General features: G+C 41.3%; 1 protein-coding gene across 5 annotated transcripts; it reads right to left on the bottom strand.

The window, feature by feature from the left end:
* Positions 1 to 67,331: 67,331 nt before the first annotated feature.
* Positions 67,332 to 139,419, bottom strand: RNF144B (ring finger protein 144B). 5 transcript variants are annotated; one of them, XM_032222976.1, is made up of 9 exons: positions 139,056 to 139,419; positions 130,854 to 130,929; positions 113,848 to 114,035; positions 96,578 to 96,682; positions 74,370 to 74,430; positions 72,432 to 72,636; positions 71,397 to 71,541; positions 70,416 to 70,505; positions 67,332 to 69,174 (listed from the first exon to the last, which is right to left on the bottom strand). In XM_032222976.1, exons 3-9 carry the CDS (start codon positions 114,010 to 114,012, stop codon positions 69,034 to 69,036), a joined length of 912 nt encoding a protein of 303 aa, XP_032078867.1. In that variant the 5' UTR covers positions 114,013 to 114,035; positions 130,854 to 130,929; positions 139,056 to 139,419; the 3' UTR covers positions 67,332 to 69,033. The 5 variants fall into 5 exon arrangements, with proteins under 5 accessions (XP_032078867.1, XP_032078868.1, XP_032078866.1 ...); XM_032222977.1 differs by lacking the exon at positions 139,056 to 139,419 and adding an exon at positions 136,244 to 136,301; XM_032222975.1 differs by lacking the exon at positions 130,854 to 130,929.
* Positions 139,420 to 144,179: the final 4,760 nt, after the last annotated feature.

The raw sequence follows: 144,179 nt of genomic DNA, 5'->3' as shown, positions 1-144,179 counted from the left end.
AGGTGTTTCAAAAGATTTGGATGTCCTGGCTTTTCTCCCGGGCTTTGGGAGTGATGTCTTTGAAAGTGGGTGGGTGGGTGGGTGATGGAGGAGGGGTGTTATCTTTTTTCCCCATGTTTTTTCCATGCTCCTGTTAGCTCTTGGAGAGCTAACCATAACACTAACTGGAATTTTCGCGAATGGGATTTTCCCATGTATTTTGCCAGGAAATATACATAAGTCTGGCTGGAAAGGTGTGCACTCTTCTAACCATACCGATGGACTCCGAATCCAATGGTGATGTCCATTTTGCTCTATGAGTTCATAGAGAGCTAACCCTAACCCTAAGTGGAATTCTCGTGAATGGGATTTTCCCATGTATTTTCCTAGGAAATATACATAAGTCTGGTTCAGAAGGTGTACACCCTCTAAATCATACCAATGGGCTCCAAATCCAATTGCGGTGTCCATTTTGCTCTTCAAGTTCATGGAGAGCTAACCCTAACCCTAAGTGGATTTTTCACAAATGGGATTTTCCCATGTATTTTGCCAGGAAATGTACATAAGTCTGGTTCAGAAGGTGTGAACTCTTCTAACCATACCGATGGACTCCGAATCCAATGGTGGTCTCCATTTTGCTCTTCAAGTTCATGGAGACTTAACCCTAACCCTAAGTGGAATTTTTGCGAATGGGATTTTCCCATGTATTTTGACAGGAAATGTACATAATTCCGGCTCAAAAGGTGTGAACTCTTCTAAGCATACCGATGGACTCCGAATCCAATGGTGGTCTCCATTTTGCTCTTCAAGTTCATGGAGACTTAACCCTAACCCTAAGTGGAATTTTTGCGAATGGGATTTTTCCATGAATTTTGCCAGGAAATGTACATAGGTCCGGCTCTAAAGTTGTACACCCCCCTACCCATACTGACTAGCTCCGAATTTAATGGTGATGTCCATTTCTCGTTACAAGTTCTAAATCATACCGATGGGCTCCAAATCCAATGGTGGTCTACATTTTGCTCTTTGAGTTCATGGAGAGCTAACCCTAGCCTTAAGTGGATTTTTCACAAATGGGATTTTCCAAACTACGTCATCTTTGCCATTATTTTTTTATTGAATTCTTGATGCTCTCTGTGCTGAGTGGTTTGCTTGCTGATGTTTCATTAGCTAGTGAAATACCTAATAATGATTTAGCTGGATCATGAAATGTCTTCAAACAAACTACCCAACTAAGAGAACACAAGATCTTTACAGTTCAAGCCTGAGCATTACAGATACAGTATCCTCTGTTGTTAGATGTGAGATGGCATTTGTAAGGATATATAAGAGTATATGTTTACATACTGTACACATACATACACATACATACACACACTGCAGCTCAATTCAATGAATACAACTAAGCATCCTATCCAACTGTACAAGATTAATTGCTTTGCATACAGTGATTTTAATATAAAATAGTTTAGCTCATACAGCACTTTAAACATAAATGACTTGCATTGTTCTCAAAAGAAAATCTTATTTCTATTTTTCCCCTTCCTAAGAAAGATATGAAACAGGGTTCTACTTACACTCCAGAAACGCCATTTTTTTTACCTTTTAAGAAATCAAATATATCCTATATCACACCTGCATTTCCTTAATGTAGATTAGTTCCTGCCAGCATCCTGCATTAATAGCATGATTATTTTGGACTCAAATAGCCCCATAGAAATGTTGAAAAGAAATGCTTTAGGACAGAAGGAGCTCCCATGTTGTGTTTTACAGATACAGGTGTATATCACACATATTTGCACACAATTCAAACTTTTAAACAACTAGTGCAGTATGATTTATTATGTCTAAAAAGACAGCACTGAGTCAGACCCCCTTGAGGTCCATTGACTCCTATCTGGCGCCAATTTGCCTGGACTGTAGTTCAGATTGTTGGGCAGGGGTCTCCAAACTTGACAACTTTAAGACATGTGGACTTTGATTCCCAGAATCCCCCCAGGCAGCATGTTGAAGTCCACAAACCTTAAATATGCCAAATTTGGGGACCCCTCTTCTTGGGTATAGGTAATAGCAATAGCAATAGCAATAGCAGTAGACTTATATACCGCTTCATAGGCCTTTCAGGCCTCTCTAAGCGGTTTACAGAGAGTCAGCATATTGCCCCCAACAATCCGGGTCCTCATTTTACCCACCTCGGAAGGATGGAAGGCTGAGTCAACCCTGAGCCGGTGAGATTTGAACCGCTGACCTGCTGATCTAGCAGTAGCCTGCAGTGCTGCATTTAACCACTGCGCCACCTTGGTAGCATGGTTGTCGGTCAGAGCACCAGTATTGCTTTGTGTTCAGGTCTGAATCCTAATGGAAAAATATCCAGATAACACAATGCCTCTAGGATTCTCTTGTCTCTTGTTATTCCCATCACCTTTTCAACAACTGCACCCAGAAAGGGAATGTTGGAGACCGGACAGAAATCTTCCGTTATGATTAGATCAAAAGATCTGGTTGTTTCCCCAGTTCTGGGGCCAAGAGATTAGATGGCTTCTGTTACTGATATGGATTCTGTGGTTTATTGTTTTAACTTTTGGTGTCGTGACTTATATAGTTGTTGAGGTTTTGTATTGGTTTTGTTTTGGGGATTCTTATACCCCCATCTAGAATCACTATTGTCAGTTAGTTGACCTTATACATTTAACTTATTTAAATATCTCAGGGGCTGCCACAAAGAAGAGGGAATCAAGCTATTCTCCAAAGCACCCGAGGGAAGGACAAGAGACAATGGGTGGAAACTAATCAAGGATAGAAGGAACCTAGAACTAAGGAGAAATTTCCTGACAGTTAGAACAATTAACCAGTGGAACAACTTGCCTCCAGAAGTTGTGCATGCTTCAACGCTGGAAGTTTTAAAAAAGAGATCGGATAACCATTTGTCTGAAATGTTATAGGCTTTCCTGCCTAAGCAGGGGGTTGGACTAGAAGACCTCCAAGGTCCCTTCCAACTCTGTTATTCTATTCTATTCTTAAATAAACAAATCTCTCCACTCCCGCCATCAATCTCTATCCCAACAAATTTTTAACTAATCCTCATAGTAGCATCCTATTTCATTATCCCTTCCTTCTTCAGTTGATCTAATTTCCTCTGTCCTAATAGTTGACAAAAGAAAATGATAAAACAATTGCCCAGGCCAATGATCCAAGCTCAGTGCTGTCTTTTTATTTATTTTTAAAAAGCACCCATGTTGCTTCTTGACTTCAAAGCAAAGTTGATAATAAATTCAATGAATGAATGAATGAATGGACTACCTTCTGTCTCAAACAATTGTGTTTGAGATAGTATCAAGTAATAACATTCTCTCAGTCAGTGTTGATTTTGCAGCTTCTGGGTAAAAAGCCAATGTTTATCAACTTATAGTTGGCACATATAAACTCCTATTTGTCTCTTGCATTTTTCTAGAAACTAGTCAATGTATGTATATCATACTGTTACTCAGTTATTCTGTTTCTGAATTGTTCAGCAACAGTGAGAAGCTAAAGCTCTTGACATTCATAATATGACAACAAGCCTAAGAGCCGAGGTGGCGCAGTGGTTAAATGCAGCACTGCAGGCTACTTCAGCTGACTGCAGTTCTGCAGTTTGGCGGTTCAAATCTCACCGGCTCAGGGTTGACTCAGCCTTCCATCCTTCCGAGGTGGGTAAAATGAGGACCCGGATTGTTGTTGGGGGCAATATGCTGACTCTGTAAACCGCTTAGAGAGGGCTGAAAGCCCTATGAAGTGGTATATAAGTCTAACTGCTATTGCTATTGCTAAGCTATCAGGGAGCAAGGCTATGCCATAAATCAGCAGTGGGCAATTATGGCAACTTTATGACCAGTGGTCCACAGGTCTTACACTTGCCAAAGTTGCCCATCCGTGTCATAGATGAATCAAATGTCAGAGAGTCAGTGCCAAGGGATGGTGAAAAGTATTCAGAATATACCTACCATAGCCATAAATATTTTGATACTCAGATGAGAGCTTGATCAAAAAAAGGAGGCTTTTCATAAATATCTTATCTAGAAAGCTTCAATGGCCAGCCTTCAGGAACCAGTTCAAAAGCTGAGAATATTTGCTAAAATAGCCTTCTAAATTATAGTTCTGGCAATTTACTAAAGGGGCAATAGCATACAATCCAGAGTTTGCTTTGATACTTCTTGAGGATTGGAGAGCTGTGGGTCTCCTTCCAAGGGCCCTCCCAAAAATAGAATACTCACCAACTCAGATTACAATCTCGGTTTGAAAGGAAATGTTTATTTTCTTTCATATAATTCTATCTATCCATCCATCCATCATCTATCTCTTCAAATTATAATTATACTGTGTATAATACACTTCAACGTTACAAATTAGAAAAATGCCTATTCTAAATCATAATGCTCTGAAATGCAACAATATTGCTTAGCATCTAGTCATTTGAAAAATAATTAGGTTGAAACAATTCCCAGTATCCATAATATTAGCAAAGGCATTGTGTCCCTGACAATGCATTGTGCTGCCATGTACTGTACATAAAGCCACTCAACTTCCCCTTCCTTTTCCTTCCCCTCCCTTGCCAGGATTAGGCACTTGGGAGTATCATGTTTAAGAACTATTTTATTTGATAACATAAATAGAATCTTAGACTTCACTCAAGAGGATTCAGGTTGAGGGTATCATATCATATTCTTCTTAAACTTAGTTCCCAGAGTGTTTCCTAAGCCTGAATGCTGTTCTGCAGTTCTTGATTCGGGTTTCAGTATAATAGCACCCTGTGTACCCATTTCAAGATGTAGTATCACTACCTGGTCACCTTTCACGATCCAGCTGCACCATCGTGCCTACAATAAACTACTTAATTACCATAGCTAAGCAGGTGGCTTGTTAAATATTCATTAAATTTCACTTATTCATTACAATAGAAAGCAGTCCTTTTGAAACCTGCCGCTTAGGCGTGCGGCTATTTTGTGTAACCATGTGGTGCCATAGTTATTTTAGTAACTCTTGTTCTGCTTGGTGATGCATCCGTCTGTTATACCCTTTGCAAACGTCTGCTATGATTCATTTAAATCCCATTTTGACTGCAGCCATAGGGATTTTTTTTTTATTTTGTTGTGTCATACTGCATATCCCAACCTAGGTACTAATTAATCCTTAGGCAGTAAGACTTGGGAGAAGATGATTCTGAATATTACAGAACAAGAAACTGTTCTTGTTTTTTTTCCATGCCCATTCTTCAAGTATAGCATATTTGTAGACAGGTATAACCAGTAAGACTTCTGCACAGGTGGGTTCCTACCAGTTCGCACCTGTTCGGTAGAACCGGTTCGTCAAATCTACCGAACCGGTTAGAAGATGTTCCACCAGTGGACCCGGAAAGCAGGCCACACCTACAGAAGAGCTTCCAATTTTTTTTGAAACCCACCACTGGTCCTTGGATATGATTATTCTACACTATCATGCTCCTATTTATAAAGCTCAGTGCCTCTGTGAAAGGTAAGGATGACTACTGCGTTTGTGGTGCAATCAGAACATTGCGTGTGTTGAAGTTGTTTTAACGCAAACCAAAGATGCCTTTTAAAAAACAAGTTTACATCATATTCTTATGCATGCCAGTGCTGTGTGTGAGGTAATTTAAGGTGGTTCTGACAAGTGTCGTCGGCATCTTCATATCCGGTCACATGGACAGCAAGCCACTCCCATCCGGTCACATGGGTGGCAAGCCACTCCCACAATGGAGGCCACACCCACAGAGTAGGTTCGAACAATTTTTGAAACCCACCACTGGACTTCTGCTATGTACCTTGAAAGGTTAATGGGCAGACTTTGAGTCAAAACTAATCCCAACACAATGTGTTAAACTATAGAGCATTCTAGACTTCCTCAACCCTTTTCCCTAAGAATTCAGGTCTGGGCATGCAACCAAAGTTGCACTGATCACTCTTTTTATTTTTATTTTATATAATTTTTATTGAAGCTTTTTAAAAAGAAGATAAAAACGAATACAAACTAATATAAAGCAAAGAAGAAACAAGAAAAAGAAAGCTAGCAAAAAGTGCAAGGAACGAAGGAAGTTGAAGGAAAATGGAAAAGTAGAATGAAAATGAGGCTTTTAGTTATACTAGATGAAACATTTGAGATGGTAAATATTATTCGAAGATGTAGATGTTAAAACACTTGCAACCAAACGACATGCTGCATGTGATGATGGTTTTTTTTCTTTTTGTGTTTTTTTTTCTTTTTTTTCTTTTATTTTATTGTTGTGTCTATTAAATATATAACAGAGAGATACGGGGTGTGTGTGGGGGGGAATGTAGTAGGGATGGATTGCCACAGGTAGGGGAATAAGAAACGATACTAAATTATAATCTATTAAATGAAACAATGAATGTATAAGAGTGATAAAGGTTAAAACACCTGTAATCAAATGACATACTGCATGTGATGATGGGCTTTGTTTTTTTTTCTGCCTTTCTTTTTCTATTGTTGTGTGATTATGTTGTCTATGTAACAAAAATAAAAAAAAATTCTATAAAAAAATGGAAAAGTAGATTGCTAAGTCTTTTGGATGACTTATGTGACAGCTTGGATGGGGGAAATGTGTCTTTCCTAATTCTTTTGGATTTCTCAGTGGCCTTCAGTCCCATCATACATGGCATATTTCTAGACCACCTGCGGGAATTGGGCTTGGAGACACAGTTTTTGTAATACTTTGGCGCCTTCCTTTTTGTGTGGCTGTTTTGCAAAGAAGAAGTCAGTCTTCAGAGTTTGACATTCTCTCTTTTACGTTTTAATATCTCTATAAAAGTCACTGGGGAAGTACAGTTTGGGATGCAATAATTTCAATATAATAGTCTCAAAGGTGCTTTTTCAAAAGGCAACTGGACTGTTTTTCCTTGAAGAAGAAGGGGGGGGGAATTGCTTCTCATCCAAGAAGCTTCATCAGTTTTTCAATGTAGTGATGATAGCTGTGGCTAATCACTGCCCAGTGTATGAAGATGATACTATCAACTACTTGTCCCCGTGTTTGGAGGCTGTGAGAATCTGGATCAGATGAAACCAGCTGAACCCAAGCAAGAGTTACCACTGTTCATCACAGGTTTCTGATCTCTCCAGTATTCTCTGGATGGAGTTGCATTTTTCATGAAGGAACAGCTTCATGACATGAGGTCCTCCTAGAATAACTGCTGTGTTAGATAGCCAGGTAGAGATTGTAGCCAGAGGAGCTTTGGCAGATCCATCAGTTGTGAGGCCCTGGAACAGTGACATATCATTATCATTAATTGTCTGCACAATCACAGATCTTGCAAATAGAGTTGCCTTTGAAAATACCTGGAAGTTTCAATTCGTTCAGAATGCAACAGTCAGGCTGCTGACTGGTATACTCGGTCATGAACATGGTATACTAATCCTTCTAACCCTGCACTCCTTCTTATCAGTTGCCAAGTAGAATGCCAAGAACTGCTTTTAATTTTAAAGCATTGTATGGCTTGGTTGCAAGTTCTGTCCAAGATCTCCAACCAATTTTAACCGACCCACTGCAGACATCCCAGAAAATCCTTCTGGTGATTCCCATTATTTATTTATTTGGTTGTTTTTTTATTTTTTAAATTTATTTATTTAAGTAAAGGAGATCAAGTTTGCAGGCTGTTCTTCTGTTGCAGCACTTGCTATTTATCTTCCCTAAGATATGTTCACCTCCTATTTTAATTGCATTTTGCAAACTTCTTTAAGCAGAATTACTTAAGAGAACATTTGAATTGTCACATTCCTTTATTGTACTTTAGTTTTTGACTTTATAGAACTTGTTCTGAATTTGGCTATATCCATATTTTTATTTTTATTTTACACTAGTAATGTTTTAATGGCATGTTTTGGAAGCTATGGAAACTAATCAAGGAGAGAAGCAACTTAGAACTAAGGAGAAATTTCTTGACAATTAGAACAATTAATCAGTGGAACAACTTGCACCCAGAAATTGTGAATGCTCCAACACTGGAAATTTTTAAGAAGATATTGGATAACTATTTGTCTGAAGTGGTGTAGGATTTCCTGCGTAAGCAGGGGGTTGGATTATAAGACCTCCAAGGTCCCTTCCAACTCTGTTATTATATTATATTAAAAAGAAATCTGGAAATGTTTTACTTCTGTCTCCTACCCTGAACCATGGTCTTCTTAAGAGATCAAATCTTCTGACTTTGCATGAACCAGAGAATCACGTGGGCTGGGGTGATACAGCCCTAAGCTAAAATGTGTTAACTAGCTTGTACTGAAAATGGTGTGCCAAAACCAACTAAAGTTCTAATCCCCCACTCCCTTTCACTGCTGTTAATTTATTACAGAGTCACCGCTTGCCACTGTTTTTGGCCCTCAATAATCTTGGCTTGGTTCTAAATCTGAGGAATACAATGATTTCTCCAGCAAAGGCTAGAAGCACAAATATTCATAAGAGGAATTACATAAGGACTCATTAGTTGACCAGAACATTTGGACATCAAGCAGAAATCATAGGGCAACTTCACAAGTGATTTGGAGCTAATTAGATACCAGAAAAGTGTTTGTTGTTGGCAGTGGAACAAAAATATTGGCTGATATCTTAAGATTATACCCTCCTTAGTAAAGTTTGTGCTTATGAAAGACTTCTCTGCTCTTAACCTTCTATGACTGCAACTCAAAAATCAAAAATCAAAACTCTCATTTGTGGAACACAACTCAAAAACTCCCTTGATATTTTCTTGGCTTTATGCTACTTCTGCTAAAAACAATAGATCTCTGAACCACTATTAATACCAGCATGAGTTCAGTGGCAAAGGATTCAAAATGACTTTGTGTAACTAGCAAAAGCATCTTAAACGCAGCGCAACTCATGAAAATCAAATGGAAATATGTTGTAATAAAGGCCATCGAATAGATCCGTCCGTGTCCAATTGGTTAATGCAAACAGTGTCTGTTCTGCATGTACTTCATTAGAAATGACCTCACTGCTGCTAATTTGAAGAAGAGGGAGAAAATTGTGCCTCAACTCCCATGCTGCAAAATTAAGGTGGTATCTCTCTCGCAAAAAAAACCCCAAAAATCTCTTCTTCAAATGTAATTTTCTATGTTTAATCATGTGTCTGATTTGGAAAGTGCATTGTACACATTTATTTGGATTTCTCTTAGTTCGGTTTTGAGTATCATTTTCATTGCTTACCTCCAGAAAAAGAAATCCCTCACGTTTTCATATGTTCACTCTGTTTCTTTGTAGCATGCACTAGCTAGTATTAAAGCTGCTTAAGTAGTATCATTCATTAGATTTAGATTTAGATTTAGATTTATTTATTTATAGGCCGCCCTTTTCCCTGAGGGGACTCAGGGCGGCTTACAATCAAAAAAGGAAGGGGAGTGTAGGACAATACAAAAAAAGAAATGTGCACAAAGTAAATTAGACAGTAAAACTCAACATTCACTCAGCATTCGGGAGGGGCAAAAATAAGATTATCCCCAGGCCTGACGGGCTAGCCAGTTCTTGAGGGCTGTGCGGAAGGCCTGGACGGTGGTGAGGGTACGAATCTCCACGTGGAGATTGTTCCATAGTGTCGGAGCCGCAACAGAGAAGGCTCTCCTCCGAGTAGTCGCCAGTCGGCACTGACTGGCGGATGGAATACGGAGGAGGCCAACTCTATGCGATCTGATGGGACGCAGGGAGGTAATTGGCAGAAGGCGGTCTCTCAAATAGCCAGATCCACTACCATGGAGCGCTTTATAGGTGGTGAGTAGGACCTTGAAGTGCACCCGGAGATCGACAGGTAGCCAGTGCAGCTCACGGAGGATCGGTGTTATGTGGGCGAACCGTGGTGCGCCCACGATCACTCGCGCGGCCGCATTCTGGACTAGCTGAAGTCTTCGGATGCTCTTCAAGGGCAGCCCCATGTAGAGCACATTACAGTATTCCAGCCTGGAGATCACATTAGTATCCAGGGAAATTTTTCTCCAAGTTCAAAACTGGGAAGAAGCTTTTGAGGAAGGATGAAAAACCTTATCTTCTTTTTAAAAAAATCTTTTTAGTACAGACATTCTTTGCTCTTGTTTTTCTCATTAAAAGTTAATGCATTACTCAACTATACGCAATAATTCTGTATTTATCATGTCTCTCAGGAAAACAAAGCTAATTCAAACTGATATCTACTTATGAACTTCGGTGATGTAAACCTAGCAGTGGTAGTATGTAGTATGTGTAGGAACATATCAGTGGTGGGTTTCAAAAATTGTTCGAACCTACTCTGGGTGTGGCCTCCTTTGTGGGAGTGGCTTGCCGCCATGTGACCGGATAGGAGTAGCTTGCTGCCCATGTGACCGGATATGAAGATGCCGACGACACTTGTCAGAACCACCTTAAATTACCTCACACACAGCACTGGCATGCATAAGAATATGATGTAAACTTGTTTTTTAAAAGGCATCTTTGGTTTGCGTTAAAACAACTTCAACACACGCAATGTTCCGATTGCACCACAAACGCAGTAGTCATCCTTACCTTTCACAGAGGCACTTTTATAAATATGAGCATGATAGTGTAGAATAATCATATCCAAGGACCAGTGGTGGGTTTCAAAAAAGTTTGGAACCTCTTCTGTAGGTGTGGCCTGCTTTCCGGGTCCACTGGTGGAACCTCTTCTAACTGGTTCGGTAGATTTGACAAACCGGTTCTACCGAATAGGTGCGAACTGGTAGGAACCCACCTCTGGAACATATACTAAATGAGGAACATGTAGAGATGAAAGTTGCTGTATATGCTCTGCATAGGTCATTCTTTGTGCATGCAAATAGAACTTTCTCACATGTCGTAGCCAATGGGCCAAATTAAAAAAAAAAAAGTTTTTACACAGAGAATATTTTTATTAAACATCTACAATGCTTTCTGCTCAGAGCTGATCTTTTTTCTGTATGTATATTTTGTTCTCAATTATGTTTCGGTGGAGAATTAGAATTTCATAAACAGCGCCGCTTTCTCACGCGTGTTCCTTTCCTGTTCCTTACATTAAAAAAAAAAGCCGAGGAGTAATTGTCTAAGTGGACATGGGAAATAGTCTTGATAGAAGCATTCTGAAGTTGAAGTTCAAGTACTTTGGCTACCAAATGAGGAGAGAGGATTCATTGGAAAAGACCCTGATTTGGGGAAAGACGAAAGCAAGGGTAGGCTTCAAAAATTTCAGCAATAGGTTCTCTGTCTGGTTGTTGGGTGGGCGTGGCCATGGTGGGCATGGCCTAGTTGGTCTCCTGCATCATGGTGGGTGGGAGCTTTTTGCCTTCCCCAGGCTCCAGGGTCTTTCCTCGAGCCTCTGGGAGAGCGAAAACTGATTCTCCCAGGCTCCAGAGGCCCTTCTGGAACTTCCGGGAGGTTCATTTCTCCCTCTCCTTGAGCCGCCATGCCGGCCCTGTACTTACCTTGCATCTAAAACAGGCCACATGGAGACTCCTGATAGGGGAGGGAGGGTGGGTGGGGCCAGCCAGGGGAGGGATTTGAAGGTTCTCCAAACCGGCCGTAATGTTGGCTACAGGTTCTCCCAAACCCGGGCAAACACATAAGATCCCACCACTCAGTGGTGGGTTTCAAAAATTGTTCGAACCTACTCTGTGGGTGTGGCCTCCTTTATGGGAGTGGCTTGCTGCCCATGTGACCAGATGGGAGTGGCTTGCTGCCCATGTGACCGGATATGAAGATGCCGATGACACTTGTCAGAACCACCTTAAATTACCTCACACACAGCACTGGCATGCATAAGAATATGATGTAAACTTGTTTTTTAAAAGGCATCTTTGGTTTGCGTTAAAACAACTTCAACACACGCAATGTTCTGATTGCACCACAAACGCAGTAGTCATCCTTACCTTTCACAGAGGCACTGAGTTTTATAAATATGAGCATGATAGTGTAGAATAATCATATCCAAGGACCAGTGGTGGGTTTCAAAAAAATTTGGAAGCTCTTCTGTAGGTGTGGCCTGCTTTCCGGGTCCACTGGTGGAACCTCTTCCAACCGGTTCGGTAGATTTGATGAACTGGTTCTACCGAATAGGTGCGAACTAGTAGGAACCCACCTCTGCCACCACTGGACGAAAGGCAAAAGGAGAAGAGAATAGCAGAGGGTGAGATGGTTAGATAGTATCATCAATGCAAGCAACATGAATTTAGGCAGACTCTGGGAGACGGTGGAGGATAGGGGTGGTGGTCTGGTGTGCTGTGTTCCATGGGGTTGGGAAGAGTCGGACATAACTTAGGCACTGAGCAACAACAAACAGAAACATTATTGTAAAATTCAGCAAAATTCCAGGATATATTTGAATGTTATGAAGGAGAAAGCTATATTACACAGCTGAAAATTCAGGTTTTGAAAACCTGTGCAGCATTTCAGAACTTCAGCACCATTGTACATTTTAATCTTATTTCAGCAAAATTCAGACTTTAAATGTTAGATTTTTTTAAGAAATGTTTTAAATGAAATGCTTCATAAAAGGAAAGATCTTTAAAAGATCATCAAACCTGCAATTACCTTCACTAAAAAATGGGACATTCTTTCTCCAAAAGAAACGTGCACCTACTTGCAAATATCCTTATACATTGTAGAAGTTTACCTATTCCCTAATTATTTTTTAAGTAATCTGCAAACAGAAATAATACAAAGAAATTCAATTTATGGAATGGACCCTGGCTGATTAGAAAGTAAGGCTCTTGCAATCCTTCTAGTTAGCATATTGAAGTCAGTGGGAGTTATTTTCAAATAAGATCAATGCACATTCATTTTAAAATAAGTGAAACTATTCGTTAGTTCTGCAAATATGTTGTCATCAGCTGGTTGCCCAATCGGGTTTCTCCCCAGATTTGTACAATGTTGCCATTACAGGTAGTCCTCAACTTACAACAGTCCATTTAGTGACCGTTCATTGCTACAACATCCCTGGAAAATAGTGACTTATGACCATTTTTCACATGTAAGAGCATTGCAGCATCCTCATGGTCACATGATAAAAATTTGGATGCTTGGCAAGTGGTTCACATTTATGACGGTTGCAGTGTCCCCAGATCATGTCAACACCTTTTGTAACCTTCTGACAAGCAAAATGAATGGGGAAGCCAGATTCCCTTAACAACTGGCTTATTAACTTAACCACTGCAATGATTCACTTAACAACTGGGGTGAGAATGGGGCAAAACTCACGTAACAAATGTCTCACATAGCAACATAAATTTGGAGGTCAATTATGGTTGTAACTTGAGGACTACCTATATATTTCCATAGATAGATAGATGTTGTGGCCCAGCAGGAGCCGTTGGAGCTGCCACCAGACTCTGACAGCGTGGGGCCCTATGAGTCGGCTCTGCAGGATGTGGAGGACCCTGGACAGGGTTCTGACTCTGAGCAGGGCTCAGAGAGACTGGTTGGCCACCAGGTGGCGCCTGAGCCTTGGACCAGTGGGGAGGAGACAAGGGAGTGTGATCCAGAAGCCAGCAGTGAGTTGTTCCTCGCCATTGAACAGCTACTCGGCGTCAGGAACAATTACGCAATTACAGGAGGCAATTGCGCTCAGCTGGTGGTCATTAGGCTCTTCTCCAGACTATAAAAAAGACTGCTTGTGACACGCCCCTCTTTCAGAAGTCAATGCATTGACTAAAGAGAACGTAACTAACTTGGCAGGCTGGATTGCTGCCAAGGTTTGTCTGAATTGCTGCCAAGGTTTGTCTGAGTTGCTGCCAAGGTCCTTATCTATTTGTTTGCTTGGCTTTCAGCCACCGAGATTAAAAGTACATTCTAGTTAAGCTTGTCTCAGCTTTCATTACTGGACAGAGGCGGGGGTCAGAACAGATAGATAGATGATAGATAGATAGATAGATAGATAGATAGATAGATAGATAGATAGATAGATAGATAGATAGATATGGTAGGTAGGTAGGTAGGTAGATAGATAGATGGATGGATGGATGGATGGATGGATGGATGGATGGATGGATGGATGGATGGATGATAGATAGATAGATAGATAGATAGATAGATAGATAGATAGATAGATAGATAGATATGGTAGATAGATAGATAGATAGATAGATAGATAGATAGATAGATAGATAGAAAGATAGATAGATAGATAGATAGATAGATAGATAGATAGATAGATAGATAGATAGATAGATATGGTAGATAGATAGATGGATGGATGGATGGATGGATGGATGGATGGATGGATGGATGGATGGATGATAGATAGATAGATAGATAGATAGATAGATAGATAGATAGATAGATAGATAGATATAGATAGATGATAGATGCATATGCATGTGAATGGGCGCACACCTTGTCATTTTCCTTGAGAAGAAAGAAAAGGGTGGGGAATGAAGAAAATGAACCACAAATATGTTGGGAAGAGATAAAAGCCAGGAGTGGGGGTGGGGGACCCCCTCTGTCTTCAAATTGGTGGCCTCAGAGATTAAGCCACAGGAATAGATCCATGCTGATTCCAAAGCTGCCCTGGGTCAGAAACCAGAGGTGCCTTAAACAGATTTGGTTGTAATCCTTCCACAAATTATATGCCCCAGTTTATGAAACAGGAGAACTGCATTACAAAAGAGACCCTACTAATATGTGTCATTATACCTCAACAGCATCAGATGGAAATGCCAAAGAGCTCGCTCTGTCTTGGCATAGTCCCATGCATTTCCTTTTTTTTTTCTTTTTTATGAATCTCTGCCTGCTTTCTCTGGCAAGGAAAGCCTCAACAGTGAGAAAATGTCGACATAAAGCAAAATGTTAAGCCATGCTGCGGTACTTAAAAATCAATATTATTGGCCCGGCTATCAGACAGGCTACACCACAGGGGAATATCTTGATTAAGAGCAAAGTCGGTGCCACAAGATAAGTCAGTCTTGTCAAAAAGCAAGTGGTAAATTGCACGTGCTCCTAGTAGAACGGTTTTCTTACAGAAGAACATGAACATCAAAAGAAAGGCACATGGCAGCAAAAGGAAGTACAATTCCTTTCTTCTACAAAAGAGTGGCTAGATCCACATAGGGATGTACTGGTTTGCAGTTGAGATTTAAACTTCCAGAATCAGGATACACACTGGGAATTCATCATCATTAGAGTTGGAAGGGACCTTGGAGGTCTTCTAGTCCAACCCCCTGCTCAAGCACGAACCCTATACCATTTCAGGCAAAGGGATATCCAGTCTCTTCTTAAAAGCCTCCAGTGATGCAACACCTTTTTTTGGGGGTGGGGGATTGAGTTGATGTTGAAGAATTCTGGGAATTGAAGTTCTAATGCATCTGGAACGTATCCAGTTGGGGAAAGGTTGTGTCAGCACTCCTTCATTGGATAATCAGGAAAGAAAACCACAAGACTCCATTGATAGAAATCAAGTGTACTTTTACTAATTATAAATGAATAGAAGCGTAGCAAAGTGAAGACTGATTATTTAGGCGCGAAAGCAAATGATATATAGAATAACCCATTCCCCACCCCTTGGCATCCCAGTCACAGTCCAATCATAATTCTCCCAAATGTCAGGTGTGAGATAACTTCGAAAGGCATCACCAAGATGGAATGTCGGTGCCGTTGGCCTTGGCGGGAAACCTCCTCCGCATGCGCAGTAAGATAGGCAGCAGAAACTCCAGAATCTTCCTCCAGCATAATTAGTAGTCCCCTCCCAAATACCATGCCCCCCCTCCCCGTTTCAATGGCAGCCGAAGCAGCAGCAAAGCAGAGGCTGACAGGTTGCTACACACGAAATGATCATATCTTCTCAAATTTAGGTTTGCTTTGAGTCAACGGAAACATCTCATTTGTTGTCATTAACTCCAGGAAATCAGGAATTCAGAAGAATGTGTAAATCAATGCCTTGGCTCCATTAGACATCTTCAATTTTACAAGTGGTTTATTTATTCATTCATTTCTGGATATTCATGAAGTGCAAGAACACCAAAAAGAAACATGAGTAGAAGATATAACCAATACAGTTTTTAGAACGGTGTGATTTACTATATTTTAAGTAGTTTCCAAGCCGTACATGCATCATATAGGTTTGTCTTTCTCTGGAAAAAAAATCAAGATTTTTTTTTAATGCAGGGCTGGCAAAATAACACGTATGGGGACCAGGACATCTATAATAACTGTTGTTGGCATCCAGCATTACAACGTTATTGAAAGTAGATATCGTTTTAATTAAATGCCTCAGATTTTACGAGAGTACCAAATCTGATTTCAGCAGCTTTGCATTCAATTTCATATCTTATTTAGTATGGGAAATATCACCAGCATTACTCAAGATCTGAAAACCTCATGAGATTCCAAATCATTGAATACAATAGGATTGTACCATATGCTGTTGTCAGTGTGAATGCTATTGGATGATCTTGTGCACTTTGATGTATGTGATAGATTGAAGGGGGCTTCTACCAATCAAATGGAAGATACTTTTAGTTACTAAGTAAGAAAGAGGAAAGGTGGCTCACTGGCTAAGACGCTGAGCTTGTCAATCAGAAAGTTGGCAAGTTCTGAGGTTCGAATCCCTACCACCGCATAACACAGTGAGTTCCTGTTATTTGTCCCAGCTTCTGCCAGCCTAGCAGTTCAAAAGCATGTAAAAATGCAAATAGAAAAATAAGCACCACCTTTGTTGGGAAGGTAACAGCATTCCGTGCACCTTCAGCATTTAGTCATGCCAGCCACATGACCATGGAGACGTCTTCGGACAGTGCTAGCTCTTCGGCTTTGAAATGGAGATGAACACGCCCCCTAGAGTCAGGAACGACTAGCACATACTGTATGTGCGAAGGGAATCTTTACCTTTTAAAAAGAGTATCATACTCTTGCCTATTGAGGGATTCTTATGGGATGTGGTAATTTAGTTTAGGAAAAATAAAAGTAGAGAGGGTTTGGGCCTGATGGGACTCTTAATTAAAAAAAGAAAATAGATACAAACATAATCACTTCACTTCCAGATTAATTTCACATTTATATGAATTGTAATTGTATATCATAAACCTTGTTTTTAATCTTAGGGGAATCTTCAGTTGAAGCTGTTATCAAACAATCACCCTGCTTTATTCACCACAATGCAGATGATATCATCTACGATTTGTAACTCCCCTACGTTTTTACACTGTTTTGTCCTTTTCAGAAAACAAAAAATATTCGAAGGGGAAGGAAACCAAAATAGTTCCGAAATGTCTTTTGATGATGACTCCTAGGGTTAAAACCTGGACACCTCATTATCAGGAGCATGCAATGAATTAAGTACAAGGGCTATGTACTTTTCCCAAAATTATCTGGAAAATGTGTACATTTCTCAACTGTTCATGAAAGCCGCCATACCCTTTTTCAGGCTTCCTTGTGAGCTTAAATAGATATTACTTCTTCGAAACAAAGATAGTAGAGAAGTCATGTGTTTGTGTTAACATGAATTCCAATTTCTTTTTTCCCACAGTACACTGGTGGGTTTCAAAAAATTTTCAAACCCACTCTGTGGGTGTGGCCTCTTTTGTGGGAGTGGCTTGCCAGCCATGTGAACTAGTGGGAGTGGCTTGCCGGCCATATGTTCTCTCTCTCTCTCTCTCTCTCTCTCTCTCTCTCTCTCTCTCCTTCCTTTTGTCTCTCTGTCCCTTTTTCCTTTTTTTCTTTCATCTCTCTCTCACTTTTTCTTTCTTTTTTTCTTTCTTTCTTTCTTCCTTTCTTTCTCTTTCTATCTCTATGTGAGTCTGTGTGTGTGTGAGAGAGAGAGAGAGAGAGAGAGAGAAAGAGAGTGGTGGGTTTCAAAAAATTTTGGAACCTCTTCTGTAGGTATGGCCTGCTTACGAAGAGGCAGGACGGAAACATTCTGGTGTTGTTTCTAGCCTAATCTTTATTGCCCTGCTTACAGAAACTGCCTCTTCGGTTAACCCTTATTACATTGTAACAGCTAAAGCGAAGCGCCCATCGACCTGAGTGACCTTGAGTTGGCCATACCCACCCAGTCACATGACCACTGAGCCCCACTCACCCAGATGATCATTAGGGCAGAGAACCAATTGTTAAATTATTTGAATCCCACTACTGTGCCAGGCCGATATCTGCAAAACTTGGCAAAGAGTCTCAGAGAGTCACGAACCAATTATGCGAACTAATTGTCTCCTGCAAACTCCACTTCCCTTTCGCTCCTGTTTTATTTCTTCTGGGAGGGGGCATTCACCATCCACCTGTGGCCCTTATTCCCAAGTTGACCCCTGTTCTTTAGCTGTTCCCTTTGTCTGGCAACTCTGCACATGTGCACACTGGGAACAGGCGCCAGCTGTTCATCTGCCTCACTGATGTCTGACTCTGAAAGCAGCCCCCCTTCTGCCTCCGACACAGAGCCCTCATCAGAGCCTTCCCCAGACTCCAGGACTGGCCCATGTTCCTCCCCAACCTCCTCACTGTCTTAATCTGATGCCAGCTCCACTGGCCACTGGAGGGCCACAAAAATCCGGCCCACAGGTGCTTAGATTCAGCCTGCAGGGCTGCCTGGGAACAGCAAAGGACCAGCCCATGGTGCCTCTGCCAGTGAAAACGGAGGTCAGGAGAGCCACGCATGGCCCTCCCAGGCTCCATTTCCAGCTGCAATGACCTACTGCAGCCCTCTGCCAGTGAAAAAAGAGTTCATGGGGTGGGGGAATATGTGGCCCTCCCAAGCTCAGTTTTCACTGGCAGACTGAAACAAACAAACTAAAAGCAAAACAAATCAAAAGGAGAAATGTTCCCCCTTTTGCATTTCAGCATTCAGGAAGGGACAGGAAAGGAGAACGGGAAAGAGGAAAGACAAAGGAAAAAAGGAAGATGGGAAGAGAGCAAGGAAGGAGGGAGGGTCTGAGGGAAATCCTGCCTTAGCTTGGCCACCACAGGTGCCCCGAACACGAGTGATCTCAAGCTGGCCATGCCCACACCAGCCCCAGTGGTCAAACACAACCCTGATGTGGCCTTCAATGAAATTGAGTTTGACACCCCTGCCCTAAAGCATCCATGTGGTCCTGAGATTACCCTGACAATGAGGATGGCTGGCATTGCCATTGCTAAACATTGTGGTCACATGGCATCATGCTAAAGAATAACACTATCACATACGGATGTATGTAGCAAAGGTTACAATAATCAAGAGTAACAGGAGCAACACTATGAATTACCTATCATTGTTCTGAGCAAGGTTTCACATCACCTTCGCCCCCAAAATTAGCATCCTTGTCATTCTTATCAGTCATGCACATGTTCTGCCAACCCTCCCAAAAAAACCCTAATTCCTGAGATCTTAGCTGTCACACTGGCCACCAGTATACAACAGGGATTTTGCTTTTAAGTTAGCATTTGAAGATCTTGGTAGTCATTCCTCATTCTGCCCAGTAATAGTACTGATCATATTGGTTCAATTGATTCCTTCATGTCTGAAAGGGGTTCACTGACAAAAGGGCGAACGACAAAACCGCGCCCGACTAAACCACATCGCTGACGTCATCAACAGGGCGACAACAGCTCAGAGAAAGAAGCACGCTGTAAACCCTAAACCTAAACTTAACCCCTAACCCTAAACCTAACCCTAAACCTAACCCTAAACCTAACCCTAAACCTAACCCTAAACCTAACCCTAACCCTAACCCTAAACCTAACCCTAACCCTAACCCTAAACCTAAACCTAAACCTAACCCTAACCCTTAACCTAACCCTAAACCTAACCCTAAAACTAATCCTAAACCTAACCCTAAACCTAACTCTTACCTTAGGTTAAATTGGTTTTCTTTTGACGCGCTATTTAAAGGGCCCTTCTTTCTCCGCGCTGGCTGTTGTCGCCACGTTGATGACGTCAGCGACACGGTTTAGTCGGGCGCGGTTTTGTCGTTCGCCCTTTTGTCAGGTCATGTCTGAAAGGCATATATAGAACTGCAAAGACATGACATTCAAGTCTTTCTCCCATTCCTATTTCTGTTTTAATCCCCGTTAATGCAACCCTAAATTGCATTAACAGAGGGGTGCAATCAAGATCAAATGAGGTACTAATACCACTCTATAAAGCCTTAGTAACACCACACCTAGAATACTGCATCCAGTTTTGGTCACTACACTATAAAAAAAAGATTTTGAGACTCTAGAAAGAGTGCAGAGAAGAGCAACTAGGATGATTAGGGGACTGGAGGCTGAAACATATGATGAACAGTTGCAGGAACTAGGCATGGCTATTCTAGTGAAGAGAAGGACCAGGGGAAACACGATAGCAGTCTTCCAATATCTGAGAGCCTATCACAGAGAGGAATGGGGGTCAATGGAATGGAGCCGAGGTGGCGCAGTGGGTAGAGTGCAGTACTGCAGGCCTTTTCAGCTGACTGCTAGTTCGGCAGTTCGGCGGTTCAAATCTCACCGGCTCAGGGTTGACTCAGCCTTCCATCCTTCCGAGGTGGGTAAAATGAGGACCCGGATTGTTGGGGGCAATATGCTGACTCTGTAAACCGCTTAGAGAGGGCTGAAAGCCCTATGAAGCGGTATATAAGCCTAACTGCTATTGCTAACCTATTTTCCAAAGCATCCAAAGGCCAGATAAGGAATAATGGATGGAAACTGATCAAGGAGAGATTCAACCTAGAAATAAGGAGAAGTTTTCTGAAAGTGAGATCAATCAACCAATGGAACAGCTTGCCATCGGACGTTGTGGGAGCTTCATCACTGGAGGCTTTCAAGAAGAGACTGGACAGCCATCTGTCAGAAATGGTGAAGGGTCTCCTGCTTGGGTGGCAGTTGGACTATATGACTTACAAGGTCCCTTCCAACTCTGTTAACCTGTCTATTTGAATATCCCTTTGCATATAACTGGCTATAAAGACCATAAGCAATACACATTCATTTCTGTTTGTGGACAACATTCCAGAGTAGCTCATAAAGCCGTGACCCGTCAAAACCGCGGTCCACTAAAGCGCGCCCGATCAAAGCACGTACGTGACATCAGCAGCAGTGCGACAAATAAAATTAAAAATAAATTAAATTAAAATTAAATTAAAGCAAGCCGATTCACATAAAGGTAAGGGTTAGGGTTAGGGTTAGGGTTAGGGTTAGGGTTAGGGTTAGGGTTAGGGTTAGGGTTAGGGTTAGGGTTAGGGTTAGGGTTAGGGTTAGGGTTAGGGTTAGGGTTAGGGTTAGGGTTAGGGTTAGGGTTAGGGTTAGGGTTAGGGTTAGGGTTAGGTTAGGTTAAGGGTTAGGGTTAGGGTTAGGGTTAGGGTTAGGTTAAGGGTTAGGTTAAGGGTTAGCGTTAGGTTTAGCGTTAGGTTAAGGGTTAGGTTTAGGGTTAGGTTTAGGGTTAGGCTTAGGGTTAGGCTTAGGGTTAAGTTTAGGGTTAGGTTTGGGGGTTTAGGGTAAGGTTTTCGCGTTAATTTTAAATTTACCGCTCACAGCATGCCGTTTTTGTCGCGCTGTGATGTCGTCACGTACGCGCTTTCGTCGAGTGCGCTTTAGTCTACCGCGGATTTGTCGTGGAACGCATAAAGCCACCTCTAAATGATGACGTCCCACCAGCCTTCTTTACACACCTTCATCTGCCAGTACAAATTCTGCCCCTCCAGTGCCATGACTCTGCCCGAATCAGTCTTTTCTTCTGTCCTTTCTTGCTCACGAAGACCTACTTCATCGTTGCATCTGTCAGCTTCTGTGCTTCTTAAAAGCCAAAGCGCAGTGGATCCAATATCCTCAGAAGCCTCGGCCAAGCCCTCTCCATGCCTTCTGGTCTGCACTGCTTCTGTCGCAGTGATTATGAAGGCAGCAGTTGTACTGCAATTAGGATCCTCATGGGCTGCCCAGTCTGCATCAGCCCTTGATGCCAGCTGCTCCATTGCCAGAAACATCTTCTTGGCATACCTTCCTTGGAGGCACTTGTCCTTCCTGGAATCCAGCTCCTTTTCCACACCACTGCCTTTATTCCGCTAGGCCTCTGGCCAGCTACACCACCTTTCCCTACTGCAGACTCAATTCGCTCGAGCAATCTTTCTTAAATGCCACCTGTGCTTCGGACCACAACCTATACTTCAGGCTCTGACAATGGAAATTCATCCTCAAAGCATCCTCGCTGTTCGTTTTTTCTTTCCCTCCTGTTCTCTCTGAGAAAACAGATGTTTGCAAGCTTCCATGGGGAACGTACCAACTTTTAGGCCTCTTCTTGTGTTAACCTTCATCTTCATACTCAGATGATATGTAGCCTTCAAATCCTCTGCCCATTGTTCCATTTTCTCTTGGAAATTAATCCATACATCATCTTATTATCAAATTCAAGCCTGTGGACGGTTCTCTTCATATTTTGTTTTAAACCCATGAAGGAATCTGCTATATTACCCATTGTGGATGTATTATATAGATCATGTTTGGAAAGAATCATTTTGAATTTTTTTTAAAAAAATTGCTTCATTTGTGCTGAGGATAAAAATATACCTGAAAAAAATGGAAAATGTAACATTTTACATTTTAATTTTTAAAAGAAAAATCTGAAAGTATGAAAAATACATTAGGCCTCTTCAGACAATCTAACTTATGTTGATTGAATGCTTGTCCAGGAAGACCTGCAGTCTTTTCTGTGGGTTATACATAACTTCTGAATGGATATGGTATAAATGCAAATAATAGTGTCTTATCTAGGCAATCACCCTGCCAATAAAAGTGTGTATAGTCAAGGTTAGGGTTTTCCCAGTTGCAATGTATGGCTGTGAAAGTTGGACCATAAGAAAGGCTGAGCACCAAAGAATTGAGGCCTTTGAACTATGGTGCTGGAGAAGACTCCTGCGAGTCCCTTGGACTGCAAGGTGATCAAACCAGTCAGTCCTAGAGGAGATCAACCCTGACTGCTCTTTAGAAGGCCAGATCCCGAAGATGAAACTCAAATACTTTGGCCACCTAATGAGAAGGAAGGACTCATTGGAGAAGAGCCTAATGCTGGGAGAGATTGAGGGCAAAAGAAGAAGGGGACAACAGAAAATGAAGTGTCTGGATGGAGTCACTGAAGCAGTTGGTGTGAGCCTAAATGGACTCCGGGGGATAGTAGAGGACAGGAAGGCCTGGAAGAACGTTGTCCATGGGGTCGCGATGGGTCAGACACAACTTTGCAACTAACAACAACATCTAGGCAATACAGAACTTTGAATATATATTCATGTAAGATTAGATGTAAGAACGTAAGATTAGAAGTAGAACCCAAGGTTGTAGGACCATCTAATCCTGCATTCTGCATTACCTAAAGCTGAAAGCATTGTTTAAAAAAAAAACACATTCTGGGATTAGAAAGCCATAGCCCCCTTCCATCAGCCATCAGTATTGAAGGCCTGATGCCTTTGATTCAGTACGTAGAAAAGAGTTGTCAATATTAGTAGCCATAGCTGACCTGATCTTCAGTGAGACTGTCAACTTTGTGACCAGACAACCAGACAAGAAGCACATCCAGAAGTACCGCTGCTAGTACTAATTTTATGGTAACGTGACATTAACAGAATCTAAAAGTACATCTCTATCCCACCTTTGCCTATGTAGTGCAAGAAACTAAAGGGGGACCCTTCTGAGACATGTGCCCTGGAGGAGGAAGTTTCTCTCGAGATTATGCATTATTTTATATACTTCTACTGTTGTGGCCCGGCAGGTGCCGTTGGAGCTACCGCCAGACTCCAACAACGAGGGGTCTTATGAGTTGGCCCTGGAGGAGGTGGAGGACCCTGGACAGGGTGCCGACTCCAAGCAGGGCAAGGAGAGACTGGTTGGCCACCAGGTAACGCTGGAGCCGTGGATCAGAGGGAGTGATCAGGAAAACACTTGTGAGTTGTTTCGGGATGCACGCCGTCGAAGGGCTACTCGGCGGCAGGAACAACTGCGTAGTTATAGGAGATGATTATGCTCAGTTAATGGTCATTAAGATCCTCTCCTGATTATAAAAGAGACTGCTTGTGCCACGCCCTTTTGCAGAAGTCAACATTCATGATTAAGAGAAACCAACTTGGCGAATTGGTGTGCTGTGAGAGCTTGTTTGTATTGCTGCTTAGGTTTGTAGAATGTGCTGCCAGAGTGCTTATCTCTTTGTTTATTTTGGGCTTGCAGCCAACAAGAGTCTGGACTGATTAAAAGAAACCTTCTCAATTATGTTGGTTTCGGCTTTCATTCCTGGATGGAGGAGGGGGGTCAGAACATTCTACTATGTTTGCAATAGTGGCGAATATCTGTAGCTAAGATGTAGGATGAGGGTGAAGGTTCGTTCTCTGAGCTTATGGGTTGGTTTCTGAACATTTCGTTACTAAGCTAGGTAACATCTTCAGCAGAGTGTAGGGGATGTCAGTTTCAGTGTTTTTCTGATCTGAAGCCCTTATAAATAAAACACTGGCACTGACATCCCCTAAACTCTGTTGAAGATGTTATCTAGCCTGGTAATGAAATGTTTGGAAACCAACACAAAAGCTCGGAGAACAAACCTTCACCCTCACTTCTACTTCGTCTCTCCTTGCTGTCAGCCGCAGCCAAGTTCAGTTCTTTATTTCTCACACCCAAGAGACACAATCTTGCCAGAATAAACCAACACTACTCTCAGCCTAGAGCTATACCCTGGGACATTCGAGGGAGTTGCTATTTTCGCTGTGGGTTGTCTTGCCTCTTATCTGGCCCTTCTTCTTAAAATATGCTCCTACTTTCCTGGGAATCTGCTGCTTCACCATAGTCTAGTTACCTTTATTCATTCCAAGTTCTTTTTTATCCACATAGGGCTAAACCTCAACAGCTTTAAGATGTGTGGAGAATGTTCTTGGCAGTGGTGGGTTTCAAAAATTGTTTGAACCTACTCTGTGGGTGTGGCCTCCTTTGTGAGAGTGGCTTGCCGCCCATGTGACTGGATGGGAGTGGCTTGCCGCCCATGTGACCGGATATGAAGATGCCAACGACACTTGTCAGAACCACCTTAAATTACCTCACACACAGCACTGGCATGCATAAGAATATGCAAAACTTGTTTTTTTAAAGGCATCTTTGGTTTGCGTAAAACAACTTCAACACACGCAATGTTCTGATTGCACCACAAACGCAGTAGTCATCCTTACCTTTCACAGAGGCACTGAGTTTTATAAATATGAGCATGATAGTGTAGAATAATCATATCCAAGGACCAGTGGTGGGTTTCAAAAATTTTTGGAACGCCTTCTGTAGGTGTGGCCTGCTTTCTGGGTCCACTGGTGGAACCTCTTCTAACCGGTTCGGTAGATTTGACGAACTGGTTCTACCGAATAGGTGCGAACTGGTAGGAACCCACCTCTGGTTCTTGGTCTCTAATCATTGGTTGTCCCCCATCTTTGTTGTACCTTGTCTAGCTTTGCAGTATCCTTTTTACGAATCAGTAATCAATACTGTCTAGATTCCTTCTAGTATGGTTTTACCACAGATTTGCATAAGGGTGTGCTTCAAATTTGGAGAGATACTTCTGAATCTTTACCACCTTGACAGACTTGATATCACCAACAAACATCCCTTCGCTCTTCTGTCCAGCACCAGACCATTTATACAAATTTTAAAGACACCAGTCTCAAAGCAAATTCCTGTAGGCACCATACTTTACATATCTTACCAGTATGAGAATTGTCTTTTTATTTAACTGTGAAAAAGTCTGCAAGTCCTATATTCCTGTTATCATAGAGCAGATTCCTGATATGCACGCTCTTTCAGGAGTTACGTTCAAGATGAATGGCAGCATGGATGTAGCAAGGTTCCTGTCTTGCTCTGTTTACTTTATTAGATAATTTACTTCCAAGCACGAGAAAGTAGATGGCTTCAATATATAATCCAAGCATAGCATTACTGCAGTGGTAGGCATGTTTGTTTATTGAGTTCTACATCACTTATACTCTAATAGGTATACTGAGATTTGCAGCCTTCTGTCTACCTGGATATGACTCCATAATAAGCTTCAGAGAAACATAAAGAAGCTTGTATCATTTCTGTAGATTAAAAAAAAATCCTTCTGCAACATGTCTTTAGCATCGTCTTCTATAACCAAAGCACATAGCATTAATTATGAAATAGGGATTTTTTAAAAGATTACAGATCAACTTGCTCAACATATATTCTAGATAAATATACGGAGAGCGCTATTCAAAATAAGATTATTAAGTATATAAATGAATAATCATGTCTTCATCAAAACTAAGTTTTATTTCCCTGAAAAGGAAGAAGTAGTAGAAATAGACAACAAACGAATAGGTTTTAGGAAAAATCTAGCAAACATTCTGAAAAGTTTTTGATAAAATAACTTGTCAAAGTGCACCAAAAATTGGATAATCATAAGATAAGAAAGGTTTTCTCATGCTTTGGTCACTGAGTAAAAGATTATATTAAAATATTAAATGAGCAATCCTCAGAATGAAAGCACTATATTTGGTAAGAAAGCTGCACTATTTAGAATGGTTAAAAACTAAAAAAGGAAATTTCTAGAAATGATCTGTCTAAATAAGAACAGTGATATTAAAATGTAAGCAAGTGTCACCTAAAATAAGATTAAAATAAGACCAATTTACCGTTTAAATGGATCACTAAATATCCTGTCTTCTATACGATCCATATTTGTACAGCAATATTCCAGTTTGCTAGCGACTGCAGACAAAATATTATTTATATTTTACAAAATAATGGAGACTTTCTAATCGTCTTCCCTTTACGGTTAAAGTGCATCAACTTAATGCTTTTATTCTTTGAACTGTACATTTCCTTGATATAAGTTTTTAAAATGCAAATCTTCCAAGAAATAAGCTCTTTTTTAATTGTAGCAACTGATATTTGCATGGTGTTAGCATACCAATGTTTTTTTTTTTTAATGGCTTATTGATCAGAGTAAGGCTATATTGCTGAAAGAATTCAGGACAGATGAAAAGAAGTATTTTTCCGCCATGGCACATATTTAAATTATGAAATTTGCATCTGAAGATAAAAGTTAAGAGAAGACCATCAAGCAGAAGAACAAGTAGAAGCTACTCTGGGAAACAGTATCAGAGCACAAATGGTTTTATTAAATTAACCTCACGTCTTTTCTCATTGTGAATATTGGTGTTTCAGATTATGGTATATTAGGTATCTGACAGTGCTTTATACAATAAGATATATTTTAGCATCTTTAAGAATGCCATCATGTACAATCTGACCTGACCATTTCTCCATGCTTGAAAAGGAGTTCAGAGATCAGTTATGATCGTCTTAGATGTTTCCAGATAAAACTCTTACTATCTCATCTCATTGATGGAGTTCTATGGGTGGTGCAGAAAAACGAAGTGTTTCTTTTGTTTTCTTCAATCTCAACTATATATATATATGTATGTATGTATGTATGTATGTATGTATGTATGTATGTATGCATGTATGTATGTATGTTGTATTTGTGCTGATAAATAAATAAAGGGAGACTAGTATAGATGTATTTCAAGCTATTTAGCTCTCATCAGCTAGCCATACCCTTACTGGGAATCTATCTATCTATCTATCTATCTATCTATCTATCTATCTATCTATCTATCTATCTATCTATCTATCTATCTCTATATCTCTATCTCTATCTCTATCTCTATCTCTATCTCTATCTCTCTCTATCTCTATCTCTATCTCTCTATCTCTATCTCTATCTCTATCTCTATCATCTATATCTATATCTATATCTATATCTATATCATCTATATCTATATCTATATCTATATCTATATCTATATCTATATCTATATCTATATATATCTATATATATATATATATAACATTTAAGGGTTAGAATAACGGCATCAATGACTATATATATATAGTCATATATATATATATATATATATATATCATTTAAGGAAGGTTAGAATAACGGCATCAATGACTTTTTTTTTTTTTTTTTTTTTTTTTTTTTTTTTTTGGGAAGAGCTTTTCAGCCCAAGGTCCACTTTCTTAAGAGAACTTTTTTATTTTTCTTTAAAAAAAAACAAACACAAATATGTCATCATTTGTCAATCATTAAGACATTGAAATACAATTTTTTTTGTTGTGTGTACCCCGCCCCCCCCCCCCCCCCCCCCCCCCTCCTCCTCCCCCCCCCTGACTTCCCAGAACCCGTACACGGTATGGATTTTTAACTAACACAGTCTAAAATCTATTGAGAAAAAAAAGAAATAAAGAAATTAATGACATTCTAGATTGAACTTAGCTTCTTCTTACTGAACTAACTTTTAACAGTTTAAATCATTTCTGATCTTAAGCATAGGCTAACTGGAATTTCTTAGTCCCGTATTTATTTTGTATATAGTCAATCCATTTTTTCCAGTCTCGTTTATATCTCTCATTTGAATGATCTTTGAGATATGCCGATATTTTAGCCATTTCAGCTAAGTTTGTTACTTTCAATGTCCATTCTTGGATTGTAGGCAAGTCTTCCTTCTTCCAATATTGCGCCACCAACAGTCTTGCTGCAGTTATCAGGTGCAAAGTCAAATTGGTCTCTACCACTGTAAAGTCAGTACATATACCTAGTAAAAATAACTGAGGACTAAACTTTATCCTTCTTTTAAAAACATTTTGCATGACCCACCATATTTTTATCCAAAATGCCTTAACCTTTTGGCAAGTCCACCATATATGATAATATGTAGCATCGAGAGAACCACACCTCCAACATTTAGGCTGTACATTCGGATACATAGAAGCCAACTTTTTAGGATCTAAATGCCATCTATAGAACATCTTGTAAAAATTTTCTCTCAGATTTTGAGCTTGTGTAAATTTCACATTTCTTACCCAGATTCTTTCCCATGTATCCAACATTATTGGTTCCTCAATATTTTGAGCCCATTTTATCATACAATCTTTAACTAATTCTGTTTCCGAATCCATCTGTATTAATACATTATATATCCTCTTTATATGCATTAAGCTTTGATCTCTTATTTGTTTAAACAGATTATCCTCAACTTGAATAAAGCCAATTTTTTGATCTATTTTCCACCTAGCCTGTAATTGCCCATACTGGAACCATGTTTGAACTACCTTCTCCTCTTTTAATACCTCTAAAGATTTTAATTGTAATACCCCCCTTTCCGAGGTAAGAAGCTGTCTGTAAGTAAATCTGTCCTGTTTTTGTGCTGTATTCATATTTTCAATTGCATGTCTAGGAATTGCCCACATGGGTATCTTGTCATTTAATTTATATTGGTATTTCTTCCAAACCCGCAATAAAGCATTTCTCAAAATATGACTTTTAAAGTTCTTATCCAATTTTTTGTTGAATAACAGGTAAGCATGCCAACCAAATACCAGATCGTGTCCCTCAATGTTCAATATTCTATCATTGGTTAAATGAATCCAATCACTAATTACAGATAATGCCACTGCATCATAATATAGTTTTAAATTAGGTAGTTTCAATCCTCCTCTCTCGCGTACATCTTGCATTATTTTCATCTTTACCCTCGGCTTCTTTCCTGCCCACACAAATTTGTTGATACCCTTCTGCCATTCTAAAAGGTTCGCATCTTTTTTAAGTATAGGTAACATTTGGAAAAGAAATAAAAATTTTGGTAAAATGTTCATTTTCACTGCCGCTATCCTGCCCAGCAAAGATAAGTGCAATTTCTCCCATTTTTTCATCTCTGTCTGTATGCTATGCCAAAGTGGTTCATAATTATGCTTATATAATTTCCCATTTGAAGTTAAAATGTTAACTCCAAGATATTTGACTTTTTTAACTACCTCACATCCTAGCATCATTCCTAATTCTTCCTTTTGTTTAATATTCATATTTATAGCTAATATTTTGGTTTTTCCTAAGTTTATTTTAAAGCCAGACACTTGACCATATTGATTAATCGTATTCATTAAAACCATACTGGATTCCTGCGGTTGTTCCAATATTATGACCAAATCATCCGCAAAAGCGCGGACTCTATATTCTTGCTGCCTAATCTTGATCCCTTTTAAACCATCCAAGCCCCGTATTTTATTCAACAATACTTCCAAAGTTATAATAAACAATAATGGGGACAAAGGACAACCCTGTCTTGTACCTTTTCCAATTTGAAAAGAGTCTGTTAAACTTCCATTGACTATGATTTGTGCTGTTTGCTGTTGGTATATTGCTTTAATTGACTGTAAAAAATTATCTCCTATCTGCATTTTTTGCAATATCTTCAGCAGATCAATGACTTTTGATTGACAGTCCGGGGAGCTGGAAGCATCTTTTCAGAGAGCTAAATGGAGGGTCCTTAAGTTTAAAATCCCCATCACATTCCAAATCAGAAGCAGGAATTTTCCTTCTGTGATAAGGTGGTGTTTAGCTACTAAATTCTGGTTTTTGCACAGCATTCAGACAAGACTAGAATAAAAAGACTCCCGTGATCTTTTTTGCTTTACATAGAAGGTGAGTGTTTAATTCTATGTAGTTGCCCTCCCTCTAGTGACAGATGCGAAAATTACAGTTACAGCTCAGATAGTTTGCCTGCTCTTCAATATTATACACTGAATTTGACAGGGGATGCCCTATTCTGATTAAAGCAGCAAAATAATACAGACTAATCTTAATGCTGCTGTTGCCATAGTTGTTGTTTCACAAAACCCTCTCTCCTTTTCTGAATAGGCTGATAAAAATGATCAAAAACTATTTATGTGCCCCATCTGTCCTTGGTTAAAATGCAAAGTTTTCTATCCCTCACCTGTGCAGTTACCTACCAAGCTAGGTCTCTGTCTCAGGAACTTAATTGTTAAAAAAATATAAAAGTATTTGTAGAATCTATTAAAAATGCAGCAATGAATGTTTCTTTAGAAAATGCTGGAGGTTCAATTGCTTTTGCCAGAGCTACTGTTTGCTGGAACAAACACCAGCTATTGCATTTTCTGTAATTTTATACAATTTCACACATGCAAAAAAAACCAGATGTGACTTATACATTAGATTCTAATATGCATCCTACTTCTGTCAAACTCTGATGCTTGATTATTATTTTTTTTGTTCCTATAGGCCAGGGGTCTACAACCCCCGGTCTGTGGACCAGCCAGCAACTGGACTGTGCAAACAAGCGAAGTCCCATCTGTGGGATGCAGGCAGCACATAAAACCATGCCCCCTCTGATCCATGGAAAAACCTTTCTCCACGGAACTGGTCCCTGGTGCCCCAGAAGTTGGGGGATGCTGCTTTAGGTGGACAAGCCACCATGGCAGAGGTGGGTTTCAGAAATTGTTCGAACCTACTCTGTGGGTGTGGCCTCCTTTGTGGGAGTGGCTTGTTGCCCATGTGACCGGGTGGGAGTGGCTTGCCGCCCATGTGACCGGATATGAAGATGCCGACGACACTTGTCAGAACCACCTTAAATTACCTCACACACAGCACTGGCATGCATAAGAATATGAGGTAAACTTGTTTTTTTAAAAGGCATCTTTGGTTTGCGTTAAAACAACTTCAACACAGGCAATGTTCTGATTGCACCACAAACGCAGTAGTCATCCTTGCCTTTCACAGAGGCACTGAGTTTTATAAATATGAGCATGATAGTGTAGAATAATTATATCCAAGGACCAGTGGTGGGTTTAAAAAATTTTGGAACCTCTTCTGTAGGTGTGGCCTGCTTTCCGGGTCCACTGGTGGAACCTCTTCTATCCGGTTCAGTAGATTTGACGAACCGGTTCTACCGAATAGGTGCGAACTGGTAGGAACCCACCTCTGCACCACGGGTTATTTTCTCCCCTCCAATTTTAATCCAGGAAAATGACACAGTGAACATCTGATAAGAACTCGCAAAATGAGATTGGCATTCATTTCATTCACTTGTAATCCTACATTTTGATTTTTTTTCCTCTTTTCCAGAATTCCAGACTCATTTTATCTTCTATTTTGTCTGAATATTGACCTTACATATTTCACTTGCGTACCTGATTCTAGAGATGTCCATGTTTGTAATTAAAGCATTACAGTTTTGACATACAGCCAAGTTAGCTCCTAAAATACAAAAATAAAGGAATAGAATGCAATCGGCATTTTTGTTTTGTTTGTTTGTTTATGTAGGCAAAGCTCCAGCAATGAAGCAGGTTGGTATCACTGTTATTAAAAGGAAAAAGTGCAAGATGTCTGGCAAGATTTCAACAAGATCAAAATAAATAAATCAAGAAATTGATCTAATATTGTTGCATCTTTTGCCAAAAAAGCAGAAGGTATCACAAAAAGGATGCAATGTAATAAAAACTGCATATAATAATTAACACCTATTCGGTAGAACCGGTTCGTCAAATCTACCGAACCGGTTAGAAGAGGTTCCACCAGTGGACCCGGAAAGCAGGCCACACCTATAGAAGAGGTTCCAAAAAATTTTGAGACCCACCACTGGTCCTTGGATATGATTATTGTACACTATCATGCTCATATTTATAAAACTCAGTGCCTCTGTGAAAGGTAAGGATGACTACTGCGTTTGTGGTGCAATCAGAACATTGCGTGTGTTGAAGTTGTTTTAACACAAACCAAAGATGCCTTTTAAAAAACAAGTTTACATCATATTCTTATGCATGCCAGTGCTGTGTGTGAGGTAATTTAAGGTGGTTCTGACAAGTGTCGTTGGCATCTTCATATCCAGTCACATGGGCAGCAAGCCACTCCCATCCGGTCACATGGGCAGCAAGCCACTCCCACGAAGGAGGCCACACCCACAGAGTAGGTTCGAACAATTTTTGAAACCCACCACTGCATCATCAGTGCTAGTTAAGGAATGGGATTTGCTCTCAGTTTATGTTCTGCTGGCTTGCTCTGTCAGTGTTGGTGGGGGTGGTCTTAGAAGTTTTTTGGTTGGGCTGTTTTCTGTTGGCTTGCTTGGTAGTTCTTTCATAGGGGTATTGTTTACTTCTTGATTGTTGGTCTGATGTTAATGTTGAAGTTAATCTTTGCTTATCTGGGTGCTGATTGCTGGTGGGAAGGTGCTTTGGTCTTTTTGTTCCCCTTTTGGCTCATTGATTGTCTTTTTTGGATAGTATGTAGACATCATTTATGTCTATGTGTCTATTGATGGCAGTGGTGGGTTTCAAAAATTGTTCAAACCTACTCTGTGGGTGTGGCCTCCTTTATGGGAGTGGCTTGCCGCCCATGTGACCGGATGGGAGTGTCTTGCTGCCCATGTGACCGGATATGAAGATGCTGACGACACTTGTCAGAACCACCTTAAATTACCTCACACACAGCACTGGCATGCATAAGAATATGATGTAAACTTGTTTTTTAAAAGGCATCTTTGGTTTGCGTTAAAACAACTTCAACACACGGAATGTTCTGATTGCACCACAAACGCAGTAGTCATCCTTACCTTTTACAGAGGCACTGAGTTTTATAAATATGAGCATGATAGTGTAGAATAATCATATCCAAGGACCAGTGGTGGGTTTCAAAAAATTTTGGAACCTCTTCTGTAGGTGTGGCCTGCTTTCCGGGTCCACTGGTGGAACCTCTTCTAACTGGTTCGGTAGATTTGACGAACCGGTTCTACCGAATAGGTGTGAACTGGTAGGAACCCACCTCTGATTGATAGTTAATTTGTCAAAGTGCTAGGCTTCTAGAAATTCCCTAGCTTTTTGGATTTGGCCTGGCCTAGGATGGTGACAGTTTCCCAGTTGACATTATGATTAAGTCTAGAGTTATGGAGTTATTCTCCAAGACATTTGGAGAACATTAGATCAAGAAATGATAACATTAACACAGACCTGGGAAACATTCATATTGCTCAGAGCGTAATTATTTTTCAGTAGGCACTTTAAACTAATATCTGAAAGGAAAATTTGTCAAAAGATCAGTGCCACCATACATTTTAGTCTTTCTACAATGAACTAGCCAAAGATACCTATCCAATATCCAGTGGTGTGAACTGAACAAAGAGAGAATATTGCTGGTTATGTATCTTTTTTTTTTCATTTTTTATTTAATTTTTAAATTAATACAGCGCTAGAGAAGTGGGACATAAAGCCTTCATAAAATCTAAATAATAATAATAATAATAATAATAATAATAATAATAATAATAATAATAATAAGTCAAGAACATCTATTAATTGAAGTAAAGAACAAAAAACTACTGAAGGCCCAACAGACAAAACAAGAATACAGAAAAGATGTGATAAAATCAAGAATGGAGAGTTGGCAGAACAAAGCACTGCATGGCCAATTTCTGGAAAAAATAAAAGATAAAGTGGACAGTGAACAAACTTGGTTATGGTTAACAACAGGTACATTAAAGAAAGAAACAGAGTCACTAATCCTGGCTGCGCAAGAACAAGCTATCCGCACAAATGCCATTAAGGCCAAAATCGAAAAATCCTCTGATGATGCCAAATGCAGACTTTGCAAAGAAGCTGATGAAACTGTTGATCACATACTCAGCTGCTGTAAAAAAATCGCGCAGACCGATTATAAATTGCAGCACAATTCAGTAGCACAAATGATCCATTGGAATTTGTGCAAAAATTATAATATTAAAACAGCAACAAACTGGTGGGAACATCAGTCTGAAAAAGTCACCGAAAATCAGATGGTCAAGATCTTGTGGGATTTTCGCATACAAACAGACAAAATACTGGCGCATAATACACCAGACATCACATTGGTTGAGAAAAATAAGGTGACAATCATAGACATCGCAATACCAGGTGATAGCAGGGTCGCTGAGAAGAACATGAAAAAATCGCAAAATACCAGGACTTAAAAATTGAAATTCAATTACTATGGCACAAACCAGCAGTGGTAATTCCAGTGGTAATTGGCACACTGGGTGCTATTCCAAAAGCACTGGAATTACATTTAAAACAGTTAAAAATTGACAAAATCACCATCAGTCAAATGCAAAAAGCCGCACTGCTTGGATCTGCACGCATATTACGAAAATACATTACAACGTCCTAGGCCCCTGGGTGGGGCCTGACTAGTAACCAATGCCAAATCCGGCGAAACCACTGGCCGCTGTGATACAATTGTATAATAATAATAAATATGTAATAATATTTACCACACTTTACATCCACGAAGTGACATTGACAGGTTGTACCTGCCAAGAAAAATAGGGGGCAGCGGGCTATTGCACATCCATCAAACTGTAGAAGAAGAAAAATGAAGTTTGAATGATTATGTGAACCAAAGTACAGAAAAATTGCTGCAGGCTGTGAAAACAGAGAACAGCATAAAAACAATAGAAACAAAGGCAGAATATAAGGGAAAACAGCTGGATGACAGATTAAATAGATGGAAAACCAAAGCTTTGCATGGACCAGCACTTGAAAAACATTGAAGGAAAATGTGATGACAACTTGACATGGACATGGCTTAAGATGGGAACTGTCAAGAAAGAAACGGAAGGTTTAATACTGGCTGCTGAAGAACAAGCACTACAAACTAATCCCATGAAAGCGAAGATACAAAAATCCACCGACAACCCAAACTGCCGACTTTGCAATAACAAAGTCGAAACTGTTTCACATTTAATATGTGAATGCAGTAAAATCGCACAAACTGATTACAAAGCTAGACATGACCGAGTTGCTAAATTATTCCACTAGTCTATGTAAAAAATATGATTTACCTGTATCCAGAAAGTCATGGGAACATAAAGTGGAAAAAGTTATTGAAAATGAGAAGGTGGAGATCTTGTGGGACTTTTGAATACAAACAGATCATCATTTGGAGCACAATACGCCAGATATCACAGTTGTAGAGGGCCGAAGTGTACAGTTTATTGATATTCGACTCCTGGAGTTGCCAGAGTCAAAGAAAAAGAAGTAGAAAAAATTATGAAATATCACGACCTGGCCATCGAAACTACACAGCTATGGATGAAGCATGTAACAGTGATACCCATTGTCATCGGGGCACTTGGCACCATGTCCAAGAATTTTACAAGATACACCAACAAATTGCAGCTTCCTGCAATAACACCAACGGAACTGCAAAAAAATGCGCTATTTGGAACATCTTATATTTTAAGAAGGTACTTGGTTGATATCTAGGACACTGGCAGCAAACCGTATCAACCATTAGCACCAGTCACTGGTATTTGTAATGCATTTTTGAATGTTCAGTTGGCTGAGTTTCATGTTTAATGAATAGAGTATATAATAAATAATCCTGATCAACAGCACCTTCAACTCAGAAACAAACCAGCAACTAATGCAACTCCCATCATATTGATGTTATATGTTAATACTGATTTGTCTTACTTAATATGTAGGCTGTTGTGGGTATTTGTTACATCTGGGTGATCTTCCCAATGGAGAAATTTATAGTAGTCTATCCATGAGGCGACAAAGGCAGTAGCAATTTTGCTGGGGCCTTCTATTCCAGGAAAGGTTACACCTGACTAGCAATCAAAGCTGGGAAATGGCCCTGCTGGCCACAGTTCCCACCTGCTTTGAGATGAGAATCCAGAAGCATCACTAGATTGGACACCAGCTCTTTCTCGCAGAGCAAAACCTCATCAACAAACAAAGTTGGTATCATCCCAGAATTGTTTGGTTTCCAAACCTGTAGCCACTTCATTTTGGTAGGGTTGAACATCAACTTGTTTCTGCCCATCCAGACACTTAAAGGACCCTTCCAGGTACTAATATGTTTGCTTTATTTATCTTGCCACCCAGATTCACATACCTTTAGCTTAGAAAAGACTGAGTCAGTGAATACATTAACAAAGCATGAAGTATGATGCGCCTGTAGCTAATGCACAAAAATTTACCTAAACTACATTCAAAAGAGCCTTCAGGCTTCTTGTAGATATAAATTGATTTTGCATTCGGCTATGATTCAACATCCTTTATCTGCTCCCACTTCTTTAAGAAAAATTAAACAGTATTAACCTCCTAGCCAATGATAGACAAAACTGTACACGTTTGCTTCAAAGATTCCTCCCAATTGATGAATGCAATTGGTTAATGTTAAACTCAACTGCATTTTACAGAATGGTCCTTTAATTAATGTTATATTAACTGTGCGTATTTGGATTACCCGTCCACTTGTTCCTTCTGCTGATTGCATCTCTGGGCTCACGTTATGCATGAGAGAGAAGTTCAAAAAGTTAGTGATAGAATTTAGAGGAGCCCTAAATAAGTTGTAGACAGTGACTCATCCCCGGATCACTGCCATTGACATTTTAGCTTCGGTCAACTGTTCATCTGTACTGGCCATCTGGACAGAGCAGGAATGTTTTGTTCTTAACTGAGACCAGAAAAAGAAAATGCTTTCGTACATTTGTCGATTTATGTCATTGTGGTATGAATTCATTCATTTTTACCCCCAAAAAAACCTATGCAAAAACATGTCAGAGTCAACCACTCTGCCTGTCCTATATGCACATATATGCACCCACTATGCCTAGTCAGTCATAGAAAGGACAATAATACAGGGGTCTCCAGTCCCTAGGCCGTGACACACTACCGGGCCATGGGCCATTCAGAACCAGGCCACAGAAGCAGCGGGCGAGCTCGCAGGTGTGCACAGTTCCATTTGTGGGTGTGGCCTGCACAAGTGGAACTGCGTTGAGTACACTCACCCACCACTCCCATGGAATCGTCCCCTCTCCCCCCCCCACCTCCTGCCAGTCCACAAAGCCAGAAACATTGGTGACTCCTGCTCTAATAAGCTAAGCAATAATTATATTTCAAATAGATTCCACAGGAGAAGCCAGTTCATTAATTCTAAAAAAGATGTAAGGCCAACTTCATGAAAATTTTCCTTCCTGAAGGAAATTGTTGAAAGAAGCATGCATTTTTATAAGCCTGGAGTTTTCCCATTAAGCAGAGAACAGCAGCTATCCTTACCTAGACATTTTAAAATTCATTTTATCTATGAAGACAAAGCAAAAACCAATAAAATAAAAATAACCCCAAATGTGGAAAACTTGTAAAGGGCATGTATAAACAATTTCTTCCCTCTGAAAAATAAAAAGAGCAAATTCAAGAGCAAAAAGGTTTTAAAATGTTGATTGGAATATTTGCATGCAGAGTATTGTTTTCTTCTCCTCGTTCCCTGAATAGCAAAACAGAAAAATTATATGTAATTAAAATGGGAAAAAAAGTATCAATTAGCAGTGATTTTCAAGAGCTGGGGAAAGTGTTGACTAATGAGAAAAACAGGAACTCATCTTTTAGCAGTCTCTTAACAGCAAGATTATCCTGGAGAAAACAAATATTTTCTCTCCAGTAAAATTTAAATTAAAAAAGAAGCAGGAAAATACTGTTTATAATTTAGAAATGCTTAATACCGTTTAAAGACACAGGCTTGCAAAAATTGCTGCACAGTAGCCAAACTGGGTTCCAATAACTTTATTTTTTTTAAAAAACTTTTTTAGTATATTGAGACATTAATGAGAAGGAACATACCTGAATGTGATAACCAAACAAAACCCAATAAGAAAATAGCATTCCAAGTACGTGTTTGACATGGCAGGAATTTAATTATAACTGACTTAATTATCTTGCTTTGTCTGACATTCCAATAAAATGCTAAATTGTTTACTTTGATTAAAGAATAGAACCATCCACTCTGGATTCACATATCACACTAAACCAGTATTTTTCAACCTTGGCAATTTTGAGATGAACTTCAATTCCCAGAATTCCCTAGCCAGAAAGTAAAAGAAGTGGCTACTTAGACTTTAGTTATGAGATAATTAGAAAGAGAATGTGGAGTATATCAGTCCAAGGCCCAAACTTCAGATAATTGCCTTGCAGCAAGTATTGACATTGTTGAAGAAATAACTTTAATATTTATCCTCTCTTAAATCTAATGAATTTGGAGTTGCTCACAAGTTTTAGTCATAGAAAGGACTATGACTTTTAAAAAGAATCTCCACAAGAAATAAAGGCCTCTGATTTGCAGCTGAGAGACAAGGCCATAATCAATCCATGTTGCTTCTCAATCTTGATTTTCTTTTTTTATTCACAAACATGTAAAATACACACACGCAAAACTTAGACGTACACCACATTTACACAATACAATATGAACAGGAGTTTCCTGTTCTTTCTAATAGCAAATATCAATCGATACCGCTCACCTTATATTATTTCCCCTTCTATTGGGTTTCATTTGGATTTCACCAACCTTGATGTTTTAAGTCACAGCAAAACATATGATCCATTCCTTTGGATAAAGCCTTAGGGACAGGGTCGTGTTCCATCATGTTCATCCTCTCCCTGAAATTCGCAGTTCTGGGAGATAAAATGATGGACTGTGGATAGTTCCACAAAAAGTCAACAACTGTGGTGAAACGAAGAACCAGCAAAGGCCAGCTCTTTGATAATTCCTCTTCAGATGAAAGGACTTGAGATTGCTCATAAGTGTTCAAGATAGCACTTTAGTCTTTAGAGCTCTGGTATATGAGGGAATAGCCATCTTCCTCTAACTGCAGTTGGGGGCTTTGAAGGGACAGGGGTATTAGAGGGCATTTTTTGTTTAAACACAACAGAGGGTAAGAGAAGGGAAAAGAGAGGGATGGAGAGAAAGAGAGGGAGAAAGAGAGAGCAAAAGGGGGCAGGAGTGGAAAGGAGAAGGGAGAAAGGAGAAAGGAAGGAGAAAGAAAGGGGAAGGGAAGGGAAGGGAAGGGAAAGGGAAACGTGACCCGACAAAAGGGCGAACGTCATAAGCGCGCCGACAAAACCGCGGCGCTAAAACTGCGATGTCAAAAGCGCGCCGACAACAGCGCGCCGACAGAAGCGCGATTTAAGTTAAGGTAAGGTTTAGGGTTAGGTTTAGGGTTAGGTTTAGGGTTAGGTTTAGGGTTAGGTTTAGGGTTAGGGTTAGGGTTAGGGTTAGGGTTAGGGTTAGGATTACGTTACAGCGCGCTTCTGTCGGAGCGCTTTTGTCGGCGCGCTTTAGGGCTAATTTGTCGCTCATTCGTCGCGCGGTTTTGTCAGCGCGGTTTTGTCAGCACGGTTTAGTCAGGCGCGCTTTTGTTCTTCGCGCATTTGTGGTGGAACCAAAGGGAAAGGGATCCACACATGTATGTATGTGTGATACAGGGATGGAGATACATGCATATATGAGCTGTTTCACTAAACCATAACCATATTTCACTGTACTGTAATTGACAATATAGTAATCCATAATTCATTCTTATTATAGCATTATTCTCTCAATATTAAGTCACGTTATTCATAACGTAGAATCATAATGTCACAAAGTATTCCTCCTTTTTTGATGGTTAAATATAAATAGAATGTTGGAGATAAGGCATTATTACTTATTAGCAGCACTCCTTGTTGACATCAGATTTATTTTTCTTCCCAATATATAAATGAGTACAAGGATTGGTGGAGGGGAAATAAAGCAAATATCCAGCTAAACAGAATATGCTGTAATCATAATCATTCGTTTATAATGGCTGGTGATTTGAGGTGCATTCCAGAAATGTCCAAAAAAAAGTTCCTATTTAAGGCAAACGTGTATAGTCTTAACAAGGACAACAGAAATCTGCCAAGGCTTGAAAACTGACACTACACTTCATAATTTAATGAGGTCTCTTGTGCCCCCATTAAAGAGCCTTTTTTTAATGGTCCACACCCTTTGAATAGAGCATGGCTTATGAAGCCAACACAGCCTTGGGTTCAGAAAAATTATGATCAAACTGCCTGATCTTGCACGCCAAGCATGCAGTGTCACCGACCTGCAACCACATTCTTCTACAATGGATTAACTTATGAGGAAAAGCAATCATCTCCATTTCATAGCATAAAATCAGGCTACCATTTAAGAAACAAGCAACCAATTTGGCGTACACATTGATGGATTGGACTAGAAACTGGACAACTGTCAATTCTAATCCTCTTTCAGGCATGGACATAATCTGAGTAATTTTGATTCACTTATTCAGCCCAACTCACCTTAAAGAATTCTTGTGAGGAAAATAGAACTTGGGCATATTATGTAAGATAGAAATCTAATAATAATAATAATAATAATAATAATAATAATAATAATAATAATAATAATTTTGGTTATGGTTAAAAACAGGTACATTAAAGAAAGAAACAGAGTCACTAATCCTGGCTGCGCAAGAACAAGCTATCCGCACAAATGCCATTAAGGCCAAAATCGAAAAATCCTCTGATGATGCCAAATGCAGACTTTGCAAAGAAGCTGATGAAACTGTTGATCACATACTCAGCTGCTGTAAAAAAATCGCGCAGACTGATTATAAATTGCGGCACAATTCAGTAGCACAAATGATCCATTGGAATTTGTGCAAAAATTATAATATTAAAACAGCAACAAACTGGTGGGAACATCAGCCTGAAAAAGTCACCGAAAATCAGATGGTCAAGATCTTGTGGGATTTCCGCATACAAACCGACAAAATACTGGCGCATAATACACCAGACATCACACTGGTTGAGAAAAATAAGGTCACAATCATAGACATCGCAATACCAGGTGATAGCAGGGTCGCCGAGAAGGAACATGAAAAAATCGCAAGATACCAGGACTTAAAAATCGAAATTCAACGACTATGGCACAAACCAGCAGTGGTAATTCCAGTGGTAATTGGCACACTGGGTGCTATTCCAAAAGCACTGGAATTACATTTAAAACAGTTAAAAATTGACAAAATCACCATCAGTCAAATGCAAAAAGCCGCACTGCTTGGATCTGCACGCATATTACGAAAATATGTTACGACGTCCTAGGCCCCTGGGTGGGGCCCGACCAGTAACCAATGCCAAATCCGGCGAAACAACTGGCCGCTGTGATACAATTGTATAATAATAATAATAATAATAATAACAGCAACAATTTGGCATGAAAGAACAATGCCAGCCTTCTCTAATCCCCAAAGTCTCAGTGTTGGCACACTGTCTTGGGAACTTGGAGACTGAAGCCAAAGCACCTGGAAGACATTTACACTGGAGATGGGTGAATTACACTGTATTTGGGATAACATGACTACAGCATCTTCATTAATGATACAAATCCTCACTGCAAAAGAGCCTCGTCCCTTTGAAAATAACTGAGAATTGCAACTGGAGGTCTTAAAACATCACAGATTCATTGTGGCAAGGTTTTGTGTCCACTCCCACCCACCAACTGTCTCCAGATAACATTTTAAATTGTAATTGGTTAGATAAACCAATGATCATTTCAAATGGTTGGATTCACATAACTGCACTAAATCTAAATATGAGTGACCCGACAAATGCGCGCACGACAAAAGCACGGCGACAAAACTGCGGCGCTAAAACCGCGGTGTCATCAACGCAACTTCATCAACAGCGTGCCAACAGAAGCGTGATTTAAGTTAAGGTAAGGGTTAGGTTTAGGTTTAGGTTTAGGGTTGGGGTTGGGGTTGGGGTTGGGGTTGGGGTTGGGGTTAGGGTTAGGGTTAGGGTTACAGTGCGCTTCTGTCGCCGCGCTGTTGTTGCCACGCTGTTGTCGCCGCGCTGTTGTTGCCACGCTTCAGCGCTCATTCATCGGTGCACTTTAGAACTCGCGGTTTTGTCACCGCGGTTTAGTCAGGCACGCTTTTGTCGTTCGCCCTTTTGTCAGTGAACCCTAAATATGGATGTTTGGCGTCGGCTTATGTGTTTGGTAAACTCATCCTTTGTGAAGTAAGGTGATCTTGAAATGGGATACTAAGCAAGACAGGACCATCTCAATTTCTGTCCCATAACATCACACTTAGAAGGAACAAAATAAGACTCTCAGATACAAACACAGATACAACTGCAAACACCATGCTGAGAGTTAAGGCTAAGTTTCAACTTCTTCATGCCTTCAAAACTGGTTTTGAAGGAGTTTCTTTTTTAAAAGGTTTGTTGCAGCAGCTTCAAAGCCCTTCCTTCATGTTGACCTCTGATAACATCTGCCCAAGGTCTTCTTTAACCAGCACAGTTAGAAATGTTTAGGAAAACATGATCAACAAACTTCCAAGGCTTCTGCGTTGTGCTATCCTGCTATCCAGACATCTGATCTTCACCAGTTGCACAGTGCATCCTTTTAAATCTTCCTTCTTTTTAGTCAATTTGGCATCCCCACAATAGACAGCAAATCGCTGTGGGATGGTTTTCTGGTTTTATTTTAATATTTGTTTTTTAAAGAAGGGAGAGGAAGATCTCTTACAGACAAGCTAAGCAATTGTTTCCTGCTTCTGGTGTTCAGATGTGCCCCGCGGTAACCTTTGTGCTCCGAAATGCTCATATTAGTTATTTCAAAGTTGGGTGCAGAGCTGTGCTTTCCCATGTCTGCCACTAATGACTTGCAGCTGTTGCTAATCTGTGCCTCTGATTTCCTTTGATTACTATGTGTATTGATGCCTCTGGTAAATAGGCATCTGCCAGGTGCCAACACAATTGGGGAGGGGAGATATAAAAAGTTCCCTGTTTCAAACTCAATGTGACATTGTGTGAGCTGAGCTAGAGAGAGGGAAAAGGGGCACATCTGTCTCTTTAACTATTGAAGGGCAAGCAGTTATGGGGAATTCTTGTTGCACGCTTGGGCAGGGAAATTCCTCTATTTGGGGAGGGGGAATAAAATCCTACAAAAACACTTTTTTAAAAAAGGAAATGATGATAATAAAGCAACAAATGAGAAGAGCCGGGGCTCCCAAGGAGGCCTTGCACCAACTTGCAGCAGCCCTTAACAAAGTTTCCAGATAACCTTTAAGTTGAAGCTAATAAAAATGATATCCCATGGCTTAAAGAAATATATTATGGAGCAGACCACTCCCATGGCTTGTGACTTCGAACTCTCCTTTGCACTTTCAGCAAACGAACATAATTTTTGGACTGCAGCGTACAGGAAGTCCTAGACTTAGAACAATTCACTTACTGACCATTTGAAGCTACAATGGCACTCAAAAAAAGGGACATATGACCAGTTTTCACACTTAATGACCATTACATGATCAAAATTTGGACACTTGGCAACTGGCATGGATTTGTCTCGCGGTCATGTAATCATCTTTTGTAACCTTCCCAGCTAGCAGAATCAAATGAGGAAGACGGGTTTGCTTAACAACTACACGACTCACTTAACAACTGTACTGATTCACTTAACATCTGTGGCAAAAAATGTCATAAAATGGGTCAAAAGTCAATTAACAACTGCCTTGCTTAATGGTAGAAACTGGGGTCTCAATTATGATTGTAAGACGAGGACCACCTGTCTATGTGGTTTGTGCATGTTGAGACCCACAGATTGGCTTTTCTTTTTAAAATGTAAAATAACGCCACACACACAGACACTTACACTCCAACCCCTGCAATCCTAAGATTATGTTTGAGTTTGTCACTGTGAGGAAATAACCGGTGGCTTCCACTAAATCAGAAGCCCAGTTGTGGGGCTGTGTGTCTACATAACACCTTAAGATAAAATGAGTTTTAAATTTTGGTATATTTTATGATGAAGGATGTTTAAATAACTATAGTCAAATATAAATGGAGGTATAAGGGTAACACGTATAAATATTTCAGTTAAAATACTTGAGTTAATATGAATTATGTTTGAGGACTGTGGAAGAGATGCACAAAAACCTTTTGTAACCAACTGATACACTTTCTACAGTATGTAAGGAAGGAAGATTTTATGTGTTGTGTTTGTTTTGAAAAAAAAATAAAATAAAATAAAGATAAAATGAGTTTGACGACTTTATGGTTTAGTACAGTGGTAGTCAACCTGGTCCCTACCGCCCACTAGTGGGCGTTCCAGCTTTCATGGTGGGCGGTAGGGGTTTGCTGTAACTCTGCTTTATAAATTTTATAAAGTTACTTCCCTACTTTATAAATCACCATTACTGTGGAACTGGTGGGCAGTTAGAAAATTTGAATACTACCAGAAATACAAAAGTGGGCAGTAGGTATAAAAAGGTTGACTACCCCTGGTTTAGTAGGTTCCACCTGTTGCGTCCTCCCGACGCAGCCGGCAGGCGTGGCCAGAGCCTAAGGCTCCTGATTGGCTTTGGCGCATCAGCCGGCCGGCGGGAGAAATGCCGCCGATTGGCTACCCGCCTGACAGCTGTCAAATATAAATAGCTGTCAGGCGGGCTTCTATTCGTTCGTGTTCTGAGTTCGCTGTTGCCTGTTATACGTTAATAAAAGCTGATTCGTTTACCTCAGCGCCTCGTTCTTAAAACCACCCCTGCAGCCATCTTGTTTTTCCTGTTGTGGTGAGGCAGCCCTCCTGACAGTCCCTGCCTGTCCCCATCTCTCCTGTTTCCAGAGGCAGCCAGGGACTTCCATCTGCTAATTATCCCAGATGGCAACATCTGTCCACTGACTTTGTCTTCCATTAAAGATGCCAACCTGTATTACAGCATTGAAAAGTTTAGAGACAAAGAAATGGGAGCCAATTAACTTGCCGAACACCCAGGAGAGACATTTAACTGCCAAATCCTGAAAGAATTATCTTATTAAAAAAAAATCGCTGCCGCTCTGATCTGACGGATTTGTTTTGCTTCCAGAATACGTTTGAACTTTAACATTAAAATAGATCTTGGAAAAGTCTACCTCAAAACATAAAACTGATATTCAAGCTTGTTCAGAATACCAAGATTGGGGTCATAGAATAAGCTAAGCTGTATAGAGTCAGATGAATAAACCGCCATATGCTGGCTTCCCACAATACGCTGTGGCAACACCAGATAAACTGTATTTTATTTAAGCACAATATGTGAATTTAGCGCCGTATTGAACTGCTGTATTGGGCTTGCTTCGGAGCAGAAGTATCCAGGACGTTGTGGGGAAAATAGGAAAAGGAAAAGGTATATTTGCTGATTGAATTATTTATAAAAATAATAAAGGCGGGATCAAAAAAATCATACATATGGAAAGGGGTAGGCCAAAGTGGTGGTAGGAGTATTTGGGGCTGTGACTCCTGAACTGGGAAAGTGACTCCAACTGTCCAGCATTGAGACCCAAACCCCAAGTGACAGTTGTTACGTCCTCCCGGACACTGCCGGCAGCCACAACCAGATCAGTTTTAAGTTCTGGTAGACAGAGACTAAATAACTCTTTATTTAGCAACAACAGCAACAGGTTACAGAAGGCAGAACGGAACCGAAGCAGAAACAGCCGCCTGACAGCTATTTATACTGACGGTTGTCAGGCGGGGAACCAATCAGGGAATGGCAATTCTCCCGCCGGCCAGCAGCCGCGCCAGAGCCAATCAGAGCTTCTTCCTGATCTGAACCAGTTGAAACCCACCCCTGTGCTGGTCACATGACCATGGAAATGTTCTTTCATGAACAATCATTTTTATTGAATTTTCATTCCCAATCCTATGCTTGCAAAACAAAGAATTCAAGCCTGATCCCCCCCCCCCCGCAACTACCTTTCTTGTTTTTCTTGCAACACTTCTGAGCATTTATTATCGATGCGATTTGGAAAACTCCCCTGGTGAAACTTAACATCACTCCATCTGTAGTTAAAACTCCATCTGCTAAATTTCTGCTTATTGAGTTGTTGCAAAACACCTCTCTTTCCCTCCCTCCTTCCCTCCCTCTTTTTCCTGTAGAATATAATGAAAAAGCCATTGGCTAGGAAATTAGGAATATTAATGCCTAACACAATTAAAGTCTACAAATGAATGACCACAACAACACAACAACCTAGGGGATTTTTCCTAAATAATGCATGCTTATTTAACAAGTTCTGCTGCTTTTAGAGAGTCCTTTTCTTCCATACATGCCTTGATAATTTCAGACTTTTTCCCTGCTATTAAACAAAAATTCAGTTTTGGCCGCCACGATATAGAAAAGATGTGGAGACTCTAGAAAGAAGAGCAGAGAAGAGCAACAAAGATGATTAGGGGACTGGAGACTAAAACATATGAAGAACGGTTGCAAGAACTGGGTATGTCTAGTTTAATGAAAAGAAAGACTAGGGGAGACATGATAGCAGTGTTCCAATATCTCAGGGGTTGCCACAAAGAAGAGGGAGTCAAACTATTCTCCAAGGCACCTGAGTGTAGAACAAGAAGCAATGGGTGGAAACTAATCAAAGAGAGAAGCAACTTAGAACTGAGGAGAAATTTCCTGACAGTTAGAATAATTAATCAGGGGAACAGCTTGCCTCCAGAAATTGTAAGTGCCCCAACTGTTGGAAGAAATGTCCTTCTGGGTTCGGCTCCAAGTGGGGAAAAAGACACTGGAGGCATGGAGGCTGCTTAGAAAGATGGTTTAATGTTTTAATGGTGGACAGGACCGCATGGCTGGAGGTCCTGGGGAATAGGTGATCACATGCTTCCAGGTGTTGGGTGAAGAAGAAGAAAGGCTCGAGGGAGGGGCTTATAATCTGTTCGGCCCCACCTATCTGTTTCCTGCTCCTGTGCAAGAAATGTATTCTGATTGGTTGTCAGATTCACATGGGCCCATGCAGGGGCAACTCTCTAGACTGAGTCCAGGTTTGGTTGAATTCTCAGATGCCATGTGGTCAGTTGGGTAAAAGGCTTATACTAGCATGCCTTGATTCCATCCCCATGGAGCTGAAGGGGAGAACTCTTCTTATGTAAAGGGACTGGCTTGACCTTCTTAATGGCCCATTGACAAAAAGGGGGGAGGCAGGAAACTGCAGGGAGAGTTACTTTGTCTTTTTGAAACATGTTTCTTCCTTTCCACATCCAGAAAAATATAATATTCTGCCTTTTCAATATTTCCTAGGATATTTCATTTTTCTGGGAGAGGGCCCCCAACACTGGAAATCTTTAAGATGTTGGATAGCCATTTGTCTGAAACGGTATAAGGTTTTCTGCCTAGGCAGGGGGTTGGACTAGAAGACCTCCAAGGTCCCTTCCAACTCTGCTATTGTATTGTATTGTAAAATCAGGTATCACAATTTAATCCAGATTCCAGATTATTATATCCTGCGAGTAAAACTCCTTTGCTCTAGTGGAATTTAGTGGCACTAGTAACGTCCTCAACAATGGCTGAATTCAAAATCTTTACCAATTAATAAGATTATATTGGATAACTAAGATGGAAGGCTTTTTTTTAAAAAAAAAAAAAACTTCCTTTCACTGACAAGGAATGAATAAAGTACCTGGATGTGTTATCTTTCACTTCCGAGACTCCCAAAGGTTCTCTAAAGAGCCTGAAGTTGTTTAATACTACAAAAGGAGAGAAAGCGGGGGAAATATAGAATTCCCACTCGGGTTTATCTCTTGCTACTGGCAAGATTTGTGTCCACAAGCAAAGAGTAACCTGCCAGGGGGAAATGTTTCTCTTTTTAATAGCATGAAGGAGACAGGAAATTTATGTTATCTCCCCCGATGGCATATCTTGTTACCAGAAACTTGCATGCTATAACTTACTAAACAGAATTCTGTGTCACAAAGCAGAGGCTGAAGGGAGAACAAGGAAATGTTAGGTCAGAAATAAAAATGACACAGTTGAGCGTTTGGGTCCCAGGAAGCATCTCACAAATTTGCCTCTTCTATAATTGCTACATTCACTAAAGAAAGCATAGAGAGCAATGGTGGGATTCAAATAATTTAACAACCGGTTCTCTGCCCTAACCAGTTGGGTAGGCGGGGCTCAGTGATCACGTGACTGGATGGGTGTGGCCAACTCAAAATCACTCACGTCAATGGGCACTTCGCCTTAGCTGTTACAATGTAATGAGGGTTAACCAGAGAGGCAGTTTCTATAAGCAGGGCAATAAAGATTAGGCTAGAAACAACACCAGAATGTTTCCTTCCTGCCTTCCTTACAGGATTAGCCCTGTAAAGTGGAGAAAAAAAACACAATGAGATTTCTTCCAACAACCGGTTCTCCCGAATAGGTGCGAATTGGCTGAATCCCACCACTGATAGAGAGCATGTTAAAAAGTTTTGTTTAGGTTATGAACTGTATAAATATTCCTTCCAAACCACATCGTCAAGAGGTTTGGTTCAATGTGTATCTTTTGAGATTTTGCACCTATATTATGGACACTCCTTCTACTAAGCAACTCCTATTTCTATTTTTTTATTTTGGAAATAATGTAGACAAATAATGTACTTATATCTGTACTAAAGAAAGTTAGAAGTTGTTCTTTTTCTATTTTTCTGTTTATCATTTAATTTTGTAATTTTTTTGAAAATCCTAATAAAGATTCTATGGGGATTCTCAGCCATACAGGTCATGGTTGCTTTTTAAAAGGCAATTGGACTTTCTTGGTTTGTTTTTTCTATGAAGAGGTTTCGCTTCTCATCCAAGAAGCTTCTTCAGTTCTGATTGAATGGAGGGGAGGGGAATGGAAGGATTTCTATATCTTGCAGTCATCTGGTCATTGCAGTGCTTTCAGCAGTTCCAAGAAGATTCCACACAACATTCTTATTCAGGTGATCCTGAGATCCCAGATAAACACCCAAGTGGCCTCAGTTACTCTAAGAGAGAGTACTAATAACCAGATGATTGTAAGGAATATAAATCCTTCCATACCCCACCCCACACATCATTCAGTCAGAACTGAAGAAGCTTCTTGGATGGAAAGTGAAACATCTTCAAGAAAAAAAACAATGTTCAGTTGCCTTTTGAAATTTATTTCCACTTTTTTTGACAACCTTTGTCCTAATAAAGTTATATCTTTTTAGAAATACTTTTTATTAGAGTTTTACAAAACTAGAAGCTAATGCAAGCTAAAATCAGAAGTAAAAGAACAATGAAAGCAGGTAGAAAAAAACTATTTAAAGCACCTCTCAATCTTCCTGAATGCCTCCATTCTATCCCAAACTGGTTTTTTTTAATACCTTCTAATGTAAATAAGCTACAACATAATTTGAGGAATTCACTGCAAAGTGTGCATTGCAATATTATCACAGAATAATCTGCAACACCGGTCCTTGATTCTGACTCACAGCAAAGTGTGGGGGGGGGGAGGGAACCCCACAACAAAGCTCGATAGTGCATTAATCATTTAATATGGCCTTTGAAGATAGCTGAAACAAATGATGATGAGCCATATTGCATCTCTTGGCTTTCCCTCCATGGCCCTTCATCCGTAAGTGATAATCCACAGAGTGAAGAGAACATATTTCACTCTAATTAGGGAGGAGCTAATTATCTCTCATCAATTAGATCCTACAACAGTTATCTGTAAACAGTTGTTGGAGATACACATAAACAGATTAGGGACTGAAAGCCTAATTAATAAGAAATAATGAGCTCCTTCCTGTACAAGGTAGAAAAGGCATATTCTTCCTCTGCCAAGGCCACTGCAGAAGTAGCAGGGAAGGGATGTTGAATGACATTTCACTAGTTATCACTATTTAAGTAAGATTTTTTTTTTCATTGCTTACACTGATCTGATTATTACTAATACCATTTAGAATTTGAAGTATCACCCCTAGCAATGGCATATTACAAAAAAAAAACCAGCAAATGATAGGAAGAGAATAATATAGCCAGGTGCAGAGGAAAACGTTGCAGTTGAAAAGTACAACATGGTATGGAGAAAGTTAGTAGAAAAGACTGTGGTTGTAAGGCAGCAGCTGATACAGCCCATCAAGGTTCTTGAGTTTCGTGTTGCCTCCACAGCTGGCCTGCAAGACTATTCAAGATACTGATGAAAGAAATGTCCTTCTGGGTTCAGCTCCAAGTGGGGAAAAAGACACTGGAGACATGGAGGCTGCTTGGAAAGATGGTTTATTGTTGGACAGGACCACATGGCTTGAGCCCTGAACAGAAAAGGTGATCACATGCTTCAATGTTGGTGGAGAAGAAGAGAAGGGCTGAGGGAGGGGCTTGCTAGGCTTTTTATAACCTGTTCAGTCCCACCTCTCTGTTTCCTGTTCTTGTGTAAGAAATGTATTCTGATTGGTTGTCAGACTCCCATGGGGCCATGCAGGGGCTACTCTCTAGGCTGTGTTTTGAATCCAGGTATGGATGAGTTCTCAGATGCCATGTGGTCAGTTGAGTAAAGGGCCAATATTATCATGCTTTCCTGTAACTGGAAAGCTGCTGGTGAAATCTTTATTATGTAAAGTGGACTGGCTCGGGCCGTGTTAATGGCCCATTAACAGTGGGGATGGGCAGGAAGCTACAGGCAACTATTCTGTTTCTTTCAAAACATGTCTCTTTCTCCTCACATCCAGAGAAATATTCTGCCTTTTCAATATTTCCTAGGATATTTCATTTTTCTGGGAGAGGGCTGGATGATAACTTCCCACAATACAAAATACCCATCATGACTTTCCAAAACCCCAGGCCATCCAAACATCTTGCAAGGGGGAAGAAAGAAAATAATTCCTAGTCATCTTAGGAAAGGTTGCTCTCCCAGTCAGCTATAGTAGCTATAGTAGAGTAGAGTAGAGTAGAGTAGAGTAGAGTAGAATAGAATAGAATAGAATAGAATAGAATAGAATAGAATAGAATAGAATAGAATAGAATAGAATAGAATAGAATAGAATAGAATAGAATAGAATTCATTATTGGCCAAGTGTGATTGGACACACAACGAATTTGTCTATGGTGCATATGCTCTCATAAAAAAGACAAGATTCATTCGTCAAGAATCATAAGGTACAACAATAGTCATAGAGTAGAAATAAGCAATCAGGAAACAATAGCAGTATAAATGGTAAGGATACAAGCAACAAAGTTACAGTCCTACAGTCATAAGTGGGAGGAGACAGGTGATAGGAACGATGAGAAGACTATTAGTAATAGTAATGCAGCCTTAGTGAATAGTTTGACAGTGGTGAGGGAATTATTTGTTTAACAGAGTGATGGTGTTCAGGAAAATACATACGATTTACTGGCTGTAGGGCAACAACTGCATTTTAGATCGCCATGCCTAAATCCAGCAGAGAGAGTTACCGCTATGGCACTCTCTTCCCAGCATCTCCCTCCTGGTACCCATCTCTCATCCTTCCCCGCCACCTCCAAATGGCAAAACTCAGATTCTGCTTGCTTAATTGGGCCCCTTTGGGGACACAATACATACACGCTCAGTCAACTGTGTTTGGCAAGGCACTTAATGTTCCAGGGTTGTCGGAATCAGGGAAGACAGCCTTCCATTAAAAGTGTGTCTGTTTTCCCTTTGTGGGAAGGGGCTCTGAGAATATATGAGTCAACTAAGATGTCAGCACCATAACTCACCAATCATGAGGGTTTAGGCTCATCAGGCATTCTGAGCTGAACCATCTCTTCCTCCAAATAAGTCACCTTCATTACTGTGGAGCGTATTAATATTGTTACAGCTGTTAAGTCCTTGTTTTCGAAGTCATTAGGCTTTGTGCCAGAAAGAATTCCTGGGCATTCTTTGCTCATCAACATCTAACATGTTCCTAGGTTTTCAGAATTGCTCAGCAGCCAAATCGTGCTTATTTAATCCAGATGGATAGCTCATTAAATTATCTCAGGGATGCCTTTTCCTTTTCCAGGGTTTAATTTGAGGGTTAAAACATATTTTGCTCTTGTGGCGGATAGGGGCTGAAGAGGAGATGGGGGTCCATCATTCACAGGGCTTTGATTTACGCTTATTTTAACCACTTCATAATGGCCTGAATTAACAGTTGGAAGCAAGGAACGAATTTACTTGGATGTGTTGCTTTATTCAGGGCAGAGATTTGTCTGTGAGAAGAAATCTGATCTAACAAGATTGGTTTTTATGCAGCCATGCTTGGTAAAATTAACATTCCTTTAAGGAGAGAGGGAGCTGATATTTAGGGGACTAAGCCAAAGGTGGGTTTCTGCTGGGAGGCTCTGCCCACCCGCCCGGACGCTTCTGCACATGTGCAGAAGTGTTGGGCGTGCAAGCGAGCCTGCGAGCACAAGTGAACCGGTAGTAAACCGGTTAGCAACCCACCACTGGACTGAGCAATGATGCAGCAGGGGCAAGACTGCACCATATAAAGATTGTGATTTTTTTCCTCTTCTGGTTCTTTAGTGGGGGAGAAGGTGATTCCTTTACAGGTAGACCTGGACTTATGATAATTCATTCAGCGCCCATTCAAAGTTACAACATCACCAGTGGTTGGTTTCAAAGAAATTTCGAACCTACTCTGTGGGTGTGGCCTCCTTTGTGGGAGTGGCTTGCCAGCCATGTGACCTGGTGGGAGTGGCTTGCCGGCCATGTGTTCTCTCTCTCTCTCTCTCTCTCTCTCTCTCTCTCTCTCTCTCTTTCCTTCCTTTTGTCTCTCTGTCCCTTTTTCCTTTTTTTCTTTCATCTCTCACTTTTTCTTTCTTTCTTTCTTTCTTTCTTTCTTTCTTTCTTCCTTTCTTTTTCTTTCTCTCTCTGTGTGAGTGTGTGTTTGTGTGTGTGTGTGTGTGTGTGTGTGGTGGGTTTCAAAATTTTTTGGAACCTCTTTCCGGGTCCACTGCTGGAACCTCTTCTAATCGGTTCGGTAGATTTGACGAACCAGTTCTATCGAACTGGTGCGAACCGGTAGGAACCCACCTCTGAACATCACCGAAAAAAAGTTACTTATGGCCATTTTTCACAAATACAAGCATTGCAGCCTTCCCACGATCATGTGATAAAGATCAGATACTGGGCAATGCATTTATTTATTTACTTAGCAGGTGGCATACAATGCCAGGGAATTCGACACATGCTAGATACAATGCAGTCTTAACAGCCTAGATTGCTAGTTCATTCTGTTCGGCACTTGCGTGCCTATCCTTGGCGCACCATAGGGGGCTTGAATTAGTCTTACACCAATTAGCTAGCGGTGCTCAGTTTCTGGCTCCTCCAGGCTCCTTCCCTGGTCTCACTTTGCCTCACCTCGTGTCACAATGCCTTCCATCCAATCAGTTCCAGTGTCGGCTTTCTCCTCCGTACAACGAGATTTTTCCCACCGAAGTGGTACCCATTTGTCTACTCCCAATATTGCATGCTTTCAAACTGTTGGTTGGACAGGAGCTAGAGATCAAGTGGCAGGAGCTCATTCACGATGCTCAAACTGCCAGAGTACAGACCATTTCTGGCCGGTAGTTCCAGCGTTCTTAAACAGCGTTCTTCAAGGGCAGCCCTTGAAGAGCATTCGGAGACTTCAGCTTGTCCAGAATGCAGCCCCGCAAGGGATTGTGGGTGCACCTCGCTACACCCACGTTATACCTATCCTCCACGAGCTGCACTGGCTGCCTATTGGACTCCGGATGCGCTTCAAGGTGCTAGTCGTTACTTTTAAAGCCCTACATGGTATCGGACCTGGGTACTTGAGAGACCGCCTCCTGCCAATTACCTCCCTTCGACCAATTAGATCCCACAGATTAGGCCTCCTCCGGATTCCATCAGCTAGCCAGTGTCGACTGTCGACCACCCGGAGGAGGGCCTTCTCTGTGGCTGCTCCGGCCCTCTGGAACGATCTCCCCGTGGAGATTCAGACCCTCACCACCCTTCAGGCTTTCCTCAAAGCCGTCAAGACCTGGATGTTCCAGCAGGCCTGGGGCTGATGAGTTCCCAGCCCCACTCGAATTTGTTGTGACTGTTGAGAAGTTTTTTTAATCTGTTTTTTTTTTTTTTTTTTTTTTTTTTTTTGCTGTTTGTCTTGTTCGTTTTCTTTGTATTGCCCCTTTCCCTATCGATTTGTTAGCCGCCCTGAGCCCCTTTGGGAATAGGTCGGCATACAAGTTTAATAAAACTGAACTGAACTGAAACTAAACTACTGGGCAGCCACATCGCTACGTGGCAACTGGCATGTATTTATGATGATTGCAGGTCATGTGATCACCTTTTGCAACCTTTTGACAAGCAAAGTCAATGCAGGAGCCAGCTTCACTTTATAACCATGTGATTAATTTAACAACTGCGATGATTCACTTAACAACTGCGGCAAGAAAAGTCGTGAAGTGGAGCAAAATTCACTTAGCAACCAACATTTTGGGCTCAATTGTGACCATAAGTCAAGGACTACCTGTACTTTTCAAAGTGGGTTAAGCATATTTTGTAGCACACATAATCATTTGTCCACATACAGCAGAAAGTGGCACTGATTCTCAGCAAGAATAGTTGAAAGAACTTAAGATTAAGGGCTCTATGCAGCCGAGAGCCTTCTGACTGCGCAGTTCTGCTTTAAAGAAAAGACAAGATAGTCCTCAAATTACAACCACAACTGAGCCAAACCTTCTGTTGCTAAGTGAAACATTTCTTAAGTGAGTTTTGCCCCATTTTACAACCTTCCTTGCCAAGTTAGTAGGGAATCACTGTAATTAGCAACACAGCTGTTAAGTGAACCTACCTTCCCCATTGACTTTGCTTGTCAGAAGGTCACAGGAAGTGATCACCTGACCCTGAACACTGCAACTGATTCAGCCGAGGTGGCGCAGTGGTTAGGGTGCAGTACTGCAGGCCACTTCAGGTGACTGTGATCTGCAGTTCAGCGGTTCAAATCTCACCGGCTCAAGGTCGATTCAGCCTTCCATCCTTCCGAGGTGGGTGAAATGAGGACCCAGACTATGGGGGCAAGTTGCTGACTCAATTGGCTAAAAAAATTTGTAAACCGCTTAGAGAGGGCTGGAAGCCCTATGAAGCGGTATATAAGTCTAATAAATAAATAAATAATAAATAAATAAATAAATAAATAAATAAATAAATAAATAAATAAATAAATAAATAAATAACTGTCATAAATGAACCAGTTGCCAAGCATCTGAGTTTTGATCATGTGACTAAGTGGATCCTCCAATGGTCGTAAGTATTAAAAATGGTCGTAAGTCACTTTTTTCAGTTCCATTGTAAGTCTGAATGGTCAATAAATGAACTGTTGTAAGTTGAGGACTGCCAGATCAGAATTGATACAATCTCTCTCCAAAACATTTTAGAATAGCCTTTTTTCAGCGTGGTTTCTCCAACTCCATATTCTCATCTCCCGTAATTCCCAATAAGCACAACATACCTTTTAAGTGATGCATTAAGAGAAGACTGCAGAGTCTTTGCCAAATGGCTGTCCCATATAATGACTGATTTTATTGTTATTGACTACATGAAAAGGAGGGAATGGTTGTGATGCCCTGCTCCTTTTCTCCCAAAGGTGGACAGACCAGAGCAATGTAAGAATGCATTGTGAACATCCATCTCTACTTGTATTTTGCTTTGAAGGGACAGATATCATCCACAGGAGAGAACAAGGACACATTGACTCTTCCTAACAAAAAGCAAATAGATCCAGAATGAAGAATAATATAAATGATAATAACCATGAGGGGCACATATTAGACTTTAGGGAACGGTGCACGTCAACTAACTCTGCTTTAACCACCTGGGGGAATATAAAAATTGTATAGAAAAGTTTGACTTTGAGAATGTATTAAAGGGTTGCAAATTCCCAGGATCCAAATTCTTCTAGAAATCCCCCATGAAGAAGATGGATACACCGTTAGAGACCCTCAGAAATGCTTTTACTGTCTTGTTTTGAAGTTATTCACTCAAAGAACATCCCTGATTCATGACTCTCAAATCCACTGAAGTGTCTTATCAATTCCCTCAAGAAACAGGCATGTCTCTGGCATATGTGAAAAAATACCCCCTAAGTGCCCAGTTCTCCAAAGGGACTAATGTTGATTTGGCAATAATACTTCTTTATTTTAAAAAAAAACCTGCATATTGTTTCCAAGCAAATTTTTTGACCTTGTTTCAATATTGATAACAAAGTATATGGTGCTGCACTGCAGCTTCCTGTAATCGCTCCAATTAAATTAAACAGGTAGGACTGAGCTGGGGTAAAAAGAATCTGAAATGGGAGACATACATTTGTCTGTATAGGTGGCAATCCAAACACAAGAGACACCAGCTCTAACCACCAAAACATCTGGCTGAAACTGGCTGCCTTGATAACACGAGTAATTTGTTGTTGTTTTAACCATTTAAGAATCTCTGCCTCTTGTTGACTTTAAAGGCAAGCGCTCTCCACTCTACCCGTTCAAGCACAGCTTCTTTCAATTGTTGGATTTTCAACTGTGTATCAGATTTGATGTTATCAAGCCAACATGTTCTTTGCTTGCCCGTTTTCTTCTTGTTCCACTAACCTTTCCCAGCATCATTGATTCTTCCAATGAATTTGCAGGCATGACATGGCCAGTGGTGGGTTTCAAAAATTGTTCGAACCTACTCTGTGGGTGTGGCCTCCTTTGTGGGAGTGGCTTGCCGCCCATGTGACCGGATGGGAGTGGCTTGCCGCCCATGTGAAGACGCCGACGACACTTGTCAGAACCACCTTAAATTACCTCACACACAGCACTGGCATGCATAAGAATATGATGTAAACTTGTTTTTTAAAAGGCATCTTTGGTTTGCGTTAAAACAACTTCAACACACGAAAGGTTCTGATTGCCCCACAAACGCAGTAGTCATCCTTACCTTTCACAGAGGCACTGAGTTTTATAAATATGAGCATGATAGTGTAGAATAATCATCTCCAAGGACCAGTGGTGGGTTTCAAAAAAGTTTGGAACTTCTTCTGTAGGTGTGGCCTGCTTTCCGGGTCCACTGGTGGAACCTCTTCTAACCGGTTCGGTAGATTTGATGAACCAGTTCTACCGAATAGGTGCGAACTGGTAGGAACCCACCTCTGGCCAAAGTAAATCCGATGTCATCTAATGATTTTAGCTTCTAGTGGTGTTCCTGGTTTTATACAATTTAGCACTTCTCAGTTAGTTACTCTGGTTGTCTATGGTATACACCATACCAGGGGTGTCAAAGTCAAGGCCCGGGGTGTGTAGATCCGGCCCACGGAGCCACCCTGGAAACAGCAAAGGACTGGCCCGCAGTGCCTCTGCCAACAAAAGCAAGGGTTTTTGCTGGCAGAGGGTTGCAGGAGGCCGTCGCAGCCGAAATGGAGCTCAGGAGCCCATTTTCTCTGGCAGAGCGGTCAGGCCACCACAGGCATCCTGACACGAGTGACATTGAGTTGGCCATACTCAACCTGCCCCCCCCCCAAGGTCAAACAAAACCCTGGTGTGGCTTTCAATGAAATCGAGTTTGACACCCATGCACATTACCTTATGTCTTTGGTAATTTATGCCAGCACCACAATCCAAAGGCATCATTTTCTTCTTCAATCAGCCATTCTTAATGTCCAACTCATGAGCAATTTACAGGCAGGAATTTCATCATAAAGTGCTTTCCTGCTTTTTACTAAACTGTCAAACAGTAAGGAGGAGGCTAAATCAGATTATGGAACTATGGTAAGGGTTCACATATATGACTGAGGAATTAATTGGCCGTGAAACATTGACCTGGGCATCTCCTGTATGATGCATTGCTGAGGGGACATTTTCTGTCCACAATAACCAACACATGATAAGCTCCTTCCCAGGGCCAGATTTTCCTAACACTGAACCGAAAATAAGGAGAAATTCTACGCATATGACTAATAAACAAACATAAAAATGTATTGGTTAAGATCGTTCCAGCACCGCAGCAGTTGGGGAGCCCGCCCACATTCCTGGCACCGGCAGTCGGGCGAGAGGCGCGGCCGCTCCCAGTAGCCGCCCCGTTGACGCGGAGCCCACCAGCGGCCAGGTGAGGGCGAGGGGGCTGAGCCGGGCAGCTGAGCGCAGCAGGGGAGGCGGCTGGCCTCGCTGCCTTTGCCGCAAAGCAGAGCCACCCTCCGTCGGGAGGCCAGCTATACATATTGATATATATTGATATATATCACAGTAATGATGTATTTTATTGTCTCTCATGTAATTTACAAACTTAAAAATGGGAGGTGAAAGGGCCTCATAAGTGGAATAGCCTAGGGCCTCTTTTCATCTAAATCCGGCACTGCTCCTTCCCTTCCCTTATTTGGTAGTATATAAATGTTTTGGGTTTTTAAAATACGTTTGATTAATAATACATGTTTTGGATTACCCATGAAATCTGATAGTTGTATAATAATTAAATAAGGCTCTGTGATGGATACCCCTTGATTATTTAATTTTTACATCAAAGCTGGATTTCATCCCCCTTGTCTGGCCAGCAAACCAATCTCCATGTATTCTGGTGACGTGCTAATCTCATCTTTTTCTCAAGCAGGACTGCAATCCCTCCATGCTTTAGCATCCCACTGTCAATTGGTAATGCTAGAAATTAATTGCACGAAGCCCAAGGTGGTCGTATTCATCAAGCAAAGCACTAATCATGCTCCATATTTGGAATATGAATAACTACCAACCTGAGCAGGAGAAAGCTTTCAAATGCCTTGGCCTCTACATCCAGCCATCGTCTTCCTGGAAGCTTTACTTTCCAAACCTTTCTTTGTGAACCTATAATGCAATCATTAGGGATTCGACCCATGGGATAAGAAATACATGCCCACAGCAATTAAGGTTTTTAAAGCCCAAACGCTAAGTGTTTTAATACATGTTTTCATTCCACTTAGAAGAAAACTCATGCATTAGAAGCTGTACAATCTAAACTTCTGGGTCCTTCAGTTTTCCTGCTCTGTCACTAATGTACCGTACTTCTCGATCTAGAATTTGGCTTTATTTCAATCAAAGCTTAATTAAAATTCTGCCAGGGGAAGTATTGGCTCAAAAAAGGTGAGGGGAGGGGGAGAAGGAATCAATTTTTTTAGCTGAACTAGTTTTGAATCTTCTTGGAATGGGTGGCCAGGCTAATGTGGGATCACCTCCCACTCTATATTTTTTAGTAAAGCCAGAAAACATCTCAAATAAGAGACATTTTGTTAGTATTTTATAAATAGATGGAACCAGAATTTATCTATGCTACAATGAGCTCTTGTATCCTCTTTTTACATTTTCCATATATCTACCATATATCATTTATTAATCCTGCCTCACTGGATGATCTTTGCACAGACACAGTGGAATTCTGTATTACAGAATTCTGTAATACTGCATAAATAGGTAGATGGAATTCCTCACCAAGAAGTTTCATGTAATTTGCTCAGCGTTTGAAACTGAGACAGTAGCACATGTACAGGCAGTCCTCAACTTACGATCACAATTGAGCCCAAAATTTATGTTGTTAAGTGAGACATTTGTTAAGTGAGTTTTGCCCTATTTTACGACATTTCTTGCCACAGTTGTTAAGTGAATCCAGTGGTGGGTTTCAAAAATTGTTCGAACCTACTCTGTGGGTGTGGCCTCCTTTGTGGGAGTGGCTTGCCACCCATGTGACCGGATGGGAGTGACTTACCGCCCATGTGACCGGATATGAAGACGACACTTGTCAGAACCACCTTAAATTACCTCACACACAGCACTGGCATGCATAAGAATAGGATGTAAACTTGTTTTTTAAAAGGCATCTTTGGTTTGCGTTAAAACAACTTCAACACACGCAATGTTCTGATTGCCCCACAAACGCAGTAGTCATCCTTACCTTTCACAGAGGCACTGAGTTTTATAAATATGAGCATGATAGTGTAGAATAATCATATCCAAGGACCAGTGGTGGGTTTCAAAAATTTTTGGAACCTCTTCTGTAGGTGTGGCCTGTTTTCCGGGTCCACTGGTGGAACCTCTTCTAACCGGTTCAGTAGATTTGACAAACCGGTTCTACCGAATAGGTGCGAACTGGTAGGAACCCACCTCTGAGTGAATCACCGCAGTTGATAAGTTTAGTAACACCCTTGTTCAGTGAAGCTGACTTCCCCATTGACTCTGCTTGTCAGAAGGTCGCAAAAGTGGGTCCCATGATCTTGGGACAAAGCAAAGTTTATAAATATGAGCCAGTTGCCAAGCATCTGAATTTTGATAACATAACCATGGGGATGCGGCAAAAATCATAACTACGAAAAAATGTCATGTAACAATTTTTCAGTGCTGTTGTAACTTTGAACGATCATTAAACAAACTGTTGTAAGCCGAGGACTACCTCTACTGTATTCTGGAAATATTCTGTCTACCATTTTTAGAGGGAAGAGTTAATCTCTCTTCTAATTACAGACTATTCAGAATGCTTTTACGTGGCAAACGTGTGTTACTGATTCAATGACCAGGAGTGGGAAGTCTCTAGAATTAAAGCCAAATGTTTTACCTTTAATATAACAATTAGCAAACTGTGTCTCACCTATTTTGGCCATGTCATGAGGAGGAATTCAATTATGTTGGGAAGAGTTAGTGGTAAAAGAAAACCAGGCCACCCTCACAGCTGACAAGATATTTAGGTATCCAGATTCTGAAAACTGGCACAGTAACAAACTTTAAATTTGCTTTCAGTCGATAGGTAAAATTGGTTATATGGCAGGTGGATAGTTTGTTGTTTAAAAAACTACATTGCAGTAATTTGTTTAAATATAAAATTAAAATTTCAAAATACAAAATAGCAAATTTGTGAAATGTGTAATGTTATTGGGTTTTTCCTTTTTGATGTCATTTTCTTTTTGCTTTTTTAATATATTTTTCTTTCTCTGATTTGACTTTTTTTTAAGTTAGCTTTATAGTTTATTTTATGCATATAGTTTTTCTTATAAAAGTTGCATAGCTTAACTATAAACCTATTACTGCTAATTACTACATTTGTAAGGAAAAACATATTTATATACGTTTCACACATATAGTATACATATATTAAAGATTTATATTTATTTGTATTTAATACATAATATCATTTAACCATTGTCCATTCTATCTACTTCAGGATGAAGGCCTCTTCCACATGTTTATATATTAAAATACAAAACACAAAATAAAATTACTCAGACTATGACACCACTAGGTGGTGCACAAATACTGCACTACACCCTCTTGTAGCTGTTCCACTTCTATAAATCAGGAAAATGGTCACTGTGGGCAAATAGAATTTGCAAAAATAATCCATAACTGGTTTGTTGTGAGTCAGAATAGCCAGATTGTCTAGCTGAATCATATTGATGCTTCTGGCATATTTTAAAGTCAACAAAGATACTGTTCAAACCATTAGAAGCTTGTTTTGCTCATAATTAACAATACATTTCTATATGCATTAATTTATGAAGCACAAATTGACTTCATTTGGTAGAAAACTGCTAATATAGAGGTTTTACGCTGTGTAGTTTTCATTCATTAAGCCAGAGAAGGGCATGATTTTTCAGTAAAAATGCATAAACGACATATTTTTTTAAATGGACATACTTCTGCCCTTTGTCTCTATCTACATCATAGCTCATGGAAAGTTAAATTCTCTACTTTCTCACCCGCATAAAATTGTAGGGGTACATCAAATATCATATATAGAACATTCCTATAATTCCATAATAATTCTCAACAGAGATAACCTACTTGGACAGGCAGTTTGGCAAGGCACAAAATGGCCAGGAGACTTGGGAAGTGTATAAATAAAGAGTATAAATCCCCAAGATGGATATGGGATGGATATCTGTCACATGGATGGATTTCATCTCCCAGAATTCCAAACAATGGAATTCATATACATATTTGCAAGGCAGCCAAATTTGGGGAAATAAATGTAAAAATACAAAATCTGTAACTTCAACAAACAAATCTAGTAACAATGTTGAAAACTTTGATGCAGATTCATTCCTCAATCATTTCTACCTACTTAGTAGCTTCTAGATTCTACTGCATTCTGTGGCTGGAGAGTCCAAATGGATTCCATGGTCATTTCCAAAAGGAAAAGGGATAGGGTTATAGGTTTTCCTTGTTTGTTTTAAAGGAGGAAATATTATACCGTTGGTTGGGAGATTTAGCATATACCATTTTTCTCCTTTTTTTTTTTTTTTTTTTGTACATCCAAGACTGCAAATAGAAACAAGGAATGCTTTTTTAAAAAAAATAATGAACACACATAGCTGGTATGATTAGTTAGCTAGCTACTCAAGGCTTTCTCCTGGCAAAAGTCTTATATATTTTGTGGGAAGCCCTCTCTCCTAGAAGAATGAAATATTTTGGGAAATATTAAAAAGGCGGAATATTATATTCCCCTAAAGGAGAAATGGAGAAACATTTTTAGAGGCAGATTACAAAGTCAATCTTTCTTAATAACCCCCAGCAGATATTTTGCGCCCATTAAGAAAGATTGGGCCAGCCTATTCACAAAAGAACTTCACCTCTAAGGATGGGATTAAAGTTTACATTCTCCTCCACCCAAATTCTAAGAACAGGACATGACCCTTCAGGACATAGTAGGATTAACCCACCGCCATTTAGCAAACGACACAAGACACTTAATTGCACAACTCCACAGAACAGTTCAAACTTCAAAGTCACAAAAACCTATAAAGATCTATATATTCATTCATTTGTTCAGCTGATCCAGAACTGCTGTTAGTTCTATTCATCATTAAACTCTTTTTTCAATCAAGCTCCATGTTGTTTCCAGCATCTTTCTCGCTGCGTGGAACTGAACCAGATGTATTTTCCTTCCAACACACTTATAAGCATTTGTGGGAAGCTTATAATTGAGGGAGGGGTGAAGATATGGGATCTTTTCTGGGAATACAGTTCCTAAAGGCAAGGAAGACTTAGTTGGAAAAAGGTAAGAACCCTTGTTCGCATAAAATAGAGTTTCAACATTCCCAGGGAGAAAAAACTTGAGTCAGAGGATTATTCAACAACATTATTTTAAAAAAGAAAATATATTTTATACAACTGTGTAAATATGACCACAACTTAAAGCTAATGGCCATGTCAAATTATTTGGAGACTGTATATGCCAAAATCAAAACAAATCAAAGCTTCAGTGACCTTGGTTTCAAACATAATCCCTTGATGGAAGAAATACTTTAAAAGGATCAGATGCATAATTAGCCCAATGTCATTTTGTCACATTTTCTCTACGTTTTATAGCTTGGCTCTTGATCTGTATTTTGAATCTGTCACCTCTCTCAGGAGACAGAATATATTGCTTGTTTCACTTGAAGTGCCAACCATTAATATTAGTGACAGGTTTGAATGCTCTTGAAATAGAAATTAAAATTCTGTTTTTGAAACAATTTGGGCTTTGTACTGCATACACAAAGGGATAGGAAAAGCTGAGCCTGTGTTTCTCAATATGATATTAAGTGTTTGGGGATTTTTTCCCCCCCATTTTGTATCCGTATATCAGCTAAATATATTGGCTGTGAATTGTAGTTCAACTCATCAGCAATACAAAGTTAGGGAAACTTGCATTGTATCATGAACACAGATGCTTTATAACTATACCCACCTTTGTCTTCGGTCTCAGCAGATGTTACACAGGGTGGACAGTATTGGACATGTTTTGTTGTCGATATACGGGTAGTTCTCAACTTACAAACATTTGTTTAGTGATAGTCTGAAGTTAAACGGCACTGAAAAAAGTGACTTGTGACTATTTTTCAAATGACTACTATACCATCCCCGTGACCCGTCAAATGCACGCCCGACAACACGTGCCGACACAACCGCGGCGAGAAAACAAAAAGGTTGAAAGCGCTCCCACAAGAGCGCCGACAAAACCGCGCCCACAAAAGCGTGATTAGGGTTAAGGTAAGGGTTAGGGTTAGGGTTGTTTTCGTTGCTTTTTTAATGGCGTGCTTTCGTCGGCGCGCATTTGTCGGCACGCTTCTGCACTCATTTGTCGGCGTGATTTTGATCTTGCGGTTTTCTCGCCGTGGTTTTGTCAGTGCGCTTTTGTTGAGCGTGCATTTGTCGGTGAACCCACCATCCCCATGGTCACATGATCAAAATTCTAAAGCTTGGCAACTGCTTCACATATATGACGATTGCAGTGTCCCGGGGTCATGTGATCACTTTTTGCAAACTTCTGACAAGCAAAGTCAATGGGGAAGCCGGATTCACTTATCAATCATGTTGCAACGTAACAACGGCAGTGATCCACTTAAAAACAGAGGCATGATAGGTTGCAAAACGGGGGGGATTCAGTTAACAACTGTCTTGCAAGATAAATTTGGGGCTCAATTGTGGTTCATAAATCGAGAACTACCTGTGCAATAAAAGAATGGCTTCTCTTTTGCCGGAAAAGAAGAAAATCTCCCAGGCAAATAACAGTTTGCTTTGTAACAGTGCATTTAGTTTCCTTTGCAACCAAGACAAGAAGAACACAATGGTGGTAATTTGTTAGCTCTATTCCATAAAATATGACAGTTGATAAAAACAGTGGTGGGATTCAAATAATTTAACAACTGGTTCTCTGCCCTAATGACCAGCTGGGTAGGCATGGCTCAGTGGTCATGTGATGTGTGGGCGTGGCCAACTCAATGTCACTCACATCGATGGGCGCTTCACCTTAGCTGTTATAATGTAATAAGGGTTAACCGGAGAGGCAGTTTCTGTAAGCAGGGCAATAAAGATTAGGCTAGAAACAACACTAGAATGTTTCCTTCCTGCCTTCCTTACAGGATTAGCCCTGTAAAGTGGAAAAAAACAAAAGGAGATTTCTTCCAACAACCGTTCCCCCAACTGCTTAGAAAGTTAACAACCAGTTCTCCTGGATAGGTGCGAACTGCCTGAATCCCACCACTGGATAAAAGGTAATCCTCAACTTACAACCACAATTGAGACCAGAATTTATGTTGCTACACAAAGTAGCCCACACCCAAGCGTACAACCATTTTTGTTTTTAGTGCAAAGTGAATCACTGCAGTTGTTAAGACCGTCACCCAGTTGTTAAGTGAATCTGGGTTCCACCATTGACATTGCTTGTTGGAAGCCAGTTGGGAAGCTCGCAAATGGCAATCACGTGACCCTCTCCAAGGTGCTGCACCCATCATAAATATATGCCAATTGCTAAGTGCCCAAATTGTGATCACATGGCCATAGGGACGCTGCAACAATTGTAAGTGGAAGGATTGATCACAAGTAACTTTTGTCAGTGTCACTCTAAGCTTGAATGTTTATTAACAAACGGTTTTAAGTTCAAGGGCTATCTGTACCTAAAGCACATCCGAGAGCTGTCTTCCATTCCACCAATGGAGATGAACTGCTTAGTCAAGAAATCATAAAAAGGTTCCTCTTGCTGGTTGTCTTGACTAGAGGTTATGGAGTTGGGTCCCAATGCTTTTTGAACTTTTGAAGTATGCTGCTAAATCCACAAGACAAATGTTACTTTCCCTCTTTTCTGCATTCCTCTCTTGGCAATACTTATATGTGACTGAAATGGGTTCACCGACAAATGCGCGCTCGACAAAAGCGCGCCGACGAAACCGCAGCGAGAAAACCGCAAGTTTGAAATCGTGCCGACGAATGAGCACAGAAGCGCGACGACAACAGAGCACCGACAAAAGTGCGCCTTCAACGCAGAACTAATAACAACCTAATAACCCTAACCCTAATCCTAACCCTAACCTTAAACCTAACCCTAAACATAACCCTAAACCTAACCCTGAACCTAACCCTGAATCTAACCCTTACCTTAACTTAAATCGCGCTTTTGTGGGTGCGGTTTTGTCGGTGCGTTGTTGTGGATGCGTTTATGATGTCGCAGTTTTCTCGTCACGTTTTCGTCTGAGCGCTTTTGTCGTGCGCGCATTTGTCAGGTCACGACTGAAATGTCTTCTAATAACAAAGACTCATGTATACTTCTATTTTTGAAAACTCCTAATGCTGAATCATTAAATAACTTAGTACATTTGCACTTTCTTCCTGCAGAGTTTCTAATGAATCTTTTAAAAAATGATAGCCTTGCACCTCCATTACACTAAGAGACTAATAAAATTGTACTAGCTTAAACAAACAGACAATTATCTCCTTTTTGAAATCCTTGATTAGCATGATAACCTCTGTGAATGTCCAAAGGCCTAATTTTTTTTCCCTAAATACATTTTCCTAATAAAACCAAAATACATTTTCTATCATATCCATTTGCCATTCTTCACCTGAGAGAATGCGCAGTAGAAATGAAAGCACACGCTTTGGTCCATTATTTCCTGCCGTTTTCCATTTAATGCCGAACGTATAGAAAAATTACTGAAATGTCTGTTGAAAATAGCGATAGACTTTAAAACATTAAAAAAAAAACCCTTTCCCGTAGTGGGTCAACAGCTTTTTGTCAAAATAAGTTTTATTTATTCATGTTAACAAGTTTTACACAAAGAAAACAAAAAGAAAAAGAAATATGCATCCTTTATCTCATGGGCTACTATTTTCTGGTAAACATTCTGTCATTGATTTCCTATAAGTTTCATCTATTTTAATTCTAAAAAGAACTGGGGAAGCGGAAAGATTCTTGGGGGGGGGGGCGTAGAAAAATTTACAGTAGGACAACTGGTTTTTCATTGTGGTTCCTTTGCCCTCTCCCTTTTCATTCAAATACTAAAGATTCAAGCCCTAATTATTATTATTTATTAAATTTTTACACCGGCCAAGGTTCCTAAGGCTTATATTTTACTATCAAGCTAGATAACCGAAAATTAGATACATACAAGTCAGGTAGTTCTTGGTCAGTGATTCTCAACCTCAGCAATCTTCAGATATGTGGATTTCAACTCCCAGAATTCCCCAGCCACCATGCTAGATAGAACTTTGCTCTTTCATAAGAAATACGTGAGATATATTAACCACAATATTCCTTGATGATATGGCAATTTATTTCTACAGTAAATGATCCAATAATTTAAGCTTATTAAAAAGATTTTTTTTTGTGGAAGTCCACACAATTTTATGACATTAGACAACATTTTGAGCATTATGAAACATACATGGCTTTCCTTGATGTACTAGATTAGATACCACAGCATACATAAACTTAATTGTTCAAGAAATAATTGAGTGCCTTGTATATGTAATGCCACCTTTTATTATAGAATGGGATGGTATGGATGAAGGCATGATCAGAATATAGAATTATTTTCTTGTAACCAAGATTGGTTGGATATTCTCCAACATCCTTTGTTCTTTTAGAATATTTTCAAGACGCCTCTTTTTTTTTATTTCACATTAGCTGAAGATCTGTTTTGAGATAGTAGATATTCCAACATGGGCAAGTAGTTATTTCATCTGAAAATTAGATTTATTAACAATGCTTATGCATGTAACTTGTTTTGAGTTATATGATATCTTCACAGTTTTGTTGTAGATATACAGCTAGTCCACAACTTACAAATATTTGTTCGGAGAACACTGTGTTATTTTCACAGTTTCCCCCTAGCTCAACAAAATGGCTATTATTTGTTGCAACAATATTTATTAGGGTCATTCATGTTCTTGGTTTTTTAAGTAGTTACTATTCTTTACTGAACAGTATGTCTACAAAGGCAAACCTTTTGACAAGTTCAGTTCTTCTAGTTGATGATCAAAGTCCTTATGGCTCAATATCATTTTCACTCCTCTGCTAAACTTCAACCATGAGGAATAAGACAGTAATAATGAAATCTAGAGAAAAATAAATAAAGGCCCAGTTATGTCACATTCAGGTTGGTTATGCCACCCTTCCGACTTCTGGACCAAAGCTAGCATCTCAACTAGCACTCAGGATTTATCAACTGCTTGGAAGCAATTAATGTATAGGCCATATTAATAATACAAATAGGGTGATCTGCTCAGCATTTTAGGCTTACAATGTAAGGCCAGACTTGTATTATTGGTTTTGGTGCTGTCGCAAAGTAGAACTTATTGTAAATAAATTATTTGACCTGACTTGCCTTTGAAAAAAAAGTGTAAATTGGCAAGGTGATCTATCAATAATGTTCAACGCTTGAGTTTTATGGCTTCCCCCTTTTCAGCGATAGATCTTTTTTTAAAAATAAAAAGTTGTACAGTTACTAAAAGAGTTGGGAGTTGTTTTTTTCAACTGCCACTAAGTCTGCACCAGAAATCTAAAATTTAAAGTAACCAATATTTTCTTTTAAAAGTGCTGAATTATCCATTTTATTTTCTTACTCAAACTGTATAACTGCTTCAGGAAATATAGTATCAAGGTGCTCTGAAAATCAATGGTCATTCAGAATTCTTGTGAACGGCTGCAGTTTCATCTGCCAATTTCAACCAAGCAGTCATTTTGAAACACCTTAAAATACCTTTACAAGTCCGGCTCCATTCAAAGAAAAAAAGAAAAAGCAGAGTTAACCCAGATCATAACAAATAGCCCCACCCCACCCCAGCTGAGCTGCAGCTTGCAAATAAAGTGGCAGCCTGTGAACCAGTAGGCACTTTTTACAGAAGTTGGCAGAACAAAGGAGGATTGGTTGGTAAAGCAGAGTGCAAGACGTCAACCATTAAGTCTTCTCCCTGACAAACACGACCGACATCCACATCCAAAATAGGGAGGATATTTTATGTTGGTGGTGGGCTGTGTTTCTTTTTCTTGCTTTGGCAGGATTTGCAGACACAACAAATGATGCAGGGCGAAGCTAAGAGCAGCAATGGAGATGTGACCAAAACGACGATTCCCAGGCCCACTAGGATGCCAACAACCTAAAAATTGAAAAGAATAAATAAAAAATAAGAAGGAAAACCCTATATCTATAAAAACCCTGTATCCATATCTATACACCAGGGGTGTCAAACTCAAGGCCCATGGGCCAGATTTGGCCCGTAGGGTACTTAGGTCTGGCCCAGAGGTGGGTTCCTACCAGTTTGCACCTATTCGGTAGAACCGGTTCGTCAAATCTACCGGTTAGAAGAGGTTCCACCAGTGGACCCGGAAAGCAGGTCACACCTACAGAAGAGGTTCCAAAATTTTTTGAAACCCACCACTGGTCCTTGGATATGATTATTCTACACTATCATGCTCATATTTATAAAACTCAGTGCCTCTGTGAAAGGTAAGGACGACTGCTGCGTTTGTGGTGCAATCAGAACATTCCGTGTTTTGAAGTTGTTTTAACGCAAACCAAAGATGCCTTTTAAAAAACAAGTTTACATCATATTCTTATGCATGCCAGTGTTGTGTGTGAGGTAATTTAAGGTGGTTCTGACAAGTGTCGTCGGGATCTTCATATCCGGTCACATGGGCGGCAAGCCACTCCCACAAAGGAGGCCACTCCCACAGAGTAGGTTCGAACAATTTTTGAAACCCACCACTGGTCTGGCCCATGGGGCCACCCTGGAAATAGTAAAGGACTGGCCTGTGGTGCCTCTGTCAGTGAAAACGGAGCTCAATAGGGCCAGACACGGCCCTTCTGGGGCCTGTTTTCAGCCATGATGGCGTTTTGCAGCCATCTGCTAGCGAAAATAGAGCTCGGGGGGCATGCGCAGCCCCCCTGGACCCTATGTTTAGCCACAATGGCCTCCTGCTGCACTCTGCCAGTGAAAACGGGGCCCGCCTATGCTGGCCACACCCACCCCAGGCCCCCCAAGGTCAAACGCAAGCCTGATGCAGCTCTCAATGAAATCAAGTTTGACAACCCTGCTATACACCATCGAACCTTATTTTTAGATTATTTTATCCTGCCTTTTATTATTCTTTAATTTAATTATTTTAAATAACTCGAGGTAGTAAACATAACTAGTACTCCTTCCCTTTCCTATTTTCCCTACAATCTTGTGAGGTGAGTTGGGCTAAGAGAGAGAGAGAGAAAGAGAGTGACTGGCCCAAAGTCAACCCAGTTTTCGTGCCTAAGATGGGACTAGAACTCATGGTCTCCCGATTTCCGACTTTGGTGCTTTAAAACCAAGGGTCTTATAATAAACACAAATCCATGTTATTGGCATACCTGTGTTCTGTTCCACATAACTGAGGCTCGTGAATGGCCCAGTTTATTTCGACAGGGACCTTTGTCATAATGCCTTAAGAAGATGTCGTTCTGAAAGGGAAAATAGTACCCCATTATGTATATATTCAACCTTCTTGGATAACGAAGTGGCAACATGAGGGTCTTAGGCTTCCTCCAGCTCTATTTTATAAACTTGGAATTTCACAAAAATTAGTGTCACCAGCACTTTGACACCAATTAACCTTCTATAATGCATTTACTGCATGTTTTATAAGGCTTTATAGAGTGTACAGCTTTATAAAGCAGGAAAAAGAATCACTGGCAAACGAGGAACAAAAAGGAAGATGTATCATTTGCAAAACTCCATTTACTTGAGAGACCGCCTGCTGCCAATTACCTCCAATAGACCGATTAGATCCCACAGATTAGGCCTCCTCCGAATTCCATCCGCCGGTCAATGCCGACTGGCGACTACCCGGAGGAGAGCCTTCTCTGTGGCCGCTCCGACTCTCTGGAACGAACTCCCCGTGGAGATTCGAACCCTCACCACCCTCCAGGCCTTCCACAAAGCCCTTAAAACCTGGCTGTTCCGACAGGCCTGGGGCTAAAGAGCTTTCCCCCCCACCTCGAATGGTATGGTTGTTGTGTGCTTTTAAATTGTGTATTGTTCTGTTCATCTTTTTATCCCTTATCTGTACCCACTTCCCTGACTTGGATTGTGAGCCGCCCTGAGTACCCTTTGGGGAAAAGGGCGGCATATAAATGCAATAAATTCAATTCAATTCAAATTCAATTTATCCTCATCAAATGTTATATGCCTGAGATCTTCTGCCATAACATTAGGATGAAGAACTCAAAAAAAAGCAGAAGGAAAACCATGAGTTGCCATCATGGAAAGTTATTGGTTTTAAGCATCGGTCTTCCTAGCTAGAAGGGTTAAACAACTATAGAGGAAAAACCTTTTTGCCAGAGACAACTTACATCCAAATTTTGTAGGCAGTACCAGCAAAATGTGTGCTTGCAATTTTTGCACATCATTTGAGCGCAGCCTTCGTTCCGCTCAATATAGATCCGACAGACTGGACACTGTTTAATTGGAGCTTCTGAGTTGTTTTTAATAAGCGTTCTGGAAAAGAAAAGGAGGGGAAAAAAAACTCTGAAACAGTCTTAAGGGTACCCTGGCTATTTCGCTAATCATTCAGACTGAACTGAAGCACAGTTGCCTAGAAGAATATTATTGACCCATGTAAATGTGCTTCAGCTGGAGAAAAGCACTTCCCTTATGCAACAATTATCCACTGCAACCTTTGCAAACACATGCAAAAATAGCAGAAGGTTCCCCCATTTGTTTTGTTACTGTGTTTAATGGTTGGATAATGTTGGCATTCACATATTTCCTCCACTGGGAAAATGAGCCGATAAGTTCATCTTCTTTTTGCTTTAGTATTCTGTTTTAACAAGTTGATATGAAAGTAAAATATAATTCTCATCCATGCTTCCTCATAAGGTACAAAACAGCCCTTAAATAATTCCTTGTATTTACTCTGTAGAAGTTATACCCAGCCAAACAGCTTCGATTGCACCAAGAAATGCCCACCAAGAAATTGCCTTATTACCTAGCTCAGTGTTTCTCAACCTTGGCAACTTGAAGATGCCCGGACTTCAACTCCCAGAATTCCCCAGCCAGCGTTCGCTGGCTGGGGAATTCTGAGAGTTGAAGTCCGGACATCTTCAAGTTGCCAAGGTTGAGAAACACTGACCTAGCTAACCCTGATCCCTAAATCTGTCATTTGGGCTGACAAACCTTCCAGAATCAAGAATGCTGAAGCAGCATTTCAAATACTTGAGGTGCCTCAATCAAAGCCCAGAATGTCTTCCCTTCAGCTAGCAAACAATTAATTAATTGCATTATTGAACCAGGTTCAGAAATGTAATTTCTTGCTAAAGAAATATAGTGTTTATAGCAATTTGAATGATAGAAAGATTTCGCAACAGCTAGACAGATTCTTCGCTTACCCTTGCTCATTTGCAGTCCCCACCAAATGGCTTTCTGAGCATGATCCCTCCACATGCCAAGGTTCTTTGCATGATGAACAGAATGTCAAGTAGCACGTCTGACATTTTATAGGCACCGGTAATCCAGAGTCGCTTGGTTCAATTTGGCACACGGTCTGACAATTAGCAGACGGACACCAGGTCCTCAGTGGATCCAAATGCACTTCTGAGAATGTTACAGATCAAAACGTAAATTTGAAAAAGGTGAAAGATTTATACAATCAGAAGAGAAACCAAAGTTATAAACATGGGATATTATATGGTTTATATCTCCCAGCGTATTTTAGAAAAGAGGAAATTTCTTATCCATCTTGTCTATCTTGTCTTTATCTAAACTATAGGTGTCAAACTCATTCGCATCCTGTGACGTATCGTGACATTTTTTGCCTTTGTGGAGGCAGGGTGGGCGTGGTCTGCTCGTGATGCATCCTGCCCGCGGGCCGCCAGTTTGGCAATTATGAATATACTCTCAGTGTAAACCAGGGGTGGGTTTCTCACCCCGTTCCAACCGGTTCGGTTGGAACGGGGCCGGCGGCGTCCCTGTGCACGCGCGCAGTGCATGCATGCGTACTAGCGTCTGTGCGATGCTCCAGCTGCTCCTGGAGGATCGCGCAGGCGCTGTATGCATCCTGCGCATGCTTGGAAGCGCAGAACTCGTCAAAACCGGGTAAGAAACGCGGGCAGGCGGGTGGACATTTCAGCGTTCCCGGAAGTTACTTACTTCCGGGTTCGCCGACCAACCGGTTCGCGGGGACCGCCGCGAACCGCCTGAAACCCACCCCTGGTGTAAACTGGGGAAAAAAAATGATTGATTTCCCTAGCATGAGTTTCCTTACTGTACAGTATTTTAGGAAATGTGAGGTTGCTTCTGAAAAGTAATTGAATATCCAACATCCCACAGGGAATGAATCATTAGGCAAAAGGGATTGTTCTTTCATTACATCAGAATTCACCCAGTGGTCTGAATCCTCCAAGCACCCTCAAAAAAATAATAATAATATAATTCATTTCACATGAGGAAGAACTACGAGAGCATCGTGGCAGGTATTCTAGCTTGGTAAAACTTGCAAAAGGAAATTCCAATTCTAGCCCAATTTGACTATGTTATGTAAGAAAGGAAGGAATGCAATTTTCTGAATTTTAAACATTGACAGTAAAAGGTTATTATAATAAACACAACAACATGAAGTCACTGCTTCTAGATCTTTAGCTGAAGTTGGCCTTCCTCTTTCCAATAACCTCTAATGAATTGGCATAATACATGCATGGATCCAAGCAGCGTGGTCTTTTGTAATTGACAGATGAAAATTTTGTCAAGGTGCAGATTTTCTAAGTGTTATCCAAGACCTTTTGGTATGCCACCCAGTGTGCTGATAACCACTGGGACCACCACTGTCAGTTTATGCCTTAATTTTTCAAATGGCTTATTATTAGTATGGTAATTTGTTTAAATGTATTGCCTCCCAACTGCCATGGACACCAGGCAAGGAAAGAGTGTTCAACACCATGAAGAATGAACAGCAAGGGTTAAACTTTTCCTATGGCAAAAAAAACCACACACATGTAAGTGTGTGTATGCATGCACATAGCATGAACTCCTGTTGATTCCCATGAAGAGTCTACACATCTCTTTGCATAACCCTGCTGTCATCAGCCACATTGCACCAGAAAAATCTTATGATTTCTGATCAGGAGATAAGTGGCAATCTTCTTCCTTAATCTGATCTGCAGATTTAAGAATTGTAAAAACAATTGTAATTATAAAATTAATAAATTATTTTTGAATAGACCTCCATAAGATAGTACAACTAGTCAAGTAACTTTTGCTACATCTTCTTTGCTACTTTGTGAATTTAACAAGGCAATCTGAACCCCTACATATTAATGTAAAAAATTTACCTCTTTCAAATTTCAACTGCTTGTACAACTGAAATTGGTCTGCAGACACCAAGCTGGCTATCTGGAATGAAGAACACAATAGCAAAATGTTAAAAAGAAAGTGTGGATTACAATTTCATTTCTAAAAATGGCTCAGTGAAGATTTTTTTCCCGCTCACTCACAGAACAATTGCAACACTAGTGATTGAGGTGAATTTAAAAAGAAAGTAATCTAAATGCAATTATTAATAAATACTCTCAAAATCTTAGTGAATAATTTTTAAAAAATGTTTCTCTTTATCAAACTCACTCCAGAGGACCACATTTTTGAATTTTACATTCAGTTTCCTGCATAAATATATATCTATGTATGTGTGTGTGTATGTGTGTGTGTGTGTACAGATATAGATAAGATAGATAGATAGATAGATAGATAGATAGATAGATAGATAGATAGATGGATGGATGGATGGATGGATGGATGGATGGATGGATGGATGGTTGGAGGGAGGGAGGGAGGGAGAGTCACCCTTTTTTGGGGGGGCGTGAAGTTGGTTTGGGGCTTTCTCTGGTCAATGCACATGTGTCTTTCCACCCCTACGTTGATTCACGTTAGTTTTAGGTGGAGCGGGGTGGTGGAAGGGGAGGGAGAACCGCGCTATACAGTGCAAGCATGTAGGTGGAGGATCAATTTCAGCTCGTATACCCGGCGTATAAGACGACCCCCGATTTTTGAAATAATTTTGGGGGGTTAAAAAGTCATCTTATACACCGGAAAATACGGTATCTCAAAATGTCCCAAACAAATCTTTAGGTCATTCGCATTTAAATAATATTAACACACTTATTTCAGGTCTAGCTACCGTATATACTCGAGTATAAGCCGAGTTTTTCAGCCCACTTTTTGGGCTGAAAAAAGCCGCCTCGGCTTATACTCGAGTGTACAACTGGATCCGGCAGTGCTGTTGCCTGTTGGAGGAGGAGGAGGCGAACCAGCCTGCCACCGCCGGCCACCGCCACCCCGCCGCTCTTCCCGCCCCCTTCCAAGCCCCACAGTCCAGCGGACGCAGCAGAAGCAGCCCCGGGGCTCCGCTGCCGCTCCCTGCATTTTGTGGACGGGGTCTCGCAGGAAGGAATCCCCTCTCCAAGGGATCCCTGTCCAGAAAATGCGGGGAGCGGCAGCGGAGCCCTGGGGCTGCTTCTGCTCCGTCCGCTCCTCTCTGCTCTCCTGTCGCCAGCTGGTGGGGCTGACCCTGATCCATAAACACTGCCGAATTCAGCCTCGGATCTTTGTCGGGACCTCTTTCTGGTCCACCTCTGAAGTCCATATTCTCCATAGTCTCTCAAACTGCTCCCCCCCACCTCCAGTTTCTTCCTAGTTTGATCCCACGCGCCGCTGACCTAGGAACCGCATACCTGCCAGCAGTTTTTTCAGGCTGCTCCCAGATGGGAAGGGAGGGGGATTGTATTAGCCAAAGGGGGGAAAGCGAGCGAGCGAGCGAAGCAGTGGGAGGGGGAAAGGGTCCCTGTGAAGCCCTGCGGCCAAGGAGCGCTGCCTGCTTTTAAAGAAAACCTGGAAGGGGAAGAGGGCGGGTTTTTTCCCCTCAGTTGTGAGGGCAATGCTGCTCGCGACTTTCCCCTAAATGTTGGAGAAAACTTTTCACCGCTGTCCTCCTCGGCTCATTTGGGAAGGACGATTGTAACAGGTTGAGATTTCCTTTCAAAACAAAACAAAACCAACCCCTCCCCCGGTCCCAATGTTTCAAACAACCCCCTTTCCTGCTGGGAAGAGCCCAGCCAACCCCCCCGTCCCTTCCCATTCGAAAGGGAAGCTCGTATCACCTTCTAGAGAAAGTGGCAAATGCCCTCCGTGACTTCCTTGGTTTTTCTCCGGGCTCTGCTCTTCGGCATTGCCCTTGGGGAAAACTGCCGCGGTTTGTTTCCTTGAATATATTAACAGGCGCGTGGAAAGCAACTAAGCCAAGGAGCGTACGTAGTCCAGCCAAGCGAGTCTAGTTTCCTGGGGTCCCTTGCTCGCTCGCTTTCCCCCCTTTGGCTAATTTGGGCTTCTCTTTCAAAGAAAGAAAAAAAGAAAGAAAGAAAGAGGAGGAGCCAGGGTGTAGAAGGGGTTTACAATCCCATCTGGGAGCAGCCTGAAAAACTGCTGCCGCGCCACGCCTGCGCCCCAAACAGAGCTGGGTCCAATCAGCCTTTTTTCCCCTTTTTATGCCCTGTCTCAGACGTGCAGGCGCGCATGCTGTGAACTTGCCCACTTAGACGTCGAGGTTGCCGCATGCACTCTTGTATTTTCCCCTTCCTCTTACGTGTCCCCCTTGGTGCAGCGGGCTAACGCTGGTGAAAGGAGTGGGGTGGACACAACTGGTAAATTATAAACCACAGATTTTAATCCTATTTAATTTTTAATGGTATCAAATTTAGCTATAAAGAAGAGAGAAAGAAAGAGGGAGTGTGTGCACAGGAGTGTGGATTTTCTAAAAATCCCATTGAATCCAGAGGAGGGAAGAGAGAAAGAAAGAAGGAGTGTATGAGGGTGGGAGATTTCCTAAACCCCATTGAATCCAGAGGAGGGAAGAAAGAAAGAAAGAGGGAGTGTGTGCACAGGAGTGTGGATTTTCTAAAAATCCCATTGAATCCAGAGGAGGGAAGAGAGAAAGAAAGAAGGAGTGTATGAGGGTGGGAGATTTCCTAAACCCCATTGAATCCAGAGGAGGGAAGAAAGAAAGAAAGAAGAAGTGTGTGCACAGGAGTGTGGATTTTCTAAAAATCCCATTGAATCCAGAGGAGGGAAGAGAGAAAGAAAGAAGGAGTGTATGAGGGTGGGAGATTTCCTAAACCCCATTGAATCCAGAGGAGGGAAGAAAGAAAGAAAGAAGAAGTGTGTGCACAGGAGTGTGGATTTTCTAAAAATCCCATTGAATCCAGAGGAGGGAAGAGAGAAAGAAAGAAGGAGTGTATGAGGGTGGGAGAACGACAGCTCTGATGGTGATGACTGCGAACTCAGTGATGATGACAATGTCTATGCTGATAACCTCACACTAGCTAATGCTGAAGCTCTGTTTGGACATACAGATGATGAGGAGGAATCCAGTTTTGAAGGATTTTAACTCTTATGTTTTAGCTTGGTTGCTGAATGAGCTAAGGTTTTTGTACATTTAAAGTTATTGTTGATACCATATTGTTTTTATTGACCCTCTTTTCCACTTACAGAGCTAGTTATTTATTTATAAATAAATAATATTTATTTATTCAAAAACATTATTGGTATCTATTTTTATTTTTGAAATTTACCGGTAGCTGCTGCATTTCCCACCCTAGGCTTATACTCGAGTCAATAACTTTTCCAGCTTTTTGGGGTAAAATTAGGTGCCTCGGCTTATATTCGGGTCGGCTTATACTCGAGTATATACGGTATGTAGAATCTCTTCTGAAGGCTTTGAAAGATGAGCCATGTTTTTCAGTATTCAGTATAATACTTTGCTTTGTGGGTTTCCCCCCCCCCCCCCCCAATGACAGTAACAACTCTAAGGTGATGATTGACTATGTGTCAGTATGGAAGATTCAAATGACCAGAACTGTCACATGATAATGATCATAATAACTAAAACATCACTTGCTGAATATACTCAGATTATTCCCCTGTGCCAGATTCTAATCATCCCAGCACTCAGCCCCCTCCCTACGCAGAGCAAATGTATCCCTAGGCAAAACGGATTTATTATCAGACAGAAAGGGCCCTGTTAGCATCTCCCACTGATATTAATCATTTGGATTTTATTCTGCTTTCCGTGGCAGCAGTTAATAACGTCTGTGATTATCCTAAATTGAAACGCTGTTCTAAGGCATAGCCTTTGATTCTGACATCGGAGGATCAGGAATTGTATTTATTTTATGCATCAAAACTCTACGCCGCCCATCATGAGAAGGAGCATATGCAATTTTGTTCATACGAGTATCCTGCCCTTTTAAATTGATAGATAGATAGATAGATAGATAGATAGATAGATAGATAGATAGATAGATAGATAGATGATAGATAGATAGATAGATAGATAGATAGATAAAGATGATAGATAGATAGATAGATAGATAGATAGATAGATAGATGATAGATAGATAGATAGATAGATAGATAGATAGATAGATAGATAGATAGATAGATAGATAGATGATAGATAGATAGATAGATAGATAGATAAAGATGATAGATAGATAGATGATAGATAGATAGATAGATAGATAGATAGATAGATAGATAGATAGATGATAGATAGATGATAGATAGATAGATAGATAGATAGATAGATAGATAGATAGATAGATAGATAGACAGAGAGTCAGATGATAGCTAGCAAGATGATAGATAGATAGATAGATAGATAGATGATAGATAGATAGATAGATAGATAGATAGATAGATAGATAGATAGATAGATAGATAGATAGATAGAGTAAATATACTTTAAAGTATATGTATTGGTAAATAACAACATACCTATACATACACACACACACACACAAACAAAACCACCAAAGAAGGAAATGGGCAAAGATTACAAGTAACTATCGTAGTAAAACCCCTGCTGCTATCTGCTGCCATATACGTACTTCAAAAGGGAACAGGATATGCTAAAATTGCCTCTATCCCTACCCGCATATACATGCCATTAACTTCTTTGACTCTCATAGGAATAGCTAGTTTGTGAATTCTTGCTCTTTCAGAAATTGTAGCTCTGCAGCTAATAAAAGCGCCTCATCAAAATGCTTCTCTGCAGCAAATAATGATAGATGGTAGTATTCCTATCTTACTCTTTTATTACCAACTTCAAAATAACTTCTCAGGGACATTCAGATTCTCTTTAAATGTGAATATGTAGTAGACAACACAACTGTCTGCAGATAAGTCACCTAGAACAGGGGTCTCCAACCTTGACAACTTTAATCCTGGCAGACTTCAACTCCCAGAATTCTGGGACTTGAAGTCCACCGGGCTTAAAGTTGCCATAGTTGGAGACTCCTGACCTAGAGCAATCCTAATTTAAATGCCAGTAATTAGTGATGTATGCAAGTTAATGAATGCTATTGACGCTGTGATTTCAGAATCATGTTTCTACAAATCAAGAGGACAGATTTAAGGTGCTTTTTCTCTTGCTCTTTCTTTCATCACTCCTAGTTTTGGCTTCCCATGGATGTCAGTTTATTGCTACCCCTACTTTAGCAAGAGAGTGCACATTACTCCTATCATAAAATATTCATTTCTGTTCATTAAATACCTCCCTCGCCATCTCAAACAAGACTTTGAGGATTTGTTCGGAGCTGCAGAAAGAAAAGTGAAATAATTGGATATAGGAAAGCAAACATCTTTGGGCAGTGTTCCTCCTTTTTGCTATGGAATATAAAAATAAAACAATCCCAAATCAAAACAATAGAATAGTGAAGAGCTATCACACAAGAGAGCGTTGTGTTGTTATTAATAATAAAGAGCTGAAGAACGTATTCAGAGACGGACATTTGTCTTCCCCAGACAACGAGGTTATATAATGCAAATTTTTATAGCAGTCAATGGAAAACAGATGTTTACTGTCAGATCATATTTGTTGCGATAGGAAATAAAGGCACAGCTCTTCCCAACAAAGCCATTTATCTCCCAAAGATCTCTCATTACAATACCATTAAGACTTGATCTCAGAAAGAAAAAAAAGACAGCTAATGACAGGTCAGGAAGAAGCTGAAGGCAATAAATAGGGACAAGGATTTAAGCACAACGAAACATTTTGTGATTTGTGATTTGTGATTTTATTAATATTTGTAGGCCGCCCTTTTCCCTGAGGGGACTCAGGGCGGCTCACATAAAATCGGGAAGGGGAATACAGACATTAAGATAAGACATATAATAAAATAGTAGACAACATACATTCATCATTCGGGAGGGGAACTATCCTTGTCCCCAGGCCTGACGGGCGAGCCAGTTCTTCAAGGCTGTGCGGAAGGCCTGGACGGTGGCGAGGGTGCGAATCTCTACGGGGAGCTCGTTCCAAAGGGTCGGGGCTACTACTGAGAAGGCCCTCCTCCTTGTAGTTGCCAGCCGACACTGGCTGGCCGATGGTATACGGAGGAGGCCTAATCTATGTGATCTTATTGGTCGCAGGGATGTAATTGGCAGAAGGCGGTCTCTCAAGTATCCAGATCCACTGCCATGTAGGGCTTTATGGGTGACTAATAGCACCTTGAAGCGCATCCGGAGATCGACAGGTAGCCAGCGCAGCTCGCGGAGGATAGGTGTTATGCGGGTGAACCGAGGTGCACCCACAATCACTCGCGCGGCTGCATTCTGTACTAGCTGAAGTCGCCGGATGCTCTTCAAGGGCAGCCCCATGTAGAGCACGTTGCAGTATTCCAGCCTAGAGGTCACAAGGGCCCGGGTGACTGTTGTGAGAGCCTCCCGATTCAGGTAGGGTCGCAACTGGCGCACCAGGCGAACCTGGGCAAATGCCCCCCTGGTCACAGCCATTAAATGGTGGTCAAACGATAGCTGTGAATCCAGGAGGACTCCCAAGTTGCGAACCCTCTCTGAGGGGTGTAAAATTTGACCCCCCAGCCTGAGTGATGGAATATTGGTCGAATCTCTGGGAGGGAAACACAACAGCCACTCGGTCTTTTCTGGGTTGAGCACGAGCTTGTTAACCCTCATCCAGTCCATAACAGCTTCGAGGCCGCGGTTCATCACGTCTGCCGCTTCATTGAGTTGGCACGGGGCGGACAGATACAGTTGAGTATCGTCCGCATATTGATGGTATCTAATCCCGTGCCTGCGAATGATCTCACCCAGCGGTTTCATGTAGATGTTAAATAGTAGGGGGGATAAGACCGAGCCCTGAGGCACCCCATAAGTTAGGGGCCTAGGGGACGATCTCTGCCCCCCCACTAACACCGACTGCGACCTGTCCGAGAGGTAGGAGGAGAACCACCGCAACACGGCGCCTCCCACTCCCACCTCCCGCAGTCGTCGCAGAAGGATACCATGGTCGATGGTATCGAAAGCCGCTGAGAGGTCGAGGAGAACCAGGATGGAGGAATGTCCTCCATCTCTGGCCCTCCAGAGATCATCGGTCAATGCGACCAAAGCGGTTTCTGTGCTGTAACCGGGTCTGAAGCCTGACTGGAAGGGGTCTAGATAGTTTGCTTCCTCCAAGGACCGCTGGAGCTGGAAGGCCACCACCTTCTCAACAACCTTCCCCAAAAAGGGGAGGTTGGAGACTGGACGATAATTATTAAGGATAGCTGGATCCAAAGATGGCTTCTTCAGGAGGGGTCTCACCACCGCCGCTTTCAGTGCGGCGGGGAAGTTCCCCTCCCGAAGTGAGGCGGTGACAACCGCCTGGATCCAGCCTCGTGTCACCTCACTGCAGTTAAAAACTAACCATGAGGGACACGGATCCAGTACACAGGTGGAGGTACTTACAGCCCTCATGGCCTTGTCCACATCCCCGGGGGTAACGTCTTGAAACTCAACCCAGAGTTGTTCAAATTGATCCTCCTGTGCCTCGGCTGGAGCTGCAGGGGTGGAGTCCAAGTCCGACCGAAACCGAGCAATTTTGTCCGCTAAGAATTGGGCATACTCTTCGGCTCTGCCCTGCAAGGGTTCCCCCGCTTCCCTTTTGTTCAGTAGGGAGCGGGTTATCCTAAACAGGGCGGCCGGGCGGGACTCAGCGGACGCAACCAAGGTGGCTATATGGGATCTTTTTGCAGCCCTAAGTGCCCTGGTGTATTCCTTGGTGCAGGTGGTTACCATTGCTCGGTTCGCTTCGGACTTATCGGACCTCCAACGGTGCTCTAGGCATCTCCTCCGGCGCTTCATCTCCCGGAGTTCCTCGGTGAACCAAGGAGGTCTCCGGGATCCGCCGCCTCGGAGGGGCCGCAGTGGCGCAATCCGGTCGAGGGTCTCCGATGCTGCCGAGTGCCACGCAGCAACCAGAGTCTCCACCGGACTGTGGGCGAAAGTGTCAGGAATAACCCCAAGCTCTGTCTGGAACCTTGACGGTTCCATAAGACGCCTGGGGCGGAACCACCTGGTCGGTTCCTCCTCCCTACAGTGGGGGTTTGGTCTCCGAAAGTCGAGCCTCAGTAGGAACAGAAGTAAATATATAACTAAATTAAAATGGTATTTCCTTGTTACCCTATCCTCTAAGCCCAGGACAAAGGATTCAGGATTCAGGATTCAGGAGTTTATTTGTATGCCGCCCTTTTCCCTGGGGGGACTCAGGGCGGCTCACATCCAAAAGGGAAAGGGGAAACAAATTTTTACATATACGACAACACATGATTAAAAGAAAACACAACATTCATACCATTCGGGAGGGTACAATCTTAGCCCCAGGCCTGGCGGGATAGCCAGGTTCTAATGGCTGTGCGGAAGGTCTGGAGAGTGGTGAGGGTACGAATCTCCGCGGGGAGATCGTTCCATAGGGTCGGAGCTGCCACCGAGAAGGCTCTCCTCCGTGTGGCTTTTCAATGTCTCAAGCTTCTCTCTTAAATCTGCACTGAAAGAGTTACTTGCACATTTAGAGGTCTCTGTCCCACAACCCTTGTTAATGTGCATTTCTCCAGTCCTTGAATCAGCAAAAAAACACACACAAAAAGAGGGGAGGAAATCCCAACGTAATCTTCACTGCTCCAACTGACAAACACAAATCTTACTTGCTAACAAGGCATGTGAATGGTTCTGTTTTCAACTTTTACTGCACGACAATTTAAGGGAAATGATGGGTAAACTTCCCAAACTTCAATTGCTTTCTCACTCCAACACCACAAGCCGACAAGAAAAGAAAAAAAAAAAACACCATCAGCAATTGAAGTCTGGGGCAGGTCTGAGCAGAATGGTTAAGTCAGTGTTTTTCAAGCTAAGCAAGTTTAAGATATGTGGTCTTCAACTCCCAGGGTTCTCCAGCCATCATGTTGAGAAACAGTGAGTTAGGTACCCGGGATGGAAACTACAGCCACGTTTCAAGTTGCCTGTGCAAGAAAGATGTCACAGCAAAAGTGTTTCATGACGTAATTAACCCTTGGGTCTATTGGTCTCCTAAAAAAAACAGTCACTCTACCTCCAAAAATAGTCCATCTGATAGGTTGGTGGGGCAAAGAACAATTGTAAAACTGGAGAAAATTAACCCAGTACATTGAAAAAGTTTCTCACGCTTCACCCTGGGTCTGTCTTCTTACCTCTGCCCCTTTCCTTTTATCAGATGAACTAATTTTGGACAGAATTTTACCAATCTTCCAGTGAAGTTACTTTACTTTCAGGAGTAGCCTGAATAATAGGTCACAGGCTGTGAGGGCATGGCTAACAGAGTCTGGGAAAATGGGAAACAGGACTTTCCACAAGAAACACCACAGCAAGGGCAGGGGAAAGCGTGAGAAACAAACACAGAGTAATTCTGGCTTAATTATGGTGGGTATAACCTAAGCAGGAGAATTGCTTTCACAGGCTTTCAAGATCCTGTTATATTACCTTACTAGCAATACACATCTTTTCAGAAACCTAACTGCTTCTCATTTGCTTCCCCCCCCCCCTAGAAAGGGAAACTGGCTAAACCCCTGCTAATTTAATATCCTCTAGCACTGAGGGTGTTATCTAGTTTGGTAATGAAATGTCTGCAAGGAAACACCCAAGCTCAGAGAGCACCAGGGACCCTCACAGTTAATCCCAACTTCCCAATGTTCCAAAGACACTAGGGGGAATGAGTAGTTCCAGAAAGCAGCATCTTGGGGTATTCTGTGGAGAATGTAAAATGTATGTGCGAGGTGGTGCAGTGGTTAAATGCAGCACTGCAGGCTACTTCAGCTGACTGCAGTTCTGCAGTTCGGCTGTTCAAATCTCACCGGCTCAGGGTTGACTCAGCCTTCCATTCTTCCGAGGTGGGTAAAATGAGGAGCCGGATTGTTGTTGGGGGCAATATGCTGACTCTGTAAACCGCTTAGAGAGGGCTGAAAGCCCTATGAAGCGGTATATAAGTCTAACTGCTATTGCTATGTGTGTAAGGAGAGAGAGGAGACTTGGAGGTCTTCTAGTCCAACCCCCCACTCAGGCAGGAAATCCTATACCATTTCAAACAAATATCTGTCCAATCTCTTTTTAATGCACCAGTGTTGGAGCATTCACAACTTCTGGAGACAAGCTGTTCCACTGATTAATTGTTCTAAGTATCAGGAAAGTTCTTCTTAGTTCTAGATTCTCTCCTTGATGAGTTTCCATCCATTGCTCCTTGTCCTGCTTTCAGTTGCTTTGGAGAATAGCTTGACTCCCTCTTCTTTGGGGCAGCCCCTGAGATATTGGAACACTTCTATCCTGTCACCCCTAGTATGTAAAATGGAATGGTCACATTTATTTATCTATCTATTTTTATCCTGCCTTTATTGTTTTCACAGATACCTCAAGGCAGCAAACGTATACAACACACCTTCCTTTTATTTTCCCTACAATAACAATCCTGTGAGATAAGTTGCGTGAGAGAGAGTGAGTTGCCCACAGTCTCCCACCCCACGTTCATGGCTAAGGTTCCACCACAAAACCGCAGAGGACAAAATCGCGCTCGACGAAAGCACGCATTTGACGTCATCACAGCGCGACGAAAACATCGCGCTGTGATCGAAAAATGTAAAAATAAAGCGAAAACCTTACCCTAACCCCCCCAAACCTAACCCTAAACCTAACCCTTAACCTAACCCTAAATCTAACCCTAAACGTAACCCTTAACCTAACGCTAAACCTAACGCTAACCCTTAACCTAACGCTAAACGTAACCCTAACGCTCTAAACCTAACCCTAACCCTTAACCTAACCCTAACCCTAACCCTAACCCTTACCTTTATGTGAATCGGCTTGCTTTAATTTTAATTTTTTTTGTCGCGCTGTGATGACGTCAAATGCGCGCTTTCGTCGAGCGCGATTTTGTCCTCCGCGGTTTTGACGGGTCACGCATGGCTAAGATAGAACTAGAAATCAAGAGTCTCCTGTTTTTTAGCCTGGTGCCTTAACCAAAATGATGTTCTCTCTACCTGCAAACAAGAGCAGTATAAAGTATAGCTACACAAAAGCCCTTGTTGGCTGAAGTAATGGAAAACCTGTACAGGTAGTCCTCGACTTACAATCGTTCGCTTACTGATCATTCAAATTTACAACGGTGCTGAAAAAATGACTCATTACCATTATTCCCACTTACGACTGTTGCAGCATCCCCATGGTCATGTGATTTACATTTGGATGCTTGAGAACTGACTCACATTTATAACAGTTGCAGTGTCCCGGGGTCAACAGTTGCAGTGTCCCTTTTGCGACCTTCTGACAAGGAAAGACAATGGGGAAACCAGTGGCGTGCAGTCAGGGGAGGCAGAGCCTCACCACTGTCATCATGAAAAGAAAATAAAAATGTAAAAGGAAAAAGGCTGAGCTAGTTGCTGCCAGAGTCACCATGGATGACTCTGCTTAGTGCTTAACTGTTTAAAAAAGCCTCTAAAAAGCGCCCTCTAAAGATAGTAAGTTGGAGAGGGGCGGAAGAAAAAGGTGTATGGAGAGCGGAAGTGGTATATTGGGTTTCTATTTGAGTTTGAGTTTGAGTTTTATTTTATTTATATTTCTGGGGGTATTGAGATATCCATTGTTTTGAATTTGTTTCAGTTAGTCACAGCCTTTCAATTATTTTGGCTTTTTTTCCAGGCATGCCAATAATAAAAATAATTGCATTTTAGTGCCACAACATACACAAAAATCTTATATATTACCTTGGCTGTACAGTTCTTTTGGATTATTATAAACTGCCAGGAGTCCCTGACAGATTTGGTAGTATACTTATACAGTATGATTAATAAATTGATAAGTCAAAATTTCAGCATAGTTATACCACATATTTATTTGAATTCACAAATGAAATCTTACATGGTATGACAAAAAGCAATTATATTGGCAGCGTATGAATATGAGGTAAGAAAGAACTTTGTATTGTTTAATAGCCTACCATTGTCTGGGTTCACTAAACAACCTATACCCAAACCAAACAAATTATAACACTATTTAGCATAAAGCTGGAAAAAATTAAGCAAAACTCATCCTTTGTTTTTCTACTTTTCTGCAAACAAATAAACAAAAATAAGTTCTTGTTGTAATAAATAAATAAATAAATAAATAAATAAATAAATAAATAAATAAATAAATAAATAAATAAATAAATAAACGCCCTCTACAGGAGAAGGCAGGAGAATGATATGCTTCATCTAGTCTGACTTTAGGCGTTTTATGATCACTCGAGCAGAGTTAAGCAAGGGTTAAAAGCCGAAAAATTCCTGACGTAGATGAGGCATGTCATTCTCCTGCCTCCTCCTGTAGAGGGCGCTTTTTAGAGGCTTTTTTAAACAGTTAAGCAGTCATCCACGGTGAGGCAGCAACTAGCTCAGCCTGACCTCAGCTCTTGCCTTTTTCCTTTTACATTTTTTTTCCTTTTCATGATGGCAGGCAAGAACAGAGTTGAAATCCTCTCTGAAACAGCTGAAAAAGGTACGTGTGGGTTGGAGGGAGGGAGAGGAATTCAAACTTCATCCTCCTGGTGCGGGGCTTTGGGCAAAAGCTGGAGGGAAGTGCTCTCCCTCCCCAAGTGTAGTTTGATTACAGGCAGAGCCATGTTGTCTTTTCAAACCTGTAATCAGTGAAGCTGGGCTGGATCCTTCCGGGGCTGGGGGAAAGTGTGCATGCTCCAGTATGGCTCTTTGACTGGCTTCCTGCCTCCTCCTATGGTCTCCCTGACTCCTTCCAATCCGTGTGTGTGTGTGTGTGTGTGTGTGTGTGCGTGTGTGTGTGTGTTTGAGAGGGGGGAGGGAGAGAGGGAGGAAGGAGGGGAAGGGAGAAGAAAAAAGAAAAAGAAGTGATTCACTTAAGAAATGTAGCAAGGAAAGTGGTAAAATGGAGCAAAACTCACTTAACAAATTTCTCACTTAGCAACATAAAGTTTGGGCTCAATTGTGGTTCTAAGTTGAGGATTGCCGGATTCCAGCAGCAGTGCTGGAAACTGGAAATGCTGGTCTTCTGCGCCGGCCAGCCTGTACTACCAATTTGGGGCAAAACTCACAACACACATCTGGAAAAAAAACAGTGTTTTTCCCCAGTTTAAAATGACCTTTTGTTCAGGGAAATACTATATTAAGTTGGTTATATTCGTTCTAATTAGGAAGTAGTTGTTTCATTGCCTTCAATTTCCTTTTGTGATGGCAACAATTGTTACCTAATGACTTCAGGTCAAATATTTTGTTTTCACAAATATTATTTTATGTTTCCTTTGGGCTACAGAACTCTTGAAAAAGGAAACACATATCCAAAACAAGTCAGGCAATGAACAACATTTGGCTTAAGCACCATAAAGACATTTTCCCTGCTTGTCCCTGTTAAATATTCAAAACCTGACTTTGGTAGTGAAATACTATTTGTTATACTTCAGGCAGCAAAATGTGCTGAATGATATCTACCTGGCAACCTATGGGAGGGAGATTTCTGTAAGATTTCCATCTTTCAATTTCAGCATCCATCAGAGTTGCATTATAAATTATCGTGATTTTTCCACAGCAGCATTAGTTTTGCAGTGTATCTACTATTTCTGGTTTTACTCAATACAACAGAGACGTACGGAGCAACTGTAATTTGAAGATAGATTTCTTTTTAGAAACATTATGAAATATTGGCAAGGCTAGATTCAGTTTCTGGATGAAGCGTTGTTGTTTTCTTTAAGTGCTTACTATTTTACAATAAAGACAGGTAGCTATTGTTGCTATCTTTAAGTCAACACTTTTATATGTGTCACTGAAATGACGACAAAAGCGATCCATTCCTAATTGTCATTCCACATCTTTGGCGTGGTGCAAGTGACTTCTGTGTGATGTAGGAAGTTATCACCCAGCCCTCTCCCAGAAAAATGAAATATCCTAGGAAATATTGAAAAGGCAGAATATTTCTCTGGATGTGAAAAGGAAGAAACATGTTTTAAAAGACAGAATAGCTGCCTGCAGCTTCCTGCCCATCCCCCTTTGTCAATGAGCCATTAAAGCCTGAGCTAGTCCACTTTACATAATAAAGAGTTCTCCCCTTCAGCTTCAGGGGGATGGGATTAAGGCATGATAATATTGTCCCTTTACCCAACTCGCCACATGGCATCTGAGAACTCAACCAAACCTGGATTCAAAACGCAGCCTAGAGAGTTGCCCCTGCATGGGCCCATGGGAGTCTGACAACCAATCAGAATACAAGCTCAAGATCAAAGGCCAGGGAGGACATAAAACCAGGAACTCAGCTTCTCTCCCTTCCCTTCTCTTTTTCTCCACCAACATTGAAGCATGTGATCACCTTTTCTGTTCAGGGCTCAAGCCATGTGGTCTTGTCCACCATTAAAACCATCTTTCCAAGCAGCCTCCATGTCTCCAGTGTCTTTTTCCCCACTTGGAGCTAAACCCAGAAGGACATTTCTTCCAACAGTGGCAAAGAAACGTATACAAGGAAGAGAAACGAAAAAGTTCCTAAATGAATGTTCAAATGATTTGCACACTTGTTAGAAAAGCAGCAACAGCAGCTTTGTGCTTGAAATACAAACAGCTGTGCGATAGCTTTGTAGCAGTTCTTCATAAAATATAATGGACACCACTACCATTCGGGATCTACATCAGGGAATTTAGATGTCCATTAAGCGTTATGCTATTGATTGGGCATATCTCTTCATTTTATGTATTAGTATTTAGTAATTGATTGCCCATAGTTGCCAACTGTTACATACTTCAATCAATATAATAATTGGATTCATATGTTGCTGTAAGGCTGGTTTCTCCAAAGTGATATGTTGCTATGCTAACGTTCTCCCTTGATACTTGCCATGCTCCTTGTCCCATCTGGCTTTTTACCTTTTAAAAAATAAAGATTATTTTCAAACAGAGAGCTACAAAGTCCCAGTCTCCTTCATTTCCAAAAATGCACCCCATATGTTTTTATGGAAAATAGAAATAATGTGCACTTGTGGCCCTGTTCTTCCCCCCCTCCCCATATATAAAATTGATCAGAAAAAGGATAGAGATATGCAGTTGTCATTCTATAAGAGATGATGCTAGAGGAGAAGGCAGGCGGCATCCTGATAAATTCACTCATTTTCAGCTTAGCGTATTTTGTGAACTCAGTTATTGTGGTTTATAAACTTTGGTTTTAGAGATTAGTACAATGTGTGAACCAAGCCAATCTGGGGTCTTCTACAAATAATGACGAAGCCAATTATTGTTTACCACAATATGTAAACAAGATCATTTATCATCCTGGTTTTTCTTCTTCTGCAGGTTTCTTAGGTTATTTGAATAAAAAGGTAAAGGTTCCCCTCGCACATATGTGCTAGACACTCCCGACTCCAGGGGGCGGTGCTCATCTCCGTTTCACAGCCAAAGAGCCAGCACTGTCTGAAGATGTCTCCGTGGTCATGTGGCCAGCATGACTAAATGCCAAAAGTGCACAGAATGCTGTTACCTTCCCACCAGAGGTGGGTTCCTACCAGTTCGCACCAGTTCGGTAGAACCGGTTCGTCAAATCTACTGAACCGGTTAGAAGAGGTTCCACCAGTGGACCCGGAAAGCAGGCCACACCTACAGAAGAGGTTCCAAAAAATTTTGAAACCCACCACTGCTTCCCATCAAAGGTGGTTCCTATTTTTCTACTTGCATTTTTACATGGTTTCGAACAGCTAGGTTGGCAGAAGCTGGGACAAGTAACGGGAGCTCGCTCCGTTACGCGACGCTAGGGATTCAAACTGCCAAACTGCAGACCTTTCTGATCGATAAGCTCAGTGTCTTAGACACTGAGCCACCACGTCCCTTCGGGTTATTTGAATAGTTCAACCTTAACTTTTCTACTGCTTCACACTGATCCACCTATCTATTCTTTCAGTACAACTTCCCAAACAAAGTTGTATGCAGATGAGTTGAAGGCAACAAGATCTTATTCATATGAGAATAAGCTCCCCTATTCTATACTTATAGCTGCCACTTCTTTGCCCACTGCTCAACCAAGGCAGCGCCAAAGTAAATGCTCAAGAGAGCCATTACAAAGACACTTCATCCTTTCCTAGCACTGCCAACAAATCTTTTAAAAATGTACTCAAAAATAAAGGTAGAGGAAACAATCAGGCTTGTCTTTTAAATGTCACCCATCATTCACTTGCTGTCTCATTTCCCCTCCATACAATTATCCCCCCTCTACTTCTAATTCCTATTATTTCCCTCAAATTTAAAAGAAAATGAACAGGGCTCAGGAGGAGCCTTAATCACCCGGCTGTGTTCTATGAAAAGAACAGGATAAGCAAACTAAACAGGAGTTATGTCACTATTTTTAGACACTGAGTACTATTCAAATCTTGCTTCAGTTGCCATGGAAGTGTTCCAAAGGCTTATTATAGTTGCTTTTGAACAGAACTTATTCCAAGAAAACCTATGTAACCAATTAATGCTATTTCAGGTTTCAGGTAAACGGATATGGAGGGGAAAGTGTTTTTCTGCTCTAGTGGATAATGTAGGCCCTGGAATGATACTCAAAACAATGTTATTCTTGTTGACCAACTTGCTCCAGGATACCAAATGGGACTCGCAAATGGACTACTTCAAATGGACTACTTCCAATTCACTCCTAACAATACTTTGGAGTGCACATATTAGAACTTCTTGTAGTTCTCTGCAGATAACAAATTACTTCAGACAAGGAGGGATTTTAAAAGCTTCGCTTTTAAAGACCGAGTGGCTTCTGATGTTCCCTCCCAAAGATTGTCCAACTGTTCCATCTCTCAGGCTGGGGGGCGAAATTATATGCCCCTCAGAGAGGGCTCGCAATTTGGGAGTCCTCCTGGACCCACAGCTGATTCTAGAACACCATCTGTCGGCTGTGACCAGGGGGACCTTTGCCCAGGTTCACCTGGTGCACCAATTGCGACCCTACCTGGATCGGGAGGCCCTTCAGACAGTCACTCACGCCCTTGTGACCTCAAGACTGGATTATTGTAATGCGCTCTACATGGGGCTGCCCTTGAAGAGTGTTCGAAGACTCCAATTAGTCCAGAATGCAGCCGTGTGAGCGATTGTGGGTGCACCAAGGTACACCCACGTTACACCTATCCTCCGCGAGCTGCACTGGCTACCTATTAGTCTCCGAATCCGCTTCAAGGTGCTGGTCGCTACCTATAAAGCCCTACATGGCATCGGACCTGGGTACCTGAGAGACCGCCTCCTGCCGATTACCTCTCTCAGACCAATTAAATCGCACAGGTTGGGTCTCCTCCGGATTCCATCTGCCAGCCAATGTCGGCTGGCGACTCCCCGGGGGAGAGCCTTCTCTGTTGCAGCTCCGGCCCTCTGGAACGAGCTCCCTGTTGAGATCCGGATCCTTACTACCCTCCCGGCCTTCCGCAAAGCCACCAAGTCCTGGCTGTTCCAGCAGGCTGGGGGGAGCTGAGAAGCATCTACCTCCACGGAAATTGTGAATGTTGGTTTTGTTTTTAATATGTTGTCTTTGTCTTGATCCCCCCCTTTCCCTTGTCTTTTGTGAGCCGCCCAGAGTCCTCCGGGAGTGGGCGGCATACAAGACAAATAAATAAATAAATAAATAAATAAATAAATAAATAAATAAATAAATAAATAAATAAATAAATTATCAAGTGGAAATCTGGGGTTTTAAGACCACACCATAAAGTCGCACTGCCTACTTTTCCATAGCAATTTGTATTTATCATTTGGGCACTGAATAGTGCCCGTTTAGTGGAATATGCAGACATGACTTTTCAAAAAAAGTTACCATTAAAGGACCGTAAGGATAATAACCATAGAACCAGATTGGAATCTACAACTGTTTTGACCGCTTCCATCATTCCTAGTCATTTACAGTCTTGGATTATTCTTTCTGGAGTTACCTAGCAAGTATGTTAAAATGGTTTATACCCTCGATGGCGAACCTATGGCATGTGTGCCCGAAATGGCACATGGACCCATGTTGTCTGGCATGCATGGTGTTGCTCGTTCCTCTTCCAGGTTTCTGGCACCCATGCGCACACAACGATCACCTGGCATGCGGCAGTGCTGGAAACTGGAAGAGCTGGTTTTCTGTGCCGGCCAGCTCATACATGCATATGCACCAATAACCAGAAGGCTAGCTGGCTGGTGCGCATGCACGCGCCAAAAACCGGTAGTTCATTTTCCAGCACACACATGCCACCTGGGCAACTCCCCTTCCAGGTTGCGGCTACGATGAGTGTATACGTGCTCCCTTTTAGGCACTCGGTGCCAAAAAGGTTCACCATCACTGGTTTATACTATCTCAGTAATAGAGCTACCATTAAAGTACACCTTCATGTACAAAAAATCCTCCGTCCAGTAATGAATGCCGAGACAAGCTTAACTGGAATGTATTTTAATTAATAGCAAGACACCAAAACCTCAGTGGCTGAAAGCCAAGCAGAACAAACAGATAAGGACCTTGGCAGCAACTCCGACAAACTCAGGCAGCAATAAACACAGATAAGGCTTGGCAGCAATCCAGCCTGCCAAGCTCCCAGTACTGTCCTCTGACATTCAATCCTGCGTTGACTTCTGCAAAGAGGGTCGTGTGCACAAGTAGCTTTTTATAGTCTGGAGAAGAGCCTAATGACCACCAGCTGAGTACAATCACCTCCTGTAATTGCGTAATTGTTCCTGATGCCTAGTAGCTCTTCGATGGCGTGCATGAGTGTATACGTGCTCCCTTTTAGGCACTCGGTGCCAAAAAGATTCACCATCACTGGTTTATACTATCTCAGTAATAGAGCTACCATTAAAGTACATCTTCATGTACAAAAAATCCTCCGTCCAGTAATGAATGCCGAGACAAGCTTAACTGGAATGTATTTTAATTAATAGCAAGACACCAAAACCTCAATGGCTGAAAGCCAAGCAGAACAAACAGATAAGGACCTTGGCAGCAACTCCAACAAACTCAGGCAGCAATAAACACAGATAAGGCTTGGCAGCAATCCAGCCTGCCAAGCTCACAGTACTCTCCTCCGACATTCACTCCTGCGTTGACTTCTGCAAAGAGGGCCATGTGCACAAGTAGCTTTTTATAGTCTGGAGAGGAGCCTAATGACCACCAGCTGAGTACAATCACCTCCTGTAATTGCGTAATTGTTCCTGATGCCTAGTAGCTCTTCGAGGGCGTGCATCCAGGAACAACTCACTACTGGTCTCCGGCTCACTCTCCCTTGTCTCCTCCCCACTGGTCCAAGGCTCAGGTGCTTCTTGGTGGCCAACCAGCCTCTCTGCACCCTGCTCGGAGTCGGAACCCTATCCAGGGTCCTCCACCTCCTCCAGAGCCAACTCAGAGGGCCCCTCGCTGTCGGAATCTGGTGGCAGCTCCAACGGCACCTGCTGGGCCACAACAAAACCTTTCATAGAGCTCTTATTTTTCTTAGTTCTAATGCAAGTCAGCAGACTGGGCCTCTTTTTGTTGATCTCTAGGCTGTTTTAATCTAAATGTTTTAAAGTAAGAATTGGTTTTACTATCTAAACCAAGAAATACTACTGAATTTATAAGCTTGCACCTTATTAGTCCAGTGACCAAATAGCATAAACTTGTAACTACATGAATTGGCATACAATGGATCCATGCTTGGATAAGTTCCAGATGACAAGCCCCTGAGTATTGAAAAGGAGAACAGTTTGAGGCCATCTTTTAAAGATAGGTCAAGACCTCTAGGCAAGTGGAACTAAATTTGGGGAGTACCATGTATATATCCACTCCAAATATTTTTATATGACAGGGCTCCATGGAGAACTTCGGGTCCTTAGCATGAAATTTTGAAATGAGGTATAACTGAGGACCCTGACAAGAAATTATCTTGAAAGTCCTGCTAATTATTCTAACAAGCCCTTTTCCGATCTTGACAATCTTATACCAAGAGTACCAGGACAAGAGGAGTATCCTTGCCTCTCTGCACCCTAGAATGCCTCCTTCCCCAATGGGTTGCCTGTGACATGCGTTATAATGTGTAACACATCTCTCTATCTCTAGCTAGCTACCTAATACATGATCAGGATGATATATCCATTCAGTTGTGTCAAACTCTTGGAAATTGTATGGGCCGTGTCTCTCCATGTCTTGCATTATTTCTTTGAGTTGTTCTATGCTCTGGCTAGTGTCAGCTTTGATGATGATATAATATATAAACCTGTTTAACAAATAACATACAGTCTCTCCGAGCAAGTATGATCAAAGGCCATCAACGCAACATGTTCGGCGGACAACAGATAAAGCTGGTCTTCAGAATAGAAAACATTTAGAAATATAATCAGAGCGGCATAAGAAGTAATAGTAGTAGCAAATAGTAGCAAACAGTAACATACCCATACGGTTTATTCATTAAGAGAGATAAAAGCTCTTTACTAAAGTTTTGATCCAGCATAGATCATTTGCTGCTTTTAAGAGCATCTATTTTGAATGGAAAGATTACTCGTCACTATAATATATCAGTGAAGATCACAAATACATAAGGACCAAAAACCCATAACAAACTTCAGTGCTTCCCCTCATGCATGATCCATTAAATATCTTCCTCATTGTTTAATCATTCAGTATTTAAGGTTGCATACTAAAGAAAACATTAATGGCCCATTAGATGTATACCCTCAAGTGCCCTCTTGCCTGGCTAACTGAAATGAAGTTTAGATTTCAGGAGTTTTACCAACAATAATCTTGGAACACTCTTCTATGATTTTCATGCATACTTTAGCACTGCATTTTCTCTACATTCAAAATGTCGAAAGCTTATTACTATTTCAGGTCTATGTGAATAACGTTAGAACTTTGATCTAAGAAGACAAAGCAACTTTATCCCTTAACAGATTTGCTAACTGAGCAATTCAATATGGGCAGTGTAATGTATCCCTTGAAACTGAACATGTGCAATGTAACCCCTTGAAAATTCAACTTGAAAATCATGCAAATTCTATGTAAATGTGGAGGTCTTTTATTTGTATAATTTTGGGCTAGATTTAGTACTTTTAAAAAAAAAACAATTTTTTATGTCAAGAAAACTGTTTGATCAGGTGGTTAAAAGTGGCTGATGGAAAAAATTTATCTTCAGACTTGCAAGATGATAAACCAGATTAAAAAAACATGACTAAGTGAGCTATATCTGCTTTTATTGTAAGGCTACATTAACAGAATCTTGGGAGTCTGAAGATATAAGCTTCCTTCCAGCACTTTTAATCCCCTGATCAATTCGGCTAAGTCTTTCCTAAATTTCTTCCTCTGACCACTAATCTATTGGAGGCTCCTCCCTCTCTCATCTGGGCAGCATTTCTTCCCTTCGTCCCCCAAGGTTATCCACACATTTCATTGCAACGCCTTCCAAGGGAAGATATAGCTCAAGCTCCATTATTTCATCAAACCTTTTAATGAGCCATATTAACATTTAATGTCTAAACCGCTCCTAACCTTTTAACCAACTGATAATCCTTACACATTTTTAATCCTATTATATATCAACTTAATTTAAAATTTGCAATTTTTGCCATCTGGCCAGTTATCCTGAGAAAACTCTCTTTGCAATGACAAATATACAAGTAATTCACATAGTGACAAGGGGCATGATAAGAAGCATGACATGAATGTTCCACGAAGAGGTTTAATATAAGTTGGCCATGTGAATTTTTTTTTCTATCCTGAGCTTTTATCAAAAAGAACTGCATAGTTGGGTATGCATAACATTTCAGACATCCAATGAACTGCAATTGGACATATACAAGCACCATTTTCACCATAAAAATATATATATTATGCTTCTCAAGCGACATGTAAGATTTCTATCATTTGTGTTTTACAATTCTGATTGCCATAGTACATCTTCCAGAATCTATTGCTAACAAAGAACTAGGGACATTCAAATTGAGAATGTTCTTGTTGCAAGCAAGCAAGCAATTCTGAGACTCTCTGGATGCCAAGTAAACATTTCCCCAGGAAAGGGAAAACAAGTGAAAAACCATCTGCTTGTTTCTAGTTTCTCCTGTGAAGTGGGCTTCCTGCCAAGCAGTCATTAGAGTAATTAAGGGGGAAAACAATCTAATATATTCATTATGTAAATGAATGACGAAGATTAAAAGGCAATGAGAGAGGAACTAAATATAAATACCTCTGTTTCTTGCAGCATCCCATGGCCTAAGCAGACCATATCTGGACAAGTGATGGGAGAACCACACCCTTCACGGATGGCAATTTGCATGTATTGTTTTAGACACTATAACAAGAAGAAGAAATATATAAGTCATAAATCATACATAAATTATAATATGCAAGTATTATATTCCAATGGATGGAAACTAATCAAGGAGAGAAGCAACCTAGAACTAAGGAGAAATGTCCCAATGGTGAAAACAATCAACCTATAGAATGGCTTGCCTTCAATACTTGTGGGTGGCCCATCACTGCAGGCTTTCAAGAATAGACTGAAATCATATAGACTCTCCTGCTCATGCAGGGAGTTGGACCAGATGACTTCCAAGGTCCCTTCCAACTCTTTTTATGTCCTATGTTCTAAGATATAAACATACAATGGCATAAGGCACCTCCACTAGCAATAGCAGTAGCAGTTAGACTTATATACCGCTTCATAGGGCTTTCAGCCCTCTCTAAGCGGTTTACAGAGTCAGCATATCGCCCCCAACAACAATCCGGGTCCTCATTTTACCCACCTCGGAAGGATGGAAGGCTGAGTCAACCCTGAGCCAGTGAGATTTGAACAGCCGAACAGCAGAACTGCAGTCGGCTGAAGTAGCCTGCAGTGCTGCATTTAACCACTGCGCCACCTCGGCTCTAGCTATTGGAGCTGACTCATCTTTTTCAGCTCCATTGTAAATTTGAACTCTTTCTCTCTGTGTTGCTATGGGAGGATTGGTAGACTTTTTGATTAATAGTATAAAGAGTTAGACTTTAGAGGAGTAGGCTTTAGCCTTTATATCTATTGGTTGCCATGTAATGGCGAATTCCATCTGCCAGTCAGTGCCGACTGGCGACTACGCGGAGGAGAGCCTTCTCAGTAGCAGCTCCGACCCTTTGGAACGATCTCCCCGTGGAGATTCGTACCCTCACCACCGTCCAGACCTTCCGCACAGCCCTCAAGATCTGGCTATCCCATCAGGCCTGGGGATAAGATCCTAATCCGCCCCGCCCGAATGCTGAATGAATGTTGTGTTTTACTGTTTTATTTTATTTTATTCACATATTTTATGTTTTGTCTTGCACTCCCTCCCACGAATTGTAAGCCGCCCTGAGTCCCCTCAGGGAAAAGGGCAGCCTATAAATGCCAAATAAATGAAATTAAAAATGAAATGAAAATAATGGTTATGCAAATGCATACAGTCAAGTTATAGCTAATAGATAAGCACTGTGTAGCTGACAAACGTAAATTTCAGAAAGCAACTATGTTGTTGAGATTGGGTGGGAGTTCTAGACCAGTGGTCTCCAACCTTGGCAAAGCTGGCTGAGGAATTCTGGGAGTTGAAGTCCACAGTTCTTAAAGTTGCCAAGGTTGGAAACCACTGCTCTAGATTATCCTAATAACATTATATGAGGAGAGGAAATGAGAACCCAGGAACTGGAAAACATCCACTGATAAGGCAATTCTCACTACCCAAGAGCCAAATCGTTTCAGTTATACTTTCAATTCAATTCAATTACATGTATTAATCTAGGCACAGATTAGTTATTTAGAGTTTTGCATAATCTAGATCAGGGCTTTCAAATTTGGCAACTTTAAGATTTACGGACTTCAATGCCCAAAATTCCCCAGCCAGCTACTATAGATCACCTGTTGCTGGACCTACTCTGTGGAACATGACCCTGGAGATTCAGGTGGCCTGGAGAAAGAAATATTTTCCTAGTTTTCATTTCTGATATTTTTCTTCCAATGGGGTGGATATAATTTGCATAAGTTGATGTATGGATATATTTAGCAGTATAAAAACATTATTTAGTAATAACTCTGAAGCAAACACATGAAGATCTATTCAGGGGTTCTCAGTCTTGGCAACTTTAAGACATGTGGACTTAAATTCCCAGAATTCCCCACCCAGCATTAACTTTGGGGAAATTGCCAAGATTGGGAAGACTGGTCTATAACCTTGATAAGAAAAGCATTCCTCATATTTTATTTACCCTTTCGATAAGTTTACTTTAAAAAATCATTCACATGTGTTAATGCTAATTTGTTAATATATTCATGTCAAGGAAGTGCCATGCTTGCAATTTTCAATTAAAGTTAGATAAGTTCACTGAATAAGGGTTCTGAATCCCCAGAAGTAAATGAACTGAATTCTAATTTTTTAAAGCTTTTTATGGTGAGCATTTAAACACTCTCTTGCAATATAATTATGACTACCAGAGATATAAATGTAGGTTGAAGTTTAAGATGAGCTGGGAAACATGAACTGGGAAATTGATATCCCACAAATCCATCTCTCTTTTGTGGAAATTACAGCTAATCCATAGTATTAAGTACATATTCAATGTTAAGTATTTTGTATTACATAAAGCCCTACAATAGGTGGTATGAAATGTTATTTACTTATTTTGTCATATTTAAGAACTGCCAATCTCCCTCACATAAGGTGTTCTGATCTTATAAACTCACTATAAACTCCTTCATCAAATATCACAAATGGTACCATTTAAAAGACTTCTATACATTATATTCCCCCACAGAAATGCTACTGGAAACTAGGATTTTAATCTTCTGGAGCAAAAGGTACACCTCAGGGACTGCCCACATTTCCAGAATTTCATAGGAAATTTAAGTAGCATCTCTAGCACAAAGTATGTTTTTCTGATAAATACTAAATAATCAGTGTCTCTTGGCAGCCCAGCCAAGGTGGCGCAGTGGTTAAATGCAGCACTGCAGGCTACTGCTAGATCAGCAGCTCAGCGGTTCAAATCTCACCGGCTCAGGGTTGACTCAGCCTTCCATCCTTCCGAGGTGGGTAAAATGAGGACCCAGATTGTTGGGGGCAATATGCTGACTCTCTGTAAACCGCTTAGAGAGGGCTGAAAGCCCTATGAAGCGGTATATAAGTCTACTGCTATTGCTATTGCTATTGGTCAGAAATAGTCTAGACGAGAGGCAGGCAACAGTTGTGTGCAAGTCAGGTTGCCAGGGATTGGGGCATGTTGCCTATTTACAAAATGGTTGTTACAGTAGAAGTGGCCCATCAGAAAACATCTATTAATTAGAACAAGGGTCCTCAAACTAAGGCCTGGGGGCCGGATACAGCCCACCGAAGCCATTTATCTGGCCACGCTGGACCAGGCTGCCCCGCCCACACCACACCACCTACCCGCTGACTCCCACCCACCTTCTGGAGGCCCAGGAAGCCAAAAACAGGCCCATTTTTGGCCACTCCGGCTTCCAGAGAGAGAGACAGACAGACAGAGAGATGGACACACACACAAACATACAGAAGTCCCTCACAGTCGCCCCAAAGTAGCCACATCCCATCACTAAACTGCTTTCCACCCCTAGGAGCATAACAAGTTAAAGTTTAATTTGTGTATATTATTTAATAGACTACTATATTGGCCACACCCACCCAGTCACATGACCACCTAGCCATGCCCATCCAGTCACATGACACTTAGCCTCTTAGGCACTTAGTCTGGCCCCCCCAACAGCCTGAGGGACCGTGAATTGGCCCCCTGTTTAAAAAGTTTGAGAATCCCTGAATTAGAAGGTAATAAGTGGTGTTATTCAGCCGATTCGGATGAACCGGTAGTGGTCACTTGCGGGAGGGCCCGCCCACCCACCTACCCCCTGCCCCGGCTCTATGTCGTCCTACTTAGCCATGTTTTCTAACCCACGTGTATGCGTGCAAGCAGCACATGTGAGCCAAGCGCATGTACGGACGGCCACATGCATGTGCAGAAGGCACGCACGCTCACAGTTTTGGTGTGTGGTGGTAAAATTATGTGGAAACCCACCTCTGAGGGTAAACTGATGAAGTTGCTCTTTGACACCCTTCCTATCTGAGTGAAGGAATGGGAGAGAAGGGAGAAGTCATGTTTAATTCAGCTTTGAGTGTAAGCAGTAACTCTGCCATATTCCTTGTGCGTCCAATCACACTTGGCCAATAAAGAATTATATTCTGTTCAGTTCTATATAGGAATCTAGGGATTGCATTGCAGTCAAAGGTATAATGCATGAAGGAAGGTTCTGCTCTGTGCCTCACATAGAAGGAGTTCTCTATCTTTCTCTCTGCCTAGTGTCCAGTGGTCATTCCACATAATTTTGAATTGGCTTCACCCTTTCCATGTTGGTCTGTTCAATATTTACCCGTGCTTTCCCCCACCCCACTTCCACCCCTGCAGAGGTCTGAGTGCTTTGTCCATGTTTATAAAGAAACTGACATTCGTGGAGGGAGAAGCACAAATAACTTGCAGCTGATGACGACGAGGAAAGATTTAAGTGTACCACTTGCTGCCAAGCCTCTGCTCAAAACGTTCGTTTCCAAAACCTTTAGGGATTTATTTGCACTCAATATGTAGCTCAACCCATCAGGCAACAGCCCCGTTCAGATCTCGTGGTGCTAACTAATGGCTTAAGAAGGCATTTTGTACTCCCTCGCACCTCAAATCCATCAAGGCCACTTTAAGATAATCTTCCTCAGCATTCACAAACAAAGGGCTGGCTTGTTCGGGTGGCCATTTCAGCCCCGTTACATTAACTATCCCTGTGATTCAACACTTTAAAAGGCTTCCAGCTGATTTACTTCAAGTCTTACACATTTTCAGAAAGCAATGAAAAAAGGAAAAGGAGAAAGGGGGAAAAAATTGCTATAGCAATATGGCAAATGCTAGTATGGAAGATATAGGAAGTTTATACAAAACGTAGGACTATATCAGAGGTGGGTTGCTCCCGATTCGGCCTGGATTGGGCGAACCGGTAGCAGTGGTGGGAGGCTCCATCCACCCGGACACGTCTGCACATGTGCAGAAGAGTCGCACGCAAGCGCTCATCAGAGCGCACCCAAACCGGTAGTAAAAAAATGGGCAACCCACCACTGGACTATATACTTGTATTAAAAAAAAAAAAACTTAATTTATTTGGGGTAAGAGGCTATCCATATAATTAGGTGAGGGTCATATAGATCATCCTCAGCTTACAACCATTCATTTAGTGACCATTCAGAGTTACAGCAGCAATGAAAAATGTGACTTACAACTGTTTTTCAAAGTTATAACCACTGCAGTGCTCCCCCCCTCATGCTCATGTGGTCAAAATTCAATCGCTTGGCAATGGGTTCATATTTATAACGGTCGCAGTGTCCCAGGATCACGTGATCACCTTCTGTGATCCTCTGACAAGCAAATCAATTGGGAAACCAGATTCACTTAACAACCATGTTGCTAGGACAGTGATTTGCTTAACAACTATGGCAAGAAAGGTCATAAAATGGGACAAAATTCACTTAACAACTGTCTTGTTTAAAAGCCCAATTGTATCCGAATTTACAACCTAAATGTTGGAGATGTGATTGTGCTGATGCTAGATACTATCATATATGGTGGACTTGTAAAAAGATTAAAGCATTTTGGATAAAAATATGGTGGATTATGCAAAATGTTCTTTAAAAAAGGATAAAGTTTACCTCTCAGTTATTTTTGTTAGGTATAATTACTGATTGTACCGTTATAGAGACTAACCTGATTTTGCATTTAATAACTGCAGCAAGACTGTTGGTGGCGCAATAGTGGAAGAAGGAAGATTTGCCTACTATTCAAGAAGGGACATTAAAAGTAACAAACTTAGCAGAGATGGCTAAAATATCAGCATATCTCAAGGACCATTCCAATGAGAGATATAGCTCAATTGTTGTCTTAAGTCAATTACCATCTGAACAACTTCTCCAGACTTAATTACAAAACAGTTCTTTTACTTTTAACTACAGAGTGGTTTTTACTGATTTTAACAGTACTGTGACAGTCTTCAAAATGTATACAAATCTTAAATTTCATTGCACAACAATTTGTTCACTTAGAACTGTTATTTCTTTTATAATTAAAGTACACAGTTGTTAATGAAGCCAACGAACAAATAAGTGGGCTTCCGATTTGCTGGCTAGATCTTTGATCTCATTTATGAAAAATATCACACCATTGGACAAAATAACAGTCTGACTCTACTAAGGAGATGAAGATATTCCCTCAGATAAGTGACATTTTACTCACAATTTTGGATGTTTAAAAAGATAACCAGGAGGTAATCTTTCTTTCATGGTCTCTTTTCTCTGCAATGAAATCTAGTCTCGAATTCTATTCAAGCATTAACATATAGACCAGATCACTTTATTATCTTATTTAAGATATTATTAGAATTTATTAAAATTCTGTGAATGATCATTTCCAACCAAACATAAATGTTTATGTTTCTCTGCCTGCCAAACCCTTTTTTTTCTACTTGGAGTTTTTTTGTCATATTGGTTTTAAAAAGGAAATATTTTTGCTAATATCTTTCTTATTTGCAAGATGGCTTTTAATAAATGGAAAATTTTTATGCTGGGTTTGCTCAAGAAAACGCAAACGTTTGCAACCCCCACTCAAAAGCTGGGCAAAAGAAAATTGACAACATTCTGTGAATTTTCCTCTTCCTCTTCAAAAGAAGATGGAAATGTTTTGCTCCATGGCATTTCTGACACTTCAAAAATAAAGACATGTATAGCAGAGGCAGATCCTTTTACCTAAAGAAGAAAATATATTTAATTTTGTTTCTATTTTGAAATTGCTTCTGGATTTTGTTCTTACAATGGGAAAAAGTGAAATTTTGATTCTGTTTTTGTGAACTGGACAGGCTTATTGTTATAGAAATGGCTTGTACATACTGTTGTGTAAAAGCAAAAAGTTGTGGTTGTAATGTTGTTACCTTCTCCTGTGCTAAAGAGAGTCGGAAGTCAGCGCCTTTTTCTTTCTTTTTTCTCCTGTTACACTATATCACTTCTTTTTCCCTCCCTCTCTTTCTTACTTTTTCATGCTTCTTTTGTTTCTATTTTATACTTTAATAAACTAATAAAAAGTTACATGTTAAAAAATAATAATAAAGACATTTGCAGGCTGCTTCCAAACAGTTCTTGGATGTTGTTTCTCATTCCATACACTAAACCAGCATTTCTCCACTTTACAGTCTCCCAACTGGCTTAGTATTACTTATAGACTACTGTAATGCACTGTACATGGGGCTGCCCTTGAAGACCTCTCAGAAGATTCATCTGCTCCAGAATGCAGGCAGTAAGAGACGTGCATTTTATGCCCATGTAACGCTCTGCTTCACAAGCTGCACTAGTTGCCACTTTTGCTTCCAGGTGTGATTCAAGTTGCTGGTCACTACCTACAAAACCACAAAGATGCTTTTTCAAAATGTAACTGGACTGTTTTTTTCCTTGAGGAAGAAGAAGAAAATGTTTCTTTTTCAGAACCGATGAAGCTTCTGGAATGAGAAATGAAACATTTTCTTCTTCTTCCTTAAGGAAAAGACAGTCCAGTTGGCTTTTGAAAAAGCATCTTTGAAACAACTATAACCTGGATGGTTGAGAATATCCACATTTACCTGTAAAGCCTTATGTGGCATCGGATTGTATTACTTTAGAGATCACCTGTCTCCCAAAACATCTGCCTAGTGTCAGACCTGGAAGCCATCTTTTGCATTACGCCTTCCGGCCTGTCACATTTACTACTGTGAGAAAATGGGAGGGAGGATTATATGGAATATGGGAGATATAATAACATTCATAACAACATAATAACATTCCTTTCTCAGAGAGTCAGGGACATCTTGCCCTGCACCTGGAGGGGCATGATTGGGAGGTATCCCCAGTTGGGATGGGGCCTGATTGGGCCATGTGATGGACATGTGGTTTGCTGGGTTAAGGTTAGGGGGCTTAGACTTTCAGTTGGGTGGAGAAAACCTGGAAGCTTTCAGATTCGGGTTCTCCCAGATGTGCCAATATGACATCTCTAATCAAATGGAACTTTGAGGAACTTCAAGCCTCGGAGTCTTCTTTTGTTGGGGGTATTACTTGGAACCCTGACACCTAGCTGGTTCAATCTGGCAAGATTTGGCACACTCTGGGTTCCATTGACCAAAGAATGCCATGTATTGCCTCTCAGGAAGCACATCTTCCCTGTGGCAGCATACGTGCTCTGGAATGAACTTCCCCAAACACGCATACCCCGAGGTTTGCTTTCTCTGTGATATTCGTTCCTTGGTTTTGTGCTTCTTGTAATGTTACTTGCTTTTCAATGGTTTTTCTTCAAAGTTTTATTTTATTCAAAAGTAAGTTAAAATACGAAACTCTAAAAAAAATCCCCCAAAAAGAAACAAAAAAGAACACTAAACACAAAACATTTAAGACATTAAAAAGGGGCATTAAAAAAACCCATATACATATGTTATCCCCTCTAACTGAATAGTGATTAACACAGCGCTACAATATTAATTCCCACCCCTTGCAAAACAGACACCCCATTTTTTTAAAATACTACCAGCAGTAAATCTATTTGTAAATTATTGTTCTGTCTCTATATACTATATTAATGATAAAATAATTAACAGGAAGAAAGTTGCTTTTAATTCTTTTAAAGAATTGTAAATGACCCAGTCACGGAGGGTCTGGCAGCATATATATTTAATAAATTATTATTTTCTATATTTTAGCAGCAACTGCAAATAGAGATTTTATTTCTCATGTGAGCTTATTCTCCAAGCAGGCTAAGCCACAACATAGGTTTTCTGGGTTCTGGCCTATCGTGCCTTATGGATTTACAGCCAATTATGATTCAGCGTCATGCTGAACCCTGACTGTATTAAGCAAAGTTTAACTCTCTCATAAAAACATTTTCCCGGCCATTGACCTTTTCCACAGTAATTTTCCTAACAAAAGGACTAGTTTTGTAGGATTATTGCCATGAGCTTTTTAATAACTGATTGCTCAGTTTGCATCTTTGGATGAAGGTCGCAGCTAAGACAAATAAAAACTTGCAATTGCTATTTGTAAAGTAAGGCTATACAACAGCTATATTTGGTTATTTGTGCTTCAGAAAATTATAGCAGCTTATACTATTCGTTTACAGATTTTTACTAATTTTACCGATTTTACTAATCTACAAGTTTCGACAGAGTCCAATTACCATACTCAGTTCAAGCACACTTTTACTTCATTTCCCCATATAATATATTAAACCAGTGGTGGGTTTCAAAAATTGTTCGAACCTACTCTGTAGGTGTGGCCTCCTTTGTGGGAGTGGCTTGCCACCCATGTGACCGGATGGGAGTGGCTTGCCGCCCATATGACTGGATATGAAGATGCCGACGACACTTGTCAGAACCACCTTAAATTACCTTACACATAGCACTGGCATGCATAAGAATATGATGTAAACTTGTTTTTTAAAAGGCATCTTTGGTTTGCGTTAAAACAGCTTCAACACACGCAATGTTCTGATTGCACCACAAACGCAGTAGTCATCCTTACCTTTCACAGAGGCACTGAGTTTTATAAATTAGAGCATGATAGTGTAGAATAATCATATCCAAGGACCAGTGGTGGGTTTCAAAAATTGTTCGAACCTCTTCTGTAGGTGTGGCCTGCTTTCTGGGTCCACTGGTGGAACCTCTTCTAACCGGTTCGGTAGATTTGACGAACCGGTTCTACCGAATAGGTGCAAACTGATAGGAACCCACCTCTGTATTAAACTTTAAAACTTTTCATAAAAACACACATATAAGTCAGACTTTCTGGCTATGGTGCTTACTCCTAGATAAATTCATAGAAAAGCAGTCTTAATTTATCAACTTCTCAAAACCAGAAAAGTCTCATTTATTTAAGTCTAGATATATATATTCACTAATTCGACCTCACAACTCCTTTGCTATATTTTCCACTGCAATTGTTTTGCATCTCTCTCAAATCTGTCTTGGCATGCTGCCTTAGAGCTATCTTTGCAGAGAAGCTGCAAAGCAGTCATGCTATTTCTTCTGTATACAGCTATAGTGATAAAACACCAGGCTCTCTTATTCCAGTGTGAAAGAAAAGTAACATATTTTAATGATCTGCCTAAATTTGAAAGATGCTTTGCTGTTTTATTTTTAAATAAAATACTATACATGTAGAGATCTGGAGCCTAACCACTGTAACAGGTACACTTCCAATTGCTATTAGGCTCCTGGTGTAATTCTATCAAGGGAGTTGCCCACATATAGTTTTAAAACGGTTCTCGGTTTGATTCTCATAATCAATCACCTTTTAAAGCAGGCTCATGAACTGCATGTTAAGCAGTAATTAGTGTGTGATGCAGAAAATCCATTACACTTGGTCTACTATTCTGCCGAGTAGCATGTTTCCTGGCTTTGTCAACATTTTTAGGAATAAAACACACACAAAACATAATGTATCTTTCAAATCAACTACATCTTCTTCTGATGTCATGGATACTACCAAGTTATTTTCTTAAGAACAATAGATAAATGTTTGCTATTAACATTTTAGAGCCGAGGTGGCGCAGTGGTTAAATGCAGCACTGCAGGCTACTTCAGCTGACTGCAGTTCTGCAGTTCGGCTGTTCAAATCTCACCGGCTCAGGGTTGACTCAGCCTTCCATCCTTCCGAGGTGAGTAAAATGAGGACCCGGATTGTTGTTGGGGGCAATATGCTGACTCTGTAAACCGCTTAGAGAGGGCTGAAAGCCCTATGAAGCAGTATATAAGTCTAACTGCTATTGCTATTGCTATTTTTCTGACATGCTTTTTTTTCAATTTTCCCAGGCTAGCCTCCAGTCCTGGCACACCTGGATGCTTTCCCATCTATGTGCTAACCAAGTCTGATCCTGCTTAGCTTTCTGAGATCAATGGTCAGTTACAGAAATAGAAGTACCATTTCAAAAGTGCTTGCTGTTAGATGAGAAGCGAATAATGTATTTTAAATGACAGAACTTAGTTCAAAGGGATCAAATAGGAATAGAGCGAAATGTGTATCTAACTGGAATAGATCTCTTGTAATACCATTTCTAGAGGCACACAAGCAAACTCCACATCCATCCATTCATCCTTAGTTCATATCTCTGCATAGTTCTCAAGAACAGGGCATTGAGAAACAGGATAAACAACCGAAACCACATGTTGCCGCATAGCTCTATTTCTGCAAAAGAATTTAACCTAAAACAAAGAAAGGAAGTAACGGATGAGTTTACCTGCCAGTTCTCAAGGGACATATTCAAAACAGAAACTGGATGCCAATCTGCACTGTATTATACAGTATACAAGATAAAGTAGGTTTATAATGTTAAGCCAACTTTTTGTGGAGGCCACATTCCCCCATGTACAGCTAGTAAAATGCAGCTGATCACACAAGAGCAGGGAAGTGACAAAAGTCACTTATTTTTAATAAAGACAAACTGGTAGTCATTGTTTTCATTTAAAACATTATAATAGTACTAGTCTTAGTGTGGAAGAACTTCTCATACCAATGCAAAATTTATAGAATTCGCTATGAAGAGATATTCTTTATCTCTATAGAACACAGGTGTCAAACTCGCAGCATCACGTTGCTGTCACGTGACGTATTGGGACATTTTTTTCCCTTTCACGTGATGCATCCAGACCGCAGACCACCATTTGATACCCCTGCAGAGAGATACTCTCTATAAATTGTTAGTATCTCTTGATTTATGGCAAATCAAATGTAAATTTGCGCTTGTCTTCGAGCCATCCCGAAACATAGCACTGAAAATTCAGATAACTAACTTTATCCCTGCTTAAGGGAAGCTATTTTTTTTGAATCAGACCAAAAACCTATTGAATCAAGATTCACAGAAGCCAGCCAGATCCAAGGGCCATAAATCAGATGTGAGGCTAATAATTCTCCATATGCTACCTGTAACTCAGAAGATAGTACCATACTGCCTGTAATTCAGATAGTGGTCACCTGATCAAAATTCAGATGCTTGGCAATTGATTCGTATTTGTGACAGTTGCAGTGTCCCAGGGTCATGTGATCACCTTTTGCGACCTTCTGACAAGCAAAATCAATGAGAAAGCCCAGATTCACTTAAGAACCATGTTACTAATTTAGCAATTGCAGTGATTCACTTAACAACGGTGGCAAGAAAAGATGTAAAATGGGGCAAAACCTACAAAACCAACTGTCTTGCTTAGTGACATAAATGTTGGGCTCAGTTGTGGTCATAACTTGAGGATTATCTTTATCTTAACAGTTACTTGGCTGGGTAGGTTAATATACATTGGACATGCTATACAGGTAAATTGCTTAATATTTGCAGCCTCAAGCAAATACAGCGTTCAGAACTCTGTTATGTGGTATATTAGTCAAAGTTGGGCCACAACTGGTTCAAACTGATTCTTTTTTAAAGAAAGTCATACACCTATTATTGCAACTACTACTCTTATCTTGTTTTTATCAATGTCTGATATACTATATCGCCAGGGATGGGCTTCAAAAATTGCAGCATTGGATTCGCTGCCCCGTTGCTCTGTGGGCATGGCCTAGTTGGCTTCCTGCACCATAGCAGGGAGGGGGCATTTTTCACCCTTCCCAGTCTCCAGAGGCTTTCCTTGAGCCTCCAGGAGGACAAAAAGTGCTTCCCCCAGGCTCCAAAGGCCCTCCAGAGGCTGGAAACAGACCGGTTTTCAGACTTCCAGAACTTCTAGTAGGTCCGTTCCCCCCATCTCCCCAAGCGTCCATGTGGGCCCTGCACTTACCTAGCATGATGAATGGGCTGCATGGAGATTCCTGGGGTGGGAGGGTCAGGGTGGGAGTGGCCAGCCATGGGTGGCATTTGGGGTTTCGCCAAACTGGGCAGAATCCTAACTAGAGGATCGCCTGAACCCATGCGAACCCCCAGCAGCCCACCCCTGTATATCACTAGGTATAGAGACCCTATGGAATGACCTTAAAGGACAGGAAGATGAACCATTACTAAGGCAACAATCATATTAGGAGAGGCTTTAACCTGGGCCAAAAATTAGTTTCAATAAACATCTCAAATGGACCCTTTCCTAGTGCACAGAAATATAAAATTGGGGAGAGGAATGCATCTTTAGACTTCCAACATTCTGTTCCTATAGCTGTTACAACAAAAGTAATCCTAACCTCTACATTCTATGATTGTAATGAAAATGCTTCCCTTGAAAAGAAACTTTAAAAAAATACAATTAATGATCTATCGATATTATCAACTTAATTGTAAGAGTAGGTTTTGTAAGATGAGCTATTAAGGCTGAAAGGCACTGAGACAACACCCAAGGTCTTCTCTTGAATTCTAATTTACGTGAATAAAATGCTGAAATAATACTCAGGTTTCAAAAGATAGTATACATTATCTAACTCACCCCAAATAAACTTGTTAAGAGTTCAAACAAATGTTGTAAGAGGTCATGTAAGCAACAAACATCTTGTGAAATATGAAGTCAATGTCATTGAACTTCAGTTGCCCCAATCTACTATTCCTGCCAAATAAGAGTTCTAGGAGGCCATTATCAAGGCTTGAAGGACTTGTAATTCTGCATTCCTTAATGTGCATGTGTTTGCTTAAAATGAGTAGTACTATATGTAACCCCTTATTTACTGTTCTAGACAATTCAATACCAAAAATATTATTGTAAAATTAATAAAATTAATAAGGAGAAACTTAATCCAAATACCTTATGAAAAACTTTACCATTATCCAAACTGATTTTCAAGAATTCTTTGTTATACGTCAAAAGTATGAACATTGGTTTCTTCACTAGTTCAGAGCTATTGGCAGCCTGCTTTTGTGGCTTAATTCCCAAAGAGCCTCAGCACTCAAATTATTTATTATTTAAATATTCACTCAGATGTAAATGCTGTTCCAGTCACATGCATATATACAGCAGTGGTGGGTTTCAAAATTTTTTAGAACCTATTCTGTAGGTGTGGCCTGTTTTGTGGCAGTAGCTTGGCGGTCATGTGACTGGGTGGGTGTGGCCAACTTGTAAAATGTGGTGAAACTCACTTAACAACACTCTTGCTTAGCAACCAAAATGTTGGCTCAGAAACTCTGGCATTTGAAGCACGCAAGTCTTAAAGCTGTCAAGTTACAAGACCCTTGCACCCCTAATCCTTGAAAAAAAAAACCAGGGGTGTTCAAACGTGATAGCTTTAAGACTTATGGACTTCAACTCCCAGAATTCCTCCTCCAGTCATGTTGGCTCAGGAACTCTGGCATTGAAGTGTGCAAGTCTTAAAACTGTCAAATTACAAGACCTTTGCACCCCTAACCCTTTAGAAAAAAACCCCAGGGGTGTTCAAACTTGACAGCTTTAAGACTTGTGGACTTCAACTCCCAGAATTTAAATTACATGCATGCATGCATGCATGCATGCATGCATACATACATACATACATACATACTAGAAGTGGGTTCCTACAGGTTCAGACTGGTTCGGCCTGAAACACATGCCTGAAACTGGTTCTATCAATGGCACTGTAGGCTCCACCATCTTGTTTGTTGCTTCTGCGCATGCGCACATAGCACTAATCTAGCACGTACGCGCCCAAAGCACATCCTTGAGCGAACCAGTAGAAGCCGAACCCACCCCAGATACAAACACATACAAACATAGGCAGGTATACATCAATAAAATGCCTTTCTGGTTTAGGATTGTCTAAACTCGTGATGGCAAACCTATGGCAAGCGTGCCAGAGGTGGCATGCAATGCCCTCTCTGATGGCACATGGGCCATCACTCCAGTTCAGCTCTGACATGCATGCGCACATGCCTCCCACCAGCCAGCTGGCCTTCGGGTGTCTGCTGTGCATGCACAGGGGATATACGCAGGAGTCACACACGCATGTGTTGGGGCAGAGTGCATGTGCGGGGGGCATGCATTGCATTTTGGGAATTCGGACATGTGCACATGCATTCGTATGTGTGCACATGGGCTTTGGGCACTCGGTCCAGAAAAGGTTAACCATCACTATTTTAATGTCTGAGAACTATTCCGGATGATCTTGTCTATGGGCAACAAATAATAAGTTTAGTATGGAGCAGAAGCAGAGGTGGGTTCCTACCAGTTCGCACCTATTTGGTAGAACTGGTTCGTCAAATCTACCGAACCGGTTAGAAGAGGTGGACCCGGAAAGCAGGCCACACCTACAGAAGAGGTTCCAAAAATTTTGGAAACCCACCACTGACACACACACACACACACACACACACACACACACACAGACTGACACAGAGAGAGAGAGAAAGAGAAAGAAAGGACGAAATAAATAAATAAATAAATAAATAAATAAATAAATAAATAAATAAATAAATAACAAAGAAAAAGAGTGAGAGAGAGAGATGAAAAAAAAAGAAAAAAGGAACAGAGAGACAAAAGGAAGGAAAGAGAGAGAGAGAAAGAAAGAAAATACATGGCCGGCAAGCCACTCCCACCAGGTCACATGGCCGGCAAGCCATTCCCACAAAGGAGGCCACACCCACAGAGTAGGTTCCAAAAAATTTTGAAACCCACCACTGAGCAGAAGCTATCTTTCTGAGTCACTTCCATCACTGTCCATCCCATAAGGATGATTTTTTTTTCTATACTATTTTTTTTTCATCTCAGTGTAAATTTTTCCCATTTTCCAAGTCAATCTTTTCTTTTTCATCTATTTTGAGAAAGTTGTCCTATTGAAAGATGGATTGACAAGAGTTTTGCACTCCCTTACAGAAATAATATTTCTCCATCATTTCACTGGGTTAGTAGGAATAAAAAAGGACCCACAGCTTGGCAGACAAGCACATGATCTGCATGGCTGGATTTTAGGTGTAATATCGTGCATCTAAAAGATGTCAGCAAAGGGTAGGGAATGCTCTGTTGCAGAGGCCCCAGAATGCTGCTACCCAATTAGAACAGACATTGAACAGGGTTCAATGTAATAAAGTTTTATAAAAATCAGAAAAAATACAGTTGTATATTTATTACTGATGGGAAAGGTCAGGGCTTTTGCAGATGCCAGATTTCTCCTATTTTAAAAAAAAAATAAAGTATCTGGGAGGGTGAAATATCTATTTTTTTAAAGATGAAGGGAGTCTGTTTAGAACCTGGTGCACAAAGTCATGGTGACCATAAACATCATGTTGTCTACCCTGCTCTAGAATATAACCTGCCAAAAAAGTGTGTGTAGTCAAGGCTATGGGTTTTCCACAGTTGCAATGCATGGCTGTGAAAGTTAGACCATAAGAAAGGCTGAACGCCAAAGAATTGAGGCCTTTGAACTATGGTGCTGGAGAAGACTCCTGCGAGTCTCTTGGACAGCAAGGTGATCAGAGGTGGGTTTCTACCAATTCGCACCGGTTCAGGCGAACTAGTAGTGGTAATTTGGCCTGGGTCGCAGAACTGGCAGCAACCCAGGCTGGCCACGCCCCCGAATCAGTTCCCTGGTCTCCGATGCCATTGCCATTATGTTTTTTATTAGCTGTTCATGGTCTTCATGCATGCGCAGAACTATTTACAGTCAACTGCGCATGTAAGTGCAATGCCAGCAAAACATACACAAATCAAATGCCAGTAGGAACCCACCACTGGAGGCAATCAAGCTGGTTAGTCCTAGAGGAGATCAACCCTGATGGCTCTTTAGAAGGCCAGATCCTGAAGATGAAACTCAAATACTTTGGCCACCTAATGAGAAGGAAGGACTCACTGGAGAAGAGCCTAACGCTGGGAAAGATTGAGGGCAAAAGAAGAAGGGGGCGACAGGGAATGAGGTGGCTGGATGGAGTCACCAAAGCAATGGACTCCAGAGGCGTGACCCGTCAAAACCGCGTTCCACAAAAGCGCGGTCGATGAAATCGCCTATGTGATGTCATCACAACGCGATGAAAAACATCGAAAAATTGAAATAAAAATTAAATTACAGCAAGCCGATTCACATAAAGGTAAGGGTTAGGTTAAGGGTTAGGGTTAGGGTTAGGGTTAGGGTTAGGTTAAGGGTTAGGGTTAGGTTTTTCGTTAGGTTAAGGGTTAAGTTTAGGGTTAGGTTTAGGGTTAGGTTAAGGGTTAGGTTTAGGCTTAGGTTTGGGGGGGTTAGGGTAAGGTTTTCGCTTTATTTTTACATTTTTCGATCTTTTTCGTCACGCTGTGATGACGTCACATACGCGCTTTCGTCGACCACGATTTTGTCGTCCGCGGTTTTGTGGTGGAACCCTCCAGAGGATGGTAGAGGACAGGAATGCCTAGAGGAACGTTGTCCAAGGGGTTTTGATGGACCGGACACACAACTAACAAAGAATATAATATTTAAAATATCATTAATTACTGCAGTAATCTGCTAGTTAATGTTACAGAAATGTTTTTTTAGCCCATTCTTTTCTTTCAACAATATTGTTGTCCATACTTACTGAGGTACAAAAGATGCAATTGCAACCCTGAAGAGCGGTCATCTTATCCAGTGAATATTCAGATAAGCACAGTTTGCAAGTCACCAAAGACTCCAAAGACAATTCCCCAACTTCTGCTACTTCGGTTGTCATGGTGCTGAAGCAGATTTCAGTAGCAGAGGTCATCAATTTAAATACACCTGGCAATTCTACAAGATATAAATCAGAAGGTACCAATGAGAATTATTTTGCAAGCTAAAATTTAACATAGCAGAATTTTAAGCAATGTATAAGTGACATCTTCCACAGCTCTGTGTTTTAACCTGTTCTTTTACTCATCAATATAGACTGTCAAATACACTGATAGGGCTAACCCGCTTATGTTTTGGGCAAGGTAACACAAGTAGCAATAGCAATAGCAGTTAGACTTATATACCGCTTCATAGGGCTTTCAGCCCTCTCTAAGCGGTTTACAGAGTCAGCATATCACCCCCAACAATCCGGGTCCTCATTTTACCCACCTCGGAAGGATGGAAGGCTGAGTCAACCTTGAGCCGGTGAGATTTGAACCGCTGAACTGCAGATAACAGTCAGCTGAAGCGGCCTGCAGTACTGCACCCTAACCACTGCGCCACCTCGGCTCTTAAGTATCTCAAGTATATTCCCTCCTAATTCTACAGCAGCCTTCATCAATTCAGGTGGAGAAAACACATTCAGGTAAATCAACAACATAAGCTTACCAGAAATAAATATTTTCTATCAGAAATGTTCGTAACGTGCTCAAGAAGGTATAGCATGGCCCACAACTAGACAAAATGAGCCACTTCCTCAGACTCTACAACAGGGGTGTCAAACTCAAGGCCATGGGCTGAATCTGGCCTGCAAGATGCTTAGATCTGGCCCACGGGGCCGCCCTGAAAACAGTAAAACACTGTCCCATGCTGCCTTTGTGCAGACCTACCAAGCTCCATTTTTGGTTGCAATGGCCTCATGCAGCTTCTGCCAGGGAAAATAGAGCCCGGATGGGCCACACACGCCCCCCCCCCCCGAGCTCATTTTTGCTGGCAGATGTCTCAGCCCAAAAGGAGGCTCAGGAGGCTATCTCAGCCAAAAACGGAGCCTGGGCGGGCCACGTGCAGGTCTCCTGGGCTCTGTTTTTACTGGCAGAGGGCTGCAGGAGGCTGTTGCAGCTGAAAACAGAGCCCATTCACTGGCAGAAGTCTGCAGGAGGCTGTCATAGCCAAAAACGGAGCCTCGAAGAGTGACGTTAAGCTGACTATGCCCACCCTGTCCACATCAACCCCAACCATGCTCCCCCGGCCACCTGAGGTCAAACACAACTCTGATGTGGCCCTCAGTGAAATCGAGTTTGACACCCCTGCATGCGCAAAATAATCCCTGATGAGGTTCCACCACAAAACCGCGTTCAACTAAACCGTGCTCGACGAAACCGCGTAGCTGACATCATCAACAGCGCGACAACATCGTGGAGACAGAAGCATGCTGTAAACGCTAAACCTAAAATTAACACCTAAACCTAACCCCCCTAAACCTAACCCTTAACCTAACCCTTAACCTAACCCTAAACCTAACCCTTAACCTAACCCTAAACCTAATCCTAACCCTTAACCTAACCCTAAACCTAACCCTAAAGCTAACCCTAAACCTAACCCTTACCTTAACTTGAATCGGCTTGCTTTCAAAGCGCTATTTAAAGCGCCCTTCTTTCTCTGCGCTTGCTGTTGTCGCGCTGTTGATGACATCAGCGACGCAGTTTAATCGGGCGCGGCTTAGTCGAGCGTGGTTTTGTCGTGCCACACCCTGATGATTCCCCAAGACATTGCCCTGCTCATCACTATAGACCAGATCTGCATAGCCCCCAGACATTTTTTTAAAGTTAATAAATTCACCATTGTTGCCCCAAAAGATGCACTGTCAAGATCCTACAAAACCTCCAGGCCACAGTGCCACCTCCAGCATTGCTGCCATTCCATCAGCTGCTAAATATACCAGGTATTCCTTTGTGGCCTGCAATGATTTTTAATTTATCAATGTGACACTTTCCTGTGTACTAAGTCTGCAGGTCTGCTATGGACTGTGTCCAGTTGGCATCTATCCCAGACCATAAACCCCTAAGCAACCAACAATTTCAACCTGTATATTTATTCAAGCACTTCCCAGAAAGATCCAGATCATCCAGTCTGGTAAACAATTCACCTTATGTTTGGGTGACCTATGTAATATGGCCAGAGCACTTGATAAAATAGCACAATTTCTCTCCAGTCGAAAAACAAATGTTTGCTTTACTGAAGAATTTGAGGGAAATGGAGTGCCTGAAGAGATGTTGGTATAAAACTCAAAGTGGACACCACCAAGTACTGTTAAGAGCTCAGGTCTCAGTCTACCCACTGGTGATAAGAATGGCAAAGTGTCTGATGAAAGAAATGTCCTTCTGGGTTCGGCTCCAAGTGGGGAAAAAGACACTGGAGACATGGAGGCTGCTTGGAAAGATGGTTTATTGGTGGACGGGACCACATGGCTTGAGCCCTGAACAGAAAAGGTGATCACATGCTTTAATGTTGGTGGAGAAGAAGAGAAGGGCTGAAGGAGGGGCTTGCTAGGCTTTTTATAACCTGTTTAGTCCCACCTCTCTGTTTCCTGTTCCTGTGTAAGAAATGTATTCTGATTGGTTGTCAGACTCCCATGGGGCCATGCAGGGGCAATTCTCTAGGCTGTGTTTTGAATCCGGTTTAGTTGAGTTCTCAGATGCCATGTGGTCAGTTGAGTAAAGGGCCAATATTATCATGCCTTTACTCCCATCCCCCCTGGGGCTGCAGTGGAGAAGTCTTTATTAAGTAAAAGGGACTAGCTTGGCCTTCTTAATGGCCCATTAACAGTGGGGATGGGCAGGAAGCTACAGGCAACTATTCTGTCTTTTAAAACATGTTTCTTTCTTTTCACATCCAGAGAAATATTCTGCCTTTTTAATATTTCCTAGGATATTTCATTTTTCTGGGAGAGGGCTGGGTGATAATTTCCCACATGTCAATTCTTCTCCATGGCGATTGTATCTGCAGACCTCTGAGTAGAAGCCCTGTTTCGTGTGTGGACTATTGCAATACACTGTACACAGACCTGTTCTTGAAGACCATTTGGCAGTAAGGCTGGTCAAAATGCAGGGGCACAAGCAGTTGTGCATGCACCTCGGTGCACTGCACTCATGTATGTATGTATGTATGTATTTTATTATTTGTATGCCGCCCTTCTCCGGGAGGACTCAGGGCGGCGAACAATTCAAGGGGGGAAAAAAGGGGGAACATAAAAGACAAAATACAAATAATAAAAGTAAACAACAGTCGTACAACCATACATGTTGAGAGGGGAGGGAACTCATCACCCCCAGGCCTGCCGACAAAGCCAGGTTTTGACGGCTTTTCGGAAGGCCTGGAGAGAGGTGAGGGTCCGAATCCCTGCGGGGAGTTCATTCCAGAGGGCCGGAGCTGCCACAGAGAAGGCCCTCCCCCGGGTAATAGCCAGGTGGCATTGGCTGGTAGATGGCACCCGGAGGAGGCCAACCCTGAGAGATCTAATGGGTCTGTGGGAGGTAATTGGCAGCAGGCGGTCTCTCAAGTACCCAGATCCAATACCATGAAGGGCTTTATAAGTTACGACTAGCACCTTGAAGCGTATCCGGAGACTGATCGGTAACCAGTGCAGCTCGCGGAGGATAGGTGTAACGTGGGTGTACCGAGGTGCACCCACAATCGCTCGCGCGGCTGCGTTCTGGGCGAGTTGAAGTCTCTGAATACTCTTCAAGGGCTGCCCCATGTAGAGCGCATTGCAGTAGTCCAGTCATGTACCATCTCTGTTACACAAACTGCATTGCTTATCAATATGTTCTATGCCAATATGTCCTGGGGATCAACTATATACCTCTTCATGGCAAAGACCCTGGCATTCTGAGGGCCAGTTTTTCTTCTGACATTTCTGCCAGCCTTGTAAAATCTGGCAGCATGTGTGTCTTTATGTCCTGACAAGTGGTAATTGAAGTAAACAGTTTATTCTATCATGGCTCTGGTCCTTTAAAATGGCTCCCCTGCATCAAACTTTGCCAGTCTTCAAAAGGTCTTTAAAAACCTCTTTTTAAAAAAAAAAAAAAAACTACATTAGTAGATTAAAGGGAATAGTAGTGTGATTGATATTGTTATGTAACTAATTAAGAAATAAAGAAATTATAGTATATTGTTAATTGCAGAAAAAATTGAAAGAAATGCTCTCTATGTTAAAATTTAATTAAAGGATATATATATATTGTTTATAGTAAAATAGACCAATAGAGAAATATGAAATGATAATTTGGTGTACTTTGAAGGGGCAAGTGAAGATATTGTTCATGTGTTAAGAAAAAATAAGTATAAATATGAAAAATAATGGAAGAAAATAATTTGACCAAAAGTGAAAACAAAACTATGATGTAAAATGAATTATGTAAATGAGAGGATGAAAGATCCTATCAACACGTTGTTTCTATAATATGTGTAAACTTGTATTAAAAAGTAAAAAACTTTGGATTTTTTTTTTCAAAACCCCTCTTTTTTCATAAACACTGAAGCAGCAGGTCACGGATATGTCAATCTGTTACATATTATTTGTTTTGTGATGTGTGTTTCCTGATATGTGAGTTCACTTTGGGTTCATTTTGTTTGCTTTTTTAGCATAAGAACAACCCGAGTTTTTAATTTCCACTCCCCCTAATCATTTTCGAGTGGGGACAGCCTTATAAATCCAAATTATAAAGAAGCATAAATGCATAAATACTGTAATACACAGCAAATATTTTGGCAATCCCAGTTGGGAGTTTGGGTGAACTGCAAATCCAAATGGTTTGCCAAATACTGGAATTTTAAAAAATTTGGTTTACTGAAATGCTAGTATCTTGGCTTGAAATCTATTAATGCTGCTTCTTTATACTCTGTACAGGGTGAGTTTCTAGAACAGTGTTTCTCAACCTTGGCAACTTGAAGATGTCCGGACTTCAACTCCCAGAATTCCCCAGCCAGCATTTGCTGAGTTGAAGTCCAGACATCTTCAAGTTGCCAAGGTTGAGAAACACTGTTCTAGAAGCATGTATTTTATGAGAAGTGGCTTAAAGACCTCATAAACATTTGCAAACCTAATTAAATAATTCATAGGTCTGGCTTGCCAGCAAACTTGTGCACTGCAATAGCAAGCCAACTTTGAAGTTCATCAAGGTTTTACAAGCCTTACAGACAAAAGTCTAGGAAAGTACCTGTCCTAGACTTTTGAAAATGCTGCCATAAAGCAGAAACATAAATTATTTCTGCTATACAGACACATTTTGATTAAATGTGTTTTATCCAATAGCTTAGCTGGTTTGTTTTTACCCATTATATTTCTCCTTCATGAATAGCGGAAGCCAGAACATACATTGCTTTTAAACGTTCTGCAAAGTAAGAACTTGGCCTGCACATCACATTTGTCCGAATATGTTATTCATACACGCAGGATTTTTCATATTAACAAAATGAAATCTGTGCAACACATCTCTCACTATTCAGCAAAGCACCAAGGAACAATAATTGACATTTGTGTTGTATCAATCAGCAACTTAAACTTTGTATATGCATGTACTACCAGATATATTTTTTGCACAAAAAAGCTAACAATTGTCCCTGCTTTCAAATGAAATTACACAATGAAGCTTCATTGGATTGCAGAATCTCTTTCTATGAAAGTAATTGTCTTCCTCTAATGGGTACAATAACAACTCTTTTACACAACAAACTGTCCTTTTCAAACATTACCAGAAATTTTGGCAACATCTTTTAGCAAACTCACAATCTACAAGCTACTGTTCTATAACGGAGGCAGCTATTCTTATTAATGAAGCAACAACAGTACACCGACACATCAAAGGTTGTATTTATTTGGGGTGATAATTTATTTTCCATTTGATCCACCCATTCCATATCCCTCCGGTCTTCTTCAGGGCTCTCTTCCTGGCCAGTCCTTCCTTTTTCTATGCCCTGTAAAGTCAAGTGCATATTTGCCAATGTTTTATTACTATACACATAAAAGTAACATTTCCCTTAAGTCAACCATGACTCCTGATGATATCAAGAGCAAATCTATACAGAGTTTTTTTGGCAACCTTACAGAGCTAACCCCTAGGCTCCCGAGTAAGGGAGAACAGAATGATCTGGATGGAATTATTGAACCAGCAATCCCAGTTCACTCTTCATTACATAAGGTCTGTTCTTCCTAACTTAAAATAAGCAGTTAGAATCAGAACATTGCAAAATTCTATTTCCAGTATTATTGCAGTACAGGGACTGTATGACATAGGACGCAATTGTGTCCCAGAATTCTTAATCAGTATAAAGATATCTTCAAAGAGAACATGGCGTCAGCTTCCAGTGAAATAATCAGGAGAGTCGCCATGGCTTCATTTTGTAGACTCTCAGCATTTATCTATAGTAGCATCAGCATTTCTGTCCATTCGGTTTAGCAAAAAGCCACTACTTTATCCTGTAGATCTCTGGCGTCATTGAACGTCCTAAGATATATTGTATGCATCAATGTATAAATGTGTCTTTGTTTTGCTGATAAATGTTGTTCCATCAGTAGAATGGCACAACTTGATGCAATCATATATAATATACAACCAGGATTAACTAGTTAGTTGGCTGTCACTAAATTTTTTATTATTATCTAATCAAGGCATTTATGATTGAAAATAGTAGAGTTTTCATCAGAAAACAGAACTAAATTAGAATTGTCCACTGAAATTCTTTATTTGTAACATTATTGTACATTCTTTCTCCATAGAATGGAGGCAAGGAATGTTGCAGGTCCCATCCCCGAGGGAGATATACCTGGTGGGGCCCAGAAGAAGGGCCTTCTCCATGGTGGCTCCCTCTCTCTGGAACATCATTCCCCCAGAGATTAGAATGGCCCCCACTCTAACACTCTTCTGGAAGACATCCCAGGCCTGGGGAACGCAGAGTGAGATGGAGCGAATTGGATGGCTCGTGTGATGTGTTGTCGCCAGGGTAGAAGGTTACCGTATTTATCGGCGTATAACACGCACCGGCGTATAACACGCATCCCCCATTTTAACACAAAAATTTGAGTAAAAATTTTTTTCATTAAAAATAAATGACTTGGAAGCTCGGAACTTAATGTTGGATTAAAATTTATAACATTAGAACATGAATTATAACATTAACTCCTCAACATAAAGTGCCTTCCTTCCTTCCCTCCCTCCCATCCCTTTCTTTATGTTTTCTTCATGCTTTCTTTTCTTTTTCCTCTGCTCTTTTTAAATCCCCCCCCTTCTTCTCCTCCTCTACATTTAGGTTGGATTAGTTTGTACAACGGTCATCAAACTTCTGAAGTAAAAATAAATAAATAAATCATATTTAAGAAGAAGAAGAAAAAGGAAGACGTTTTTAGTTAAGTCAAACGTTTTAATAAAAGTTTCATCTTTTAAGATTTGTCCAACACATCCAATTGTAACCTTAACAGTAAAGAATATCACCCCAGCTGCTAAAGGTTCAACCAGTCTGAGAACCATTGAAAAGACAACAGTGCAAAATCCAAAAGACACAACTTCCTCACCGCCATTGCTTTGGTACCAAATCTTTGAGGAAGGGGCTCCAGAAAGAAGGAGGAGGAGGAGGAGGAGGAGGAGGAGGAGGGGGAGGAGGAGGGAACCAAAGAGAGCTTTTACCGAGTCTGCGCCCCACAGCCAGGACCGTCCTGGCGCCTCCAGCCGCGTTTCTTCCTGCAAAGCCCTTCGGGCAACCCGAGAGTTCCTTTTGGCGCCAGAAGGGCTTTGCAGGAAGAAACGCCGCGTTTCTTCCTGCAAAGCCCTTCTGGCGTCAAGTGGAACTCTCGGGTTGCCCGAAGGGCTTTGCAGGAAGAAACGCGGCTGGAGGCGCCAGGACGGTCCTGGCTGTGGGGCGCAGACTCGGTAAAAGCTCTCTTTGGTTCCCTCCTCCTCCCCCTCCTTCCACAGTCTGTGTGACGCTGCCGCCAGGCTGAGAGCTGCCGCTGAAACAAGTTTGGGGAGGTCCTTTGCAGGCAGCCAGTTCTAGCTGCCTGCAAAGGACTTCCCCACGTTTGCTTTGAAAGAAACCTCTGCGCGGGGGTTTCTTGCCACCTTAGAGGGAACAGTGGACCCGGCGTATAACACGCAGTATCGGCGTATAACACGCAGGCAGGGTTTAAGCTTGCAATTTTAGTTTTAAAACTGCGTGTTATACGCCGATAAATACGGTATTTTATTATATTATGTTATTAATTTATTATTCTCTTTTATTAGTTTTATTGTTTTTATATTGTTGTGTGTGTGTGTGTGTGTGTGTGTGTGTGTGTGTTTGTAGATTTTCATGGGTGTAGTTATGCTGGTTTTGTTGTATTTGGGTGTTTTCCCGTGTAAGATTGAGATTGTCTTGGCAACGTTTCGGCGTGGTCTCACTCGCCATCTTCAGGCTGATGTTTTAAGCCGAAAACCAGCATATATATATATATATATATATATATATATATATATATATATATATATATATATATATATATATATATATATATATATATATATATATACACAAATATAAACTGTATATATATAATATTCTTGTAAGCTGCCTTGAGAGACGCAGTGGCTCAGTGGCTAAGATGCTGAGCTTGTCGATCAGAAAAGTCAGCAGTTTGGTGGTTCGAATCCCTAGCGCTGCGTAACAGAGTGAGCTCCTATTACTTGTCCCAGCTTCTGCCAACCTAGCAGTTCAAAAACATGTAAAAATGCAAGCATAAAAATAGGAACCACCTTTGGTGGGAAGGTAACAGCATTCCGTGTGCCTTCGGCGTTTACTCACGCCGGCCACATGACCACGGAAATGTCTTCAGACAATGCTGGCTCTTTGGCTTTGAAACAGAGATGAGCATCGCCCCCCTGGAGTCGGGAACGACTAGCACATATGTGCAAGGGGAACCTTTACCTTTACCCTTAAGCTGCCTTGAATCGCCATGTGCAAATAGGCGGCAATATAAATTTCCAAATAAATAAATAAATATGCCCATAGGAATTCTCTTTTATGATTTTCTCCCAGAAATTGGCCAGGATCAAACCTGCTTAACTTTACAGCTAAAGTGTATAAAAATATTCAGCATACTGTCTGAGTGGGCTTCTAAGTACTACAACTCTTAATATTTAAACAGTAGCCTACTTTTTTAGAAAATCAACATTTGACAAAGAACTTATACTTACTTTGAAACCTGCTGGTCCAAAAATCTAAGTCCTTAAGCTAAAGCAATCTTAACCTTTGAAACCTGTTAGTCTAAAAATCTGAGTCCTTAATGTATCATAAAGCAAACTTCTTTTTTTAAAATTGGCTTCGGGAAGTTTTATCTTCAACGCTGCAACACAGCGTTTTTCTTTCTAATCTTTCAAGAACATTATGAGTATAGATTATAACAAAGTCTATTTAAAAATTAATTTCCCCACAGAATATTGGGAAAGACTAGAAGAGATAAGCAAATGCTAATGCTTCGTCCATTTAAAAGCACCCAATGTGAAGAATACGTTATGTTGCTTGGAAGCAATAAAACACAACTAACAGGAAAGAGAGAGAGAAATTGAGTGGTAGTACGATGCAGCTATGCAAAATATTTTTTCTATCAAGATCTTTGTTATGCATAAAATGTGTTACTTTCCAAAGGCCAACAATAAATTAAAGCAGCTTTTCTCAACTTGGGGGTCCCCCAGAAGTATTGGCTCACCGTCTTGAGAAATGATGCAGATCGTGGCACGACAAAACCGCGCTCGACTAAGCCGCGCCCGATTAAACCGCGTCGCTGACGTCATCAACAGGGCGACAACAGCGAGCGCGGAGGAAGAAGGGCGCTTTAAATAGCGCTTTGAAAGCAAGCCGATTCAACTTAAGGTAAGGGTTAGGTTTAGGGTTAGGTTTAGGGTTAGGTTTAGGGTTAGGTTAAGGGTTAGGGTTAGGGTTAGGTTAAGGGTTAGGGTTAGGGTTAGGGTTAGGGTTAGGGTTAGGGTTAGGGTTAGGGTTAGGGTTAGGGTTAGGGTTAGGTTAAGGGTTAGGATTAGGTTTAGGGTTAGGGTTAGGTTAAGGGTTAGGTTTAGGTTTAGGTTTAGGGTTAGGGTTAGGTTAAGGGTTAGGATTAGGGTTAGGTTTAGGATTAAGTTTAGGGGGGTTAGGTTTAGGTTTAGGTGTTAATTTTAGGTTTAGCGTTTACAGCGTGCTTCTGTCTCCGTGCTGTTGTTGCGCTGTTGACGACGTCAGCTAGGCGGGTTCGTCGAGCGCGGTTTAGTCGAACGCGGTTTTGTGGTGGAACCGATGCAGATTAGAATGGCAAACATTTTGGGGCACCATGTAAGAGAATGCTGTGGTTGCATTTCTACGTTGTATGACATTTCAAAGCTGAGCAATTAGAATATAAAACAATGCTAAGAGCTGATACAGTTCATTAGTTATATATTTCCTAGCTGTTTTATTGGGCACTAGCTACATTCATGAATTTTATATACACTAGGTACAATGAAAGCTGAAAACAGCCTATCAAAGATGTCAGCTTCCCTTACCAAGTAAGAATAAATACTTTAAGTAGAAAAGAGATTTTACAGCATCATAACAACTGTACCGTAATGGATGCATAATGGAATCAAATGCATAGCTGAGATATGATACAAGAAAGTGAAGATGACTGACAAGATCAATTTAGTTTGAGGGGTCTACCGCAACAATTATGAAAAAGGAATGAAAAGCCAACAAAATCCATTATCCTAACATGGATTCATTTTAATTGATTTTCCAACACTAAATGGAAACTTGAATAAGAGTTTGTCCAATTATGCAATAACGATCCAACCTTTGACAATCACTGATTCTGATCCCGCATATGAACTGTTCATTTCGCTTTTCGTTTGAACAGTGCTTCTCAACCTTGGCAGCTTTAAGATGCATGGACTCCAATTCCCAGAACTCCTCGGGCAGCACATCTGGCTGAGGAATTATGAGAGTTGAAGTCCACATATCTTCAAGTTGACAAGGTCGAGAAACATTGCTTTCGAGGCTGGCAGAAAGGAAGATGATACTGTGATAGTCTGGGAGTGGAAGACCACACAACTTCAAGTTCCAAAGCTGAGAAAGATTGCATTAGATCAGGGGTGTCAAACTCAATTTCATTGAGGGCCGCATCAGGGTTGTGTTTGACCTTGGGGGGGGGGAGCATGGCTACCTTGATGTCCCTCCTGTTGGGGGTTCCTGTGGTGGCCTGAGCACCAGTGAAAACAGGTCCCCGAGCTCCATTTTCGGTTGCAATGATCTCCTGAAACCCTCTGCCAGCAAAAATGGAGCTCAAGAGGGCCAGGTGTGGTCCTCCCAAGCTCTGTTTTTGCCTGGGATGGCCTCCTGCAATGCTCTACCAGAAAATGGAGCTCAGGAGGGTCCTCCCGAGTTCCGTTTTTGCTGGCAGAGGCACTGCAGGCCAGTCCTTCACTGTTTCTAGGGTAACCCTACAGGACTTGAGTTTGAAAATCATGCATTAGATCAGTGTTTCTCAACCTTGGCGACTTTCAGTCCTTTGGACTTCAACTCCCAGAATCCCCCAGGCTGGCTGGGGGATTCTGGGAGTTGAAGTCCAAAGGACTGAAAGTCGCCAAGGTTGAGAAACACTGCATTAGATAGAAGTCTTCAATTGAAATCATCCTACATACACCAGGAAGGAAGGAAGGAAGGAAGGAAGGAAGGAAGGAAGGAAGGAAGGAAGGAAGGAAGGAAGGAAGGAAGGAAGGAAGGAAGGAGAAAGACAGACAGACAGAAAGAAAGAAAGAAAGAAAGAAAGAAAGAAAGAAAGAAAGAAATCTCAAGTCAAGCACTGTCCTTTCTTTCATTGTTTCTTTATCATTTTTATCTGATTTTATTATTTATTTATTTATTTATTTGATTCAACTTGGACACTGCCTGACTCCAATTGACTCTGGGTACCAACGGTAACCTAAACTAACACAAACCCAAAACAAAGCATCCTAAACCCAAGACAGTCCCAGAACTGTGTACAATTTTCAAAACAACATCTTTTATTTTTTTTTTAAAGTAAGCAGGCCAGTTTTGCACAAGCAATGTTGCGATATTTAGAGATCTAATGAAGGTTGGCAGAAGCAGGAGTGATATGCCATGCCCCACGGCTATTGAAAAAAATATATATATCTCAGGCAGTAAATAATACACCAGAGCATTGCCAACACTTAGATCTATATTCAAAAGCTCTACTGGGCTGAAATCTGCTGCCTGTTTCCCCAAATCCTCATTTTCCTGTGGAAAAGCTTTCAATTTTTCTCCCTTGCTGTTCATGTAGCTTACTAAAGAAATAATGTTCTTTGGCATATTTTTATGGTTGCAAATAGCAGAGGGTGTCAGTTTTGCTTTGCTTTGCCCAACTCTTCATTATTGTATGACTTCCTTGGCTGACTCTACTTTTCTGCCTGCAAAAGGTCCATGGGAGACATTCCAGGAGAAAGTTTTTATGCCGGGATTTATGTGAATAGCAATAGCAGTTAGACTTATATACCGCTTCATAGGGCTTTCAGCCCTCTCTAAGCGGTTTACAGAGTCAGCATATTGCCCTAACAGTCTGGGTCCTCATTTTACCCACCTCGGAAGGATGGAAGGCTGAGTCAACTTTGAGCTGGTGAGATTAGAACCGCTGAACTGCAGATAACAGTCAGCTGAAGTGGCCTGCAGTACTGCACCCTAACCACTGCGCCACCTCAAAAGTGGAGCCTGCCTACCAGTTAAAGATGATTGCACCTTAATGTGCCTTGAACAATCTTGTAACTGCAGTAATGAAGGAGGAAAGAATTTGGGAGAAAAATTAAAGCAAACTCTTCCTCATCTTATTGGACAGCATGGCTACAGATAAAAATAAAATCAGTACTATCTACAGGTAGTCCTCAACTTACAACCATTCATTTAGTGGTTGACAGAGCCGAGGTGGCGCAGTGGTTAGGGGTGCAGTACTGCAGGCCACTTCAGCTGACTGTTATCTGCAGTTCAGCGGTTCTAATCTCACCGGCTCAAGGTTGACTCAGCCTTCCATCCTTCCGAGGTGGGTGAAATGAGGACCCAGACTGTGGGGGCGATATGCTGACTCTGTAAACCGCTTAGAGAGGGCTGAAAGCCCTATGAAGCGGTATATAAGTCTAACTGCTACTGCTATTGCTATTGCTAGTGACTGCTTGAAGTTAGAATGGCACTGAAAAAAGTGACTTGCAGCTGTTTTTCACAATTGTAACTATTGCAGCATCCAGGGATGAAATCCTACTGGTTCAGACTGGTTCGGGAAAACCGGTAGCAGACATTGGGCCTGGGCCCAATGAACCAGTAGGGACCACTGTCCGGCCACACCCCTGAACTGATCCCCCGGTTGCCGCTCACTCACCTCGCCTCACCCAGTATCTGCTTTCCACTGTCCCAGCCTGCCTCCCCTTCTCCCTTCCCTGCAGCCCACAACCCTGCTATGCTTGCCTGCCTTCCACACAGCCTTCCCAGTGTCTTTGTGGCCAGGTTGTGAAGGCAGGCAAGCGGAAGGCCACGTGGAAGGCAGGCAAGTGTGTCGGGGCCGGCTGGCTGTGGAGAAGGAAGCTAACAACCTACTCCCTTCCCTGCAGACCTGCCATGCTAGCTTGCCTTCCACACGGCCTTCCCGGCAATCCCCAATGCCCGCTTGCCTTCCAAGGTTGGCATCCAGGCTGGGCTGGCCAGTGGGTGGGCAGGCAGCCTTTAATGAAGATGCAGCCACTGCTCTGGGGCTGAGAGGGGTGATGGCAGCAGTGCTCTGGGAGGGCAGATGGTGCACATGTGCAACAGCCCCAGGACATCCACCTGCCGCCTGTCCTCCTGAAGCACCCACGCCACCTCCGCTGCCTCTTCGGCTCCCACTGCCGCTACTGCCAGTTTACCCAATCCGGGGTGAACCGGGAGCAACCCACCTCTGCTCTGCTTGCAAGGTAATCCAGACAAGAAGCGCACTCAGAACTATCTACTCTATTTTACTCTAAGATTACTTTAACAAAACCATGCAAGCCTGAAAGTAGATTTGAAGGATAGATGCAGCAAGCTTTAGCCACAGAAATCTATTTTGTCTATCTTAGCTCTCAGATGTTTTCCTTCAGGCCCCTTGCTTTGCCATGCAAATTCCTGGGATGGTCATGTGGTTGTTGTTGTTGTCAAAAAGCTCATACAATCCTGACTCAGAGCAGCAATAGATTCAAGGCTAACTCCCTTTTCTTGTTGTAGATATCAATCAGATCTTTATTAAGGTCACAGACCAGCATAAGGAGAGTGGAACATAAACAATAATTTTTAAAAGGATAAAATTATTATTATATACAGTACCTACGCAAACACCCACGCACACAGCATCCATAAGGAGGATGGCGTTCGGAGGATTTAAAAAACAAGTACAACAGATAAAGAAAATAGTATAAAAGTATAAAAAATAGCTAACAATATGAGAACAAAACTAAAAACATTTTTAAAAACAGTCATTAAAAATCTAAAGGGAGGGGTAAGAACCTCATATTGATTCAGGGAAACTTAAAATCTACTATAAAGGTAAAGGTTACGGTTCCCCTCGCACTTATGTGCTAGTCGTTCCTGGCTCTAGGGGGCGATGCTCATCTCCGTTTCGAAGCTGAAGAGCCAGCGCTGTCCGAAGACATCTGCGTGGTCATGTGGCCGGCATGACTAAATGCCAAAGAATGCTGTTACCTTCCCATCAAAGGTGGTTCCTATTTTTATGCTTGCATTTTTACATGCTTTTGAACTGCTAGGTTGGCAGAAGCTGGGAGCTCACTCTGTTACGCAGCGCTAGGGATTCGAACCACCGAACTGCCGACCTTTCTGATCGACAAGCTCAGCATCTTAGCCACTGAACCACTGCGTCTCTCAAGGCAGCTTACAAGAATATTATATGCTGTTACCTTCCCACCAAAGGTGGTCCCCATTTTTCTACTTGCATTTTTTTATGTGCTTTCGAACTGCTAGGTTGGCAGAAGCTGGGACAAGTCACGGGAGCTCACTCTGTTATGCGGCTCTAGGGATTTCAACCACCGAACTGCCAACCTTTCTGATCAACAAGCTCAGCATCTTACCCACTGAGCCACAAATCTAGTATAGGGCGGACTAAATCTATCACAAGGCAAGGAATTCTTAAACAACAAATTAAACACTCATTAAGATTAGTTTATGACACAGATCCACAATGATGCACTGCTGCCCAGTACCTCACAACATTATAAGTTGTAGCAGGATTAGGATCTGCAAGCAACAGGAAGATGTGGAATTGTCCTATGCACTCTAGGTATTTATATCGTAATGGTGAGATGATACTAGTATGAATTTCTCTGTAAAACAAGCACTGGAAAAATACGTGCTGTGTTGTTCCTGAGTGTCCCGAGTTACAAGGGCACTGTCTCTCTGGGTAGGGAATTTTCCTGTTATCAGCCTTCAAGGACAGCTGAGGATATGACATTGTACCAGGGTAAAGGTCTCTGGTTGTTAGGTATTTTTAGCTAGGTATGTCACAAGGGAGACAGAGTACCTATTGGATTCATTGGCAATAAAGTTTGGGGACTTGGCTAAGTCCAATTAGTGCTCTGTATCTGCTACACACTATTTAATGAGAGCTTTGGCCTGATCGTCATAACTCATGCTGAATGGAAAACTTGGAGAGATTTCACTTGCCACTGTTTGTTTCTTCAAAGTCAACCGAAAGTCATCCCTCAGAGTAAATGAGGTAAGACCAAATGTGAAAAGAAGGATAGGATCTAATCTGGGTTGGTCATCCGGTGGTTCTATCATCTGAGCTTTTGGACTTGAGCCCATCTTCAGTGCACACACTCTGCTAGAGAGAAGATCCCTGAAGATGGGCTCCAGTACGAGGCCGAAAACCTGAAAGACAAAACTGCTGATCCCAGTGACCAATTCAGATTGGATACTGCAACATTATCCCGAGACACCTGTATTCACCTTCATTCATGAAAAAAGCATAGTCTGAGCTAATAATTGAGTATGTCACCCACACTCTAGATTCCACTTTTATCAGGCCTGTCTCCAGTCTCAGGATGGCATTAGAGACCCATTTGGGGACTTATAGCAATAGCAATAGCAGTTAGACTTATATACCGCTTCATAGGGCTTTCAGCCCTCTCTAAGCGGTTTACAGAGTCAGCATATTGCCCCCAACAACAATCCGGCTCCTCATTTTACCCGCCTCGGAAGGATGGAAGGCTGAGTCAACCCTGAGCCGGTGAGATTTGAACAGCCGAACTGCAGAACTGCAGTCAGCTGAAGTAGCCTGCAGTGCTGCATTTAACCACTGCGCCACCTCGGCTCTTTAAGCGGCTCTTTGAGTGGCTGATCTTAGAAATTTAGATTGAACAAGTTCTATTGATGCAAAATTCGGGAAGAGGATCAGAAGCACCATAAAGTAGTTGTGTTGTTGGCTTAGCTTCAAATAGTTTGAGTGCGGCAAGTGTACAGTAGCCAACTCTCAAGTAATTTGAGGATGGCATTTTCAGTAGTGTATTCTCCATGGCGTTCCCTATGCTTGGCAGAATGAAGGACTATCTCCAGGAGACTTGCTCAACCTGGTGGCCATCGATCCTCCAGGAGTGGTTCTTGGGCTTTTGGGGCAAATGTCATGATTTTGGTTTTCTGATATTTGAGCACCAGTTGGCTTCCTTGCACTACTGTGTTGTCAAGGTTCTTTTAAGGCCAATGGATGCTTTTGAAAATATTGCTACATTGTCTTTATAGAGTAAAATGTATGCATGAGATGTATGTCTTCCAGTAACTTCTGAGTGTGGGTTTGGGTATGTATGAAATTTCATGTTGAGATGATGGCCCACCATGAAGTTAATACAGAAACTGAATAACCCGGGGGTCAATATAAAGCCTTGTTTTATGCCTTACTCAGTTCCAACGGCACTGGTGAGATTGTCCCAAGAGTTACATCTTATTTTGAGTGAAGTCCCTTCATGTAGCACACCTATTAAATGAAGTAGATGTTGATCAGAAGGAGGCTTCTAGTTTTTCCCACAATTTAGCTTGGGATATAGAATCAAAAGTTGCTTTGAAGTCTATGAAGTCTATGAAAGCAGCATGTAGGGAAACTGTGCTGAAGGAGAAGCATTTTTCAATGAGATGATCGAATACTAGGCCAATCTACTATTGATCAATGGTAGATTGGTCTTCCCTAAAGCCAAATTGCTTCTCTCTTTCAGCCAGTACTGGAGTTTCCATTCTAGTGTCTTGCATAAAGTTTGCTGTTTATGTTGAGGAGGCTAATTGGTCTATAATTGTCAGGATCATCCTTAACATTGTAAATGAAGAAATCCGTTTCCCTAGAAATAATATTTCCATAATTTCACAGTTTCCCAGAGGTGATGGAGATAGATGAAACAAGGTCCCCGGAATTCTTCAGAGGCCTGGGAAAGTTTAAAGGGAAGTTAGCAGTCTTCGATACAATTTTACTGAAGCAATAATTCAGCACCAGGGGTTAGTTTCTGAATTTAGAACTGGATTTAGAATCAAATCAGATCCAATAAGTTAATAGTTAAGATTCCTAGTCAAAAAACACCTTTCGTAAATTCTTCCCTTTGAATTTTCTCAACTGTAATCTGCAGAGGTGGGATTCAGCCGGTTTGGACCGATTCAGGCAAACCAGTAGCTCCGACGATCAGCTGAAAGTGAACTAGTTCACTCCAATGATCAGGTTGGCCCGCCCAACCACCCACCTACCCACCCACCTGCCCTTGCGCTTTACTTACCTATATCCTCTCAGCTGATTAGCGCAGCAGAGCAGATTGCCACGATCTCAGCTGTGTTACTCCCCAAGAAGTAACATGAAAGATAAATTTCGGTAAAACTGTGCTCGTGCGCTCAACACAAAACATGCAATCATGAAACCGGTTGTTAAACCGGCAGGATCTCACCACTGGTTATCTGATTTGTGGATGAAGAAAAAGTGGATATGTGTGTATCCTTATGCCCAACGAAATTTTCCCTACAGGAGTTTGGATACCTCCAAATCTTTTTCAAAGGCACTGTGTCATTGCAGTGAAAATCCATTTTAAAGATGAGTGTGTGGCATCTGACCATAAATAGGGCAAGGCTGATAATACATAGATCATTCCTTTCCATAAAAAGACAAAGCTGATATACTAACATATGTTGAAGAGGAAAGTATTCCCAGCGGTTCACCGACAAAAGGGCGAATGACAAAACCGCACCCGACTAAACCGCAGTGACAAAACCGCGAGTTCTAAAGCGCTCCGACAAATGAGCGCTGAATCGCGCCGACAACATCACAGCGACAGAAGCGCGCTGTAAAACTAACCCTAACCCTAAATGTAACGCTAACCCTAACCCTAAATGTAACGCTAACCCTAACCCTAAACCTAACCCTAACCCTAACCCTAAATCTAACCCTAAACCTAACCCTTACCTTAAGTTAAATCGGCTTTCTGTCGACGCGCTGTTGTAAAGCGCCCTTCTGTCAACGCGCTGTTGTCGGCACATAGATGACGTCGCGGTTTTAGCGACGTGGTTTTGTCGGCACGCTTTTGTCGTGCACGCTTTTGTCGGGTCACGATTCCCAGCCACCATTGCCATCTGGTTCAGTCTAGCCAAGAGCAAAAGTGTAATACAAGTAGTCCTTGACTTAGAACAGTTCACTTAGTAACTGTTCAAAGTTACAAAGGGACTGAAAAAAGTTACTTATGACCACTTTTCACAGTTATGACCGTTGCAGCATCCCCACGGTGGCCTGATTTACATTTGGATGCTTGCAACTGACTCACATTTATGCCGGTTGCAGTGTCCCGGAGTCATGTGACCTTCTGACAAGCAGGGGGAAACCGGATTCACGTCACAAATTAGCACTTGTTACTAATTTAATACCTGCAGTGATTCACTTAACAAATGTGGCAAGAAAAGTTGTCAAATGGGGCAAAACTTACTTAATAAATTTCTCATATATAGGAAAAGAAATTTTGGGCTCAATTGTGATCATAGCAATAGCAATAGCAGTTAGACTTATATACCGCTTCGTAGGGCTTTCAGCCCTCTCTAAGCGGTTTACAGAGTCAGCATATCGCCCCCCACAGTCTGGGTCCTCATTTCACCCACCTCGGAAGGATGGAAGGCTGAGTCAACCTTGAGCCGGTGAGATTAGAACTGCTGAACTGCAGATAACAGTCAGCTGAAGTGGCCTGCAGTACAGCACTCTAACCACCGCGCCACCTCTGCTCTATTCATAAGTTGAGGACTACCTCTATATTTCTTTATTACATTTATGGACCAGAATTCTGTAGGTTAATAAAATAAATGAATCCTGTTTCAAGTTAAGTACAATATAAACATATAATTGTAACTACATTTTCAAGGCAATCAAATAATGGCAAGTTTTACAGATGGTCTTACACTGTTTTGCTCCATTCAAGGAAGCTAAATTATATTAGTCTGACGGGAGCTGAGCAGCTGTACATAAAGGCTGTTAAATTAAATCCAAAAGAGCAGGCATATAGGATACGAAAGAAGTCTCAAGTCAGTGACTTCTACCTAAAGCGGGAATAATACGTTGTCCATATACCCAAGCAACATTCTGCCGCCTCTTCCCAGGAAGAGCAATCTTCTTAATGGATGACTCATATTTGTGTGTTTCTAAATGCCTCATTAACTCCATGACTACAGTAGAGGAAGAGAGACAAAACAATACATCATTCCTCACCTTTCCAATATTGAAATGTCAATATTTCACAAGTGGGAGTAAGCTTGGGTACAAAAACCCAGAAAAAATTATAAACGGTAAGGCTACCGTTCCATCATGCCTCTTTGTGATCATCGTCATCGCAAGACCAGGAGTTGGATTCACCTACCTTCCCTACCAGTTCGCAAATGTGAGCGCACGAGCCTCGTCTGCACAGGCGCACTGCCTTCTATGCATGCACAGTGCTCGCACATTACGTCAGGGCGGTTGGGAGGAGCCTTCCCGCAGCCGCCCCTACCAGTTCACCTGAACCGGAGAGGACCGGCTGAATACCACCTCTGCTCAAGACCCAATAAGTAACAATAACAGCTCCAAAGCAGTACAGGTAAGCCTGGACTTTGCAACCATTCATTTACTGACCGTTTGAACTTACAACCATTTTTCACACTTGCAACCACTGCAGCATCCCCATGGCCATGTTCAAATTTCAGATGCTTGGCAATTGGTTCATATTGAAGATGGTTGCAGTGTCCCAGGGTCATGTGATCACCTTTTGCAACCTTTCAAAGTCAATGGGGAAGCCAGATTCCCTTAACAGCCATGTTACTAACCTAACAACTGCAGGGTCTCACTTAACAGCTGTGGCAAGAAAGGTCATAAGATGCGGACAAATGTACTTAACGACTGTCTGGCTTAGAAATACAAATTTTGGGTTCGATTGCAGTCATAAGTGGAGGACTTCCTCTGCGGAGATCCTTGCACTAAATAAAAAGCAATAGCAATAGCAGTTAGACTTATATACCGCTTCATAGGGCTTTCAGCCCTCTCTAAGCAGTTTACAGAGTCAGCATATCGTCCCCACAGTCTGGGTCCTCATTTCACCCACCTCAGAAGGATGGAAGGCTGAGTCAACCTTGAGCCGGTGAGATTTGAACCGCCGAACTGCAGATAGCAGTCAGCTGAAGTGGCCTGCAGTACTGCACTCTAACCACTGCGCCACCTCGGCTTAGTTCAATGAGCCACCTAATTTTTGTAAAGCAACAGCTCTAAGCAACAGCAGAGGTCCTGGACCTCCCAGAATCCCCGTTCAAGGCCGCTACTATAGCTGAATTTTCTTCTCACTGATTTCCAATGCATGCATTTCCACTAGCTTTAGTCTGGTCAGAAGTGAAGGAAAACAAAGGTAGACAACAAAAACATTGCATCCAGTCTGGCCCAAACTTCAACAATCTTTGTAAGGAAGCCAGGACATTGTGGTATTGGAATGGAATGTAGTATTATCTATGCCAAGTCTTGTGGATATCATAAATGCTAGCGTCTCCAGATAAAGGTCAACAGCACTGTTCAGGTTCACTAACCGATTTACGGAACCGAAACTCCTGGAACAAAAGAACAGCAATTTATCAAAGCAGAGACGGCACGACTCCTTTGTGCCAAGAGGCACATTCAGTCTTGTACGGAATGTCAAACAGTGGGCAGGGCCCAAAGGGAAAGAAGTATGGGCACAAATATCCCCCAGTGCTAATTTTCTAGCGGATTAATCGCTCACTTATTCAAATGACACCAAAAATTTTATCCTGTCCCGTTCTACATCATTCATGGGAGAAAAAAAAAACCTGATTCAATTCCCCCAACTGTGAAACTGGGCTGGGTAGATTATTATAAACCAAAGAAGACAAAGAAAAAGGAAAGAAAAATTATAGGATCAAAACACTCTAATTCCATCCCTTTTCATTAGCATTAGAGTGCAATCGTCCAAAATAAATGTGCAGAATAATTGGATGATGATGATGTAGGTTCTCGCTAAAAATCAGGGGCTGACTTTATTTTTCACCATTTTTCACAAGATCATTTATTTTTCACCAATTTTCACAAGAGGGGGGTCCTGTATCTGTAGGAAAAGATTAGCCCCCCAAGTTGCTAAACCTAGACCTTAAAACCATTACTGGTCACATAGTATTTCCTACCCTACTCAGCTACAAGCTGCTTTCATAATAACAATGAAAATTTTACTCTATTGTTCATCATAAAAGAATTTGGAAGTGTCATAGCTTAAGCCAGTTTAATGAAAACATACATTTTATGATTTGGCATTCAAACATATGAATGTATCAAGACAGGAAGTTCATCATTACACCTGGCCATATCATTTTGAAATTAAAATTTAGTTTTAGACTTTCTTGTTACTGTACAGTAAAGATCAATTAAGTCCCTCCTGAAAGACCCATATATGTGTGTTTGTGTGTGTGTGTGTGTGTGTGTGTGTATGTATGTATGTATGTATGTATGTATGTATGTATGTATGTATGTATGAAAACAAAGATAGCAAACTCTGAGCCTAGAGTTATTTGGCACAGACAACTAAATCAACACCTGGCTACTTTACCTACTACTGAATAATACTCAGAATTGTCTCTTGATGAGGGTGAAAGTACACGGGATCCCAAAACTTTTGTGTTCAGAAATGTCAGCAGAGAATAAAACAAGTATCATATTACTCCTGGATTTATTGTTTAAGAATATTTGCCTTTGCCTCACAGTTAGGTACTCTGAATCTTATTTCGATAAGTTAAGGACTGTTGCTTCTACTCACCAAACCTTAAGGAAAACGAAGCCAGTGTCCAGAGTGAGCCATAGAATTATGCTTTTTAAGACTTGAAGTCCTAATTAATTTAGTGCCTCCCACTTGGAGGAGGAGCCAAGTGGTAGTGATAAGGCAGGGTGCACTGGAATTCTTGCTTATAATCAATAAATTAAAAACCTGAAGCATTCTAGCCTAGCACAGTGAGAAAAGTCGGCTGTGTTAATTTCTAATTCTCAAGGCTGAAAAAAAAAATCCTCTTTGAGAAAATTCCAGGCTGTTTTTAGCTTATTCAGAGGCAAATAAGTTTTTGTAGTCAGTTGTGGATGTATTGAAGTGGAGACTAGACAGTAATGTGCTGAAAAATGTGCTTTCGTTTGTCTTCCTACACTGAGCAGTGTTAGATTTGTTAGCCTCTTTTAACTACTCTATTCTCATCCGTAACAATGTCTGCCTTGGTTCATACAGACTTTCGTCTTCTTCCAATTCAGGCTTTCTTCCCTTAGCTCTACCAAAATAAACATAGATCTGAATCACATGCAGAAAGAAGAAGAAGAAAAAAGACCCCGTCTGTTATTCAAAACATTTGGCAGAGCTGATCCAGCGTTGCACCTGAATGAAAATGAGCTCAGTCAAGTTTACTGATTGCAGGCTATTAGCCACAATTTAACAGAAAAAGTCTGTGCTCTTCGTATCTCGATATTCCAAAGTCCTCAGCGTGTCTGTGGAATGAATTAAGGACTTCACTTTGTCATTTTTTTCTCCTTTGGTCATTACCATGCAATGTGGAACTTACTCATATTAGCATACCTCTACTGAAAGCAACAGATTAATAGGAAAACTCAAAAACATCCAGCTCTCCAGGGGTGAGGGAGATAGGAGAAGTGTTCCAAGTTCCAAGGTTAATAGTAATATTTACAAAGGGTTCTCAGATAGGACTTATTCAGCATGCCTTGGAAACCTGAAGAAATGCCAGGAACCACACTAAACTCTTCCAAGCCACTTACCAGGGATTGTCATTCAGCTGCTTTCAAAGCAAAAAGCAGAATAAAAGACAAGAAAAGGTTTTATTGGGAGAATATCATAAACCCTGACTGTATTGTCGACTAGAACTAGTCCTTCTATAAGCTAATGTCACCGTTTTCCTCTCCAGTGGTTGTAATACTATAATTTTACTTCTCCAGTCTTCTTATTTGCCAGATAATGAGACCTGCCCTGTCCTACAATATTGTAAGGTTGCTTGCAAGGGGGAAAGTGGATATAAATTAAGCTTTGAGAGCATTGCTGATTTTCAAGAGCAAATTAGAAAGTCTGGGGGGGGGGGGTGTGACACGATAGCAGTGTTTCAATATCTAAGGGGCTGCCACAGAGAAGAGTGGGGTCAACCCATTCCCCAAAGCACCCGAACGCAGAACAAAAAGCAATGGATGGAAACTAATCGATGAGAGATACAATCTAGAACTAAGGGGAAATTTCTTGACCGGATAATTAACCATTGGAACAGCTTGACTTCAGAGGTTGTGAGTATGCCATCATTGGAGATTTTTAAGAAGAGATTGGACAAACATTTTTCCTGGCATCTCCTGCTTGAGCAGGGAGTGGGACTAGATAGAAGACCTCCAATATTCCTTTCAATTCTGTTATTCTGTACCATAGTGGGTGAGGTCATTATAGTGGGGTGAGGAACTTGCCTGAAGCCCTGCCTAGTTCCTGCCAGTATTACAGTATCTAAGCAAACATTCATCCAAAGAAGGTAAACACTGCGCACATATTGTATACTGTGCAGAAATGGCAGGTAGCAAGGGTTACAATTAGTGCCTGGATATTGTGAAAATGCCAGCAGGTATGATACTAAATCTCTCTTACTCGTGCATAAATCCGGTCTGGATCATCCCAACAAGGCTAAGATGAAAGTGAAAGAATCAAAATTCCACGAGCAAAGACTGTACGAAGTCTCTGAAACTGTGTTTCCAGAAGTAAACCAGTGTACGTTGCAAAAAAACACATTTTATACAAGTATTTTTTTTTAAAAAGTACTTAACTGAAATTCGAACTCTGGGGGTTTATTAGCTCCTTTGTGGCATACAATAATATTTCAAAGGCAAAGCAGAAACAACTGCTTGGTACCAAGACCATCACACGAGGATTTGGTTTCTCAGAGGTCTATAAATATGTAAACACACATTTCATTTTCTGCTTAGAAAATGGTAATCTGTCTTAAAAGACAGACCTCCACATACTACTGATTCAATATTTGCCAGCCAACCTATCACTGTAATGTACTTTCTAAATTACTGAACAAATAAAATATCCCTAGAAACTGGTGATTTTTTTTCACAGACAAATTGCAGATAAACTATACTGCCAATTATATCCTCAAGCCACAATAAATGAGTATGTTTTCAGGCAGACCCTCTCATTCATCCCTTTTATATTACCTTTTTTTGCATAAATTGTTAAGTTTCCATTTCAAATGGATGAGCCTGTAACTTTAGCCATTTGAGTTTCATCTTCCCTACAGATAAAATTACTCTTTTTAAATGCTGCACTGACCAAATCATCCTTTTTTTTTTCAGAAATACCCACGCACAAAACACATATTTACAGTCACACAATTGTGTTGCAGTTTCAACCCTGGCAATGAACATCTAAAAACAATATATTTTTTTGCCTCGGTTTTCTTAGAATTGCACTACCCACAGTTTAAGTTTAAATTAGATAGCAATCATGACTTCTGTTTAAGATTCCCCCATGTGAAAATGGAAAAAAAAAACCTTTACAGCCCTGAATCATTTCTTAAGAAATGCAGATCTTTCTGACGTACCTTATGAACGGAGAGGATTTCCTCTTCGGCGCTAAGACTTTTCAACAGCTTCTCTCACATTTCAGTAGTTCCAAGACATGTCACAGCCAGCAAGAGCTCAGAGACTGAAAAATAAAACCATTTTCCCCTTTCCGTCTTTCTTCCCTGCTGCATGGGAAAGCTTTACACGTTATACACTTGAAAGTGCACTCATCTCTCCCTCCCTCTCTTCACTACGAGAAATAATCTCCTCCCTGCTATTAGCATGTTACCATTATCTCTTAAAGCACATGTCACCACACATATACAAAAGCTGTGTGAAAGCTATACTTATTTATACAAGAAGCCAGAGCCACATCACTTCCTAGTTCCCAAGTCCCATTTCAACTGCAGGTGAGATTATTTTTAACCCTCCCAGAGGTTGGCTGATGTCTAACTTACCTTTTTTTTTTTTAATTAAGAGCAAATACTTCCTGAATTCTAACTGGTTAGTCCAGGAAAGCTATCAAAACATTTTGTTCCAGCTGTAATTAAAGAGCTGGATCACAATTGATTTGGAGCACACACACACACACACACACAGACAGACAGACAAAGACAAAAGCATCATAAGCTTTTGATTAGAGCTGCTGCTTTTTATTTCCTCCAGACTTCTTGGTCTTTAACTGTTGTGAGAGACGCAGAAACACAGCAAAGGGTATCATAAGGGCTGCATCCACTGAATTTCTTTACCTTATACACATCTATTAATGATACAGCCGGTGTGTTTAGAGATGGGTTATGCTGCTCAGAATTCATTCTTCTGTTGCCTTATTCAGCACCCCCAAAGTTTAGGCACGGTAGAGAAACTACACTGAATGTAACACGGAAAAGCAACATTAGATTGATGTAGTAGTGGTTAAGATGCTAACTAGAAACTGGGAGACTGAGTCCAAGTTCTCCTTTAGGCATGAACTCTGGCTGTGTGACTGGGCAAGGAACTTCTCTCAGCTCAACCCAGGACTGTTATTATGGGGAAAGTAGGGACCAGATGCATTATGTTATATCTCCTTGACTGTATGTCTGCAAATTAAAGATGGGATAGAAATGATAGATAGATAGATAGATAGATAGATAGATAGATAGATAGATAGATAGACAGACAGACAGACAGACAGACAGACAGACAGACAGACAGACAGACAGACAGACAGACAGACAGATAGATAGATAGATAGATAGACAGGTAGGTAGGTAGGTAGGCAGGCAGGCAGGCAGGCAGGCAGGCAGGCAGGCAGGCAGGCAGGCAGGCAGGCAGGCAGGCAGGCAGGCAGGAGTGGTGGGTTGCAGGTGGTACGACCCAGTACAGGCATACCGGAGCCTGCCCAGAGCACCAGATACGTTCCGGTATGGTGCTCCGGAGGGCCCGCCTGCCTGAGCTCCTTACCGTGGTTTAAAGCTTTCGGCACTTCCGCGCATTTGCATGGCATGTACAGCACCTGTGTGACGCTCCGCTGAGCAGCTGGAGCATCACAGAGGCTTGCGGAAGCATCATTTGCAGCTACAATGCATGCGCGCACCATGCACATGTGCACGCACGGTGCATGCATCCATGCGTGCACATGTGGCCTGGCGTCGCCCACATGGATGCATGCAGCATGTGTGCACATGTGCGCGGTGCACATATGCATTGTAGCTGTAAACGAATCCGGAACCCACCACTGGTAGGTAGGCAGGCAGACATTATCAGTGTAAAAATATACAAATAATGCTGCCATATCCTGAAATATTAAACCATACCTATGAGGCTTTCCTATTGCTGAACTGAAATGCTATATCTCCTCCCCGCGTTGAATCAGCATGAAATTTGCCTTGCCTTGGAAATCTGAAGAAGTGTTCAAGGCTACCCTAAATTTTTCCAGCCGTTTACCAGTGGTTGTTGTTCAATTGGTTTCAGAGCAGGAGAAAAAATAGCATAAGCTAAAAGAGAAATAGGAGAGTAGATGACTTTGCACTAAGATGGAATGCATGTTCTAAGCCACCTATAACTGGATTTCTGCAATAAGCCGTTAAAAAACCTGAGATGTACTTTTTTTGATTATGAGTCTGATGTTCCTTATTATGAAAACAATCAACTTGCCAAGACTGAGTGCCTTTCATAACTTCAGTGCAGTATAACATGACTACCTGTAACTGGTACACATCAGACTTCAGTAGATAGTATCATTTCTGGCAGGCAAACTCTAAAGCAGTGTTTCTCAACCTTGGCAACTTGAAGATGTCTGGACTTCAAGTCCCAGAATTCCCCAGCCAGCGAATGCTGGCTAGGGAATTCTGGGAGTTGAAGTCCAGACATCTTCAAGTTGCCAAGGTTGAAAAACACTGCTCTAAAGCATCTATGTATACCATGCAAATCTGCAAAATGTTATATAATCTATTATTGATATATAAACGGCCGGCCTTAATTTTATGCAGCCTAATTCTATTACTGTTTCTTAATAATAGGCTACTATGTTTATTGGACATTCTTCCTGAATACACATGTAGTCATACTGTAGCATAAAGGTTATTTAATCACATGTTACAACAAAGCAAAATGTTAAAAGCTTCCATATCACGTTAACTAGCTTTAAACTACTTCTATAGAATCTAACAAAATGTGTTAAGAACTGTTATGCTGAATTTGTAGGTGAGTGGTTTTTCTCCTTCCTTTTACAACAGAAAATCATTAAAAAATCAGAATTTCCAAATAGAGAGAGAACTAACCAGGTACAATGACAACACGGTAGCTTCTCTGTAGAGCAGGGGTGGAATTCCAAAAATGTTAGTACCAGTTCTGTGGGCGTGGCTTGGTGGGTGTGGCATGGTTTGGTGGGCGTGGCAGGAGAATAGCAATAGCAATAGCTTTTAGACATATACCACTTCATAGGGCTTTCAGCCCTCTCTAAGCGGTTTACAGAGTCAGCATATTGTCCCCAACAATCCGGGTCCTCATTTTACCCACCTCGGAAGGATGGAAGGCTGAGTCAACCCTGAGCCGGTGAGATTTGAACAGCTGAACTGCAGAACTGCAGACAGCTGAAGTAGCCTGCAGTGCTGCATTTAACCACTGCGCCACCTCGGCTCCTATAGGATACTATAAAAGGATACTATAAAATCTCCATTCCCTCCCAACTCCAGGGGAATATTAATTGTAATTGTAATTGTAATTTAATAAATTTATATGCCACCCAATCCCATAGGACTCCGGGCGGCTTACAAAAACAAGACTAAAAGATAACAAGTTAAAAATAGGGAGAGAAGAAACAAATTTAAAAGCAACACACCATACACTCAATCTTGGTGGGGCCGGACCTCATTCGTGAAGTCAACAGCCCCAGGCCTGCCGGAATAGCCAGGTTTTAGTGGCTTTTCGGAAGGCCGAGAGAGTGGGAAGGGTCCGGATCTCTACGGGTAGATCGTTCCACAGGGCCGGAGCAGCTACAGAGAAGACCCTCCCCCGAGGGTCGCCAGCCGGCATTGTCCGGTCGACGGCACCCGGAGAAGGCTCAACCTGTGAGATCTTATCGGCCGTTGGGAGGTATGTGGCAGGAGGCGGTCTCGCAGATATCCAGGTCCTAGGCCATGTAGGGCTTTAAAGGTGATGACCAGTACCTTGAAGCGCATTCGGAGACCGATAGGAAGCCAGTGCAGCTCGCGGAGGATAGGTGTGACATGGGTGTATCTAGATACACCCGATATCGCTCGCGCGGCTGCATTCTGGACCAACTGTAGTCTCCGAACATTTTTCAGGGGCAGCCCCATTACTGTAAATCCCCATTTCCTCCTGATCAGCTGGGACTTGGAGGCATAGAATAGATGGGGGCGGGGCCAATCAGAGGTGGCATTTACCAGTTTTCCCAACTACTCAAAATTTCTGCTACTGCTTCTCTAGATCTGGTCAGAACCTGCTGAATACCACTTTTGCTGTAGAGCCAGTTGAATGCATGGGAAGAAGTGAGCAGGATTGCTTATTCCCTTTCATGAGTTCAAGCTGACCACAGAAGTGGTGCATACTCAGGGGTGGGCTGCAATGGGTTCGCCCGGGTTCAGGAGAACCTGTAGCTAACATTATGTCTGGTTCAGAGAACCTCCAAATCCCACCCCTGCCTGAAGCCCCCCACCCCACCCCTCCCAGGGGTCTCCAAGCGGTCTGTTTTGGATGCAAGGTAAGTGTTGGACCTGCACGGAGGCTCAGGGAGGGGAAAAACAGGCCACCCAAAACTTCTGGAGGGCCTCCAGAGTTTTTGCCCTCCCAGAGGCTTGAGGAAAGCCTCCGGAGCCCAGGGAGGGCAAAAATGCCCCCCACTGTGGTGCAGATGGCTGACTAGGCCACACCTACCATGGCCATGCCCACCCAGCAACTGAGAAGAGAACCCATTGCTGAAGTTTTTGAAGCCCACCTCTGTGTATAGTGCATAGAACCACAGAAGATCTCTGAGTGTAAAGGCCTTAGGAGACACTTCTCATCCTTCCTGAATTCACATCTTTTTTTCCCTTTCACATGGAAAAGTGAGGGACTTGCAAAGTTGGGATCATGCAGCCATTACTTCAAGGAACTGGTAGAAAGTTGAAATGTCCAAAAACTTAATTCTTCTCAGTTCCTGCTGGGAAAGGTCAGGTAGAAGCAAAATCAATTGGGCCCAACTGCTTCAAGATACACAGTGTGTTTTAAAAAATGGCAGCCTCCCAGGAAGACGGATGCTATCCAGTCTTGGAATTGAGAGATTCTCCATTTCATGTCAATTAACTGGACAATATAGAGCTGAACAGAATACAGGACATTGGATAATGAATTTCAATTATAAGGCGGCAGATTCGTGTAAGCCAATGATCCAGAATGGAATGGGTTTCTCTTCTCTGGATATGTTTAAGCACAGGCTATATCTCTCATGGCAGTTTTTAATTTGGATTCTTGCTCCAAGCAATGGAAGAGACCACTGGCTGAGGAATTCTAGGAGTTGAAGTCCACAAGTCTTAAAGTTGCCAAGTTTGGAGGCCCCTGGAATAGATTCAATGGACATTTCCACCTGTATGATTTGGTAAGCTCATAACACATACATTTTAAAACATATTGAAAATTCAATACACAGAGGGGTTTTTTTTAAGACCCTTGTTCCACTACTG

This window comes from Thamnophis elegans, chromosome 8 (genome assembly GCF_009769535.1).
Source record: "Thamnophis elegans isolate rThaEle1 chromosome 8, rThaEle1.pri, whole genome shotgun sequence".
NCBI lineage: Eukaryota > Metazoa > Chordata > Lepidosauria > Squamata > Colubridae > Thamnophis > Thamnophis elegans.
The sequence above is the reverse complement of the archived record's forward strand: the minus strand, read 5'-3'. Positions and strand labels throughout refer to the sequence as shown.

What these genes read in the sequence shown, in the direction of transcription:
- RNF144B (XM_032222976.1), bottom strand. Translation starts at nt 114,012, where the DNA reads ATGACCTCTGCTACTGAAATCTGCTTCAGCACCATGACAACCGAAGTA. An exon ending in GCAGTTGAAATTTGAAAGAG is followed by an intron (nt 72,637 to 74,369) that starts GTAAATTTTTTA and finishes TAACATTCTCAG; the next exon opens with AAGTGCATTTGGATCCACTG. An exon ending in ACTGCCTACAAAATTTGGAT is followed by an intron (nt 70,506 to 71,396) that starts GTAAGTTGTCTC and finishes TTTCCCTTTCAG; the next exon opens with AACGACATCTTCTTAAGGCA.